General features: G+C 57.8%; 7 protein-coding genes across 10 annotated transcripts; 6 read left to right on the forward strand and 1 right to left on the reverse strand.

Moving 5' to 3' along the window:
* Nucleotides 1-27,227: 27,227 nt before the first annotated feature.
* On the forward strand, nucleotides 27,228-39,677 carry STEAP1 (STEAP family member 1). Of its 4 annotated transcripts, none has more exons than XM_064167134.1 (6): nucleotides 27,228-27,307; nucleotides 30,481-30,891; nucleotides 34,874-34,975; nucleotides 35,869-36,381; nucleotides 37,883-38,047; nucleotides 38,452-39,677. In XM_064167134.1, exons 2-6 carry the CDS (start codon nucleotides 30,523-30,525, stop codon nucleotides 38,707-38,709), a joined length of 1,407 nt encoding a protein of 468 aa, XP_064023204.1. In that variant the 5' UTR covers nucleotides 27,228-27,307; nucleotides 30,481-30,522; the 3' UTR covers nucleotides 38,710-39,677. The 4 variants fall into 4 exon arrangements, with proteins under 4 accessions (XP_064023204.1, XP_064023205.1, XP_064023206.1 ...); XM_064167135.1 differs by having other exon boundaries at nucleotides 37,883-38,151; nucleotides 38,452-38,523; XM_064167136.1 differs by lacking the exon at nucleotides 30,481-30,891.
* Nucleotides 39,678-42,509: 2,832 nt separating this feature from the next.
* On the forward strand, nucleotides 42,510-50,195 carry STEAP2 (STEAP2 metalloreductase). The gene is made up of 5 exons (XM_064166826.1): nucleotides 42,510-42,787; nucleotides 43,899-44,423; nucleotides 45,356-45,883; nucleotides 46,683-46,847; nucleotides 48,160-50,195. The coding sequence occupies exons 2-5, from the start codon at nucleotides 43,932-43,934 to the stop codon at nucleotides 48,442-48,444; spliced, it is 1,470 nt and encodes a 489-aa protein (XP_064022896.1). The 5' UTR covers nucleotides 42,510-42,787; nucleotides 43,899-43,931; the 3' UTR covers nucleotides 48,445-50,195.
* A 1,428-nt stretch (nucleotides 50,196-51,623) lies between these two features.
* CFAP69 (cilia and flagella associated protein 69) lies at nucleotides 51,624-69,321 on the forward strand. The gene is made up of 23 exons (XM_064166828.1): nucleotides 51,624-51,860; nucleotides 52,737-52,799; nucleotides 54,134-54,199; nucleotides 54,608-54,717; nucleotides 56,384-56,460; nucleotides 56,971-57,069; nucleotides 58,139-58,288; nucleotides 58,399-58,576; nucleotides 59,133-59,256; nucleotides 60,068-60,116; nucleotides 60,196-60,317; nucleotides 60,895-61,111; nucleotides 61,239-61,403; nucleotides 62,159-62,277; nucleotides 62,505-62,623; nucleotides 63,715-63,796; nucleotides 64,477-64,669; nucleotides 65,242-65,379; nucleotides 65,693-65,769; nucleotides 66,812-67,006; nucleotides 67,666-67,752; nucleotides 68,584-68,688; nucleotides 69,016-69,321. Exons 1-23 carry the CDS (start codon nucleotides 51,744-51,746, stop codon nucleotides 69,187-69,189), a joined length of 2,826 nt encoding a protein of 941 aa, XP_064022898.1. The 5' UTR covers nucleotides 51,624-51,743; the 3' UTR covers nucleotides 69,190-69,321.
* Nucleotides 69,322-70,846: 1,525 nt separating this feature from the next.
* Nucleotides 70,847-72,410, reverse strand: FAM237B (family with sequence similarity 237 member B). Its single transcript, XM_064166827.1, has 2 exons — nucleotides 71,969-72,410; nucleotides 70,847-71,012 (listed from the first exon to the last, which is right to left on the reverse strand). Exons 1-2 carry the CDS (start codon nucleotides 72,348-72,350, stop codon nucleotides 70,987-70,989), a joined length of 408 nt encoding a protein of 135 aa, XP_064022897.1. The 5' UTR covers nucleotides 72,351-72,410; the 3' UTR covers nucleotides 70,847-70,986.
* A 4,560-nt stretch (nucleotides 72,411-76,970) lies between these two features.
* GTPBP10 (GTP binding protein 10) lies at nucleotides 76,971-86,967 on the forward strand. The gene is made up of 11 exons (XM_064166946.1): nucleotides 76,971-77,203; nucleotides 78,101-78,294; nucleotides 78,374-78,465; nucleotides 79,246-79,390; nucleotides 81,564-81,637; nucleotides 82,577-82,629; nucleotides 83,641-83,748; nucleotides 84,389-84,466; nucleotides 85,271-85,394; nucleotides 86,023-86,230; nucleotides 86,668-86,967. The coding sequence occupies exons 1-11, from the start codon at nucleotides 77,171-77,173 to the stop codon at nucleotides 86,669-86,671; spliced, it is 1,113 nt and encodes a 370-aa protein (XP_064023016.1). The 5' UTR covers nucleotides 76,971-77,170; the 3' UTR covers nucleotides 86,672-86,967.
* Nucleotides 86,968-88,609: 1,642 nt separating this feature from the next.
* CLDN12 (claudin 12) lies at nucleotides 88,610-93,055 on the forward strand. Its single transcript, XM_064167081.1, has 3 exons — nucleotides 88,610-88,671; nucleotides 88,720-88,783; nucleotides 89,457-93,055. The coding sequence occupies exon 3, from the start codon at nucleotides 89,477-89,479 to the stop codon at nucleotides 90,212-90,214; it is 738 nt and encodes a 245-aa protein (XP_064023151.1). The 5' UTR covers nucleotides 88,610-88,671; nucleotides 88,720-88,783; nucleotides 89,457-89,476; the 3' UTR covers nucleotides 90,215-93,055.
* Nucleotides 93,056-95,416: 2,361 nt separating this feature from the next.
* On the forward strand, nucleotides 95,417-105,586 carry LOC135187902 (pituitary tumor-transforming gene 1 protein-interacting protein-like). The gene is made up of 7 exons (XM_064166960.1): nucleotides 95,417-95,583; nucleotides 96,138-96,190; nucleotides 97,311-97,419; nucleotides 98,657-98,765; nucleotides 101,069-101,140; nucleotides 101,314-101,360; nucleotides 103,798-105,586. Exons 1-7 carry the CDS (start codon nucleotides 95,496-95,498, stop codon nucleotides 103,845-103,847), a joined length of 528 nt encoding a protein of 175 aa, XP_064023030.1. The 5' UTR covers nucleotides 95,417-95,495; the 3' UTR covers nucleotides 103,848-105,586.
* The last annotated feature ends 1,536 nt before the right edge of the window (nucleotides 105,587-107,122 follow it).

Raw genomic sequence — 107,122 nt, forward strand, 5'->3', positions numbered from 1 at the left:
AAGGCCACAGTGCCATGGCCACAGCTTTCTGGAACACCCCCGGGCATGAGGACTGCACTACCTCCCCGGGCAGCCTGTGCCAGTTCCTGACCACTGGCAGCAAAGAAATTCTTCCTCATCTCTAACCTGACCCTCCTCTGCTGCAATCTGAGGCCATTTCATCTCCTGTCCCTTGTTCCCAGGGAGCAGAGCCCAGCCCCAGCTGTCTGCAGCCTCCTCTCAGGGAGCTGCAGAGAGCAATGAGCTCTGCCCTCAGCCTCCTCTGCTCCACACCAAACACCCCCAGGGCCCTCAGCTGCTCCTCCCCAGCCCTGCTCTCCAGACCCTTCCCCAGCTTCCTTGCCCCTCTCTGGCCCTGCTCCAGCCCCTCAGTGCTCTTAGGGTGAGGGCCCCAAACTTGGCCCCAGCACTCTCATCGTGGCCATAGCAGTAGTGAGTCCAGGGGAACCTTTCCTGCAGCTCCAGTGCCCAGAGCAAGCCTTGCTGCCCCTCCCAGACCCTGAAGCTTCCAGAAGGCTTTCAGGTGCGGGGCTCAGCTGAGCTGAGCTGAGCTCTCTGCTAACAGCACTCACAGCTTCGCCCCGCCTGCAGCTCAGGTGTTGCCTGTTAGTGTCTGATTGGGAGGGGGGACGCAAAGCAGGTCCGAAGTTTGCTGTCCACATCAGGAGTTCCTGGCAGGAACACCTCTGCGAGGTGGAGCCTCCCCGGTGCCCCTGAGCCTGCTCTGTAGAGGACTGGATGGGCTCCAGAGCTCACCTCCACCCGCGCTGCTCTGTGCCTGTGTGAGGGGCTGGAGCTGCTCAGCCTGGAGGAAAGGGGCTGAGGGGACCCCTTCTGGGTCTGCAACTCCCTGAAAGGAGGCTGGAGCCAGGTGTGCCCTGCCCAGCCGCAGCAGCTCTCTGCCCTGGGGCTGGCTTCAGCACTTGTGCCCAGCCCGGAGCAGGCGGAGCAGCCCCGAAGGCTTCGCGTCCGGTGCGGGGCAGCGGCGGCTGCCGGCGCTGAGCTCCCCGCAGATGTACTGCGCTTGCTCTGCGCTCTGGCACAGCTCCTCGCTGCCTGCTGCCGAAGGGTGATGCCTCGCTCACCACTCCCTGTCAAGCACGGGCAAACGCCGCCTTGTATTCGGGGCAGGGCAGGCTCGGGGCCACCTCCTGAGCCCCCCGAGCGCTGCCTGTGGATGTGCAGCTGCGAGGCTGCCGCAGCCGCCCGGAGAGCAGAGCGCAGCGCAGCCCACGGCGCTCCGCAGCAAACATCGCCCCCGGGCAGGCGTCGAAGGCTGAGATCAGCTGCCGAGGTACAGCTGGCCCAGGGGGACCTCGCAGCAGCCGCCAGGGTTTGAAGAGCACCTCAGAGAGCTAGAAAGGGACTTTCAGCGGCGGCCTGGAGTGACAGGATGAGAGGGGATGGCTTCAGACTGGAAGCAGCTGGATGGAGATGAGACATGAGGGGGAAATTCCTGCCCATGAGAGTGGGCAAATGCAGGCACAGGTCGCCCAGGTAGGCTGTGGCTATCCCCTCCCTGGAGGTGCTCAAGGCCAGGCTGGATGAGGCCCTGAGCAAGCTGTGCTGGTGGGAGGTGTCCCTGCCCATGGCAGGGGGCTGGGTGATGTCTGAGGTCCCTCCCAACCCAGAGCCCCTCATGGGCCTGTGGTGCCTTTCAGGACCTTGCTGTCCTCTCCCAGGGTGAGTGACAAAGACTGGATTCAGCGAGTTGTTGGCTGTATTTAGCTGTTTGCTATTCTGCCTTCTCTATTCTTTGCTATTCAAGCTTGTGCTAAAGGATCCTGCTCCCAGATTCCTGTCTGCCAGGAATATTAACCTGACATTTGTGTTGCATTTCCTAGTTGGAATCCTGAGTCACATAAACCTCCCTCATACAAGAGGTCTGTGTTAAAACACCTGGGATTTGAAGGGAAGGTTTTGTGGCAGGAATGAGCTCCACAGCTGGGAGGGCTGCAGAGCCCTCAGCGTCCTGCTGGTGCAACAAGAGCAAATCCCACAGCTCCACCTCTGCCAGCATTTGGTATCCCCAGTGTGGACACAGATCTTACACAGGCTCAGAGATGGCTCAGCAGAGAGGGATCCCACATTTCTGTGCTTTGCCAGCTCTGTTCCTCTACAGCAACTTACACCCCAAGGATCACTTGGGGCAGTTCTGATTCCAGCTTCCTTACAACGCTTTGGGACAGGTAACCCCCACCTGGCCCTGCAGCTCACCATCCATTTTAGCAGCTGCGCTGAACACTCTGGGACTGAAACCTCAGTCTGAGACAGTTCCTGACGTCAGCCCCTCTGGGGATGCATTTCGATGTGGGCACCTCCCTGCGGCTCCTTGGCAGCAGATGCTGGCACAAGGGATTCACTGGGCTCTGTTCTGCTGTGCCTTCGTTTTTGTGTTTCTTGATACCCCGAAGAGAGAGGAGCTGGAGGTGTTCAGCCTGGAGAAGAGGAGGCTGAGGGAGAGCTCCTTGCTCCCCACAGCACCCTCATGGGAGGCTGGTCCTGGTGCAAACCACAGGGTGCTGAGTGTGAATTGTTTGCTAGCATCTGTAGTGAGGAAATTCTCTCAGCTCCTACCCTTCTGGTTCAGCCTAGGTGGCAAAAGTAAAATGCTGGTTCTTGAGGCCAGGACAAGCACAGGCACCTGCCTGTGCCAAGTCTTGCTGCAGCTACACCTACTTGAGACCCAAGTCAGACCCTGCACTGTCCTGAAGCTCTCCTCTGTGTCTGTTTCATCTCTTGCTGTCTCCATTTCATCCTTTGGCTGTTCACTTGCACTCCTCTCAAACGAGAGGGGAAAATGAAATGTCAGAAGCTGATAGCAGCTGAAAATTGGTTCTTACTTTGGTCTTTGCAGGGTTTGATTCCAGCTATGCTGCTGCCTCCCTGTGTCATCTCCCCTTGGCTTTGGCTCTGAATTCAGCTCCATGAGCTAGAGAGAGCAGAAGCTTGCCTAGAAGCTTGCAGTGAATAGTAAGCAGCAGGAGTCCCTTCAGCTGCCAGCTCCTCACCCTGCAGTACTGCTGGCACCCAGGCACCTTGGCCTCCGGAACATAATGGATGGGCACCATCGGGGACGCTGGGGGCAGTGCCCCTGCTGCTCTCTCCACCTCACCCAGGTGCCAGGATCACTCCTCCCCTCCCTTTGATGGGATCTGTTTTGCAAAGTGCCTCAGCACCTCGATGTATGTGAAGAGAAATGTTTCTGGAAGGGCTTCAGACATGCAGAGGGAGGATGGCTTGGGTTGGAGGGGACTCTCCAGACCATCAAGTTTCACCCCCTGGAGATGAGAAGAAACTTCTTGTCTGAAAAGATTCTCACAGCCTGGCACAGGCTGCCCAGGTGGCTGAATGCCCACCCCTGGAGGTGTTTCCCAGGGGCAGAGCTGTGGTGCTGAGGGCCGTGGCTCAGCCCCAGCCTTGGCAGAGCCAGAGCATGGCTGGGCTGGGTGAGCTCGGAGGGCACTGCCAGCCAGAGTCATCCCACAGAGCTCTAATTCCATTCTGCCAGACACTTCATCCACAGAGGAAGAAAAGGGAGACGAAAGCTGCCCAGTGCCAGGGTGCTCCTCCAGGCAGCACAGCCTCCGGATGCTCCCGGTTTGGGGATCTGTCACTCCAGGAAAATACTCAACATTAGCTCCTGCAGAAGAGTTTCAAACTTGATTAGCTGGGGATTGGGTGGTAATAGCTGGAGAGGAGCCGGGAGCCATTTCTGGCTGTTGCCAGAGATCTGCTGTGAATAACTTTTATTGCCCACAATTGGGTGTTCTTGAGGCCCCTTCAGGCATAATTCTCTCTTGTCCTGCGAAGCCTTTAAAACCAGAGCTGAAATTGAATGAAAAACGGCAAGATAGAGCAATTTCAGCCCTTCTAGAATAACCTCTCCTAAGCCATGTCCTATTTGGAGTGACACTGCCTGCCTGGGAAAAGAATAGGCAGGGGAGGAAGCGGCGAGGAGCGAGGGGGCGAGGGTGGGGGAATCATTTTGTTCAATTTGCAGAACCTGATTCAGTGAAAATAGCCAAATTGGATCATCCCAGCCCGGCCTGCTTGGCTGGGAGGGGGAGCTGCAGTGGCACTGTGAGCTCTGGAAAGGACAGGAAATAAGAAGGGCTCTGCTTAAGGGACAGGACCAGAAGCTTGTGCTGGGCACTGCTGCCTGGCACTGCACAGCATCAGGCAGCTCTGCTGCTCCTGCGCCTTTCCTTACAGGCTCAGGTGATTTTACTCTCTCAAGACCATGTTCTGCTGTGACCTCCAAAAGCAAACTTAGACAAGGAGCAGGCTCCCAAGACTGGTTTGGAAGCTGAGCCCAGATCAAGCAGAACTTTGTTCCAGCTGATTTGTTGCAGTTTCTCTGTGGTGGGATGAAGGTTGGCCCAGAAGAGAGTCAGGGAGTGGAAGTCTTTTTGCTTCCTCCTTATTCGTTCTGTTCCCATGCCAGGCTGGCAGCCCTGGGGCTGTCTGCTGCAGGGCACTGCTGGAGAGGCTCCAGGGCAGGATCTGAGGATGCTGAAGGGCCTGGAACATGTGGGAGGAGCAAAGGCTGAGAGCCCTGGGGCTGAGAGCATGCAGAAAAGCAGCACCAGGGGCAATCTGATCAGTGTCCCTGAATAGCTGAGGGCTGGGGGCAAGCAGCAGGGGCCAGGCTCTACTCAGTGCTGCCCTGTGACAGGACAAGGGGCAGGGGACACAAACTGCAACCCAGGAGGCTGCACCTCAGCATGAGGAGAGAATTCTCTGGCATGAGGGTGTGGAGCCTGGAGCAGGCTGCACAGAGAGGCTGTGGAGTCTCCTGCTCTGGAGGCTTCCAAGTCTCACCTGGATGTGTTCCTGGGTGCCCCTCCTCTGGCAGGGGCTTCGGCTGGATAATCTCTGGAGGTGCCCAACCAACACCACTCTAAGACTGTGCTTCCACGAGCTGGGCTGGTAGGAGGTGTCCTTGTCTGTGGCAGGGGGTTGGAAGCAGCTGATGTGGAACGTCCCTCCCAAGCCAAAGCAGTCTGTGGCTCTGTGAGCGGCAGTGCATGGAGTGACTGGAAAAGAAGGTTTTGTGGGCCACTTCCTGTGTGGCTGTGGAGGCAGCAGCAGACATCCAGCCCTCCAGGGCTATTTCTGGCACTTCTCAGTGCAGCACCCACAGAATGTTCCCTCCTGGAGAAAAATCCCAAGGAAAGAAAATGGATTGAGAGGGAGCAGCGCTGGGGAGGGGCGCAGGAGAAATGGAAAGGCTCCTGTCCAGGTGTGATTGCTTTGAAGAGCCTCCTCCTCACCACCCATCTCCACCAGACCTCACTCCCACCCCTCTGCCTAAGCCCCAGCTGTTCTCTCTCATTCCCATGAGGGCAGAAACACTTCCTGAAGGACATAAGGGTGGGGAATGGAATCATGGATCCTGTCCAGTTCATGCCAGACCTCCCCCAGATGGAACACAGCAGAGTTCCAAGCAGAGGAGATCTCACTGAGGCTGCAGGGATAGCAAAGAATATCATGGGCAGAGCTGGGAGAGCTGTGGCTGTTTCCCCCCAGTCCCCCCAGGCTCCTCTCCTTCCCAAAGAGTGTCTCCACTGCACCACCCTGGAAGCATTGCTGCTCTAGAGCTCAGTTTCAGTTGCTCTTACAGCTTGGGCTGCACAGAAGGTAAAAGCATTCTCACACTGAAGCAGCCCCACAATGCCAGCTGCAGCTGTGAGGTTAAGATAATGCCAGCAAGACCTTTCCACTCTTTCTAGTCCTTTCCATCCCCTTGCCCACTCTATTCCCCTGCAGGTTGTCCATGCCCCTTGCCCAAAGCCATGGGAGGATCTCTCCCTTCCCTAAGATGCATTTTCCCCACTCTGCCTGTCAGTAAAAGCAGCCCAACCACCCCCAGCAGCCTTCTTCTTTTCTCACTCTATCACCTCGAGCCCCAAAGTCTGGTCTGCTGTGTCTGTAGAGTCAGAGAATCACAGAAGGGGTTGGGTTGGAAGGGACCTGAAAGGTCATCTGGTTCCACCCTCCTGCTGTGGCAGGGACACCTGCACCAGCCCAGCTTAGAGCATCACAGAACTGTCTTGGTTGGCAGAGCCCTCTGAGCTCACCCAGCCCAACCACCCTCTGGCTCTGCCAAGGCTGGGGCTAAGCCATGGCCCTCAGCACCTGCCTTTGAACACTGCCAGGCTCTCCTGCAGCGCCTTACAATCCTGGCAGGCTGCTCTGAGCTCTCCCTGCAGCCTTCTCTTCTCCTCCAGGCTGCACAGCCCCAACTCTCCCAGCCTGTGCCCACAACAGAGCTTCTGCAGCCTCTGCTTATGTCAGTGGCCTCCTCTGGCCCCGCTCTGTCAGTTCCAGGTCCTTGAGCTGGGGGCTCCAGAGCTGTCCCCAGCACTGCAGGGAGGGTCTCAGCAGAGCAGAGCAGAGCAGAGCAGAGCAGAGCAGAGGGGCAGAATCCCCTCCCTGCTTTGGGTGCAGCCCAGCACAGGGCTGGTTTCTGGGCTGCCAGCTGACCTTGCTGGCTCGTGGGGAGCTGCTCCTCACCTGGCACCCCCAGGCCCTTCTCCTCAGCTCTGCCCTCAGCCACTCTCCCCCAGGCTGTGTGTGTGTTTCTCCCCTGGGTGTCTGTCCCTGCCACACCTTCCCCTGTGGCTCGTTGGTGATTTCCAGGCAAGCTGTGACTGTGGCACTGGGCCCATGGTTTGGTGGCCGCGGTGGGGCTGGGTTGCTGGGCTGGAAGATCTCAGAGGGCTCTTCCAGCCCCAACAGTTCCCTGGTTCTGTGATTTCTCTTCCCATGACCAAGCTCACAGAAACACAAACTTCCAGGCTCCCTGTGTATGCGCACAGGAGGGACACAGAGCGCAGCCCTGCCGGCGCCCTGGGGCAGAGCTCTCCCCAAAGCGCAGCAGGGCTGAGCAGCTGCTGTGTCCTCAGCTGGGCCATTGCTCACTTAGATGAAATCAGTGATTTGCTACAATGGCTCATGAAGCTTTATGAAAAATTCTACCACATCCAACGTGCCAGGAGAATCCATCAGGAGGGGCTCATTCGGATTGCACCTTTCCTCCCCGGTACCTTGCTGCAGAAAGTGATGCATGTGGCCATTGACAAAACCTAATAGTTATGTAAAGCAGAGCTAATAGCTGCCTGGGAGCATCACTCTCCTGCTCACGCTGATTGCACACAGATATCAACAAGCAAATTTATCTGCATTAAGCATCAAGGATCCCTCAAAGTGGCAAGCTGGAGGTTGTTAAGTCATTAGTGTCCTCCTGTGACTGGATGGCTTTTCAGAGCTGCACAGAGTGTCAGGGGGTAATAAAAGCCACTTAGAAAACAGCTTCTTAATAATCACCTGAGCTGGCAGCCCAGAACCCAGCCCTGGCCTTGGCTGCAGCTGGAGCAGGGAGAGCAGCAGCACAGGGAGGTGATCCTGCCCCTCTGCTCTGCTCTGCTCGGACCTCACCTGCAGCACTGCCTCCAGCTCTGGGGCACCCAGCACAGGGAGGACCTGGAGCTGCTGGAGAGGGTCCAGAGGAGGCCATGAGGATGTTCAGGGGCTGGAGAACCTCCTCTGTGAGCACAGGCTGGGAGAGATGGGGCTGTGCAGCCTCGGGGAGAGAAGGCTGCAGGGAAATCTTACAGCAGCCTGCCAGGACCTGAAGGGGCTGCATGAGAGCTGGGCAGGGACTTCTGACGAGGGCTGGGAGTGACAGGACAAGGGACAATGGCTTTATGCTGGGAGAAGGCAGACTGAGGCTGGAGTCTCAGTGAGGCTGGGCAGACACTGGCACAGGCTGCCCAGGCAGGCTGTGGCTGCCCCCTCCCTGGAGGTGTTCAGGGCCAGGCTGGATGAGGCTCTGAGCAAGCTGTGCTGGTGGGAGGTGTCCCTGCCCATGGCAGGGGGCTGGGGCTGGATGGGCCTGAAGGTCCCTTCCAAGCCAACCCAGTCTGTAAATCTGAGCCTTGACTCTGTGATGTGCCTCCACGAACTCTGAAGCTACCAGGGACTCGTCTCAGCCTTCCCACCCCCAGCACTGCAGCTGCATCCTCTCTCTCAGAAGAAAAAGCACAGCACAGAAGCTGTCAAAGCAGGCAGCTCTCAGACTGGAGATGAAGCTGCAGCTGTCTAAAATCAAGGAAACACAGGGTGATGCCAAGTCTGCGTGAGGAAGGAGGAGTGGGACCTGTTCCTCCTCCCTTTGAGCAAACAACCTCGGGGAGCACTGAGGAGCTGCTGCCTTTGGCATGACCGTGTCTGTGCCGTGGTTTGCACACGAAGCAACAGACCAGGGTTTGCCCACACACTGCTCTCACTGCCGGCTGAAATGCCCGGGACAGCTCCTCGGAGCATCAGGAGGGAAAGGGAGAAGCTCTTCCCAGCCAAAAGGCAGGAACTGTGGACTGCTTTTTCTGTCCAGAAACCCAGGAAGAGCTGAACTTGACTGCTGCTGACCCCCCCCCCCCCAAACACCCATTTACCAGCCACAGCTTGCTCTGAGCCCAACAAATCTTCACCAGGCTGTCAGCCCAGCCCTGAGCTCAGGTCTCAACCTGTAACTCAAGCCCTGAAGGTGCTGGGTGCTGGAACCCCTTCGGGCCGTGGCCATCAGCAGATCCCTGCCCAGGCTGCTCAAACTGATTTTAAGAGAGAAGCAGGGTGGGGGAGGAAGGCACCCAGTGTGCAGGGGCACCTGAGCAGATGTCTTGGGTGGGGGGAGAAACCATTCCTGTTTTGTGGCATTTCAGTCCCAGAAGCACAGAAAGGTTCCGGCTGGAATTGCCTCTGAAACCACCCAGCAGCCCAGCAGCGCCACGGGCACGAACCTGCCCCGTGCCAGGGCCACAGGCTGGCACCCACCCCGGGGTGGGGACTGCACCACCTCCCTGGGCAGCCTCTGCCAAAGCCTCGGGTTCGTTGGTTTGTGTTTTTCCCAACCTGAAGGGAACAGTTTAAACGTAGAGATCGATGGGAGATGCAAATTCCTTCAGCCCTGCCTCCCAGAGCCGCTTCAGAGCAGGATCAGAGCATTTCCCTCCCCAGCTGCCAGAGCGATGTGGGGGGAGAGAGAGAGGCACTGCTCCAGAGAGGGAAACGAAACAGAGACTGAAGCAGCATCAAAACAAAGCACTCGAAGGCTGCTCTCTCCGAGGGCTGTGAGAAGGAAGCAGCTTCTTATGGCAGAGACTGCTCTTGGCAGAAAACTCTTCCCATGGATGAGGATTTGATCCAATCCTACCAACAAGTCCTGCAGTGAACCAAGGCTGCCACTGGGCACAGACCACAGGGTGCCAGGTTGGGAGGGATCTCACAGATCTCCCAGTTCCAATGCCTGCAACAAAGCATCTCCAGCCTAACCCTCCCCTGGAATAGCCTGAGGCTATTTCCTCTCCTCCTGTGCCCAGGCAGCAGAGCCCAGCCCTAGCTGGCTGCAGCCTCCTCTCAGGGAGCTGCAGAGAGCAGTGAGCTCTGCCCTCAGCCTCCTCTTCTCCACACCAAACACCCCCAGGGCCCTCAGCTGCTTCTCCCCAGCCTCTTCTCCAGACCCTTCCCCAGCTTCCTTGTCCTTCTCTGCACCTGCTTCAGATCCTCAATGTCCTCCTCGCAGTGAGGTCCCAAACCTGACCCCAGCACTTCAGCTGTGGCCTCCCCAGTGCTGAGTGCAGGGCACAGTCATGCCCTGCTCCTGCTGCCCACACCACTGCTGATCCAGGCCAGGCTCTGGTGCCCTGCTTGCAGGCGGCTCTGGAGCAGAGCACAGAGCTCCCTGCTTGGCAGTTTCAGTGACTGACCTCCTAATTTATGAGCATCCCCAGCCATAAAGCTCAGCCTGAGCTTCCTAATGGCACATTTTATGTGACAAGGGTGACAATTACAATCTATGGTTATTGCAGACACCCTTAGGTGCAGGGACAGAAGCTGGCATTAATTACACCCCCTGCCATTTGTCAGACTTAACTTGGCAGGCCACTGAGCTCTGAGCCATCTTCAGCTGGACTTCTCCAGTCCCCATTTTCTAACCCCCTGGAACAGAGGTCATTAGAGGAGAGAAAAACGAGAGGCTTGCTTCGTCCTGACCCAGTTAAAGATGTACCAAACCTCTGCCACCTGTCACTGGCCTGGCAGGGGGCTGGGCTGGACGACCTCCAAAGGTCCCTCCCAGCCTCTCCACTCAGTGGTCCCTGCACTGCTCCATGCCAGAGCAATAAACACTCTGAGCTGCCTCTTTGCCCTAAGTCCATGCTGCCAGTGGGTGCCAGACCTCCCCTCCAGGTCCTCACGGGGTACTGCTGGCTCAGGAAGGCTCTGCAGAGCCTGTGAGCAGCTCTGTGTCCCTCTGGAAAATCCCAGTCCCCCACCATTATGTGACTTGGGAATGTTATGGGTTCTCCTTGCCACAGGCCAGAGCTGCTCCGAGGAGCTGTGCCTGTGCCCGGATCACTCTGCAGCCTCCTGCCGGGGAATTGATTCTTCTGGGAAGCAAACCTCCTGTTCCAGAACGCCTCCACGCTGCCCTCCCGGGCTGCCATCAGGCTTATCTCATGCTCCACTCGTCCCCTGCGCACGGTGAGGGATGCTGTCATCACACAGAGAATCAGTGAACCTGGGGGGAGAGCTCCAGAAGGAAGTTCTTAGTCAGAGAGCTGATATGGGTCAGCTTTGCTGCTCCCAGAGCAGAATCCCAGCGTGGTGGGAGTCAGGAGGGGCCTCTGCAGCTCAGACAGTCCAACCTCCTTGCTCCAGCAGGGCACTCACAGCAGGTGGGGAGCACAATGGCCAGGGGGAGATTGGAAGCTCTCCAGAGCAGGAGACTCCACAGCCTCTCTGGGCAGCCTGCTCCAGGCCTCCTGCACCCTCACAGCAAAGAAGTTTCTCCTGAAGCTCAGGTGGCATCTCCCAGGTTCCAGTTTATACCCACAGCTCCTCTTCTTGTGCCACTGAGGAGAGCCCAGCCCCAGCCACACTCCTCAGCTCTTGCAGAACACTGATCAGGTCCCCTCTGGGGCTGCTCTGCTCCAGGCTCAGCAGCTTCAGGGCTCTCAGCCTTTGCTCCTCACACAGCTGCTGCACTGCTCCAAGCTCCCACCCTGGGTGTAAGAGCAAAGCCTTTATCTCTCACCTCCAGAAGCAACCTCATCTGCTCTGTGCCAAGGTGGTCTCTTGCTGGTCTGCACTCAGCCCTGCAGCTGGTTTAGGGGCAGAATCCCCTCCCTGCCCCTGCTGCCCACGCTGCTGGGGCTCAGCCCAGCACAGGGTTGTTTCTGGGCTGCCAGCTCACGTTGCTGGCTCCTGGGGAGCTGCTTCTCTATGCTGAGTTTCTTCTATGGCCAGGGTGGTCTGATGTCCATGGTGGTCTTAGGCTAACGGTTGGACTGCATGGTGCAGGAGGCCTTTTCCAGCCCAAACAACTCTGTGAGTCAGCCACACAGCAGTGCTCTGATGAATGTTAGCTGCCTGATGCTTGCCAGCTACCTTTCAGGCCTCAAGGAACTTGCACTGAAGCCATGCACACAGAAACGAGACGACAACTCTCTGAAGCCCACTGGCTCTACAGCAAAGGGCAATTGTGGTCCTCTGCTCTTCTCTTAGACTGCGGCACTGTGCACATCCCTCCTCCTGCTCCTCCTGCTAGCTCACCACCACCTGCTGCCCTGTTCATCAGGATTAGAACCTGACTTAAAACATCACCCAGGGGCTTCGATTACCCACTATGGATTTGCTGCCACAGGACCTGACCCACTCCCCCGGCAAGAAAATCCTCACAGTGAAAAAAAATGACTACCCCTAATGTGCAGCTGGGCCAGAGCTGCCCTCTGTGGTCCCCCAGCCCATCCAGGAGCATAATGACTCCATTCCTCTTGCCCTCAGATTAATGGGGCAAGCTGGAGCCTGATAAGAAGCACTTTTAATTCCCTCTGAGGCTTCATCCTGCATTCCTTCGTGGCAGAGCTCATTTGCAGCAATGCAGAAGTGATTGTGGGCAGCAGAAAAGGGCTCCTGTAGCCTGCAGGATGTTATTAACCTGCAGAAGTGCTGAGGCACAGGGAAAAATCCAATGTGCGGCTCCCAGCCACCTCTCGAGGTGTCTGCAGAAGAAGAGTGGGGGGCAAAGCTGCATCTCGGTGCTGTGCAAGTGCTGACCGCGCCGGCAGGGTCAGCTCCCACTGCCTGCGGAGCCAGGGCCGGAGCCGGCGCTGCAGGAGTGGCCTGGCCAGGGCAGGCGGAGCGGGAGGAGAACCTCCTCAGCCTGCTGGCCTCACTCTGCACCCCACTGGCATTCCTGGCCACCAGGCTCCGTCTCTAGCTGATGGGGAACTTGTGCCCCAGCACCCCTGCCCGTGTGCCGGGCTCTGCACTGCCCCTGGGTGCCCTTCGGCAGGCTCCCCCTGCCCAGCTCTGCAGCCTGGCCATGCCCCCCGGCCATGCCCCCTGCCCGCAGCACAGCCTGCAGGGCTATTCTCTGTCCTCTGCTGCAGCTCTGCCCTTGCTGCTGCCGCAGGCGTCAGCGCCGGAGCAGACAACCACCACTGAGCAGGTTTGGCCCTGGAATGGTCTCCTCTGTGACGGGAAAGAGGAGTGCAAACAGCTGCATCTGAACGGCAGGTGCCTGCTGGGCTCCACTGCCAGCCAGCATCTCTAGATCCAGGAAGGCTTTGATCTGGGTATCAAAGCTCCGTGGTAATGAGGGCACTCACTGAGCCCTACCTTGCTACTTCAGGTGCATTCCACTCCCCAGAACCTTGCAGCAATTAAACACAAGTTCAGCAGTCCTGCTCATTAGCAAACTGCTGTCTCAGGCTCTCGCAGTTAAGGCTTCATGTTACTGCCAGAGCACCACCAGCTCCGGCCCTGCACACTCCAAGCTCTGCTTATTGTCCATCCTAGCACACCAGTGGTTGGAATTACACACTGGAGCAGCTCTGCCGTGGGCACAGGCTGGGAGAGTTTGGGCTCTGCAGGCTGGAGGAGAGAAGGCTGCAGGGAGACCTCAGAGCAGCCTGACAGGACCTGAAGGGGTTGCAGGAGAGCTGGGCTGGGACTTTGGACATGAGCTGGGAGTGACAAGACAAGGAAAGATGGCTTTGAGCTGGGAGAAGAGAGACTGAGACTGGAGATGAGGAAGAAATTCTTGCCAGTGAGGCTGGGTAGACGCTGGCACAGGTTGCCCAGGGAGGGCACCTGTGGCTCCCTGGGCTCCCTGGAGGTGTCCAAGGCCAGGCTGGATGAGGCCTTGAGCAAGCTGTGCTGTGGGAGGTGTCCCTGCCCAAGGCACAGGGGTTTGGAGCTGGATGATCCCTTCAAGCCAACCCATGCTGTGATGCTAGCACTAAAAGCAGATTTAGGCAGCACTTTAGGCAGAGGATCACCAACCCTGACCGTGCAGAGAGGACATCTCACGGAGCTGCACGCAGCCAGCCTCAGTGGCTTCCCCCTCCAGTCAGCCTTGTGCTAAGGAGGCAGAGCCATAAATTACAGAGAGGATTAAATGTGCTGTATATTATAAAGGAGATGTTTTATTGTTGGAGGTGACTGCTGCAAAACAAATCTCAGCTTCATAAAGCTCACTTGGAAATTGATTTACTGACCTCATTTCCAAAGTTGCATGGAAAAAACCTATCTGCTTAGCATCTGCATGGAGCAGCTCTGAGCACAGCAGCCAGTGTGCAAGCCCAGAAAGAGGAGCACAGCAGCCAGTGTGCAAGCCCAGAAAGAGGAGAGGACTAGAGGAAATCAGGTTCACTCCTCCACCCCCCAGCTCACACTCCAAACCTCGCAGTCAGGCCGTCAGCCTTTCAAATTGTCCCAGATCCATGTCACAGAGGCACAGAAGAGTTTGGGCTGGAGGAGCCCTCCTGGTTCACAGGAGCTATGAAGCTCTTCCTGTTCCCCTGGGCATGGTGCAGACCTGCAGGGGCCAAAGGAACCCAGCTCTCAGGATCACCAGACACTCTGCCAAGGGGCAGAACCTCCTCTGCTGCCCCTACTCAAGCACTGGCAGCAGTAGGATAGCCAGAGGCTGGCAGGACGAGCAGGGGTGCCAGGCTCCCAGCACTGCCAGCGAGGTGGTTGGGCTGCATTTCACGTGACAGTGTGCTGTGATTTATTTCTTCCTGTGCCCACAGGAAATATTGCTCTGCACTCCAGGCACCCTGTCAACACAAACCCCACGCAGCATCCAGCAGCCACTGCAGCAGCTGACAAGCAGAAGACAGATCAGCTTTAGTGGGGGTTTAATTACATATTTCATAGCAAAGCCACCTTCAGCAGCTTCACTTCTCAAGTCCTTCTTATAAATCACCCCCTTGATGGAAGTAACTCAGAAACTGCCTGGCACAGCATGGACTCAAATCCTCTCAGCTGCTGGAAACCAGGGTGGCTCACAGTTGAGCATCACAGAAAGGTCTGGGCTGGCAAAGCCCTCTGAGTTCACCCAGCCCAGCCATGCTCTGGCTCTGCCAAGGCCGGGGCTGAGCCATGGCCCTCAGCACCACAGCTCTGCCTCTGGGAAACACCTCCAGGGGTGGGCATTCAGCCTCCTCCCTGGGCAGCCTGTGCCAGGCTCTGAGAACCCTTTCAGCCAAGAAGTTTCTTCTCATCTCTAACCTAACCCTGCCCTGGCACAATTTCATGCCATTTCCCTCCTCCTGTCCCTTGTTCCCAGGGAGCAGAGCCCAAGCCCAGCTGGCTGCAGCCTCCTCTCGGGGAGCTGCAGAGAGCAATGAGCTCTGCCCTCAGCCTCCTCTGCTCCACACCAAACACCCCCAGGGCCCTCAGCTGCTCCTCCCCAGCCTCTTCTCCAGACCCTTCCCCAGCTTCCTTGCACTTCTAAGAGGATGTCCTGGGGCAGGTTGCTGTCAGTTGAATATGTGAGCAAACCTCCTGAGCAAGGAGACTGCCAGCAGGGAAGGTAAAAGTTGGTCACCTAAATAATACCAAGAGTCCTGCTCCTGCTATCTCCTGGCTATGGTGAGAGCAAAGACACTACCAGCCCTGAGACTCACCTCTGCTGAGCTGCCTTCTGCCCTTCAGTAATGCTGCTTCTGCTGCTGCCTTCGTCCAAGGGATTTGGGTCAGATGGATTTTATCTACAGTTCAATTGATCTTCATAAATTCAAATGATTAAACCTTGTGAATGTAACTCTGTTACTCCTCTGCCTCCCATGCATCATTTAATTGCTTTGTGGGGGAAAATAATCAATGAGAACAACTAATCAGATGTGGTGTCCTAATAAACCTGTAATGCCAGAAAGATTGATGAACCTCTGGGGAGAGATACCAGCCTGGAACAGCAGACCTGGAGAAGGCTTGAGAGTGATGGGAGCTGCCCCTACACTCGGGGTCTGACTTTGTGAGGTCCTGGCTGCCCACAGCTTCAGCTGAAGCCATGAGCCACAGCTGCACAGCCCAAACAGCCATGAGCATGGCTAAAGCCCTCTGAGACCCCCCAGCCCAGCCAGCAGCCCAGCCCCACTGTGGCCACCAAAGTATGGCCCCAGTGCCATGGCCACATCCTTCTGGAGCACCTCCAGGCATGGGGACTGCACCACCTCGCTGGGCAGCCTCTGCCAGTCCCTGACCACTCTGGCAGCAAACAAATTTTTCTTCATCTCCAACCTAACCCTGCCCTGGCACAACCTGAGGCCATTTCCTCTCCTCCTGTCCCTTGTTCCCAGGGAGCAGAGCCCAGCCCCAGCTGGCTGCAGCCTCCTCTCAGGGAGCTGCAGAGAGCAATGAGCTCTGCCCTCAGCCTCCTCTGCTCCACCTGTTCCCAGAGAGAAGAGGCCCTAGGCTAAGGCTGACAATAGTGCTCCTGCAGTGAGGAGAGACAATGCCAGGCTGCCCTCACCAAGGCAAGGGCTGGCATTGAGACTGGTGCAGGAGAAAAGCTCCACAGACAAGATTCAGCAGGAGCACAAGAAAAGGCTCCCTGAGGATGAGACAAAAGCCACCAGAAGCAGGGAGAGAGAGACAAAGTCCTCTTCCTAACAGGTACCAGGACTGGAATGCCTCAGCTGGTGTGGAGAGCACAGAGCAGGAGCAGCTGCTTAAGCTTTAGCTTTGTGCTGCCCAGGGCAAGGTGAATGCCCTCTGCCCTCTCCTTCCCCCCAGAGAGCAAGCAAGGAAAAGCTGCCATGGAAAGGTTACTGAGCCCTGGCGAGGCCTCTCTGCTGTTATATTTAGCTCTCTTGAAGTACCTTCAGATAAACTATTTAGTACAATAGAATGAGTCCTGATGGGCACAATTAAGACACTGAGAGCCCTGCCAAGGGCACAATTAAAGTGAGCTTCCTCTCCTTATGATCTGCTAGCCTGTGGGACAAGTGGGTTCAGCCTGGGGGCTGACTCTGAGAAGGACATTGAGGGGCTGGAGCAGGGCCAGAGAAGGGGAAGGAAGCTGGGGAAGGGTCTGGAGAGCAGAGCTGAGGGAAAGATTCCTTCTCTGCCTCTGCTGGCCACAAAGGAATAAAGGCATTAAACAAAACCCAAGGAGAACCAAACTCCTCATTCCTTCCCTTCCCCAAACCCTGACTAATCTTTGCAACAAATCGCATTTCAGGAGAATGGAACAGCTCCCTGCCATTAACAGGCAGCATTTGTTTGGGCTTTCATGTCCCAGCTGCTTTCAGTTACAGTTTAATTTGTTAGGAGTCCTGACAGAGCTGTAGTGAAGGGAAAACCCACTCCTGGCATCGCTCCTGGCACCGCTGCAGCCCACTGTAAGGACCCAGCACCTCCAGGATGCTTCTGATCTTGGGGTGAGGGCTCCCCACTTCAGCACCACCCCCAGCAGCTGCATTTCCACTTCCTACTCACTGCCAGCCCAGAGCAGCAGCCACCCCTGTGGCTGCAGGTGCAGAAGCTGCACTCAGATCTTCTCTTCCAGAGGTGTCCATTGTGTGCACCTCAGCTGTCTCTAGACAGCAGCAGTCCTGGCACCACCAGGCACTTCCCCAGCTTGTGGCAGGTGATTGCTCTGCAGAGCTTCTCCTCAGACAGACACAGGCTCCTCACCAGGTGTCAGAGGCATGGGGGGCAGAGCAGCTGCTGTAGCCTGGGTGCCTGAGCAGGCCTTCTGTGTGTGTGTGTGGGGAGAACACAAGGAAGGAGAACAGGAAGCACTGGGTCACAGGGTGGCACAAGCTGAGCTGACTCCCTCTTGGCAGAGCAGAATTAAAAGCAGGCAGTGGTGACCCAGCCAGCACGGAGAGAGAGCCCAGGGCAGCAGCAGCCCCATCCCGTCTGCAGGGTGGGCACAGATGCGGGCAGTGGACACAGGAGTCCCTGTGAGCACCATGAGGGACGAGGCAAGAGTGGAGAAGGCAGAATTTTGCATACCTAAATGAATGTACTTCTGTAACTGCTCCTCAGGGACTCCTCCCACAGTGGGGGAAAGACTGCTGGAGGATTTATTGTGGGAAGAATCAAATCAGGGGTTTTGGTATGCAGGAGGAGGAGAGGAAGCAAACAGCCTGCAGAAGCTGCCGGGGTCCTGTTCCCACTAGAAGAGAAGAAATTCAGTCAGCGTCTAGGGGCAGATGCTCAGCAGCTGTAAATCAGCACAGCCTCTGCTGGCAGCGCAGCAGCAGCCTGAGGGACTCTGCCTGAGCACTCGGCCCCAGCTCTCTGCACAGCTCAGAAGTGACCACCTTGGACCACAGCACTCCTCTGTGCTGCAGCAGTGCCAGGCACTGGCAGAGGCTGCCCAGGGAGGTGGTGGAGTCCCCATGCCTGCAGGTGTTGCAGAAAGCTGTGGCCATGGTCTGGTGCCCAGGGCGGGGATGGGCTCAGAGGTTTTCCCAACCCAAACACTGCTGTGATGCACGACTCTGCATCTACTAACTGGATGTGGTGAAGCTGTTGCAGTGAGTCCAGAGGAGGCCACAAAGATGATCAGAGGGCTGGAGCAGCTCTGCTGTGGGCACAGGCTGGGAGAGTTTGGGCTCTGCAGCCCAGAGGAGAGAAGGCTACAGGGAGACCACAGAGCAGCCTGCCAGGACCTGAAGAGGGCTAGAAAAGAGCTGGGGAGGGACTTCTGACAAGGGCTGGGAGTGACAGAAGAAGGGACAGTGGCCGTGAGCTGGGAGAGGGAAGATGGAGAGTGGAGATGAGGAAGAAATTCTTGAGTGGGCAGGCACTGGCTCAGGCTGCCCAGGGAGGCTGTGGCTGCCCCCTCCCTGGAGGTGTCCAAGGCCAGGATGGATGAGGCTTGGAGCAAGCTGTGCTGGTGGGAGCTGTCCCTGCCCCTAGCAGGGGTTGGCATCGGATGATCTTTGAGGTCCTCCCCAACCCAACCCATCCCTTGGCTCTATGATGTCAAGCAGATAGTCAGCAGCTCCCCACTCCTGAGAAGATTGCTCAAGGTGACAGCAACAAAGCGGCTCAGAAACAAAAGGTGAGACTGATCTGAGGGCAGAGCTGAGGGAATCACATAAAAGCCTCTGTCCAAACGGAGACAAAAGGCCTCTAAAGCAGGCAGCACAGAGGTGCGAGCTGAAGCTTCATCGCTGCAGGGTGATTGATGCCCTCCTTAAACAGCAGCTGAGAAAGCTCAGGCTGCAGGGGGAGAGAAGCAGCTCCACTCTGCCTCCCCAGAGAGCCTTCAGCCTGAGCCCCCTGCGCCCCGCATCGCTCCAAGCTTTTGACTTCAGTGTTTCTCTTCCCCAGCTCCCCCAGGCTGTCCACACAGCAGAGCTTCTCCAGCCCTCTGACCATCTTGGTGGCCTCCTCTGGACCCTCTCCAGCAGCTCCAGGTCCTCCCTGTGCTGGGTGCCCCAGAGCTGGAGGCAGTGCTGCAGGTGGGGTCTGAGCAGAGCAGCAGAGGGACCCTCCCTGTGCCGCTGCTCTCCCTGCTGCGGCTGCAGCCCAGGAGCGGGCTCCAGAGGAGGCTGCAGCCCATGGCTCAGCGGGGCGAGAGGACAGCCCCTGCCCGCTGCAGGGGCTTCCCCCCGGGGGAAGGAGGATGCCGCCCCCAGCAGCCCGGCAGGACGTTCTCTGGTTTAGAGACAGCAGTGATCTTCTAAAATGAGGGAAGAATCGATTCTGCCTCTAATAGAAAAGTGTGAGGGAAGGAGAGACTCAATGGAACAATCATTACCACCCTCCCCTCTGCTCCTATCTCACTCTGTGCTGCAGCAGAATTCCTGCCACACCAAGGTCACTCCAACCCCACTGCTCTCCGCAGCTGCCTCCGAGGAGGCTGCAGCTGCATGAGGCTTGGTCCCTTCTCCCTAGGATCAGTGAACCACAGCATGGTTTGGGTTGGCAAAGCCCTTCAAGATCACCCAGCCCAACCACTCTCCAGCTCCACCAAGCCTGGGGCTGAGCCATGGCACTCAGCACCCATCTCTGCCTCCTGCAAACACCTCCAGGGGTGGGCATTCAGCCTCCTCCCTGGGCAGCCTGTGCCAGGCTCTGAGAACCCTTTCAGCCAAGAAGTTTCTTCTCATCTCTAACCTAACCCTGCTCTCAGGCAACCTGAAGCCTTTTCCTCTCCTCCTGTCCCTTGTTCCCAGGGAGCAGAGCCCAAGCCCAGCTGGCTGCAGCCTCCTCTCAGGGAGCTGCAGAGAGCAATGAGGTCTCCCCTCAGCCTCTTCTCCACACTAACCAACCCCAAGTCCCTCAGCTGCTCCCCCCCAGCCATGTTCTCCAGACCCTTGGCAGGCTCAAACACTTTGCAGGGAACTCCTCTGAGCGGTGTGGCAGCAGCCCAGTGCCAGCACAAGCAGCCTGGGCTCTCCTGGTTCTCTGCCACGAACAAGGGCAGGCAAAGGCAGCTCTCAGCTGTGTTTTCTCCTTGCCTGTTGGGTTTTTACCTGCAGGGCGTCTCGCTGCAGGCTTGCTCCTAGCAGCCAGCCCGGAGCTGTCCCCTGCCCCCGAAGTGCCAAGCGCCCAGTTCATCACAGGGCTGCCTGGAGAGCCACAACCAGCAGCAGCTGGAGGGTGGCCAGAATGGCCCTGCTGCTGCTCAGAGACAGCACAGCCTGGGCTGGGCACCTCCCCCGTGCCAGGGACGCTGCCCTGCCCCAGCCTCACCAAGCAGATGAGTTGGTCCCTGAAGGAGCTGCCCGCAGAGCACTCCTGCCCCTTGCTCCAAATGGATTGCAACCACTTTCCTGTTAATTTTCCCCTAAAAAGGATCTGCTGGAGCTGTGCAACAGGGACACAGCCACAGAAGCTATTTACTGCAACAGCCCAGAAATGCTTTCATGTTGCAGAGCTGGCAACAGAACCCAGATTCAAACATTTCCTCCTGACAGCGAAGGAAAACCTCCCCTCCAAAGCCAGTCCAAAAGGGAATATTTTCCTTTCTTAAGCTTTCCCACTTACCTACAGGTAAAAAAACATTCACCTGAGGGGCTGCAGATCTGCAGATGAAGGCAGAACTGTTGAAGCTGTTTTGGAAAGTGAAGTGACAGCAAATGCTTTAAAATAAAACTATCCTCACCTTAGCAAACCTGACACAGGAGAAAGATGAAAATAGGGACAAAGGTGCTGAAGCAATCACAGAACCATGGAGTTGTTGGGACTGGCAAAGCCCTTTGTGATCACCCAGCCCAACCCTCCTCTGCCTCCCCAGTGCTGGGGTTAGGGCACAATCCCTGCCCTGCTGCTGCTGGCCACACCAGTGCTGATCCAGGCCAGGATGCTCCATCAGGAGCAAAAGTCCAGCACCTGAAGGGCCCTACAAGGGAGCTGGGGAGGGACTTCTGACAAGGGCTGGCAGTGCCAGGATGAGGGGCAAGGACTTAGAGCTGGGAGATGAGGAAGGAATTCTTGCCAGTGAGAGTAGGCAGACACTGGCAGGCTGTGGCTGCCCCCTCCCTGGAGATGTCCAAGGCCAGACTGGATGAGGTCCTGAGCAAGCAGTGCTGGTGGGAGCTGTCCCTGCCTCTGGCAGGGGCTGGAGCTGGATGGTCTTGGAAGTCACTTCCAACCCAACCCCTTCCATCAGTCTCTGAATTGTCTCTTCCAAAGCTGCCTTCTCCCTGTAACAGTAAGCCCTGCAGCTCCATTTACTCTTTCTCTCCAGGTCACTGAAGGACAGAACCCCAAAGCCTTTCACCTCCTTCTCCCTGTAGTTTGTAAGACCTGCCCAGGATGGGATGCTGACATCTGAGGCTCTCCAGCATGGGGTCTGCTGGGGTTTGCTCTGTCTGCAGTTCTGGCTGTTTATTCTGGACAGCAGGAAAGCCTTTGCAGCTCAGCCCCAGGGATGCTTTGCTGAATGCATTTGCTCCTTGCCATCCAGTTTAGGAGCTGGACAACAGGGCTGAGGAGGAGCAGCTGAGGGCCCTGGGGGTGTGCAGTGTGGAGGAGGCTGAGGGCAGAGCTCAGTGCTCTCTGCAGCGCCCTGAGAGGAGGCTGCAGCCAGCTGGGGTTGGGCTCTGCTCTGTAGGAACAAGGGACAGGAGGAGAGGAAATGGCCTCAAGCTGCACCAGGGCAGGGCTAGGTTGGAGATGAGGAAAGTTTTCTTTGCTGCAAGAGTGGTCAGGATTGGAACAGGCTGCCCAGGGAGGTGCTCCAGAGACTTGTGGCCATGTTTTTGTGGCCAGGGTGGTGTTGGGCTGAGGGTTCAGCTCGTTCTCAGAGGTCCCTTAACAGTGCACCCATACCTAAATGTTTTTCTTCCCCACAGGTTTATTTCTGCTTATCTGCTAAGAGGATAAGCCCTGCCCTTAATCAGCAGCAACCCAGGTAAGCTGATGCAGTGGAGCAGCTCCTGTCTGCCACTGGCATCAGCCCTAATCCTGCTGCCTTGCAGAAGGGATTCACAGAAAGGGAATTTCCATCCTAAATTAAAGCCATCCTCTGCTGAAGCCCCCCAAGCTGATCCTGCACAGCCAGGGATGTTCTGGAGAGCTGCACAGAGCTCAGATGCACAGGACTGAAATTAAAGACTTCTGCAAATAGAGAAGGAGAAAAATCCTTGGGTTTGAGACATCCCCAAGGCTGTTCTCAGCCCTGGCTCCCTCACGGCATGCAGGGGCAATGCCACTGTCTGGGCAGGGAGCAAGCTCTGGGCTGCCTTTAATCATATCTGAGAGGATTTTGAAAAGGCAGGAGACTTCTGCAGGGGTGACTGATGGAAATGGAATCAGGGAATGGCTTAGCCTGGGAGGCAACTCAGAGCTCCTCTGCTTCAGCCTCCTGCCATGCCCAGGGACACACAAGTCCCTCTGCAGCCTTCCTGCAGGATGCCTTCAGGTGTGCCTCAATTCTTCCATGAACCGACATGAGGATGGAGCTGGATGCTCTGTGAGGTCCCCCCCAGCCCACTCTGTGTCCCTCTCAGTGTCTCCCCACGGCGCTGTGCTCCCCTCCCGCGGGGCCGTCTGGGCGCTGCCAGCCCTGCAGTCCCTCTCTGCCCTCCTGCCGGCAGTCCCAGGTATGATTTATTAAACATTTGCAGCTTCCCCTGCTTTTATCTTTGTTGGGTTTGGGGCTTTCAATCAAAGCAAACAAGTTGTGTCAACAGGAGGGAAAGAGCCAGATGAGAAGAGAGGGAAACATTGCCCCTGCGTGCGGCTGGGCACAGGAGGGGCACGGAACTCTGCACCGCCTGACAGCAGTGGCCGGGGGCGGGGGGGAGGAAGGTGACTCTCATCCACTTTGCTGATGAGACCAAAGCGGGAGCTGAGGCTGAGACACCACCAGGCTGTGCTGCCACACAGCTGCAGGGCACAGGGGAACCTCTCGAGGTGGGGGGGGCAAGGCTGGGGGCAAGCAGCAGGGGCCAGGCTCTGCTCAGTGCTGCCCTGTGACAGGACAAGGGGCAGGGGACACAAACTGCCACCCAGGAGGCTGCACCTCAGCATGAGGAGAGACTTCTCTGGTGTGAGGGTGCTGGAGCCTGGAGCAGGCTGCCCAGAGAGGCTGTGGAGCCTCCTGCTCTGGATGTGTCCCTGGGTGCCCCTGGCCTGGCAGGGGCTTGGGCTCAGTGGGCTCTGAGGGTCCCTTCCAACCTCACCTTTCTGTGACTCTCTGGCAGACACCGACCCTAGCAGCAACACTCAGCAGGGGAAGTCGGAGGGAAAAGTAAGCACGGAAGGGTCCCTAAAGCTCATCCACTTCCCTCAGCTGCTCCTCACCAGACCTCTTCCCCAGCTCCCAGCCCGGGAGGCCAACAGTAAATGCATTTTAAAACCCAGAGCTGGTTTTGGACAGCAAAATGGTTCCTCCTTAGGTGCTCGAGAACCAGCATCAGCCAACCCGCTGGTGACAAAGGTAGGGGGGCAGGACTCACCGATCACCGCATCTGCTGGGTGATTCCCTCCAATCCCGGGTGGCTTCTCTCAGACTCTGCATTCCTGTCCCTTTCTAATGCAAATGAAACATTCAGACCTTGATCAGGTCCTTCAAAGCAAATGAAATATTCAGGCTGCTTTTGATATTCAAAGCACCTCCCGGAATCCTGACTGCCTCTGCTCTCTCCATTTCCAGTTGCAGAAGACCTCTCCGGTGCCATCCCACAAAGTCTGTCTCCCACGGAAGGCACCGGCAAACCTTTTAACGCTTTCTTGGCTTTGCTACGTGCACCTCGGGCCCGGCACAAAGCACACAGCAGCCTGACTCCGGAGGCATCCCTGGGGTGTGCAGTGGTCCTGGCACTTCATAGCACTTAGAGGGCACAGAATCGTTTTGCTGCTCTGGTTGGCAAAGTCCTCTGAGCTCACCCAGCCCAGCCGTGCCCTGGCTCTGCCAAGGCTGGGGCTGAGCCATGGCCCTCAGCACCACAGCTCTGCCTCTGGAAACATCTCCAGGGATGGGCACTCAGACACCTCCCAGGGCAGCCTGTGCCAGGCCCCGAGAGCTCTTTTAACCAAGAAGTTACTTCTCGTGTCCGACCTAAACCAGCCCTTTGGCAACCTGAGGCCATTTCCTCTCCTCTGCCTGCAGCCTTCTCCTCTCCAGGCTGCACAGCCCCAGCTCTCCCAGCCTGTCTCCACAGCAGAGGTGCTGCAGCTTCTGACCACCTTGGTGCCCAGCTTCATTGTCTCTTCCTTTCGGTAAGCTGCCTTTGGTTCTTGCTGCAGCACCATGCCCTGCAGCCCCCCAGGGCACCACCCTGCCGGCCCCCACTGGGCCGTGGCTGCTGAGCTTTCGCACAGGCTAACTGCGGTGCCCCTGCCATGAGCCTGCCTGCAGCAGAAGCAGCAGGGGCAGGAAGGCTGCCTCAGCTCAGCTGGCAGAGCACAGCCTCAGCCGTGCCACGTCCCAGAGCAGACAGCAAACCAATCGCACCCACAGAGTCCTCTCTGAGAACACCTCCTGCCCTGATGGCATCCAGCTACCTGCCAGGCAGGCAGCCTCGGGGGGGGGGGGGGGGGTGTTTCTGCTGCCTTTCCTGGCCTCCGTGCACAACAAACCATGAGGACACTGCTAGCTCCAGGAGTGTTCCAAAGGCAGCCTCAGAACCAGCAGATGTGGCACTCCAGGGCACAGCCATGGAGGGCTTCACCTCCACAAGAAAGGGCTGAGGGCAGAGCTCATTGCTCTCTGCAGCTGCCTGAGAGGAGGCTGCAGCCTGCTGGGCTTGGGCTCTGCTACCTGGGAACAAGTGACAGGAGGGGAGGAAATGGCCTCAGGTTGCAGCAGAGGAGGTTCAGGTTGGAGATGAGGAAAAGTTTTTATGCTGCCAGAATGGTCAAGATTGGCACAGGCTGCCCAGGAAGGTGGCTGAATGCCCATCCCTGGAGGTGTTCCAGAATGGTGTGGCCATGGTACTGGGGCTGTGGTTGGGTGGCCACGATGGTGCTGGGCTGCTGTCTGGGCTGAGTGGTCTCAGAGGGCTCTTCCAGCCTTAACAATGCTGTGCCTGTAAAAACATTGCCCCACCAAGGAGCACATCTTGGGAGATGCACTGAGCCTTGTGAGACAGAAGCTGCCTTCTGCACAGGCTCAGCAAACACCCTGAGAACCTCTTTGGGACCTTTCCGGGGCTTCTAGGACCCTGCAAAAAGCTCTTCAGGTGCCGAAGTTCACTGCAGAAGCCACAGCTCTTCAGAGCTGCTGTGCATAAAGCACCACGGGGCTCAGGGAGCTCTCAATGGCTCTGTAGTCTTGGCTACCCCTCCCTGGTGCAGTCACTCACAATCCTTGCCCGCAAATGTGCTCCAATTGCACAAGGGGCTCCTCGGGGCCGGGAACCATTAGTGGCATTCAGCCTGTCTTAGCCTCAAGCCAGCAGGTCCAACAGGCTTGCAGATTCCAGGCACACAAATAACTACGCCAGCCTCAAAGTGGAAAGAGCTGAGACGTGGAACGGCTTCGGTTGGCAAAGCCCTTTAGGATCACCCAGTCCAACCATCCTCTAAGTCTGCCAAGGCTGTGGCCAGGCCATGCACCCCAGCAGCACACCTTTGCTTCCTTGGGCACCTCCAGCTTGGCTGACATCAGTGTAAGAGCCAGCAAGAGGCTGGGGTTTATTTTGAGCCCTGTGCCTTTGATCAGCACACTTCCCACTTACACCTTGTCTGCTGCTTTCAGTTTGTTCCTTGCCAGCACCTCCTGTGGTGTAAGAAGCAAAAGGTTTTCAATGGGAAGAAAGGTGAAGGCTGCTGGAGGCTCTCCCTACAAAGCCTCATGCCAAGGGTGTGAGAAGGCAGGGAAGAAATTGGACAGAAGTGCTCAGGAAATGCTCACAGCCCCATCAGATGGTAATAAAATTGGGATGTTTGGAAATGAAATAGAGAGGCTGCTGTGGGCAAGGAGGGCTCCAGCTAAGATAAGCTCTGCATAAAAGCAGCTTCTTAGCATTAAATGCTTGCAGTTGGCTGCTCTGAACCATCCTTCCCTCACCCCTCTCCTCGCTGCTTGCTTGGTTACAGCGTTAGTGGCTGCTGCTAATTTTAGCCTTGTCCAGCGCTAATGGACAGAAGCTGCTGGGAAAGCACTGGGACCATGCTGGGAGCTGAAGAGGCATCTCTGGCTGCTCCTAGGGCTGCCCACCCTCGCTGCCTGGGGCTTTCTGCTGCTGTAGCCAGCACAGCTACAGCTGCTGACAGAATGGGAGATCCGTGGAATCACCAAGGTTGGAAGAGCCCTCTGAGACCCTCCAGCCCAACCCCACCACAGCCACCAAACCATGGCCCCAGGTGCCAGGGCCACACCTCCAGCAGCTCCCTGGGCAGCCTGTGCCAGTGTCTCACCACTTTCACTCAAGAAATTCTTCCTAGTGTCTCTTCTAAACCTGCCTGGCACAGCTTGAGGCTATTGAGGCAAAGCTTAGGATTTGTTCCCTCACAGTTCAGAGGAGATTTGGAAGGTGCATGGAGAGCTCCCACGTACCACTAACCTGTGGTTCCTTCAGGCTCCTTTGGGAAGCTGAGGATTGCTGCCAGGGAAGAGGAACGGCCCTGGGAAGAGGGCAGAGCAGTGTCCCTGCAGCCAGGCCACTCCTGCTCGGTCAGCATTCACTGGGTGCCTTGAGAGAGATATAAAGGGTGTGAGGCAAAAAGGAGACCTGAAGAGAGAAGTGCTTTGGACACAGAGGGAGAAGCTAAGTCATCAGTGCTCGGTGTCACCAGAGTCAGAGATGGAGACAAAGTATATCACCCACAGCCCATCCACAGCCATATCCAGTCTGCTGTCCAGGGCAGAGTCATGGAATCATAGGGTTACAGAACCATGGACTCCTAGAACTGCCAGGGCTGGAAAAGACCTCTGAGATCACCAGAGACTTGTGAGAGAGGCTGGAGCGACAGCACAGGACCAGAGAGTATCTGTGGTTGGAAGACACCTTCAGGATCTAGTCCAGCGCCGGACCCAGCACTGCAAGGTCCCCACTAAACGAGGGGTGATGGCTTCAGAGTGGAAGACGTTCAACACGAGCAAGCAACTCCTGCCCCTGAGGGCGGGAGGCACTGGGACGGGTTACGCAGAGCAGCTGTGGAGCCTCTGAGCCTGGCCGTGCTCAAAGGCAGCTCCCTGGGGCTTGCTCTCTTCTCTCAGGTGGCCAGCTCCAGAACGAGAGGACACAGCCTCAGGCTGCACCAGGGGAAATTTCGGCTCGAGGTGAGGAGAAAGTTCTTCACTGAGAGAGTCACTGGACACTGGAATGGGCTGCCCGGGGAGGTGGTGGAGTCGCCGTCCCTGGGGCAGTTCAAGGCAAGGTTGGACGTGGCACTTGGTGCCATGGTCTAGCCTTGGGCACTGTGGTAAAGGGTTGGACTTGATGATCTGTGAGGTCTCTTCCAACCTTGGTGATACTGTGATACTGTGATACTGAGCAAGGCGCTCTGGTGGGAGGGGTCCCTGCCCATGGATGACCTTGAAAGTCCCTTCCAAGTCAGCCCAGCCTGAGGTCTATGAATGAATCAGGAGAAGGTAAGGAGCTGTTTGCAGATGCTCTCAAACTGCCCAGACACTGCAGACGGAGCCGACAGGAGGAAGCCCCAGCTGGAGCCCCTGGGAGGCAGCAGCAGCAGCAACCCAAAGCACGGCAGCCCTGCAGCGCCTTGGGTCGGTAAAACCACAGCTTGGCACCCCCAGAGAGATGTGGCTCCGTGCCTGCAGTGCACCTCCTGCCACTGTCCTCCCTGCCTGGGGTCAGAAAAGCCACAAATTCTTCAATCCATGTGCTGAAAGCTGAGGCAAAGAGGAGCAGCACCTCCAGTGCTCTGCCCGGGACTGAAGGACTGCTCGCAGCAGCGGCAGGATTGATTTTCCCATCCTCAGCGTCAAGCTAATTTGTTTCTACTTTTAATGGGATTGACCTACACCAATTACCACTGGCCAGGAAACCCTGCTGAGAACGCAGCATCTGCCAGCGCTGCTCTGGCAGGCTTTCACTTAGAGTTTTGCCATAAGGCAGGAAATATCTTCTGAGGGGTTCCAGCTCCGGGGTGTGAACTAGGAGCTGAGTAGCAGAATGTGAGCTGGATGAGGGAATTGAGTGCACCCTGAGTAACCCTGCAGGCGGCAGCGAGCTGCAGGCAGGGTTGGTCTGCTGGAGGGCAGGGAGGCTCTGCAGAGGGACCTGGCCAGGCTGCAACCATGGGCTGAGCCCAATGGGAGGAGGTTCAGCAAGGCCAGGGGCTGGGTCCTGCACCTGGGGCACAACCCCATGGAGGCTGCAGGCTGGGGGCAGAATGGCTGGGAAGTGGCCAGCAGAGAAAGCCCTGGGGGTGCTGGGTGACAGCAGCTGGAGATGAGCCAGGGGGTGCCCAGGTGGCCAAGAAGGGCACCAGCAGCCTGGCCTGGATCAGCAGTGGTGTGGGCAGCAGGAGCAGGGCAGGATTGTGCCCTGCACTCAGCACTGGGGAGGCCACAGCTGGAGTCAGGGAGTGCTGGGGGCAGGTTTGGGACCTCACCCCAAGAAGGACATTGAGGGTCTGGAGCAGGTCCAGAGAAGGGCAAGGAAGCTGGGGAAGGGTCTGGAGAAGAGGCTGGGGAGGAGCAGCTGAGGGTCCCGGGGGTGTTTGGTGTGGAGCAGAGGAGGCTGAGGGCAGAGGTCATTGCTCTCTCCTGATAGGAGGCTGCAGCTGCCCCTGGAGGTGTTCCAGACCCTTGTGGCCATGGCACTTGGGGACATGGTTTGGAGGCCATGGTGGTGCTGGGTCGATGGTTGGACTCAGTGACCTTAGAGGGCTTTGCCCACCCGATCAGGTCTCTGGCTGTGCCCCTCAAGCCCCAGGTGCGTACAGCACTCCCTGCAAACCCTCCACGATTCCAGAGCTGCTTTTGCTGTGCCTTCACTGCCACCCTTTGGCCAAACTCTCCTCGATGCTTTTCCCTTTCTCCAATGGATTTTGTTTGTTTCCTTTCAAAGCAAGACCCAAAGAGAAAAACAAACCCCAAGCCCCAGCCTTGGAAGCAGCCCCAGTCTGCCAGAACATGCAAGCAAGCACAAATGCAACTCAAATGCTGGCACAGGCTGCCCAGGGAGGCTGTGGATGCCTCCTCCTTGGAGGTGTTCAAGAACAGGCTGGACGAGGCTTGGGTCAGGCTGAGCTGGTGGGAGGTGTCCCTGCCCATGGCAGGGCTTGGAGCTGGATGGCCTTGAAGGTCCCTTCCAAGCCAGCCCATTCTGTGACTTCCCGGGGGTGACAAGCACTGCAGTGAGCCTGCCTTAGCCTGGCTGTGGTTTAGCCTTTCTCCATCCTGGGCACAGCCTGTGCGTGGTGCCGGCAGAGATGTGTAGGACTGGCAGGAGTCACTCTTGCATCATTGGCAGCCCAGCAGCTTTCAGCTGGAGAACAGTTTCCCTGGGGGGAGTCTGTGGTCAGAGCAATTCTTCTGCCTCTGCAGCTGCTCCAGACAGCTTTGGGAACAGCTTTGCCAAAGGGTTGCCGAAGTGGTGCAGCCTTCCAGTAACTCACTCTTCATAGCAGCTCTGAGCTCCTGGAGCAAGCCAGGGGTGACTGCTGCTGCCCAGGAAGTGACCCCAGCGTGCCCTCGGCTGACTCATAAACGATGCTGCACAGGGGCAAGTGGGGTGGAAGGGTGGGAACCATCCCCTGTAATTTAATGAGGTCAGAAGGGTCTGATTCAGATCTGGGCTGGGTTTCCAGGATGGAGTGGGTCAGCAAGGACTTACCAAGGTCCTGAGGGACTTGAGAGGCTGAGATCCCTGAGGCTTCTGAGCCTGCAGTGGAACAGCCCCAGGGGAGGATCTGAGCAGTGGCTGTAAATAGCTGAGGGCTGGGGGCAAGCAGCAGGGGCCAGGCTCTGCTCAGTGCTGCCCTGTGACAGGACAAGGGGCAGGGGACACAAACTGCAACTCAGAAGGCTGCACCACAGCATGAGGAGAGACTTCTCTGGTGTGAGGGTGCTGGAGCCTGGAGCAGGCTGCTCAGAGAGGCTGTGGAGTCTCCTGCTCTGGAGGCTTCTGAGCCCCACCTGGATGTGCTCCTGTGTGCTCTGGCCTGGGTGCCCCTGCTGTGGCAGGGGATCTGGGATGGACTATCTCCAGAGGTCCCTTCCAACATTCTAGAAGTCTGTGACCTGAAGCAGATGCTCCCTGAGGAGGAGCATGTTGGAACTGTGCTTGTGGGATCTAGTGAGGAGCAGACTAAGGGGGGGGTGGGGGGTGGGGGGGGGTGTGGTAGCGACCCTCTAACACTTGAAGGGAGGGTGTGGAAGGTGAGGAAGCTCAGCTCCTGTTGGCAGTGCTAGGGAGCGCAGGAGGAGTCGAGGACCACAAACTGCAGCCTGTAGGTTCGTGTTGGGTATTAGGAAAACCAATGTTCGCTGTGAGGACAGTGCAAGTCCAGAGGGATTGTGGAATCTGGGAAAAGGCATGGAGTGGCAGGATGAGGGAAGGTGCTGGATGCCCACCCCTGGAGGTGTTTCCCAGAGGCAGAGCTGTGGTGCTGAGGGCCATGGCTCAGCCCCAGCCTTGGCAGAGGCAGAGAACAGCTGGGCTGAGTGATCAGACTGAGCAGCCCCAACTCTCCCAGCCTGTCTCCACAGCAGAGCTGCTCCAGCCCACTGATCATCTTGGTGGCCTCCTCTGGACCCTCTCCATCAGGTCCATGTCCTCCTTGCATCCCTTGCAGGAAAGTAACCCACAGAACACACATGGAGAGGAGCCCTGAAGCATGGCAGAAATGCCCTGGCGAGGGCAGTTCAGAAGGAAACGAGAAGCTGAGGTTCTGCTCCGACAGAGGAGACACAACTCTGCTCTTCTTCCTTCCAAGGCAAGCTCTTCTCTGCCAGTGTCCAGGTCCACTTCACATCTGCTGAGGAGAAACCCCCAACACATTCCCAAGGCAGAAAGAGATGGAATTTGTCATCCTTTCTGGGAAGACATCCCGAGGCAGACAGAACGAGCTCTGCAGGAAGGCAAGCAGCTGTGGGACAGGCTGGCCATGACTGCTGCAACATCAGCGAGCCAGGAGATGTTGAAATACCCACTGGAGAATCAAGGAAAAGTACCCCCTGGAAGGAAGCCCAAATACCCATTGGAGGTCAGAATCCCCAGGGGAATGGGAGCCTCCCAAGGCAGTGGCTGTGAGCCAGGTTTTGGGAGACAGCTGCCTTCTAGAAATGCCACCACAGAAGGATGCTTGATGATGGCACCTGGGGAGAAACAGTGGTTGTAAAGAGAGGGCTGCCTGGGATAGGAGCAGGATTTAATATGACATTGGGCTGTGCTGGGACAAGGACAGGTTTGGAAGAAGCAGGAGGGAAGGGAGGGACAGACTGGAAAGCAAGGAGAAGGTTTTACCTGTATCAGTGATCTGGACAAGGGAATCCACGGCACCCTCAGTGTGCCGGTGGCAGCAAGCTGCAGGCAGGGTTGGTCTGCTGGAGGGCAGGGAGGCTCTGCAGAGGCACCTGGCCAGGCTGCACCCATGGGCAGAGCCCAGTGGGAGGAGGTTCAGCAAGGCCAGGGGCTGGGTCCTGCACCTGGGGCACAACAACCCCATGGAGGCTGCAGGCTGGGGGCAGAGTGGCTGGGAAGTGCCCAGCAGAGAAAGCCCTGGGCGTTCTCAGAGCCTGGAACAAGCTGCCCAGGGAGGTGGCTGAATGCCCATCCTTGAAGGGGTTTCCCAGAGGCAGAGCTGTGCTGCTGAGAGCCATGGCTCAGCCCCAGCCCTGGCAGAGGCAGAGCATGGTTGGGCTGGGTGAGCTGAACGGGCTTTGCTATCCAATGTGATTCTACAGCACCGACATCCCATAGCCCACAGGTGCTATGCAAACACTAAGAGTGGCACCCGAGCTGCATTCGCTGGCAGCTGGTGGGGTCGGGGCAGAGGAGCTGCCGGCAGGCGAGGGGCAGCGGCGGGGGACCGGGCAGCTCGGCTCCGGCTCCCGCTCCTGCTTCTGCCCTTGCCCCTGCCCCTGCCCCCGCTCCTGCTGCCGCTCCCGGGCGGTGCGGGGAGGCCGCAGGTGGCAGCCGCCCTTTGTCCAGCCGAGGCCCCAGCAGCACCGCGGCCGGGAGCTGCTTGGGGCGGCCGGACCGGCCGGTGCTGCACGCAGACCCCGAGGCCACAGCTCGTCGGCTGCCCAGGACGGGCAACGGGACCCGGGGACGGGCAACGGGACCCCTGCTCAGCCGCCGCCGGCGCGGAGGGGCGCGGGACGGGCGCGGAAGGCGGAGCCGGCAGGGGAGGTGGAGGCTGCGGGCAGGAGCCCTGCGCCGCTCCCCTCCTCAGAGCCCGGCGGAGCCCCGCGGCTGAGCGCAGCCTCCTCCGAGCGGGCAGGCAGCGCCGCACCCGTTCGCAGCCGGGCCGGGCCCCCTGCGTCCCGGCCTGCCGCGGGCAGCGCAGGCAGCGCTGCCGGCGGCCCGAGGTAGGTGAAGCCCCGGGCTGGGCCGGCTGTAGGCGCAGGGCTGCGGCCGCCCCGAGCCGCCCCGGCACCACCGAGCCGCTGCCCCAGCGGCCCCAGGCTGAGAGCCGGCAGACTGGCGCCCACCCGGGCCGGCCCCGCTCCGCCCCGGGGGCTGTGGGGCTGCCCCGGGGGGACTTTGGCCGAGCAGAAGAGCCCTGTGCTGCTCCCAGCCCCTGCCTCCCGGCTCTCCGCGGAGCTCAGCAGGCAGAGATCCGCGCTGCTGTGCCCAGAGCTTCCGCGCCCTGCAGCAGGCGCCTGCACTCCCGCGGCTGTGGCGGAGCCTTCAGGCTGGTACTGCCCCATGTGGCGGAGGGACCGGGGGCTGCGCGGTGTGGCGGAGAGAAGGCTGAGGGACACCTCCGTGCTCTCTGCAGCTCCCCGAGAGAAGGCTGCCGCCAGCTGGGGTTCACCTCTTCCAGGAACAAGTGACAGGAGAGAAGATGGCCTCAAGTTGCCCCAGGGGAGAGTTAGGTTGGAGATGAGAAGAAACTTCTTGTCTGAAAGGGTCCTCAGAGCCTGGCACAGGCTGCCCAGGGAGGTGGGGGAGTCCCCATGCCTGGAGGTGTTCCATCAACGTGTGGCCATGGCACCTGGGGACATTGTTTGGTGGCTATGGTGGGGTTGGGTTGCTGGTTGGACTGGGTGGTTTCAGAGGGCCCCTCCAGGCCAAACAGTTCTGTGATTCTCTGAAGAGGGATTCAGTCAGTGTCCCGTGCCTGTCCATCACCTCATCGTTATTATCACAGCCTGTTTGTTTTGTCTACTCTTCCTTTGTGGTGGAGCTGGCCTGGAACCCCTTGCTGCAGAAGAGCTCCGTTTGCCTTTGGGGGCTGTTTCCTGGGTTAGGGTCAGCCTGCACAGGGCAGATCCCTGTGGGTTCAGCGCTGCACTGAGCCTGTTGGCTCCCTGCAGCAGTGTTGGAAACTTGGCTGTCTGCAGCTGGACCTCTTCCATCCTCATCCCCATCTGCCTCCCGGCACAGACAGGGCGTGAACCGAGGGCAAATGCTACTACAACTGTTTTCTTTCATAGCACTCGTGGCTTAGATAGAATTAAAGCCAGGCTGGATGACGCCTCGAGCAGGCTGGGACAGTGGGAGGTGTCCCTGCCCATGGCAAGAGCCTGGAACTGGTTGATCTTGGAGGTGAATAGGAATCATCGACACAAACCTCGAGCTGAGAGCTGTTCTGGGCTCTCCCTTTCTAGGTTTTCTAACTGGAGAGCAATGGCACTGTGAGGATCAGGAGCACCGAGGTCCTCCACCCAGAATGTCCCAGTCTCAAGCCTGCTCCCAGGCGTGCTGCAGACTGGTGACAGCTGAAAGGTCAACAGAGGAAGAGGGTGACAAAGTAGAGCAGAGATCCCAGCCACAGGCTGTCTGAACAATTGTGAGAAGTCACTCTGGAATCCACAGCTCTCTTTTTCCACACCCAGCTGTGAAAACGAGAGGGTGGGCTCCAAGCGCAACAATGTGCCTTCATCAGCCCTCCGCTCTCCTGTGTACAGGACACACAAACCCTCCATCAGCTGGTGGAGGAAAGGGTCACAGCCTGCCCTTCAGACCGAAGCTCCTGGTGACCCTCCTCTGCCGCCCCTGGCTGAAGGGTTGTGCCCAAGAGAGAGCTGGCTAGCAGCAGGGGAGATCCAAAGAGGGAAGGAACACTTCAGCCTGGCAGCACCTGGAGCAGACAGCATGAGACTAGGGTTCATCCATTGGAGGAGCCAGAAGCAGTTCCCAAAGGACAACTCCTCAAGTTGGATTTGTCCATACAGCTTCCCAGGAGGTTTGTGGATGTGAGCAAGGCAGTGGTTGGCTGGGCAGCTTCTGGCTGACAGCTCGTCTCAGGGTACCACAGAAAGTCTGGCTTGTGGTGTGCCAGCCTGAGCTGTGGTGTGCTGCTGCCACCCCTCCTGCAGCATCTGACACTGGTGCACACACAGAGAGTCCTTCCTGCAGGGCCTGACAGTCATGGAATAGTTTTGGTTGGAAGAGACCTTTGAGATAGAGTCCAAGCAGCAACCCAACCCTGCCATGGCCACACCTTCCTGAAACACCTCCAGCCGTGGGGACTCCACCACCTCCCTGGGCAGCCTCTGCCAGGCTCTGAGAACTCCTTCAGTCAAGAAGTTTCTTGTCACCTCCAACCTAACTCTCCCCTGGGGCAACTTGAGGTCATTTCCTCTCCTCTTGTCACTTGTGCCTAGGGAGCAGAGCCCAAGCCCAGCTGACTGCAGCCTCCTCTCAGGGAGCTGCAGAGAGCAATGAGCTCTGTCCTCAGCCTCCTCTTCCCCACACTGCACACCAGGGCCCTGAGCCATAAACTTGATTGGTGCAGTTTAGAAACCGTCACCTGAATGAATTAATTCCTCCTGGAGGTGACATGGGCACTGAGCTTCATTATTTGTCATCAGTGCTGTTGTGATGATTCCTCTCCCATTTTGATCTCAAAACTCCCAGCTGAGCTTTCTGCAAGGACAGACTTCCCTTTCCCTACGTTATCATAACTCCAGCAAATGGGCAGAGGAGAGGGGAGAAAACATTTTGAGGGAGAACAGGCTTCAAACTGCCAGCAGGGCACCTCCAGACTTGTTTTCCCTCCTGTGTTTGTCTTGCAGGCAGCGTGCAGGATGGAGGAGAGGGAAGGCGAGCGCAGTGGCAGTGCTCAGAGCGCAGGCCAGAGCGCGCCGAGGAGGAGCACAGGAGCCCTCAGCAGCTGGGTAATGCCCCTGGGCAGCAGCAGCTCTCCCGGCCTGCCCGCCTGGCTGCTGTCCTCTCACGCTGCTCCGGCACCAGCTCTGCTAAAGGCTGTCACAGCACTGACATGGAGGGATACAAAGATCAAGAGCATCCCACTGAGCTCAGGCACAGCCCATGCTGGAACGCTGGCAGCCAGGGCCAGCTGGCACTGCAGCAGCCGAGGCACTGTGTACACCCACCAGGGGAGCAAAGCTCTGCAGGCATCATTTGGGATTTGTCATGGAAAACTCCTCTTTGGAGGGCTCTTCACATCAAGGGAGGGCATTCTGCCCCTCTGCTCTGCTCCACTGACCCCCACCTGCAGTGCTGGGGCCAGCTCTGGCACCGCAACAGCAGAGGCTGTAAGCAGCTGCACAGAGTTTCACAGCAGGGCATCCACCTGCCCTCATGGGCACACCTCCTAGCACTCAAAGCTGGCTCACCACAGCTGATGAGTGAGGAATCTGCTGGAAGTGCCTGCTCAGCTCCTGTCTGTGCTCTTTGAAACACAGAGACATTAAGGCTGGAAGAGCCCTCTGAGACCATCCAGTCCAACCAGCAGCCCAACCCCACCACGGCCCCTAAACCAATGCCCCAGTGCCATGGCCACTGCTTTGTGAAACACCTGCAGGCATGGGGACTCCACCACCTCCCTGGGCAGCCTGTGCCAGTCCCTGACCACTCTGGCAGCAAAGGAATTGTTCCTGATCTCCAACCTGACCCTCCCCTGGCACGACTGCAGGTCGTTGCCAAGCTGCAGTGTGTCTCTTTGGTGTCTGGTTTGGGTGCAGTCTGGCAAAGAAGCCAGCATGGCAGCCAGACAGTGCCCAGTGCTTGATCCTGACCTGACTCAGTGTTTGCTCTCCCCTCACAGGCTGTGGACATCCAAGCCGTCAGGCCCCCAGAAGCAGCTGGGCTCTTTGACGTCCACCCAGCAGACCCTGCTGGCTGGTGTGAAGTCTCTGCAGAGCAGCAGTGGCAGCAGGCTCTGTTCCCCAGGTGGCACTTGCCTCTGAAGATAGGCGCCGTGCTGGCAGCAGTCACCTTCGTCTACACTGTCCTCAGAGATGTCCTGTATCCCTTTCTGAGCAGGAAGGAAAATGCCTGCTATAAGATTCCAGTCCTTGTGGTGAACAAAGTGCTGCCTGTAGTTTCCATCACCCTCTTGGCACTGGTGTATTTGCCAGGGCTGTTGGCGGCTGCCTTCCAGCTGCGCTTTGGCACCAAGTACAAGAGGTTCCCTCCCTGGCTGGACAGATGGATGTGCTCGAGGAAGCAGTTTGGACTTCTCAGTTTCCTCCTGGCTGCCATGCATGCCTGCTACAGCCTCTGCTACCCCATGAGAAGGTCCTACAGATACAAGCTGCTGAGCTGGGCCTTCCAGCAGGTACGACAGGCACATGGCTGCCAACTCTGCTCTCTTCTTAAAACCCTTGCTTGGGTCATTCACAGATTGCATCAGCCTGGCAGGGGTCCTGGGAGGGCATCTTCTTCAGCCCCCCCTGCAGCCAGCTGGGGAACCTCCAACCAGAGCAGGCTCCTAAAGGCCACAGCAAGTTTGACCCCTCAAGCCTTCAACACAGGAAGGACATGGACCTGGTGGAGTAGGTCCAGAGGAGCCATGGAAATGATCAGAGGGTTGAGCACCTCTGCTCTGAGGGCAGGCTGAGGGAGCTGGGGGTGTGCAGCCTGCAGAGTGCCAAGGTCCAGAGAACAGGAATTAACAATATCACTGTCCTGAGGAGCAAGATCTGTTCTCAGAGATTTCTGTGTTGTGAAATTAAGGTGCAAGCCAGACCAGAGAGCACCACAGAGCTATTTATTAAGGGATAGAGTTGAACAAAACAGAGAGAGAGAAGGGGGGAGAGAGATAAAGAGAAGCAGGGAAGGAAAAGAGCAGGGATTGTATTACCATCAGCCGCAGATGGGGGGAGAGAGAAACAGGTGCCTGTGGAGTTCATCAGGAGTTCTTCTGGTGGGGGTGCAGCTCTGGAGGTCCATACTTTGGCAGGCACTGCCCATGTGTTTTTGTACGGCTGTTTAGATGGGTGTCCAGCTGCAGCTCCCCAAGAAATCTTCCTGTGCATTGGCAGGGGTCTGGTGGCAGCACCGGGGAGGGCTTCCGCCCCCTCCCTGCGCTGCTTACTTGTCCATACCCCGAGGACACAGAAGCCTTTTCTCTGTGGGGTAGCTGACATAAGATGTGCACACCCTGGGCATGCAAGCCAGGCTGAGGGCCAGGAATTTCCACACAGGCACTGTCAGTTGATTTGCATCCCTGAGCTTTCGGCCAAGCACCTGGGCTGAGCCCAGAGGTTAACAAAGGCAACCTGTACCTTTGTTGGTGAACAAGGGAGAGGGGATTTAGAGTCTCGCAGAGAGGAGAAGGCTCCAGGCAGACCTAACAGCAGCCTGGCAGGACCTGCAGGGGCTGCAAGCAGGCTGCAGAGGGACTGTTTGCAAAGGCCTGCAGGGACAGGACCAGGGCAGTGGTTTGGAATGAGAGCAGAGCAGATTGTGAGGAACAAGTTGTGCAGCAGGAGGCTGCTGGAGCACTGCCACAGGCTGCCCAGGGAGGTGGTTGAGGCCCCATGGGTGGAGCTCTTGAAGGTGAGGCTGGAGCAGGCTGTGAGCAAGCTGCTGTAGTGGAGGATGTCCCTGCTGAGTGCAGGGGCTTGGACTGGGTGAGCTCTAGGGGGTCCCTTCCCACCCAAACCATTCTGTGATTCTATGGAGGTGTTTCCTAGAGGCAGAGCATGGTTGGGCTGGATGAGCCCAAAGGGCCTTTCCAAGCCCTTTGAGCTTCCATGACGGAGGAGACCACAGCTGTAGTGCACACAGCAGCTGGGTGTCAGGCCTGCATTCCAAATGCTGTGCTGCTCTGGCAGGTGAAGGAGAAGAAGGAGAGTGCCTGGATCGAGGAGGATGTCTGGAGGATGGAGATCTACGTGTCAGTGGGGATTCTGGGCCTGGCCCTGCTGGCCCTGCTGGCAATCACATCAATCCCTTCTGTCAGCCACTCCCTCACCTGGAGAGAGTTCCACTGCGTCCAGGTAGCTGTCTGTGTCACGGCTGATGTCACGAGGCCTTCCCTGTGGGATTGTGTGTCAGCAGCTAAGGCCAGCAGGGGATGGGAACCTCAGGCATGGAGGAATTAGTGAGTCCAGTCTAGAAGCTTCTTTCTTGCTCTGTTAGTTGCTTCGCAATAAACGTTCAGGCTGCCAGGTTCAGCTGGCATGAGGCCATGGCACTTGGGGATGTGGTGTAGTGGCCATGGTGGGGTTGGGTTGCTGGATGGACTGGATGGTCTCAGAGGGCTTTTCCAACCCAAACAATTCTGTGACTCTGTGACCCCATTAGGTACCTTCCTGATTCCCCACATTTGCTGAAAAGAGTCCCCTTGTGCCAAGCTGGGTGCCAGTACCCAGCTCACTCTGCTTCGTTTCTCTCTTTCCAGAGCAAGATGGGATGTTTGGCTCTGCTACTGTGCACCCTGCATGCCCTGGTGTTTGCTTGGAACAAGTGGGCTGATGCGAACCAGTTCATCTGGTACACACCACCCTCCTTCATGGGGGCAGTGCTGCTTCCTCTGCTGGTGCTGCTGGGCAGATGTGCTCTGCTCCTGCCCTGCTTTAGGAAGAGGATCAGACAGATCAGGTGTGGCTGGGAAGCTGACACACAGCCCCATCAAACCAGCACCACCTCCAGGCTGTAGGCCACACAAAGACACTGTACCTGGACCTCCACCTGCTCAAGGCCATGAGATGTTCACTCACAAGCTCCATTTCCCTGTGCTCTGCAGCTGTTCCCTTCTCCCCTCCTTTCCCCTTCTCCCCTCCTTTCCCCTGCAGGAGGATGGGTTATTGATGCTCTCTGGAAACAAAGAGATGCACACTTCACCCAGTGTGCTGGGTTCTGGTTGCTCCTTCCAGCTGACTCACTGCTTCTCAAACCCAAGGCCTGCATTGTCTCAGTCCTGATCCCTCCCCAGGCACAGGCAGACATAAATCCTTGCCCCAGACAACCACAGAAAGGAAAGAAACAATTCCAGCACAGCCCCCAGGAATGCTGTCTGCTTCCCACAGCCACATCTGTTCCTGCCTGAACTCTCAGTGTTCTGGTGGCACAACCAGAGTGGTTCCCACTCCTACTGCCTGCATCCCATGGCTCGCCCTGATGTTTGTGTCGACACATGAGCCAGACACAAACTCTCTATTCCCATCAGGGCTTGCACTGAGACAAATGGGCAAAGAGAACTGCAAGGAGAACTCCCCCAAAGGTGTTCAAGGCCAGGCTGGATGAGGCCTGGAGCAATCTGGACTGGTGATGTCCCTGCTCATGGCAGGGGGTTGGGGCTGGATGATCCTCAAGGTCCCTTCCAACCCATCCTATGACTGAACTGAGAAGGTGAAGCTCTGCCGAGGCTTGGGCACAGGCTGGCAAAAGAATGGTTAGGCTCAGGCGTCCACCTTGGCAGAGCAAGGTGTGCCTGCTGCTTCAAACAATAAAGCATTTCACATTCCTGATTCCATGAGCTTCTTCTGTTTGCTGCTGGCCAGTGGCCACACTGCTGCCCCAGACCTGCAGAGCCTGCACTGACACAAGCTGTGCCGCTGGGGTAGCTGCTGCCAGCCAAACGGCTCTTACCCTTGGGCCAGCACCATCGTGGGGCTGGAAGAAAAAGCATGAGAAGCTGACATTCAGCTCTTGACATGGATTTGGTAAAATGGCCTCTGACTCCATGTGACTTACCAAAAGGCCAGCCCAAGTACTTGAAGCATTTACTGTCAGCAGTCCCTGCCCTGCTTGCTCCTGACTGCTCTCAGTTCCCCAAGTGTTCACAGCACTGAAGTTAATCCAAGCAGGGATTTGGATCCACTTGAAAAGAAATGCAGGGGAAAGAGTGATTCAGGCAAATCCAGGCACTGCTCAGACTCAGCTGGCAGCCATGCCTGGTGCCAGCAGCAGAAAGAGAAGAGGAATGGCACAAAGGGGCAGCTTCACCTGCTGAAGCTGCATGGTTCCAAGTGCTCCTGGAATTCAAAGCTGAAGGTACTGAAAGACCAAGAACGTTCTGGTGCTTCACTGAAGTGCTGTGTTCTTAGTTTGCCATGGATCAAGAGGCAGCAATAGGCTCTAGGAGCTGTCACTGCAAAATGTGCAAAGCTGAGGGACCTCAACCTCTGGAATCACAGAGTGGGACCCCAAAGCTCATCCAACCTAAACCCCCTGCCAGGGGCAGGGACAGCTCCCACCAGCACAGCTTGCTCAGGGCCTCATCCAGCCTGGCCTTGGACACTTCCAGGGAGGGGGCAGCCACAGCCTCCCTGGGCAGCCTGTGCCGGTGCCTGCCCAGCCTCATTGGCAGGAATTTCTTCCACATCTCCAGTCTCAGTCTGCCCTCTCCCAGCTCAAAGCCATTGTCCCTTGTCCTGGCACTACAGGCCTTCATACCAAGGGCTCACTTCTCCCCTTCCTTTCTGCTGCATCCTGCCAAGGGATGAGGCCATAGTTTCCAGCACTGCCCTTGGGAAGAGAATCCTATTGACTGGCAAAGCCCTTGGAGCTCACCCAGCCCAACCATGCTCTGACTCTGCCAAGGCTGGGGCTAAACCATGGCCCTCAGCACCATGTCTGCCTCTTTAAACACCTCCAGGGATGGAGATTCAGCCACTTCTCTGGGGAAGGTTGGATGTGGATCCATGAAATGTGTTAACCAAGTGAGGACAAAGTTCTGTGTGGCTTTCTTCATGTGGCATGAGTGGAGTCATTAACAAGAACAAAATGAGATGAAAAGGTTTGGAATGAAGCTGGGGAAGGGACTGCAGAACAGGGCTGGTGAGGAGCAGCTGAGGGACCTGGAGGCGAAAGGGAGACCTCACTGCTCCCTACAGCTGCCTGAAAGGAGGTACAAGGAATCTTCTTCCCAAGACAAGCTCCTCCAAACTCCAGCACCTTCACACAAATAGGAAACCCAAGCCAAGCGAAAACCCAAAGCAACCAAAAGTGCAGGAGATTCAGGCTCCCAGGTGTATTGTAAGGCAATCCCAGCAGAGCAGCACTGAGGATTGCTTCAGCTTTTATCATCTGGCAGATTCCTTTTATTCACCAGAAAGATGCTTCAGCTGTCAAGGGACAGGCAAAGGTCTACAGGCAAGAAGCTGGCAGGGTGCAGGTGGAAGGCTCTGCCCTGGTCTAGGACAGGAGCAGATTCCCTTCTCTCAGCAGGTGTTTCTGCTCCAGCCCAGTCCGGGGCAGCAATGTTATTTCTGCCCTGAAGGGATGGAATATAACAAAGGAATTTCCAGTTGGCAAATGCTAACAGATATTCTGCTTCTTCCTCTTGGCAAGGGGAAAGCAAAGCCCTGGGGATTTCCCCATGGAAAAGGAGTGAAAACAAACACATAAAGATTTGCTCCCGATCAGAGCAACAAACCCAAACACAATAGTGTCTGACGTGGCTGATTTCATAACTTAGCAGGAAAACAGAGAATTTCCCAGCTAGGAACATTCAGCACAGATCATTTATTTCCAGTGGCAGCCTTCAGTTACTCTAAAAACACAACTCGGACCTGGTGCCCCTCTTGCCCGTTGTTTACAGGGGTTAAATGGATCTGAGGGATGGCACAAACTGAAACCTGGGATTTGGGGGGTGGGTGGAAACAAACGGTGAGTGTGCTCTTTGCTCCTGCTTTGCACATGAACTTGGCATCAGTCTTTACTGGACGGGCTCTTAATAAAGCTAGAACTCACTGAGCAAAGAATAAAAGCAAATGGGAAACAGCTCCACTGAAATGTGCTCCTGTCCTTCTCTCTGGATTTCATCAATGGGAGATCATAGAAATAAAGAACTGTTTGGGCTGGAAGAGCCCTCTGAGAACACCCAGCCCAACCTTCACCCCAGCACCACCATGGGCACCAAACCATGGCCACACCTTGCTGGAATAGCTCCAGACATGGGGTCTCCACCGCCTCCCTGGGCAGTCTCTGCCAGTCCCTCACCACTCTGGCAGCAAAGAAATTGTTCTTCATCTCCAACCTAACCATCCTCCTTTCCTCCCCTCTTTGGATTTCATCCGTTTGAGGTGCTGCCTGCTCACTGGCTGTGCTCTGTACCTATGGCCTGGACCAGCACAGGTGTGGGCAGCAGGAGCAGGGCAGGATGGTGTCCTCCACTCAGCACTGGGGAGGCCACACCTGAGTGCTGGGGTCAGTTCTGGGGCTTTCACCCCAAGAAAGACATTGAGGGGCCGGAGCAGTTCCAGAGAAGGGCAAGGGTCTGGAGAACAGGGCTGGGGAGGAGCAGTTGAGGGCCCTGGGGGTGTTTGGTGTGGAGAAGAGGAGGCTGAGGGCAGAGCTCATTGCTCTCTGCAGCCAGCTGGGGCTGGTTTATGCCTTACAGCAAGGGACAGGAGAGGAAATGGCCTCAAGTTGCCGCAGGGCAGGTTTAGGTTGGAGATGATAAAAAGCTTCTTGGCTGAAAGGGCTCTCAGAGCCTGGCAGGGGCTGCCCAGGGAGGTGGCTGAATGCCCCTGCCTGGAGGTGTTTCCAGAGGCAGAGCTGAGTGCCGAGGGCCATGGCTCAGCCCCAGCCGTGGCAGAGTCCAGCACGCTCGGGCTGGGTGATGCCGAGGGGCTCCTGCAGCCAGCAGCCCGCGGGGCTCCGCCGCCGGTGCGGAGCCGCTCGCAGGGGCGGGTCGCGGCGCAGTCGCCGCCTTCTCGCCCTCCCTGCCCTCCGTCCCCGCCGCCACTGCGGGCCGGGCTCTGAGGCGGAGCGGCGGCGGCCGGGACGAGGTGAGCGGCTGCAGTGCCGGGCGGTGGGCGAGACCCCATCCCTGCCGGCCGTGCTCGGCCTTCCCCCGGCTCCGGCACCGCTGCCTCTCTCTGGGGCGGGCCTGACGGTGCCGGCAGCGGGGGCTGGGGGCGGCCCGGCCCCGGTTACCTCGGGGGGCATGGCGGTGCCTGAGCCCCGGAGCGGCTGAGCCCTGTCCGCGGTGCGGTCCGCGGCCGTCCCGGGGAGCCGTGGGGGTGCGGCGCCGTCAGGGTCGGTGTCGTTGCAGGCGGAGATGCCGGCAGCGGCTGGGCCCGGCCGAGCTGCGCTGCGCCGCGCCACGGGCCCGCACCGCCCGGCCGGGGGGCTCCGCGCCTCGGCGCCGCTCGGCCCTGCCCGGCTCCCTCCCAGGCCCCCTCTCTGCTAGCAGGTGTTTTGCCAGCAGCCAGCTTCCCTTCCCTGTCGCCTCCGGCTGCAGCTCCGTGGCGTTCCCGCCGCTGGGCCGCGTGTCGCTGGTGTCGCTGCGGCTGGCGTTGCGGCCGCGCAGGGGGCTCCCAGCAGCTGCTGCTTAGGCAGAGTCGCGGTGCGATGGGGGTGCGATGGGCTGGCAAAGCCGTTTAGGCTCACCCAGCCCAGCCCTGCGCTGTCTCTGCCAGGGCTGGGGCTGAGCCATGGCTCTCAGCACCACAGCTCTGCCCTCTGGGAAGCACCTCCAGGGATGGGCATTCAGCCACCTCCTTGGGCAGCCTGTGCCAGGCTCTGAGAACCCTTTCAGTCTGAAAGTTTCTTCTGGTGCCCAACCTAAACTTCCCCTGCAGCATCCTGAGGCCATCTCCTGTTCTCAGCCAGAAGCCAGCCCCCTGGCTGGCTGCAGCCTCCTCTCGGGGAGCTGCAGAGAGCAGCGGGGTCTGCCCTGGGTCCCTTGCCCAGCTGCGGTGGAAGTGCTGGCAGCGCCTGACGTTTCTCCTTGCCGCAGAGCCACGCAAGACTGAGCAGCAGAGCCTTTCTTAAGAGAAAATTACAGCATGAGACTTGGAACCGTAGGTTCCTGTCCCCAGGATGGCGCTGGACTGGTGCCTTGGTCACTTGTATGCTGCTGTATTTTGCCTTCTGTTGCTTTCTGCTTTTCTCTAGGAGAAATCCCTGCAAGGTTGGGCTCCTCTAAGTATGGAATCAGTCTCCATGATGGGAAGCCCCAAGAGCCTCAACGAGACTTTCCTCCCAAACGTTGCCAATGGCATCAAGGACAGCAGTAAGGCCACAATAGGCATCATTGGCAGTGGGGACTTTGCCAAGTCCTTGACCATTAGGCTGATCAGATGTGGCTTCTGCGTGGTGGTGGGGAGCAGGAACCCCAAGCTTGCTGCCGAGTTCTTTCCCCACGTGGTGGATGTGACTCACCATGAAGATGCAGTAGTGAAGGCCAACACCATTTTTATCGCCATTCACAGAGAACATTATGCCTCCCTCTGGGACCTCAAGCATTTGCTTGCTGGCAAAATCCTGATCGATGTCAGCAATAACACCAGGCTTGGCCAATACCCAGACTCCAATGCAGAGTATCTGGCATCACTCTTCCCAGATTCCCAGGTTGTCAAAGGGTTCAACGTGGTTTCAGCCTGGTCCCTGCAGCTGGGACCAAAGGATGCCAGCAGACAGGTAAAGGTTTGGTTCCGTTCGTTTATCTTGTTTAGAGGATGCAAATGACAGGAACTGACTGTGAGCAGCCACAACTCCTGGGATTTGTCCTACCTCCTCCTACTTGAGTGATAAGATTTAGCAGCCAATAGAAGTTTGAGTCCAGTTGATCCCACTGCAAGGCATGCAGAGAAAGTTGTCCACATTATCCCCTGGGATGCCTCTTTGCAGAGTCATAGATTCCAAGAATAGGTTGAGTTGGAAGAGACCTTCAAGATCATCCAGCCCCAAGCCCCTGCCATGAGCAAGGGCAGCTCCCACCAACACAGCTTGCCCACAGTCAAGTCTGAAGGAAGCAGAAAATGCTGTGCAGCAGTGAATCCTTCTGCACAGTTACCTGGCTGTAGAGTCACAGACTGATTTGGGCTGGAAGGGACCATCAGAATCATCCAGTTCCAACCCCCTGCCATGGGCAGGGACACTGTGCACTGGACCAGGCTGATCAAGGCCTCATCCAGTCTGTCCTGGTCACACTGGATGGCAGCACAGCCCGAGGGGTTGTCTGCCACTGCTCCCAGTTTGGCACTGTCCGCAGAGCGGCTGAGGCTCCACTCTGCTTTAGTTTTTCTGCTGCCAGACCACTGTGTGATAGAGGCACACACAACCTGGGTGTGCTGCCAGGCCACTGTGTGAGAGGGTCACACACAAATTGGGGGAAACACCACCTGGGTGAGCTGCCAGACCACTGTGTGATGGGGACACACACCACCTGGGTGTGCTCCCACCCATACCTTGGTGATGCCAGCTGGGCTAAGAGGTTATGCTGCTGGCAGCAGAGCTGTGGGTTTGCCCTGGGCACCGTTAATGTCTCTGGTGGGCTTCGGTGTGTTGGGTCTGTTTGTAGCTGTGGATCTCTTCCTCTGAGCACAGACAGTGCCCTTGGTTCCCCGCAGGTCTATGTCTGCAGTGACCACCTGCAGGCTCGCCAGCAGGTGATGGAGCTCGCCCGGCAGCTCGGCTTCACGCCCGCCGACCTGGGGGCACTGTCGTCCTCCAGGGAGATTGAGAACGTCCCTCTGCGCCTCTTCACGCTGTGGAAGGGGCCTGTGCTGATTGCAATTAGCCTGGCAACCTTCTTCTTCATCTATTCCTTCATCAGAGATGTGATCCACCCCTACGTGAGGAACCAGCAGAGCAACTTCTACAAGCTCCCCATCGAAATGGTCAACAAGACACTGCCCGTCGTCGCCATCACCTTGCTGTCGCTGGTGTACCTGGCAGGGCTCCTGGCAGCTGCTCACCAGCTGCGCGCTGGCACCAAGTACAGGCGGTTCCCGCCGTGGCTGGCCAGCTGGCTGCAGTGCCGCAAGCAGCTGGGCCTGCTCAGCTTCTTCTTTGCAGCCGTGCATGTGGTGTACAGCCTCTGCCTGCCCATGAGGCGCTCCGAGCGCTACCTGCTCCTCAACACGGCCTACCAGCAGGTGAGCTGCAGCTCGGCTGGGGCACAGGGCTGCAGGCTGAGAGCACGCGAGCACCTGCCTGCTGGCTGATGGCAGCTGCAGATGAGCCAGCAGGGCCACCAGCAGCCTGGCCTGGATCAGCACTGGTGTGCACAGCAGGAGCAGGAGCAGGATTGTGCCCAGCACTCAGCTCTGGGGAGGCCACACCTGGAGTGCTGGGGTCAGGTTTGAGGCCCTCACTCCAAGAAGGACATTCAGGGGCTGGAGCAGGTCCAGAGAAGGGCAAGGGTCTAGAGAACAGGGCTGGGGAGCAGCAGCTGAGGGCCCTGGGGATGTTTGGTGTGGAGAAGAGGAGGCTGAGGGCAGAGCTCATTGCTCTCTGCAGCTCTCTGAAGAGGCTGCAACCATCTAGGAATTGGGCTCTGCTCCCTGGGAACAAGTGATGGGAGGAGATGAAATGGCCTCAAGTTGCCCCAGGGCAGGTTTAGGTTGGACATGAGAAGAAACTTCTTGACTGAAAGGGTTCTCAGAGGCTGGCACAGGCTGCCCAGAGAGGTGGCTGAATGCCCATCTCTGGAGGTGGAGCTGTGGTGCTGAGTGCCATGGCTCAGCCCCAGCCCTGGCAGAGGCAGAGCATGGCTGGGCTGGGTGAGCCTAAACGGCTTTGCCAGCCAGAGCCATTCTGTAATTCTGAGGCCTCTGAGGTTCCTGACCCTGTTCTGCAGCTCTCCTGTGGCTGTGCACATTCCCGGCCCAGTGTAACTCCTGTTGGTGTTTTTGGTGCTCTGTAGCCCAAAGGCCTTGCTCCCTCTGCCCCCAGGTTCATGCCAACGTGGAGAACTCCTGGAACGAGGAGGAGGTGTGGCGTGTCGAGATGTACATCTCCTTCGGCATCATGAGCCTGGGGCTGCTCTCCCTGCTGGCAGTCACCTCCATTCCTTCAGTCAGCTCTGCCTTGAACTGGAGGGAGTTCAGCTTCATTCAGGTGTGTGCTGCTTACAGAAGGGGGCTTTGTTCTGGTGCTTGGCCGTGGTGATGAGCAGACGCTGGCTGTGACAGGAGCTTTTCTGCCCCTGCCTCTGATGAGGCAAGAACAAAGTAACCTCACTCAGCAGCTCTACTACCATGTGGACACAGAGTCCTGGAATGGGTTGGGTTGGAAGGGACCCTCAAGACCATCCAGCCCCAACCCCTGCCATGGGCAGGGACACCTCCCACAGCACAGCTTGCTGAGGGCCTCATCCAGCCTGGCCTTGAACACCTCCAGGGAGGGGGCAGCCACAGCCTCCCTGGGCAACCTGTGCCAGTGTCTGCCCACCCTCACTGTCAAGAATTTCTTCCTCATCTCCAGTCTCAATCTAGTGTTAGAAATTTGCATTTTACACTTCTTAGTCTTAAATGAAAATCTGCTGTAGGCACAGGCTGGGACAGCTGGGGTCTGGAGAAGAGAAGGCTGCAGGGAGCAGCAGAGCAGCCTTCCAGGGTTTGAAGGGAGCTGCAGGAGAGCTGGGGAGGGACTTTTGACAAGGGCTGGGAGTGACAGGATGAGAAGAGATGGCCTCAGACTGGCAGCAGCTGGACTGAGATTAGCCATGAGGAAGCAATTCCTGCCCAGGAGGGTGGGGAGGCACTGGGACAGGTTGCCCAGAGCAGCTGTGGAGGCTCCCAGCCTGGCAGTGTACCAAGACAGGCTGGCTGGGGCCTGGGGCAAGCTGGGCTAGCAGAAGGTGTCCCTTGGAAGTGGATGATCTTGGAGGCCCCTTCCAACCCAAACCATTTGGTGAGTCTGATCTGAAGCTGGCAGAAGCAGCCCCTGCTGCCACAAAAGCCTTCCTCATCTCACCTTGACCGTGGTGGCACAAAGCGTGACAGAGGCTGCCACAGGCTGGGTCAGGGATGTGCCTGAGCTGCACTTGAGCCTTTCTCCCTTAGCCTTAGCTCAGCTCCAGATCCTAACCGGGGTCACTGTGAACCTGCCGCGTTCTGTGGGCTGCTGCAAGCAAGGGGTGTGTCCTGCACAGAAGGGAGCAGTAATTAGGGAGCCTTTAGCTGCGGTATGGAAGGAGAGGCAGTGAGCAGGACTCCCCTGTGCCAGGCTGGATGAAGCCCTGAGCAGGGTGGTCTAGGAAGTGGCTGTGGCCATGGCAGGGGTGGATCTGGATGATGTTGAAGGCACTTCCCGGCCCAGTCTGGGATTCTATGTCCAACAGAAGTGTCAGAGTGATGGGTTAGAGGTGCTGGCTGCAGGCCCAAGCCTTACTGTCTCTTGCCTTCTCCCTGCTTTCTCTTTTCCCAAGTCCACCCTGGGATATGTGGCTCTGCTGATCAGTACTTTCCACGTCCTGATTTACGGCTGGAAGAGAGCTTTTGAAGAAGACTATTACAGATTTTACACCCCCCCCAACTTTGTCCTTGCCCTTGTTCTGCCTGCCACGGTGGTGCTAGGCAAGACGGTGCTGCTGCTGCCCTGCGTCAGCAGGAGGCTGAGGAGGATTCGCCGGGGATGGGAGAGGAGCCAGGTCCTGCAAGAAAGGAGTGGGCCTGTGCCACAGCCCTCCCCAGAGAGGGTAACTGTGATGTGACGAGAGACTCGCCTCGCTTGGCAAGCCTTTGTTGCTGGGGGCTGGCCATAAGCTTCTCTTCTGGGGAGTTTAAAGTCAAGTCACTGTGAACCCATACAGCAAAGCTCTTAGCCAAACTAGGAGAAGCTTCACTGCAGAGCTGGGTTTGTTTCGAATCACAGGGGGCAGGTGGTGAGGAAAGCAGAAGTTTTTAATTCTCCTTGGCACAGTTCTGTCTGAAAAGTCTTTGGTCATAACCCTGCTGTCCAGGTGGTTCTTTGTTGTAGCACAAACATGTCCCAGTGCTGTTTCTTAGTCCCCATTCTCTGGGCAGGCTTTCCCTGGGCTTGTTCCAGGCCAGGCTGGATGAGGCCTGGAGCAAGCTGTGCTGGTCGGAGGAGTCCCTGTCCCATGGAAGGCAGTTGGAACTGGATGAGCTTGAAGGTCCTTTCCAAGCCAGCCCATTCCAGGATCTTAAGAGAGCCACCCTTTCCAGGCTGATGAGTTCAGAACCCAGAATAAGAGTTACTAATTAAGGAAATAATCAGAGTGAGGAACAAATTAATGTGTAAAGATGAATTGAATCGTTCCAGGGATGGAGTGCAGTGGGTGTCAGTCACCTGCCAGCCAAGAGGGGAACCAGCAGCCTGGCCTGGATCAGCACTAGTGTGGGCAGCAGGAGCAGGGCAGGACTCTGCCCTGCACTCAGCACTGGGGAGGCCACACCTTGGGCCCAGGGTTGTGTTTTGGGTCCCTCCGTCCATGAAGGACATAGAGGGGCTGGAGCAGGTCCAAAGAAGGGGAGGGAAGCTGCAGAAGACTCTGGAGAACCTCCAGTCTGTTGGGCAGCATCTCAAGACTTATCTGCACATCAGCCCTCTGGAGCTGCAGTCATCAAAGCCTCACTCCCCAGCAGCTCCTCAGCCCTTTGGCTGCTTCTGTGCCAACTTCCTGGGAAAGTTTTACACCAATGGCTGGGAGGTGCCTGAAGCTTTGGAGAAATAAAACTTATTCTTCTACTTCCAAAAGCATTTCTCTCCACAGCCTGGCACCTGCGTTTCCCATGGCACCTCAGAGAAGGTTCACCATGACCTGGCACTGCTCTGGCAGGTCCTGTTCTCCAGCACAGTGAGCCAGACTCAGCCCTTCAGCGTGACTCAGGCTGCACTGAGTCAGGATCAGTTTGCTTGTATGAAGTTCTGTTTTTGTCCTCTCTATTTGCACTGGTTGGATCTCTGAGCTCCTTAGCTGAGCCTTCACCTCTCATCAGCACAGTGTGGCCACTCTTGGCCTCTCCTCCCAAGTAATTAACAACAGGACAAGAGGAAATGGTCTCAGGCATCACCAGGGGAGGTTTAGGCTGGCAATGAGAAAAAACTTCTTGGCTGAAAGGGCTGCCCAGAGAAGTGGCTGCATGCCCACCCCTGGAGGTGTTTCACAGGGGCAGAGCTGTGGTGCCAAGGGCCATGGCTTAGCCCCAGCCCTGGCAGCCAAAGCAGGGTTGGGCTGGGTGAACTTGAAAGGCTCTTCCAAGCCATTCTGTTATTCCATGATCCTGTGCCATGCTTATGTGTAGTCACAGGAGGGATCCTGTTTTGGCTGATCAAACTCTCTGATTTCTGTAGACTTTCCATTAGGATTTGTCCTCAGGAAATGACCTGAAGCTGGAAACTGAGTTTTGGTTGCCTAAATATAGCCAACTCCACCCATTTTGATGTCGTGGTTCCTGTAGGAGAATAAAAACACGTCTGGAGGGATAAGCTGCTCTAAAACTGTCTCTGTGTGGCTGTGTCTGAGTTGCAGACTGCTGGAATAAAGCTCCTTTCTCTCCATGAGTGCTCAGGAAAAAGCCAAACTCTTGACATCCACCCCGGCCCTTGCCCATGCTGGCAGAGTCACAGCCAGAGTGTGGTTGGGCTGGGTGAGCTTGAAGGCTGTTCCAACCCAGACCATTCCTTGGTTCCATGGTCAGGAAGGGGCTCAGGCTGAGTGTCTCGAGTGCTGTTAGCAGGGGAAGGGGCAGATGTGATGAGTCCCCTGTACACCTCCCTGGGGCAGAAAGCTGCTCAGTAAATGTTTCCAGAGCTGGCTGCAGGTCTCTGAGGATGGACCTTTGCCACTCACCCAGAGCAGCAGAATCCCGGCAGTCAGCCCTGCACGGTGCAGCTCTCATCCCAGCTTGTCAGGGCTTGGTGAATGAGGAGGAGCTCTGCAGCCTGGCCTTCGAATGGAGCCGGCACAGTGCCTGTGCCTGCCGCGGTTCATTTACAGGCTGAGTTGGTGTGGTCGCTGTGCCTTTGCCATCCAACAATGACACAGTTGAGCCCCCCTGAAGACACAATAAAGTTAAGTTCTGGCAGCAGGGCACGCTTGGCTCCTTAGTCACCAAGGGCAGCGCTGCAGCTGGGGCAGGCAGTGCCAAGCACAAACTCAGCCTGGTGGAGAGTGGCTGGAGAGCAGAGCTGAGAAGGACTTGGGGGTGCCAGGTGAGCAGCAGCTCCCCATGAGCCTGCAATGTGAGCTGGCAGCCCAGAAACCAGCCCTGTGCTGGGCTGCACCCAAAGCAGGGAGGGGATTCTGCCTCTCTGCTCTGCTGGGACCCTCCCCTGCAGTGCTTGGGGCCAGCTCTGGAGCCCCAGCACAAGAAGGACCTGGAACTGACAGTGGGGCGAGAGGAGGCCATCGAGATGCCCCGCGGGCTGCAGCCAGGACGCTGCTGGCACTTCTCGGGCCTCTGGCTTGCACAGCGCATCCTGCTTCCCGGCCCGGCCGTCGCCACGCTCCTTAGCTTCAGCGCCGTCCGCGCCCGCCCGCAGCGCAGGTGCAGGGCGGGAGCAAGAGCAGAGGCAGCAGAGCAGGGCGGGGACAGGGCAGGAGCCGGAGCAGGAGCAGGAGCAGGGCGCTGCCGGCTGGCGCGGGGCGCTGCGGGCAGGCGGAGCTGGGACGGGAGCAGGGCAGGAGCAGAAGCAGAGCAGGAGCAGAAGCAGAGGCAGGAGCAGGGGCAGAGCGGGGCGCTGCGGGCAGGCGGAGCTGGGGCGGGAGCAGGAGCAGAAGCAGCGCAGGAGCAGGGGCAGAGCGGGGCGCTGCGGGCAGGCGGAGCTGGGGCGGGAGCAGGAGCAGAAGCAGCGCAGGAGCAGGGGCAGAGCGGGGCGCTGCGGGCAGGCGGAGCTGGGGCGGGAGCACAGAGCGGCGCCGGGAGCACAGAGCGGCGCCCGCCCGCCCCCTGCGCCTCGGCGCTCGGAGGCGGCTCCGCCGCGCTCCCGTGGCAACGGAGCCGCCAACGGAGCCGCCGCTGCTGCCCGGTGGCCGTGGGCTGCGCTATGTCCTCCCTCGCCCTGGCCAAGGCCCCTGCCCCACGGGCAGCCTCTCGCTCCCCGGCCGCCGGCCTCTCGCCCAGGAGGGCCGAGCACAGCGGCGCGGAGCTCGGAGCCGCACAGGTGAGATCCCCGCGGCCGGGAGGCACCCACCGGGCCGGGAGGTGTTGCGCCTGCACTGCCCTGGCCCTGGCCTGCTGCCACGCCGGGCTGAGAGCAGCCGCAGAACCCCGGAGCGGTGGGGTTGGAGGGGAGCGCCGGAGAGCATCCAGCCCAAGCCCCGGGCGAGGCAGGGTCACCCAGGGTAAAGCCCACGGGAGTATGTCCGGGGGCTGCAAAGCTACAGGGAAGGAGGCTGCGTGTCCTCTCTGGGCAGCCTGCTCCAGGCTCCAGCACCCTCACACCAAACAAGCTTCTCCTTCAGCTCAAGTGGCACCTCCTGGGTTCCAGTCTGTGCCCATTGCCTCTTGCCCTGTCCCTGGGCACCACCAACAAGAGCCCAGCCCCAGCCGCTTGCCCCCCAGCCTTCAGCCCTTGCTGAGCATTGCTCAGCTCCCCTCTGGGGCTGCTCTGCTCCAGGCCCCTCAGTATCTTTGTGGTCTCCTCTGTACCCTCTCAGGCAGTTCCCTGTCCCTCTTGAACTGGGGAACCCAGAACTGGACCTGGCTCTCACCAGGTAGAGCAGAGAGGGAAAAGAACTTCCTGTGACCTGTTGGCCCAACTCTCCTTAATCCTCACAATCTCTGGGTTGTGCTCCACTCTCAGCCTACCCGTCCCTGGGTAGATTTACAGTTCCAGTGTCACGGAGCTGTTTGGGGTGCAAAAGCCCTCTGAGCTGCACCCACCAGCCCGGCACACCTGGCCACTGAGCCATGCCCCAGGTGCCATGGCCACTCATGGCCTCAGTGCTGGCTGGAAGCAGCACTCTGGGGGTTAAGGTTTAAGCGCTTGTGGAGCACAGTGAAACACCTTCCCCAGTTCCAGGTGTGGCTTTTGCAGGAGACGCAGTCGAGGTCGGTGGATCTGAGTCGTGTCATCAGCCTGCTGCAAGGCTCGGGCTCAGTAAGTAGGGCTGATGCCTCCTTACCTCAGCTGCACCGTGGGGATGTGGCTCAGGTAATGCTCTACACCATCCCTGTAGCACCTGTCCTATGTGAGCCAGGTGGCACTGCTGGCTTGGCCTGCAAACCACAGAGCTGCAGAGTCTGGGGGGTGTTTGAACACTTGCACAGGTGGGCAGGGTAAGAGAAAATGCTACCAGCAATGCTGTATGTGAAATACAGCATAGAACTGCTCAGGCACAGTTTCAGGCCGTTTCCTCTGGTTGCATTACCTCTCGTCCTATCACCTCTGCATGTAAGCCAGGATGGTCTCATGCAGGCAGCTTCCCCCCAGAACAGTCAAAAGAAGAGCAGAGGACAGCCTCTGGAAACCAGCCCTGCAATGGTTCTGGCTTGTCTGGGAGGTTTTAGTGCTGACACCTCCAGAAGCAGAAATGCTGGCAGAGTGACTGGAGGTATGTCAGGAATTTGTGCCCAAGTTAACTGCTTACAGCTCTGCAGGGGGTTGGAGGAAGGAGAAATAGACAAAGGTCAGAGCTGAGCAAATACAACTCCTAGAAACACAGCAGAGCGTGAGCTCAATCATGGAGCAGTAGGGCTTGGAAGGCACTTCTGGAGATCATCCAGTCCAACCCCTCTGCCAGAGCAGGGTCACCTGGGGCAGGTCTCCCAGGCACACATCCAGGTGGATTTGGAAAGGCTCCAGAGATGGAGACTCCGCAGCCTCTCTGGGCAGCCTGGGTGCAAGGTGGAGCAGAGGAGGTTCCATGTGAACCTAAGGAAAAGCTTTTTCCCTGTGAGAGTGCTGGAGGCCTGGCACAGGCTGTCCAGAGAGGCTGTGGAGCCTTTCCAAACCCATCTGAATGTGTTCCTGTGTGAACCTGCTCTGGCAGGGGGGTTGGGCTGGATGGTTTCTGGAGGTCTCTTCCAACCCCTCCAGTGCTTTGTGTGAGCTCTGCAGAGCACTGACACTGCCTTCACTGCAGCCTACTCCCTGCATCTCCCTCTGCACGCATCTGTGCCACGGGTGGGGTGGGGTTGGTTTTCTTAGCTGACTTGCACAGGCTCCCAGAGAACTGCAGAGAAGGAGCCCACACCTTTGGACACCAAGCAAGTGTTTTGAGAGCCTAGACAGTTGCAAGAGCACAGGCTCCATGCTTAGAAATGAGATTTAGTCGAGGAGCTAATCCTGCTGCAGAGCACCTTCAGGATTCTGTTGTGTCTCGTGATTCTTTTTTAATGTGGTTCCCACTTTCAGGGAATCTTTAAAGAGGATTAACAGAATCATTTAATGTTTCTGCAATTAAAACCTACTCTTTTGTTCTTTTGCTGCAGATGAACTTGGAAAAAGAGCAGCTGAAAGCTCTGAAGAAGGTGGTCAAGCGTTTTGAAGCTGGGCTTGTATCCTTTCTGCCACTGCAGAGCTCTCGGGCTGCTGGTGGGTTTTGGCTGCCCGGCAGAGAAGGGTGTGGGGCTGCCACACAGTGTCCTCAGCACTGGTCTCTTGTGCCTGCACAGCCAGGGCTGGGAGCTCAGCAAGAGTCCTGGGTGGTAGCTGCACTTGCCACAAGATCCGGCAGAGGCATCCCTCCTGCCCAGGGGGCTCAGCTCCAGGGAGCCTCTGCCGGATCTGCGAGGTTGACTCCTGGAGCAGTGAGGCTGCTCCACAGCCCCTGAGTTTTGCCTCACATAGCAGGCAGCTGTGAGAGCATTGGTCTGTCTCTGCAGTGTGCTGAGTACAGCTTTCAGCTTTCCCCTCTGATTCAGAGCTGTGCAAACGATCTGATTTCCTTCACTGAAGAGTAAAAGCCCCTCAAGGATCTGGCCCAAGTAATGGACGTTGTGAACCTGTGTGCAGACAAAGTGGATGAGCACGAAGCTTTCACTGAGCCTTTGTGTCAGCTTATCAGATTATGTGGGTAAGTTCTTCAGCCCTTCTGAGGGTTCAGACACTGCTTATCAGCAGGGAACTCTGCAACAGCCCTCAGAGACCACCGAGTCCAGCACCCGTGGGCAGTGTTGGTGTGTTTTGTGAGGCAGCTGCAGAACCATGGGAGCCTCTGCCTGCAGGGCAGCTGTTAAATCACCTTCCCTCTTCCTGAGCTCTTGGTTCCCGAGGCCAGGTCCTGCCGGCAGGGAGGAGGAACCCACTGCAGCAGTGCAGTGCCTGTGGGACTCGCTGTTGCATCAGCCACGGCTGTGTCACTTGTCCTCAGCCTTCCCCACGCTGTCTCCTTGCCTGAGAATGGTCCTGCCTCAGACATTCCCCAGCCAGCTGCTGCTGGAGTTGTGGTTTACTGTTTCAAACAAGCTCTCTGAGTGAGATCAATAACCTGAGGTGACACCAGGGCACTTTAATACTTGAAGGTAAGCTTGAGGATGTGAGAAACCATCTCACAGAAGACAGAGAACCACAACAGCTGGAGGCCTGGGGGGTTATAATTACTTTGAAACACATTGCATTAACTTCTGGGTGTCTTTGTTGTTGTACTGTACTTGAAATTAGTTGGAGACACAATCTGGGTCTTGCCCACAGCCGTGAGCAGCCTTCTCAGACACGAAGTCTCTTGTGGAATGCTTGGAACTGCAGCTACTGCTGCTTGGAACTGCAGCTGGAGAGAAGAAAGGGAGGAGTCGATCACAGCAGGGATTTGGTTAGAAAAGCCCTTTAAGGTCACCCAGTCCAACCATTCTGCAGCTCTACCAAGGATGCCAGGCAGAAAACAAGTGGCAGAGTGGACCAGATAAATCCAGCAGGTTTCTACACAGCTTCCTCTCAGCTGCTGGGTGTGAGAGAGACACAGAACTTCTCATCTCTTGGCTGTAGGAAGCCTCTCCCCTGGCTCTCTTGGCAGCAGCAGCCTCCTGCTCTGGTTTGCTGCCAGGCGGTGGAGCATCGGCCAGTTTGGCTCTGCTGGTGCAAGAACTGGGCACAGCCAAGGGGAAGGTTCAGTGTCCATAAGCTGTGAGGAGGACTTCTCCCTCAGGACAGCTCAGCAGCCGTGGTGGTTTCTGCAGGCAGTGTCTGCTGGCAGAGTGCAGCCCCGGGGCTGGCTTTAGTTGGTTTGCTGTGGAACTCCCCACACCCCGTCTGCTGCTTCCCCCACAAAGAGCAGCCTTGTGTGCAGCAGCAGCCTGGCACAGCTGGGCTCAGCTCCAGCCCCAGCTACTGAAGCAGCAGAGGAGCAGACTCAGGATTGCTTGGACCTCACGGGCTCTAAGCACAAGAAAAGAGATGGGCAGCAGGCATGGAACTTCCCTGGACAGCCTGTCCCAGTGCCTCCCCACCCTGCTGGGCAGGAGTTACTTCCTCATGGCTCATCTCAATCCAGCTGCTGCCAGCTTGAGGCCATCCCTCCTCCTCCTGTCACGGCAAAGGATGTGTTTGTGCTGGGAAAGGTGTCCCGGGGCACCAGAGCAGCAGGGGAAGGCCACTGAGCTTTGCTGGTGAGGTGGCCATGGAAGCAGTCACCGAAGAGTAGAGACTGTCAGGGGCCTCTGGGAGATCCTGCAGTCCAGCCCCCATGCAATGTCCACCTGCAGAGTTTGAAGCACTGCTGTGAAGTTTTCCAACTTCTTTTGCAGGTTGCCCTTCCTGAAGAAGAAATTCTCTGATGAGATGAGCTACTCTGAGACAGCTTCCAAGTGCATTGCCCAGCTGGGTGAGTGCAAGCCCATGTGCCACGAGGAGCTGGTTATTGTGCCATAGTGAAATGAACAGCAGCATCAGCACCATCTCCTGAGCAAATGCCAGCCCTTCCTTCCATTATCCACCCACTCCTCTCTGCTTTGTAGTGCTAGAAACCATTCTTTGCTATGCAGCTGACCTGGCAGCAGCCCTGGGAGATAACTTTGTCCCTACAACTAAGAACTGAGCCTGTCTCGAGCCTGTGTAGTTTCACTCTGCTCTGAGAAGCTGATGTATTGCTCTGAACACTGAGGCCTGGGGTAAGGGCAGCAGGCAGCCTTCCTGCCCTGTCACAGCCAGCTGGGAGAAGCTGGAGGAGGGGAGACTGAAACTGGAGATGAGGAAGAAATTCTTGGCAGTGGGGGTGGGCAGACACTGGCACAGGCTGCCCAGGGAGGCTGTGGCTGCCCCAGGCTGGATGGGGCCTGGAGCAAGCCTGGCTGTGGGAGCTTTGCCAGTGGCTTTTCGGGTCTGTCTCTGGCAGGGTATCTGATGAGGGTGCCCAGCTCTCGCGTGAGGACAGAGATCTGCCAGTGTGTTGTCAGCTTCTATGACACAGAGCCGCCGAGGAGGCTGCAGCCAGGTAAAGCACAGCTCCAGCGGCGCAGGCAAGGCAGCGGTTTGGGATCCCAGCTCCTTTGGAGTGGCTTTTGGTTAGCTGTGGGGCTGAGTGTTCTTTGTAACTGTTCAGAGTCACAGATGGCGCTGGGTTGGAAGGGACCCTCCAGGTCTTCTTGTCCACTCCCCTTGCAGGCAGCAGGGACAGCTCCAATGGGTTAGGTTGCCCAGGGACACATCAAGTCTGACCCTGGGTGTCTCTAGGGATGGGACCTCTGCCACATCCCTGGGCAGCCTGTGCCAGTATGTCACAGCCTCACTGTGCAGAGCCCCCTCCTGCATGTGACCTTCTCCCTGTGTTTCCTGCATTAGCTGTGGAGCAGGAGTGTGAGCAGGAATGTGCCTGTAGCAGTGTGTCCTCAGAGCCTGCAGTGAGCTCAGCAGTGGGCAGGGGGTTAATTGTTGCACCTATGGCATCAAGGTGGAAGACCATCCACAGAACGGAAGTTGGCACAAGTGCCCTGAAACGTGGGCAGTGGAGGAAAACCCAGCAGCTGGCACCACAACTCTGGGAGGGGAAATGTGATTTCCACTTTTGTACAGGCAGCCTGGAGGGCAGCAGCTCTGCTGCCACTGCTGGTGCTGGTGAGGGGCAGAGCTGAGTGTGACTGAGTTCACACTGTGGCCTAAATGGGGCCAGGGGAGGCTCAGGCTGGAGGTCAGGGATTGGAACAGGAGTCCCCATCCCTGGAGGTGTTCAGAAACGTGGCCATGGCACCTGGGGCTGTGTTTCGGTGGCCGTGGTGGTGCTGGGTTGGTGGTTCTTGTTCTGTCAGCTGGTACTAGGGAGCAGAGCCCAGCCCCCACTTGGCTCCAGCCTTCTTTCAAGGGAGTTGTAGAGAGCAAGGAGGTCTCAGCCTCCTCATCCCCTGGGGTCTGCTGGCTGTGCTGAGCTCTGACAGTTTTGTGGATCTCTTTCTGTTGCTTTGGGTTGAAGTTTGGTTTCAGTTGGATTTAGGCCTGGGTCAGCCCTGCAGGATGGGTCTCGGAGCCGTGACTGCTGCCGGTGTCCTCACTGGGCTCTTCCTGTGCAGGTTACCAGCCAACAAGTGCCAGCTACAAAGTCCAGATGGCTGAGCTGGGAGGCTTAGCAGAAACCCTGGTTTTGTCCCTGGCCTTGGTAGAGAAGCAGCTCCTGGAGAAGCTGTGGGTGCTGAGGGCTCTGCAGCTCCTCTCCAGCTCTGGTCAGTACAGACTCTTCTGCCAGCAGCTCGCTGTCCTGCAGTTTGCTCTCTGGGGAGCCTACAACAGTGAGTGCCCTGCAGGGCCTCGGTGACTCAGGATCCTGTTTCAGGAGCAAACTGCAGGCTGATGCTGAAGGCCCAAGCCGCCAGCAGGCTGTGCCTGCACCTCGGGGATGCTGACCCCTCAGGGCTGCTGCTCCTCCGCTCCTCAGACATCCTCTGCAGCCTCTTAGAGAACACCTCCGGAGAGGAGGTTGTTCAGCAGCTCAGCAGCTTGGAATGTGTCTAGTAAGTGCCGAGAAGCCTTTTCTGCGTGGATGTTGTCCTCTGCAGGCAGCTCCTGCAGTGGTGTGCTGCAGCATTGTGTCTGAAATGCATCGAGGGAAGGCAGAGCCAGAGGAGGAGACCTCTCATGAAGGCCTCGTTCAGCTCCCAGCACGAACAGCTCTGATAGTGCAGAGCAGAAACACTGCTGGGCCAGGGCAGAGCCAAGCATCAGTCAGGCCCTCGGGCATCTGTTTCTGTTTCAGTGACTTAGGTACTGCTGTGACTGGGAAGTGCCCAGCAGAGAAAGCCCTGGGGGTGCTGGGTGACAGCAGCTGGAGGTGAGCCAGGGGGTGCCCAGGTGGCCAAGAAGGGCACCAGGAGCCTGGCCTGGATCAGCAGGAGCAGGGCAGGATTGTGCCCTGCACCGGATTTGTGGTTCTCTGTTTCACCATGAAGTGTTTCTGCCCCAGTTAAACCCTCGGGCGCTGAGCAGCATGGAGCTGAGTGAGGAGCTGCAGGCTGCAGGTGGCTGTAAGTGGAAAGGGGAGAGGTGAGACACATCCCACTCTCTCCTCAGTGCCCTGAAGGAAGTGTTCGTGGAGCTGCTGCTGCGGGGGTCCGGTCGGGCTGAGCGCCAGCTGCGGAACGACCTCTTGGTGCTGGCCTCCCTGCTGGCTGCAGGCGCTGCAGCACCCATGCTGGTGAGAGCCTGTGCCGGCACCGCACCAGCTCCGCGGCTGCTGCTTGCTCTGCTCTGGGCTGCTCTCTCGGGCAGGGATGGTCCCCTGCGACTCACCGCTGGGGGACACACACCTTGAGTGCTGCCTTCAGTTTTGGGCCAGGAAAGACATTGAAGGGCTGGAGCAGGGCCAGAGAGGGGCAAGGAAACTGGGGAAGGGTCTGGAGAACAGGGCTGGGGAGGAGCAGCTGAGGGAGCTGTGAGGGTTTAGTGTGGAGGAGGCTGAGGGCAGAGCTCATTGCTCTCTGCATCTCCCTGAGAGGAGGCTGCAGCCAGCTGGGGTTGGTGTAGCTTTCCAAAAGCCTGCAGGGATAGGATGAGGACAATGGTTTGGAATGAGAGCAGAGCAGACTGAGGTTGGATGTGAGGAACAAGTTGTGCAGCAGGAGGCTGCTGGAGCACTGCCACAGGCCGCCCAGGGAGGTGGTTGAGGCCCCATGGCTGGAGCTATTGAAGGTGAGACTGGAGAATGTCCCTACCAAGCACAGGGGTTGGACTGGATGAACTTTGGAGCTCCGTTCCAGGGTACTATGATTCTAGTAGTGAATTCCTGTGCTTGGGGCTTCCCCATCAGGTTCAGATGTGCACTGCGTAAGGCACAGGTTTCAGTACCCAAAAGCTTGGTCTCTTCTTTGATACAGTTCTCTTTGTTGTGCCATGAGTACATCAAACTGTGTGCTGGAGGGGAGAGAAAGCAAACCCACAGTGCAGCCCTGTGCCTTGCCCTCCCTGGACTCAGCTGCATTAATGTCTGGTTTTTCTATGCCTGCTAGGAGAGTGGATTTGCAAAGCTGTTAGTAGTGCTTGCAACCTTTACTGAAGGTAAGAGAGTTCCTACCCCATAGTGACACCTGGCTTCAGTTGAGTGTTCTTGGTGACTTGGCTGTCATTTCCTTCCTAGCTAAAATTCCCAGTCCCTTGCTGAAAGGTCTTGGAGTGACCAACTCTCCTGAGGACTTTGAGATGAAGAAGTTACTGTTCAACGTCATAGGAGTCTTATCTGCAGCCCCCTGTGCTGTGCAGGTGAGTTGGAACAGAACAGGAGGCAGTAAGCAAGGTCCAGAGGGTCACAGGAGCCTTGTGGCACCCTGCTGGAGGGGACTGAAATCACAAATTCCTAGAACCATAGATTGAGTTGGGTTAGAAGTGACCTCAAAGGTCCAAGCCCCTGCCAGGGGCAGGGACACCTCCCACCAGCACAGCTTGCTCCAGGCCTCATCAAGCCTGGCCTTGAGCACCTCTGGGGGGGGCAGCCACAACCCCCCTGGGCAACCTGTCCCAAATCAGCTGTTCCCTGAATCTAGGGTTCCTGCAGAGCTTGAGATCAAGTCCTGCTGCTTGGAAGCAGATACAGGTTGTGCTTTGCAAGTTAGAAGCCAGGAGCATGGTAGAATGAGCAAAGCAGTGCTGACATACAGCTGGAGGGCGTCAGAGCTCCACACACCACACTCTGTGTGCACGCTACAGAGTGCAGCCAGGGTTTGTCTGCACTTGCAGAGCTCACAATGTCCTTCCTCATGGTGCAGGACACTGCAGGTGAGTCTCTGCTTTAGCTGTGCTGCTGAATGCTGCAGCTGCCTCTCATGCTCTTTCCCTGCAGCTCCTCCACGACAGCGATGTGATGCCAGCCTTGCTGTCTTACGTCAGACCACACCACAAGCCTGGGGCTCCTGACTGGTCTGCTGCCCAGTATGAAGACCTCCAGCTTCATGCAATGGCTGTTTTAGCTTCTGTGGCTCCCGTGTTGGTAGAGAAATTCCTGTCCTGCCAGGCAAACACTCTGCTCCTGCTCTTTCTGGAGTGGTGCCTGGGCCAAGGTCAGGAGCTGCTCGTGGCTTCACAGATCCAGAGCACCCAGCTTTGGGTCAGAAAGGACCTCACAGGTCATCTGCTTCCAACCCTGCTGTCAAGACATCAAAAGTCCTCTTTGTGATTGCTCCACAGATACTTTCTGTGGCCAAGGGAACAGTTTCCATGCAAGAGGAGGCCGTGGCAGCAAGCTGGCCCAGATGCGCTATGGCCTGCGGGTGCTGCGCTCCGTCGTTGCCCTCTGCCATGGGGGAGTCAGCCTCAGCCTGTGTGCCCAGGGGGCAGTCAGCCAGCTGCTGGGTAAGGCACAGCTTGCATTGGTACCCCTCTGCCATGGGGGAGTCAGCCTCAGCCTGTGTGCCCAGGGGGCAGTCAGCCAGCTGCTGGGTAAGGCACAGCTTGCATTGGTACCCCTCTGCCATGGGGGAGTCAGCCTCAGCCTGTGTGCCCAGGGGGTAGTCAGCCAGCTGCTGGGTAAGGCACAGCTTGCATTGGTGCCCTTCTGCCATGGGGTAGTCAGCCTCAGCCTGTGTGCCATGGGGGTAGTCAGCCAGCTAGGGCACAGCTTGCACTGCTCTGCTTCAGCGAGGGCAGTTCTGGCTGCTGTGCTGCTTTTGCTGCTGAGGCACTGAGAGCCCTCAGTGGCTGCAAGATGCCTTTGCTTTGGGGCTGGATTGTGTTCAGCACAGGGACCTGAGTGAAGGAGGCAAAGCAGGCAGCTGTGCCAGCCTTGGTGTTGGACCTCAGAGGGAAGGCTGCCCCTGCTCCCTTCATCATACTGCATGGCATAGAATCAGGGAGCCTTTCTAGTTGCAGAGGCCTCTGAGCTCATCCAGCCCAGCCCTGCTCTGACTCTGCCAAGGCTGGGGCTGAGCCATGGCCCTCAGCACCACAGCTCTGCCTCTGGAAACACCGTCAGGGATTGGCATTCAGCCACCTCCCTGGGCAGCCTGTGCCAGGCTGTGAGAGCCCTTTCAGTCTAGAAGTTTCTTCTCCTGTCCAGCGCCCCTGAGGCCTTTTGGACATTGACATCTATACAATCTCTTCGTTTCCAGACCTGCTGAAGTATGCTGCAGACAAATCTAAAGAGCAGGAGGATGCCATCCTGCTGGAAATCCAGGCTGATCTCTTGTTTCTTCTGTCTGCTCTCTGTGACAGTGATCTCCACAGAAAGGTATTTGTCTTATGAGCCCCCACTGTGCCCAGAGCCTGCAGCCAGGCTGTGTTTTCACTGGGTGGATGCTCTTCATCACCCCAGACACTGATCACAGAGAGTGTCTCCTGCTGTCACAAGTGGGCCATGGTCACTGCCATGCACAGGGTTGAGGCTTTGCTTTGCACTCCCAGCTGTAGCTCTCAGCAAGCAGAAGAGCTGTGCTGCTTTCATGAACTTTTCCACAGGAGCTCTTCAGCCCTGAAGGAGTGGATCTCCTCATCCCATTCCTTCAGATGGATCCAAGGAAGATACAGAATGGAGTGGGCCACAGCCACCTCCTCTTCACTGCCCTCGACTGCCTGTGGTCAGTGAAGTGTTTCAGAGTGTTCAGAAGTGTTTGTGAGCTGCTTGTGCTGGGCTAGAAATGTTTTAGAGAGAGCTGCCACCAAATAGCCCCAGAGAGGGCAGCAGCAGCTGACCCGTTTGAAAGCAGAGGCTGATAAATGCATTGAAAGGCAGATTTTGGCTGTCTGGAGGAAAGGAGCCCTCCAGCTCCTCTGGCAGTGACCACGAGGGAGGAAACGAGGGCAGGAAGCAATAGCACCATGGCTGTTGGGCTTGAGAGCACCTGGAGGGCATGGGAAGATCCTGCACCGTTCTATGATCATGTGGGCACAGCCTGGGGGAGCTGGGGCTGTGCAGCCTGGAGAAGAGAAGGCTGCAGGGAGCAGCAGAGCAGCCTGCCAGGGTTTGAAGAGAGCTGCAGGAGAGCTGGGGAGGGACTTTTGACAAGGGCTGGGAGTGACAGGATAAGAAGAGATGGCCTCAGACTGGCAGCAGCTGGACTGAGATGAGCCATGAGGAAGCAATTCCTGCCCAGGAGGGTGGGGAGGCACTGGGACAGGTTGCCCAGAGCAGCTGTGGAGGCTCCCAGCCTGGCAGTGTACCAAGACAGGCTGGCTGGGGCCTGGGGCAAGCTGGGCTAGCAGAAGGTGTCCCTTGGAAGTGGATGATCTTGGAGGCCCCTTCCAACCCAAACCATTTGGTGAGTCTGATCTGAAGCTGGCAGAAGCAGCCCCTGCTGCCACAAAAGCCTTCCTCATCTCACCTTGACCGCGGTGGCACAAAGCGTGACAGAGGCTGCCACAGGCTGGGTCAGGGATGTGCCTGAGCTGCACTTGAGCCTTTCTCCCTTAGCCTTAGCTCAGCTCCAGATCCTAACCGGGGTCACTGTGAACCTGCCGCGTTCTGTGGGCTGCTGCAAGCAAGGGGTGTGTCCTGCACAGAAGGGAGCAGTAATTAGGGAGCCTTTAGCTGCGGTGTGGAAGGAGAGGCAGTGAGCAGGACTCCCCTGTGCCAGAGGTGTGTGGCACAGCAAACACATCTCTGCATGGATGGGATGCAGGAGGTGAGGCTTCCGACTGCTCCCACACAGTGCAGTGGTCTCTTTTGAAGGTCTTGTGTGCTTGGCTGCCCCGCTGCAGAGGATTCTTTTCTGCAGAGACAAGGCATTGGCCTGCTCCTGGACCTGCTGGCAGTGAGTACTGAGACTGCTCCTGTTGAGAGGTGAAAGAGGGATGAAAACCAGAGGGAATGGCAGCATTCCCGGGCCGGCAGCTCCTCACTCTGCTCCAGTACCAGCACCAAGAGCTGTGTGTGTCATGCACCAGGGTACCTGCTCAGAGCAGAGCAGCTTCTCCATGGGGCTCTGGTTTAAAGGCAGTGTTTGACAGGGGGAGCTGGAACTCCCTCTAAACCACCTTGTGAAAAGCAGCACTCGGTGTGCTCTTGTTCTGGGGGACATTGTGGCTGATGAGCCTGGCGAAGAGCAGCCTGAGGGGAATCTGATCAGTACTGCAAGGGTGGGGGGCAGCAGGATGGGGCCAGGCTTTGCTCAGTGGTGCCAGTGCCACAACAAGGGACAAGGGGCACAAAGTGGCACATCAAAAGTTCATCTGAACATGGGGAGGAACTTCTGTAATATAAGGCTGCTGGAGCTCTGGAGGGGTGGTGCAGTCTGCATCTCTGGTGGCATTCAAGCCCACCTGGATGTGTTCCTGTGTGACCTTCTCTGAGTGACCCTGCCCTGGCAGGGGTTGGACTGGCTGATCTCCAGAGGTCCCTTCCAGCCTCTTCTGTGACACTGAGAGCCTGTAGTAGTTGATTGCACAGTGCCCACTTGCTCTGGTTCATTGGTTTTCCTTCCCCCTCGCCCAGTTAAAGCAGAAGGACCTCTGCAATACCATCCTGAGCATCTTGGTTGAGTTTTGTGACAACCCCAAAACCACTTCACACATCAGCAGCTGGCGAGGGGAGAAAGAGCAAACAGCAGGCAGCCTTCTGCTGGAGCTCTGGAGGCAGGAGGAGCTGGAGCTGGGTGTCAGGAGGGACCCGTGGGGCAGGATTGTTGGTAAGTTTCCTGGTGCCTGTGAGCAGCTGCTGGATGAAGGACAGCAAAGGCAGGGTCTGCTTCTTCCCTCTGAGCCCTGCTGACAGTGGCAGTGTTCAGAGGCTGAGGATGAGGTCAAGCCCCAAAGCCCTTCAGCCGTTGTGTTTAGAGTCTGACCCCTCCGTGGCGTTTCCTGCACCAGCTGGGAGTGCCCCAGGTGGTGCCCAGCAGCATGACTGCATCTGGAGATGCTCCTCCCACTCTGGCCAGCTCAGCTACCCCAGCTCTGGCACAGAGGGCACCCTGTTCTGTGCTGGTGGGAGATGTGAGGAGGGAGCTCTCTGATCAGACCCTGGGTCCTGCTAATTAGTGTCTCCTGCTTCTAGCTTCCTGGCCAAGCTATCACCATTATGTGTGTGGTGGCCACAAATGAAGGCAGAGCTGGAGCAGGCATCCCAGAGCAGGAGTCCATAGCAGCCTGCTGGAGACCCTCACTGCACGGCCCAGGCAGCATTTCCTCTGGGTCAGCAGCTCTGGGGGCACACAAACCTCTTAACTCTTCTACTCTGCCTTTTGTCTTTTAAAATGATTAGACATGAAGCAACCCATGGCTGGCAGCCTCCAGAGGCAGCAGGAGGTCCTGCCCCTGCCTGCCAACTGTCCCAGCTTCGCCATCGTGGAGGTGTCAGAGAACACTCGGGCCAAGCTCTACTGCTTGTTCTGCAAGCTAGGTGAGACAAGGCAGTGGCTTCAGTGCCACCTCTGCTGTGAAGCTTGCCCTGGTGGCTGGCACTCAGCACAGACACTGGGGAAGGCCAAAGAGACCCTGCAGATGCATCACAGACTCCTGCCATGGGTTGGGTTGGGAGGGACCCTCAGGACCATCCAATTCCAGCCCACCCAGTGCTGTGGCTGCATGAGAGACTCGAGTGTCTGCCTGGGCTGCCTGCACCTGGCTGTGTGACAGACAGTCTGTCTGTCAGGATGCTGTGCTGGGATCACTTCCTGCTGCTGGCAGTGCTGCCCTGCTCCATGTTCTTTCAGGTTTTGGAGCCTTGCCTGGCTTATCTGCTCAGGATTTTGTCACCCTTGCCATCGTACAGCGCTACCTGGACTTCAAAGTGAGTACTGGGCAAGGTCTGCTGCAGCTGCACTGCAGAGCCAGGGGCCTGGGGCTCAGGGGGCAGCCACCAACAGCCCCTCAAGAGCTGCCACCTCTGGTGGCACAGAGAGAATGAACCAGTTATTAAAATCCTACAATGGGCTGGGTCAGAAGAGACTTTCAAGATCATTTGGTTCCAACCCCCTGCCGTGGTGGGAGCAGCTGAGGGCCCTGGGGGTGTTTAGTGTAGAGCAGAGGAGGCTGAGGGCAGAGCTCATTGCTCTCTGCAGCTCCCTGAGAGGAGGCTGCAGACAGCTGGGGCTGGGCTCTGCTCCCTGGGAACAAGGGACAGGAGAGGAAATGGCCTCAGGTTGCCCCGCGGGAGTTAGGTTAAGTTGGACAAGAGAAGAAACTTCTTGTCTGAAAGGGCTCTCAGAGCATGGCAGAGGCTGCCCAGGGAGGTGGCTGAATGCCCACCCCTGTAGGTGTCTCCCGGGGGCAGATCTGTGATGCTGAGGGCCATGGCTCAGCCCCAGCCCTGGCAGAGTCAGAGCACAGCTGGGCTGGCAGAGCTGAAGGGGTTCCCTGTGCCTGCAGAAAGCAAGAGCAGGGTAAGCCTTGCAGGGTCTTTACCTTATGCCAGTTTTCTGCTTAGAGCCCAAGCCTGGGAGAGCCTGAAGTGTTCAGGAACCACCCAGGCTCAGCCCTCAGCTGGCCTCTGTGGTGTCTGTGTGCCGTGGTGCACTCTGCTCTGCTGAAGGGCACAGTTTGGCAGTCTAAGCAGCAGCCAGCAGGACACACGCTGCCCTCTTCTCTGCTGTCCTGAGCTATCTGCTGCTCTGGAGTCATCTGAGTTCTGCATTTGCCAGCACCCTGTTGCTCATCTGTGGAGCCCAGCTTGGCCCTGGGCCAATTGAAAGAATTTGGCATGAAGACTAAAGTCTTCCCTGAAAACCCAAAGTACAGTGAGGAGCAAGGTGTCTGCTCCATCAAGGTTGCAATGTTTGGAGCTGAAAATTTGAGACAAATGCCAACAGCTGTGCTTTGTGTTTCACACACAGGTTGCAGAAGTTTGGAGTGAGCTGTGTGAAGAACTGAAGGAAGAATTCAAACTTGTCAGGCCAGATGAGGAAGCCTTGAGAGTGATCTCAGAGGGGTCAGAAGGCATTGGGAGAATGGTTGCTGCTGTGCAGGCTGAAGTGCTTGAGAACCAACAGCAGGAAGAGATCCAAGAGGAGGAGAGGACATATGCAAGAGTAAGGCACAGGCAGGGCAGAGCTCGTGGAGGCTTGCTAGGTTTTGGCTCATTTCTCACAGAACCAGAGCTGTTGGGCTGGAGAAGCCCCCTGAGATCATCCAGTGCAGCCAGCAGTCACTAAACCTTGGCCCAGGTGCCATGGCCACAGGGCTGCCGTGCTGAGAGTGCCCTGGCTGGGCACTGCCTGAGGCCACTTTGTTATCCCAGCAGTGAAGCACTTCAGTTGAACAAGTTTCTCCTCAGCTGCCCCAGCTGGTGTCCCTTTGCCAGTTCCCAGAGAGCAGCATGGAGCAGTGCAGCAGCCTGCAGCAGGGATGCAGCAGCAGTGCTGTGAGGGTCTCTCAGCAGCATGGAGCAGTGCAGCAGCCTGCAGCAGGGATGCAGCAGCAGTGCTGTGAGGGTCTCTCAGAGAGCAGCATGGAGCAGTGCAGCAGCCTGCAGCAGGGATGCAGCAGCAGTGCTGTGAGGGCTTATGGAGGCCCAACTTAATGTCATGGAACTGGAGAAGCATTTTGGATGGAGCAGACCTCCAGCACCATGAGTCCAACCACTCTCTACGTCTGCTCTGCCCAAAGCATTCCAGCAGAGAGGCGCAGAGCTGAGGGGAGCTCTCAGGAGAGGGCAGCAGCACAGCCTGTGACCCTCCCTCTCTTGCAGATCAAAGCCACACAGAAGCAGAGAGAAATGGTGACCAGGTCCTGGGAGAGCTTCGTGGCTCGGACATCCAACTACAAGGCACTGAAGGTAAGAGCTGGCAGCAGAAGGACTTCCCCACTGCAGAGCTCCAGACACAGCTCTGAGCGAACCAGGGGATAGTCAGTGGCAGGTAGAGTGAACTCCATGTTCACACTGACACTGAAGAGGGATGTGGCCATCCAGAGGAGGCACCAAGGTGACCCAAGGGCTGGGGTGCCAGTGCTGTGGGGACAGGCTGGGAGAGTTGGGGCTGTTGAGCCTGGAGAAGGCTCCAGGGAGACCTTAGAGCAGCCTGCCAGCATTTGAAGAGGGGCTCTGGAGAGCTGGGGAGGGACTTTTGACAAAGGCCTGGAGTGATAAGAGGAGGGGGCATGGCTTCAGACTGGCAGCAACTGAAGTGAGATGAGCCATGAGGAAGCAATGTCTGCCCAGGAGGGCGCTGAGGCACTGGGACAGGTTGCCCAAGGAAGCTGTGGAGGCTCCAAGGCTGAAGTGTTTAAGGCCAGGTTGGTTGGGGCCTGGAGCAAGGTGGGCAAGCCATTAAGCCCTGTCCCCAGCTGCCATGGCACCTCCAGGCACGAGGTCTCCACTACCTCCCTGGGCAGCCTGTGCCAGTCCCCGACCACTCCTGCAGCAAGAAATTGTTCCTCATCTCCAACCTAACCCTCCCCTGGCACGGTTTTGGGCCCTTTCCTCTCATTCTGTCACCTGATCATGGGGAGAAGAGCCCAAGCCCACCTGGCTGCAGCCTCCTGTCAGGGGCAGAGCCCAGTGAGAGCCCAACAGAGCATCAGCTCCTCACAGGTCCTCTCTGGCAGGGTATATGACACAACCGAGGTGGACTGAAACAGCTTTGCCTTTTCTTCTGACTCTCTTCAGAAGGTAAGAAGGCTCCAGGAGAAGTCAGTTGAGGCCCCCAGGCTGAAACCCAAGCCTCAGACAGAAGCAGCCCATTCTGCTGTCAGGAAGGGCCTGGGGGGCACAGTAAGTACCCCCCAGTGGTGGTTTGGTTTCACCATCTGTCGGTGGGTCTGGGGTTCCTCTGGCTGGCTCTGTGCTGCTGCCCTCTGCCTTTAGCAGTGTTCTGCTGACAAGCTCCAAGCAGGTAAGAACCAACTTGTGTGCCCTGCTGGGCATCACTTCCCCTGCTGACAGAGGATCACAGGACCAGCCCCTTCAGCTCACCAGCCCAGCCATGCTCTGACTCTGCCAGGGCTGGGGCTCAGCACCACAGCTCAGCCTCTGGGAGCACCTCCAGGGGTGGGCATTGAGCACACAAACCCAGAGCAGCACATCTGCTGTGTTTTTCAGCCTGGAGCTGCTCGCTTGGCAGCTGTGGGAAGCACACCAGGGTTGACTGGAAGGACACTGCCCGCTGCAGACCTTGCTCTCGGTGAGCCCTCTGCTGCCAAAGGAGCCCTGAACAAGACCAGCAGAACGAAGCGGTTGGGCGGTGGCAACAGAGGGGCAGCAGCTGCGCAGTAGTGCCCAGAGAGCTGCCAGCTGTGCACGGGGGCACAGGGCGAGGGCTGGCTGCTCTGCCCTGGGCAGGCTCCAGCCTGGCCTGTCTGGGAGGACAGAGCTGCCTGGTCAGTAAAGTGCCCATGGCACCAGGTACCCTGAGCCTGATCGTCGTGTCTGGTAGTGCCCCCTTACCCTGACCCACCCTCAGCAGGCCCGGGTGAGGTCCTCCCTCTCTGGCTGGCAGCTCCCGCACCTGGCAGTGCCAGCAGCTTCTTGGCTCAGGCCTGAGGATGCTTCAGGGGGTGACCAACTGGCTGGTGCTTGAGCCCAAGGAGTGCAGGGCAGTGGCAGAGCCCCAGCTGGTGGCTGCCAGCAGAGGTGTCCGCAGAGCTCAGTGCTGAGCCAGGTCTCCTTAACATCTCACCGGAGGTGTGGGTGAGGGCACCGACGTTCCCTCAGGCAGCCTGCAGCTGACACCGGGCTGGGAAGCAGCCAGCCTGGCCTGTGCCCTGCTGAGATGTGAGGGTTTATGCCCTGGTGTCTCAGGGCTGCTTCCTACAGTGACTAACCCCGGGGCGATGCCTGCAAAAGCCTGGTGCAGAGCAGGGACAGCTCCGGCTGAGAGCGCTCAGCAGCCCTCAGTGTCCCCAGCAACTCCGGGCTCTGTGCTCACAGGTGCATTAGGTGGGTGCTGAATCCCCCTCAGCTTTCCCTGCTGGCAGCAGTCACCAAGCCACTCCCTGCTCTTTCAACCCCCTTGACTCATGGATTCGTAGAATGGGCTGGCTTGGAAGGGACCTTCAAGCCCATCCATCCCCAAGCCCCTGCCACAGGCAGGGACACCTCCCACCAGTACAGCTTGCTCAGAGCCTCATCCAGCCTGGCCTTGGACACCTCCAGGGGAGTGGGGCGGGGGGAGCAGTCACAACAACCCTGGGCAACCTGTGCCAGTGTCTGCCCACCCTCACTGCCAAGAATCACAGAATCATAGAACCAAGCAGGTTGGAAGAGAGCTCCAGGCTCAGCCAGCCCAACCTAGCACCCAGACCATGGCACTAAGTGCCCCAGCCAGGCTTGGCTTCAACACCTCCAGCCACGGCCACTCCACCACCTCCCTGGGCAGCCCATTCCAATGCCAATCACTCTCTCTGCCAACAACTTCCTCCTCACATCCAGCCTAGACCTGCCCTGGCACAGCTTGAGGCTGTGTCCCCTTCTTCTGCTGCTGGCTGCCTGGCAGCAGAGCCCAACCCCACCTGGCTACAGCCTCCCTGCAGGGAGCTGCAGACAGCCGTGAGAGGACACTTCCTCATCCCTGGTCTTAATGCCCCCTCCAGCTCAAAGCCATTGCCCTCATCCTGGCACTGCAGGCCTTTGCTTCCAGCTCTCTCGCAGCCCCATGCTGGGTGGTTTCCCACAGTGGGAGCTGTCACCAGCCAGTCTCTTGCTCTCTCAACCCCTTTGATCCATGGGGATCTTCTCTGCCTGCAGCCTGTGTCCCTGCAGGCATGTGGAAGGAAGTGGCTTCTGGTGCACAGCCCTGCCCCCAGTGCAGGCAGCTGTGGGTTTGCAGATGGCACTGCTGGATAAGAACACAACTGCCCAGACCTTGCTGGTAGAAAAATACTTTAATGAATCCATGCCTCCCCCAAGCAGTGCTGGAACACCAAGGGAGGAGGTGGTCAAGGCCTCGTCTGCAGGGAAGAAAGGCTGGAGCACAGCACTGGCTTTGCCTGAGCCTCTGCAGTGTCTGCTGTGTTTTGCTGCTGATGCATCCAGAGCTGCCTTGCTGAGCTTCCTCCCTTCTCCCCTTCTGGCCTAAAATGGGTTGGCAAAAGCAGAGCCTGCAAGAGGAGGAGACAGAGATGGTTACTGCCCAAGCAGGATGGTCAGGGGTGAATGGCAGTCGTGAAACAGTTTGGGTGGCAAAGCCCTCTGACCTCACCCAGCCATGCTCTGGCTCTGCCAGGGCTGGGGCTGAGCAGTGGCCCTCAGCACCATAGCTCTGCCTCTGGAAACACCTCCAGGGGTGGGCATTCAGCCACCTCTCTGGGCAACCTGTGGCAGGCTCTGAGAACCCTTTCAGTCAAGAAGTTTTTTCTCTTGTCCAACCTAACCCTCCCCTGGCACAGTCTGAGGCCATTTCCTCTCATCCTTTCTCTTGCTCCTAGGGAGCAGAGCCCAACCCCAGCTGGCTGCAGCCTCCTCTCAGGGAGCTGTGGATCCAGAAGGTCTCACTGTGTTTATTCTGGAAACCTGAACCATGCAGCTGAGGGTCAGAAAGGGTCAGTTCCTGAGGAGGAGGTCCCGGAGAGGTAAAGCCCAAAGCTCATCTGCTCCAGCAGCCCAGTCTGGACTCATCCCAGAGCACCCTGAGCAGTTTGTCACTGTTGGCCACCAGACCACTTTGATGTGTCGGGAGTTGGAATGGGAAGAGCAGAGGAGAAGCAGGCAGGGATTTGAGCTTCCCCTGTCCAGAGAGATGGAGTTGAGGCTGAAGCCCAACTCCATGTGCCTCAGATGCACACAGTGCTGGGCAGAGGGAGCAGCACCCCTGCCACACCCCCTGGGCACCCCTGGCAGCTTCTACCGTCAACAAGGCTGCAGTACCCCAACTACTTTTTGATTCCTGCACTATGACAGCAGCTCCCACTGCGAGAGGCAGACCCTTCTGAGCTCAGGCAGAGACAGGAACCTGGCAGTTCCTGGGCTGAGCTGCCTAAAGAAGCACAGAGGAGGATGGAGCAGAGGCTCAGGGCAGCCTGAGGCCCTAAGGGACTGCAGCAGCTGCCGTGGTTACCTGCCAGAGTCCTGTGGGAGTATGTGGAAGAGTATCTGGGAGCCAGGAGTTGCCTTCTGCCCATTCCATGGGACCTGGAGAGCACACAGTCCACGTACATGTCCCAAAAGTTCTGGGCTAAGTCATCGAAGAGTTTGTTATGCTTGGGCCTGGGAGACTCCTTCAGGAACATCATGAAGTCCCAGAGATCCACCACTGTGTCTGCTACCTTCAGCTTCTTCATTTCCACCAGCCCCTGCGATGAGACCTCCCAGCATTGGTGGTCGATCTGCCCCAGGCTGGCTGGGATCTCCTTTGGGTGGTCTAGGCTGGCACAGACCCCTGCCAGCAGAAGCACGCAGCCCAGCTGCAGACACCGCCTTTGCTTCCGTAGGAACTCCATGCCCCAGGAGGATACCTGCAGGGAGGCATCCGGTGAGAGAGGCTCTGCTAGCAGGGAGCCCGTTCCCACACCGCTCCCGGGACAGCCCAAGGCAGCCTGAGCACCCTGCCCGGAGGCGGAGCGCAGGCGGCAGCGGTGGCAAGAGCAGAAGGAATCTTCCTTCCTCTCTCCACCTTGGAGTAGATGATCTCTACGCTGCCTTCCAACCCCAGCCGTTGGTGGCTCTGGCTTACAAGAGGCAGGCTTTGACCACAGCTACAGCTGGCACACAGGCAGAGCACAGAAACTGTCAGGGGAACTGCAGATGGGAAGAGCAGAGCTAGAGGCTGCCTGGACTCGATGACCTGAGAGCTCTTTCCCAGCCGAGACGATTTCTGTGGAACGGCAGCACAGGAGGGCCTCAAGGGCCATGGAAAATGAAGCATGGCATGGAGAACCAGCAAAAAAAAAGGACAAGAGGGCACAGGAAGCAGCCTGAAGAAAAAGATGGCAGTCAGGCCCCCCAGGCAGTGCCCCTCACTTTAGTGTCCTGTGCCAAGCACTGCCACGCTCACCTCCAGGTTCCAACCCCTGTGCCAAGTGGGCATGTGGAATACAGCTGCAATACACCCTCTGGGTTTGTGATGCAGGGCAGTGCTTTGGGCAGCTCTGCAAAGGTCACCAGGGACCTGCTCCCCCACCCAGAGGATCTTCAGAATCCCAGAATGGGAGGATTGGAAGTGACCTCCAAGATCATCCCGTTGCAGCCCCCCGCCCGCTAGAGACACCTTCCACTTTAGACACTGGCAGTAGGAAAGGTCAGCCCAGGATGTGTCCAGGGCGTTAGCACACTGGTGCCCTCTGCAGCTCCGAGAGGACAGCCTGCAGCTAGCAACGCATCTGTGACCTGTGCCGGAGAAGAGAGGGGAGGCGACATCGTGGAGCCGACAGCTGTCCTGAGCTGGGCAAGGAAACAAGCCCTGAGAGCTCGGGGGTCATCTGGGCTTCCTCAGCGCCAGCTGGGGCCCTGAACTGCATTCCTTTAGTTCATCCTCAGGACTGCAGAGCACAGCACAGACGGTCCCCAGGCTAAGCCCCGGCCAGGCAGCAGCAGCAGCCTGCCCGCAGTGAATTCCTGCCCCTGTGCTGCCAGCGAAGTGGCTCCAGCAAGCAAGAGGCAGGGAAGTGCTGCTCTTCGCTGCCGCTTCACCGGGCAGCAGCGTTCAGAGCAGTCCAGCTACGAAGGAGAGCAGCAAGCAGGAAGCCACCGGCAGTTGGAGCTGTTCGGATTTCACAGAGCCACAGCAGCGTTTCATTTGAAAAGACTTTCAAGATCAGGAGTCCAACCACTCTCAGCTGGCGCTTTGTGCTCCAGCTGAAAGCTAAAATGCTGAAGGTCCGTTGGAAGACCCTTTCAGTATGAGACAGATGAGTTTCACCAAGGAATAACTGAAGAGCCACCCAAGTTCTACTTACAGTGTTTCTGTGAGGAGGTGGAACGCAGGAGCCTTGCAACCACAGTGGAGAAAGCAATCCCTGAGGGGACCACAAGCTCCTGGCAGCTGCTGGACGCACAGGGAGGACTCTGCCACTGGCACAGCAGCAGCAGCAAGGAGTCAGGTCAGTGGGAAAGGCAGGAGGGAGCTGTGGCAGCCCCACCTCTTTCTGCAGCATCAGCTGAGCCTGGGCTGGGGTCTCACCTGGAGACTGAGCCTGGGGGGTGTTCGGAGAGGGGAGGGGAGAGGCAGTGATGGGAGAGGAAAACACAGCAGGGAGAAAATCCTTTGCTGATTGCTAACAGGAAGGCTCTAAGTCCTAAACCTGGGGTCCACCGGCACGCCAGAGCACTCACAGTCCCACACCATCCAGAGAACCATAGAATCCATGGAATCACACAACAGCAGAACCGTTCCAGCTGGACAAGCCCTCTAAGACCGCCGAGTGCAGGCACCAGTGGAGCCAGCCCAGAGGGCACTTCAGAGCAGCGGGACCCGGGGGCAGCGCAGCAGCAGCAGGCACAGCAGGCAGCCCTGCCCCACCTGCAGGGAAGCTCTCATCAGTTTCTCACTGTTTTAAACCTCCACAAGGTGCCAGAGCAGATTTCAGTGCTGTTTTATTGGTCATGGAATCACAGAATGGTTTGGGTTGCTTTCAGCTCTGCCAGCCCAGCCATTCTCTGACCCTGCCAGGGCTGGGGCTAAGCCATAGCCCTCAGCACCACAGCTCTGCTTCTTAAAACACCCGTAGGGATGGGCATTCAGCCACCTCCTTGGGCAGCCTGTGCCAAGCTCTGAGAGCCCTTTCCAGCCCTGTTCCCTTTGTGCTGAACAGTTTGAATTCAGTGCTGCTGACTCCTCACATCTTATCTCATCATTTCTGTTTTCTGTACAATGAGATGTCAGAGCCAGGGCTGGGCTGGCCACTAGATGAGTGCCAGAGGAACCCTTCTGTTTCCCAAAGGGAAGAAGAGATGAATGGGATGGGAAAGAAACTAAGCCTGCTGGGGTGGACATGAGAACAGTCCCATGGAATGGAGACACAAACCAACAGGGAACCCAACCCCCAATGGCAGTTGGTCACCACCACCACTGGTGCTGTGGCAGGAGTCCCAGACTGGGCTCAGCAGCAGCTGGGAGCTGGATTCAGGAACTGGTGGGCTGGAATGAGAGGCAGAAGGGATGGAGTCTTCCTTGCACTCTGGCCACTGAAGAGGAGGCTTGACCCTGGTGGTCCCTCAGCGTGATCCTGAGGATGCTCTCCATGGGATGCAATCCCTTGTTGGGCAGCTGAGGGTCACCCAAGCTGGCTGCTTCTCCCTGCAGGTGCCACCTCTGACCTCCTGCCCCTCAAGGTGCAGCAGTGCCCATGGTGGTCTGCAACCCAGCCCTTGGCAGTGACTCTGTGTCAGTGTTCTCCCTTCCAGCAGCAGCCGCTGGCTGTGCCAACCTGCCCCGAGCTCAGGAGGTGCCTCGCTGAGCAGAGCCTGAGCTGGGCAGTGACAGCAGTGAGCAGAGCCAGCTCCACTCCGGCTCAGAGCAGGACAAATGCCCACGCCTTGGGCTGCCCTGAAGTGGCAGAAGCACAACCTGCCCTGGGCATAGGTGAGGAAGTCTCAGCTGATCATACTCACAACCCCTCCTGGAGTATGAACCATCGGTCTGGACAAAATGTTCTGCCACCTGTCCTCTGAATCAGCAGGGAAGCACAGGACAGCAAGGCCCTCCCGAGGGCCAGGGCAGAGCTCCCTGCCCCTGCAGAAGGCTCTGCTCTGCCAGCCGCTTGTGCATTGCTCAAGCCCCACGTTCCAGGCAGGGATGTTCTGTGCTCTCACCACTTCCAGGGAAGAGCTGTTTGGGAGCTGGGTTCTGCCATGCCCAGAGGCATTGTCACTAATGAGCAGTGCAGCTCTGCCGTTCAGTGGCAAATGAAAAGGGCTCCCTGGCTGCTGTTTACTCCGCGGTGTATTTATAGCCAGCAGCGCTGCCTGCCCGCGGCTCTGCTCCCGAGGAAAACAACCTTGGCTGCCCCAAAAGCTCTTCGTGCCAAGGCTCTCCAGCTGCCCCCTCAGCCCTTCTGTGCTCAGGCCTCAGCTCAGCTTCAGAGTAATTAATTAGTCACTGATCGATCACAGAATCCCAGCTTTGGGTTGGACCTCAGAGACCATCCAGCTCCAGCCCCTGCCATGGGCAGGGACACCTCCCACCAGCACAGCTTGCTCAGGGCCTCATCCAGCCTGGCCTTGAGCACCTCCAGGCTTGGAGCCTCTACAGCTGCTCTGGGCAACCTGTCCCAGTGCCTCCTCACCCCCACGGGCAGGAATTGCTCTCCCAGCCTGTGCCCACAGCAGAGGCTCTCCAGCCTCTGCTCACCTTGGTGGCCTCCTCTGGCCCTGCTCCTACAGTTCCATGTCCTGCTTGTGTTGGGGGCTCCAAAGCTGGCCCCAGCACTGCAAGGGGGTCTCAGCAGGGGGAGAGGACCCAAACGAGATGTCACCAGTGCCTTAACCAGTGACACGAATACCTCCTGACTTTAAATAGCATCTCCTGAGGGAAAACTTCTCTGCTGCCAGAGTGGCCAGGAACTAGCACAGGCTGCCCCGGGGGGTGGTGTAGTCCCTGTACCTGGAGGAGTTCCAGAAACGTGTACCTATGGCACTGGGGCCGTGGTTTGGTGGCCATGGTGGGGTGAGGTTGGGTTGCTGGATGGACTGGATGGTCGTGGGAGCCTTTTCCACCCAAAACAATTCCATGTTCTATGACCCCCCCTCAGAACAACTTCCTCAGGCACCGACAGGCCACAGCGGGACGAGGCCGAGAAACGTTCCCGGCCCGCTGCGGGCACACAGTGGCGCTGCGGGCACACAGTGGCGCTGCGGGCACCCACGCGGTGGCGCTGCGGGCGCCCACACGGTGGCGCTGCGGACGCCCACGCGGTGGCGCTGCGGACGCCCACACGGTGGCGCTGCGGACGCCCACGCGGTGGCGCTGCGGACGCCCACGCGGTGGCGCTGCGGACGCCCACACGGTGGCGCTGCGGACGCCCACGCGGTGGCGCTGCGGACGCCCACGCGGTGGCGCTGCGGACGCCCACGCGGTGGCGCTGCGGACGCCCACACGGTGGCGCTGCGGGTGGTGTTCTACCTCGCCGCTCTCCGCCCCGCCCCGCCTGGCATGGCGGCCGCCGGCAGTGTCGTGTCCCGGCAGCCGCCTCCCTGCCCTGCGCCTCCGCTCGACCAGTAGCGAGATCTGGGGTCTGAGCCAGCTCTGCCCCTTGCTTTGTCCTGTCCAAGCATCGCCTGGGGCCCGGGCACTGCGCCTCGGCCGCAGGGCGGGGCGGGCAGCATGGTGCGGTGCGGCGCGGCCGCGCTGCGGAAGGTCAGTACCCGGCGCCGGCGGCCCTGGGCCCCGGGTCCCCGCAGCCGCACACGGGCAGGGCTGCCGAGGGGCCGGCGGCCCGCGCCCGGCGGGTGGGAAGGGCTGGCGCGGGGCTGCCTTCCCCGGGTCTCCTGCGCGGCCCGGGCGTTGTCGCTGGCAAGCGGCCGCGCAGCAGCGCAGTGCGAGCAGGGCAGGAGCCTCGGGGCCGGGCAGGAGCCTCGGGGCCGGGCAGGAGCCTCGGGGCCGGGCAGCGTGCGGTGAGGCTCCGCGGTGAGGGTGCCCTGGGTGCTGGAGCCTGGAGTGCAGGCAGGGCCTTGCCCGCACCTCTGCCTGGCTTGGGCTCTGAGATGGAAGCACGGAGTGGGCTGGGCTGGCAGAGCCCTTCAAGCTCACCCAGCCCAACCGCTCTGCCGCTACCAGGGCTGGGGCCAAGCCTTGGCCCTCAGCACCACAGCTCTGCCTCCAGGGGTGGGCATTCAGCCGCCTCCCTGGGCAGCCTGTGCCAGGCTGCGAGAGCCCTTTCAGTCAAGAAGTTTCTTCTCCTGCCCAATCTGACCCTCCACTGGGGCAACCTGAGGCCATTTCCTCTCTCCAGCTGCTGTCAGCCAGCACTCACAGGTCTCTCTCTGCTGGGCAGCTGCAGCCCCACTGACCCAAGCCTGGGGCGCTGGGGGGGGTCCCTGCTGGGGCAGACACAAATATTTGTCCCGTTCAGTGTCTCAGGACCTTCAGGTGTCGGTGGCCTGAGGGTTCATTACTGCCCTCACAGAAAAGTTCTGCCCAAGCCAGCCTGTGTCTAAGGCTCCAGAGGGCAGTTGTGACAGACTTGTGCCAGCCTGGCAGTGGCGGGAGGGTTGCCGTGGCAGCGTGGCAGTGACAGGAGGGTTGTCGTGCCAGTATGGCAGCTTCATCGACGGGCTGCGTCTGTACGTCCGAGGAGGAACCGGGGGCATGGGCTACCCTCGCCTGGGGGGAGAAGGAGGCAGAGGCGGTGACGTCTGGTTCGTTGCTCGGGAGAGAACTACTCTGAAGAGCATCAGGGACAGGTACCCTCACAAGAGGTTCGTGGCCGGGACAGGAGCCAACAGCAGGTAAGGGCCTCACCGAAGCTGTTCTCTGCCTGCCGCCCGGTGCCGCGCTGGTTCCTAAGCCCCGGGTGCCTTTCCACAGCGTCCGGGCACTGAAAGGTGACAAGGGACAGGACTGTGAAGTGGCCGTGCCCCTGGGAGTGTCGGTGCTCTGCGACGGCGGCAGGCAGATCGGTAAGAACCTCTGGGCTGTCGGTGCTGTTGGGCTTCTGGTGGCATCGGGCAGGCTTCTCGCACCATCGGAGCCTTTTAACGGTGGATGTCTCCTGAGGTGTGGCTTGACTTCCTTCGGACAAGGAGCTGACAGGAAGGTACAGCATCAGCTGGAAGTGAGCCGTGGTCAGCTGGTGTCAGGTTGCGGCAGGGACAAAAGCCCTTGCAGAGCAGTGGTCAGGGCTGGCAGGCAGCTGCTCCTCCCTGGAATGGCCTCGCATACACGAGGTGTCCATATGCCCAGGGAGGTGTCCCTGGGACACTGCTGGGTCGTGACAGCTCAGCAGGTAGAAGATCCCTTCTGAGCAGCAGCATTTCAGCTCATCTCAAATCTTGCTGCTCTTTGCTGGTGCTCATTGTGTCTAAAGGTGTCCTTGGACTGTAACCCCAAGCGATGTGCTGCAGCCTGCACCTTGGACAAAGTCATCTGGCCCACCTGAGGAGCTCGCTGTAGCCACATCTCCATCAGAGATGTTTCCTCAGGAACTGCAGTGTGAGAGGGTTCAGAACAACCACCCTGGCCGTATTCTGGCTGCCTGTATGGCACTTCTCTTGCAGTGACTGACTGGGTGGCAGAGGGCTGTGCCTGCTCTCGTTTGTCTCCAGATGAGAAGTGCCGTGACCTGAGGACACTGCGAGAGAGCCTGCAGCAGATTCTCTCCACCAGAGACAGGTCTCAGCAGGAAACCGCAGCTGAGCTCTGCAGGGGACCCCCTCTTAGCACTGCTTGTTTATTTTCAGGAGAGCTTAATGCAGCAGGGGAGAGATTCTTGGCAGCTCGTGGAGGTCTTGGAGGCTCTTTGGCCACAAACTTTGTGCCCTGCAAAGGGCAGAAGAGAATTCTTTGCCTGGATTTGAAGCTCATAGCAGATGTTGGCCTGGTTGGGTGAGTACTGCAGCTGGAAAGCTGACACTGGAAAGCAAAGCAGCAAGCTTCAGATGGGGTTTCAAAGCAGTGCGGGTTTGGAGGGTGAACCTTGCACTGCCACCAAACTCCTGGTTTGCAGATCAGCTGGAGTGTAACCCTGGGAAAGCTGGGAAGAACTGGGGGGAGCTGTTGTGGGGAAGCTTGTGATGGTTCAGCAGAATGTCCCTGCAAAGGGACATGGATCTGTAAGAGCAGGGGCAGAGGAGGCCACTGAGATGATCAAAGGGCAGCACCACCTCTGCTATGGAGACAAACTGAGGGAGTTGGGGCCGTTCAGCCTGGAGAAGAGAAGGCTGCAGGGAGACCTCAGAGCTGCCTTCCAGCGTCTGAAGGGGGCTACAGGAGAGCTGTCAACATTGATCAGATCCCCTCTGGGGCTGCTCTGCTCCAGGCTCAACAGCCCTAGGGCTCTCAGCCTTTGCCCCTCACACAGGTGTTCCACTCCCTTCAGCACCCTGAAGGGATCCATCCTCCGCTGGACTCTCTCCAGCCAGTCCCTGTCCCTCTTGAAGTGGGGAGGCCAGAACTGGGCACAGTGCTCCAGACGTGGCCTCAGCAGGGCGGAGCAGAGTGGGAGGAAAACCTCCCTTGGCCTTCTCAGTGCATTCCAGGAGAGCATTGGCCTTCTTGGCTATGGGGGCAGGTTGCTGCCCATGGGTGACTAACTGCTCCCCAGAACTCCAGGGCTCTTCTCCTCGACAGTGCTTCTCTTCATACCAGATTCATCTCAAGGTGCGTAGTGGCAGGGGGTTGGAACCAGACGATCCTCAATGTTTCTTCCAACCTAAACCATAGTCTGGATCCATGAGTGTCCAGGTGACATGGCAGAGAGTTTTGGTCTAGTTGTGGGATGTGTGGAAGCACAGGAGTTGTGTGATGCTGCTGCTGCTGCTTTCATCTCCAGCCTGGCTGCTACTTCAGCGGCTGGGCTGCCTTTGGAGTGGACGCACAGCCTCATTAGCAGTGAGGATCAATCATTCAGTAAGGAGCTGCCGCTCGCTTGCGGAGAGCAGGAAGCAGCCTCTGATGGCTTGTGCTGGACTTTGATCTCTTTGTGTCCTTAGAGGATCTGCAGGTGGTTTGCTGTCAGAGCAGGTGAAAAAAACCCAGAGCTGAGAGAGGCCCATCAGAGCTGGGGACAGGTTGTGATGTGCAGATTGAATTCAGACTTCAAAGCCCATATTGTGCCTCAGCAGAAGCAAAGCACCCACTTGAGGACATGACCAGAGCAACCTTCCAGGATGTCTTCAGAGCCAGAATGCATTAAAGCTGCCCTGAAGAGCTCTGTTGTTGTCACAGGAGTCACTGTGGCTCATCCTTGTCTAAGACACCCCCTTTGTCCGCCCTTAATGTGCCGCGGGGCTTGTTTGTCATGAGCTGTTACAGGCTGTCCCCATTAATAGGTCATGATTCACTGGGAGTGGGCAGCCTGTGGCTCTCTGGGGGACATGTCCCTTTGTGTCTGTCACCAGTAGGCGGCTGCACAGCTTGCTTTGATCCCTGCTGCACTGCAGTGGTCTGCTGGTGTCACAAGAAGTGCTTGAATTGGGCTGGGACATAAGGCAGGGTGAGTGAGGGCTGGAATTGTGGAGCCATAGGGTGGGTTAGGTTGGAAGGGACCTCAAAGCTCATCCAGTTCCAACTCCCTGCCATGGGCAAGGACACCTCCCAGTAGACCAGGCTGCTCAGGGCCCCAACCAGCCTGGCCTTGAACACCTCTCTGCTCTGCTGAGACCTCTTCAAGAGTCCTGTGTCCAGCTCTGGAGTCCAGCACAGAAAGGACACAGAACTGTTGGAGCAGAGCCAGCAGCCACCAAGATGATCAGGGCTGGAGCAGCTCTGCTGTGGGAACAGGCTGGGAGAGTTGGGGCTGTTCAGTCTGAGGAAGAGAAGGCTGCAGGGAGACCTTAGAGCAGCCTTCCAGTACCTGAAGAGGCTCCAGGAGAGCTGGGGAGGGACTTTTGACAAGGCCTTGCCAGTGACAGGACAAGGGGGGATGGCTCCAAACTGGCAGAAGCTGGCATGAGATGAGCCATGAGGAAGCAAAAGCAAAGCCAAATCACTGAACAGAATCCATTCCAGTGGCAGCAGAGCAGTCACCTCTGTCTTTGTTCCCTGCCTTTCCTCCTAGGTTTCCCAATGCAGGAAAGTCATCCCTGCTGAGCAAGATGTCTCATGCCAAGCCCCAGGTCGCCAGCTACCCGTGTAAGTCCAGCCTGGCTCTGGTAGCAGATCCCTTCCCAGGAGCAGGGAGGCTTATCTGGGCTGCTGCATGCTAAGCAGGGATCACACGGGCTGCTGAGCACAAGAAGTGTTTCAGTGTCTCCTTCCTCCATCCGCTCAGCTGCCAGGTGCAGGCCCACAGAGTACTTCAGGCTCTGCTTCACCCTTCTCTTGGCCTCAGCCCCTTGTATTTCAGCTCAGCGCTCTGCTGTCCTCAGTCTGCTGCCTACACCCCAGCCAGAGCCGTTGCAGAGTGCTTCTGTGCTTTGGAAACAGCTCCCAGCCTGCAGCAGAGAGACTGGGGGGAAACTGTGCTGAAAGGAGCCAGTTTGGGCTGTTTTTTGTCAGGACATGGGGATCAGCTCCCTGCTTCTGCTTTGGGTGCAGAGCAAGAGCACAGGGGCTAGGAGCCGCTGGCCTTCTTGCACCTCCCCTGGTCCTCTATGGTGTTCTTCCATGCTCTGGATAAGCCTTTGAGGGCCTGAAGCTTCTCCAGCAACTCTCTTCACCCAGCTGGCTGAGAAGGGCATCAGCAGCCTGGCCTGGATCAGCACTGGTGTGGGCAGCAGGAGCAGGGAGGCCACACCTTGAGAGCTGGGGTCAAGTTTGGGGTCTCACTCCAAGAAAGGCCTTGAAGTCTTTTCCAACTAAAACTGTTTCCTGATTCTGTGTTTTTCTTGGGCTGATGGGAATAGAAGTGCACAGAGTGCCATGATTTGGCTCTTTGAGAAGCCTCATTTTCTTCTGTCCTTTTCCTCTTTATTCCTGTTGCACTCACCCTTAGCCTCGCCTTGCCCTGGTTTTGCCCTGCAGATTGGTTTGATCTGCAGCTGAAGTAAGAAAGCCCTGCAGGGTTTGCTGCCCTGTGGCAGGGGCGCGGAGTGCAGCGTTGCTTACTGTGGTTTTCTCTCCCTGGCACAGTTACCACAGTGCAGCCTGAGCTGGGCAAGCTGATGTACAAGGACTACAAGCAGGTGGGTGTGCAGCTCCTCCTGTTCCAGCTCTGGAACAATGGTTCTGGTGGTGCTTGGCAGCTCCAGAAAGGCAGAGGGAGCTTGGAGGTGTTTTCACAGCGTACCTGCTGTAGGCATAGCAAAGGAGACTGCATGGACCCAAGGGGAGCTGTGGAGGAAGAGCTGTGTTAAGTAGCAGAGAACTTCCTAGCCAAAGGCAGCAGCTGGCCGAGCTGGCTTCCAGGCACCTCATCTGTCCTTGTCTCCTCCCTCTGCTTCTAGTCAGAGAATCACAGAATCATTTGGGTTGGAAAGACCTCTGAGGGCAAGTCCAGCCACCAACCCAGCACTGCCAGCTCACCACTAAGCCTGTATCCCTCAGCACCACGGCTCTGAAACCCTTCCAGGGATGGGGATTTCACCAGTGGCCTGGGAGGCCTCAGACAGGCCTGGATACCCCTTTTGGGAAAAAAAAAAGTTCCTCAGGTCCCCCTTGAACCTCCCCTGGTGCACCTTGAGGACTCTTGTCCTGTCAGTTGTTCAGGAGGGACAGGAAACTACTGGAGAGAGTGCGGGCAGGCTGCTGAGGGCCTGGGAGTGTCTGTGCCAGAAGCAAGGGCTGAGACCTTTGGGGCTGTGGAGCCAGGAGCAGAGCAGCCCCAGAGGGCATCCGATCAATGTTCAGCAAGACCTAAAGGGTGGGGGGCAAGAGGCTGGGGCTGGGCTCTTGTCAGTGGTGCCCAGGGACAGGACAAGGGGCAGTGGGCACAGACTGGAACCCAGGAGGTTCCATCTGAACATGAGGGGGATGATACTCACCTCGAGGGTGCTAGAGCCCTGGAGCAGCCTGCCCAGAGAGGCTGTGGAGTCTCCTTCTGTGCAGAGCTTCCAAACCTCCCTGGCCATTGTGCTGCTGGGCAAGCTGGTATGGGTGCCCTGCTGGAGCAGGGGGCTGGGCTGGCTGGTGTGCAGAGGCCCCTGGCAAGCCCGTGCTGGGGTTGTGTAGGTGGTTTCTCATCGCTGCTCTTGCAGGTGTTGGTGGCTGACCTGCCAGGCCTGATCGAAGGTGCACATGCCAACAGGGGCATGGGCCACAAGTTCCTGAAGCACGTGGAGAGGACCAAGCAGCTGCTCCTGGTGGTAAGAGCAGCAGAGATGTGGGGCTTGCTGGAACCAGAGGCAGAGCAGGACATGTGCCAAGGAAGGGGTTTGTAAGTTGGGTGCCCATAGCAGCTGGAGCTGTCATCCTCTGACCAGCATGGAATGCTCCAGCAGCTGGTGGCAAATTCAACCCTGGAACAGTTTTCCATCAGCCTCTCCTGAATGTAAGGCAGTGAAGCAGCTAAGGCAGGAGCTGATGGTGTTGCTTTTTTTGCTCTGTGAGAACCCCTTAAGAAGGAGGTTTAAATAGCAGAGCTTTGAGAACCAGCCAGTGTTTGTGGGGTTCCTCTGGTGTGCAGCTGTCTCCTCCCCATGAGTGAGGGACATGTGTTGGGGTTCCATTGCAAAGCAGCTGCTGGACAAGACCTGCACAGGTTGGCTTGGGTTGGGAGGGACCCTCAAGGTATCCAGCCCCAACCCCTGCCATGGGCAGGGACACCTCCCACCAGCACAGCTTGCTCCAGGCCTCATCCAACCTGCCTCGAACACCTCTGAGGAGGAGGCAGCCACAGCCTCCCTTGGCAACCTGTGCCAGTGTGTGCCCACCCTCGCTGTCAAGAATGTCTTCCCCCGATGCTGTGCCAAGGCCACAAAGCTGCTGTTTGTGTCACCTTTTCAGGTTGATATCTCTGGATTTCAGCTGTCCATCAAGGCTCCCTTCAGGACAGCCTTTGAAACTGTTGTGCTGCTAACAAAGGTAACTTCCATCCTCACAGCCAGCAGCTGGGGTCGTGCTGAGCCGGGGGAGGTGCAGTTTGATCGAGAACGCTCACATGTTGGTGTGCCTCCTGCACCTACGATCTTCAGGTGCTTGACAAGCCTAGGGTTCATAGATTCATGGAGCGGTTTGGGTTGGGAGGGACCTTGAAGATCAGCCAGTTCCAACCCCCTGCCATGTGCAGATTGTGTGGGTCAGAATTGATCAGCATTTCTAACCTTAAATACCTGTGTTTGAGGCAAAAAAAAAGCAGTGGGTCTGTGGTTTTCATCTGTCACACTTGTTTAGTACATCAGCCTGGAGCACCTAAGTGACTCTCGGGCATGAAGACTCTTCAAGCAGTCAGAGAACTGAGGAGATGGAAAATTGAAATAACACTGATCATGATGTCATAGAACCAGAGAACTGTTTGGGTTGGAAAAGCCTTCCCAGGTCATCCAGGCCAACCATCAACCCAGCACCCCCAGGGCTTTCTCTGCTGGGCACTTCCCAGCCACTCTGCCCCCAGCCTGCAGCCTTCATGGGGTTGTTGTGCCCCAAGAGCAGGACCCAGCCCTCAGCTTTGTTGAATGTCCTCCCGCTGCCCTCAGCCCATGGGTGCAGCCTGGCCAGGTCCCTCTGCAGAGCCTCCCTGCCCTCCAGCAGACCAACCCTGCCTGCAGCTCGCTGCCATCTGCACCCTGGCTGAGGGAGCCTTGATGCACTCACCCAGGTGGCTAATAAAGACACTAAAGAGAAGTTGTTAACCCTTAAGTCCTTACTGCACTTTTCCTTCTCTTTCAGGAGCTGGAGCTGTACAAGGAGGAGCTTCTAAGCAAGCCTGCACTTCTTGCCGTTAACAAAATGGATTTGCCTGGCGCCAGGGAAAGTCTGCGTGAGCTTGTGCAGCAGCTGCAGCAGCCTCACGGTGAGTCAGCGTCCCACAGCCACCGCTGGCAGCAGGGGAGCTCTGGAGGTGGTTGAAACTGGAGCTGGGTGTTAGTGTTGTACCTGAAGATGCACTTGCTGCAGTTAGAGCTCCGTGGGGCTGCGCTTGGTGCTGCTTCACTGCAGGGATAGTGTAGAAGCTGCTGCTCAGCTATGCTCTGGCCCAGCCAGCTGCCAGGCAGCCAGCAGGAGGTCCTTGAAGGTCTCCTGGACACAGGTGTGCAGTTTGTCACAGCACTTGGGCCAGCACACAGCCCTAGGCAGGGAGTTGGGAATTTCTTCTTTCCTGCAGAGTGAGGAGCCAGGAAGGCTTAAATCCATCCCCCACCTTCTACAGCTTGGTATTTTATTGTACTCATCTCTGGAGGGGCACAGAATCTGCCCTGAGAGCCAGATCCTGGTGCCAGTGCTGTGTTAGTGCTTCTCTTCTGAGACTGTAGCTGTTTTTGAGATGAATTATGAATGAGGTCTCCTCTGCCAGCTGCAGTTACAGTCACTGCTGTCACCCCTGGAGCTTCCTTTCCTGGGCTGTCTGGGTTTGCTGGGCTCTGCAGTGCCCCAGCACTAACTGCTTGTGCTGACTCTTCAGTGTGACTGTTTTTTCTCAGACTTCTTGCACCTACTGGAGGAAGAAATGATTCCTGCAAGGACTCTGGAATTCAAGGATGTCATTCCTATATCCACATACACTGGGGAAGGCATTGAGGAGCTGAAGGCCTGTATCAGGAGATCCATAGACGAGGAGGCAGAGCGGGAGAATGAGGAGTATCGGAAGAAGCAGCTGCGGCTCCTGCAGCCCTCAGCAGGGGACAGGAGGTAGCAGCACTGCTGGCTGGACCCATTACAGCTTTCTGCCTTCCGTGTGCACAGACAGCCTTGGGCTGGGGCAGCCTGCAGGGCCAGTCCAGCCTGCCCACAGGGCCTGCAGGATAGCCACGGGCAGAGACACCTCCCACCAGTCCAGCTTGCCCAAGGCCCTGTTCGGCCCAGCCCTGAACCCCTCCAGGGATGGGCATCCATGACCTGCCTGGACAGGAGGCCCCTGCCGTGCAGCCCTGCCATTTAGCTTTTGCTCTATCTGCCACACTGCCTGCGTTCTGCTCAGCCCTTTGGCTGCGCTCTCAGCAGCAAAAGAACAGATGTTTCTGTTTGGTGTTGGCAACCAGCTCATCAGGGGAAGGACCAGAACATGCCCAGCACAGGCACTGCTCACAGCTGATGCTTCCTGGGCTGTGCTTTTGGTTTTTTTCCAGGTGAGATGGATGGAAGGAAAATGTCCCTCACAAGTAGGGAAGGAGCAAATTCAACCGCTCTGCATCTTCTGCCGTGGGCCTCAGAAGCATAGCAGTGACAGCAGCTCCCTTGTGGAGAAGAGCTGCTGGCTGCTTTCCATAGAGCTGGACATCTCTGGGAACAGCTCTTGTATTTTAGGGAAGCAGATTGACACTTTCTCTGCTAAATTAGGAGTCTTTCTTGTACAGGATGCTTTGGTTCCAAAGCTGTTAAACTGATTTCAAAGCAAAAGGAGACTAAATACATCAAAGGTTTCTCTGCTTGGGCTCCTTTCCTGTTCTAAGTGTCCTCAAACCCTGCCTCTCCAGGTGCTTTTAAAGCAGCCACTGGAAACAAAGGTCTGAAAGGGCCTCATTACCCAATTCTTCTGTCATTAGTGTTGGGTCTCATTTTAAATTTCCTCATTTCTCCTTTTCTTCTCATTCTGATTGTCATAAAATCACAGAATCAGCCAGGTTGGAAGAGAGCTCCAAGCTCGTCCAGCCCAACCTAGCACCCAGCCCTGCCCAACCAACCAGACCATGGCACTAAGTGCCCCAGCCAGGCTTGGCTGCAACACCTCCAGGCACAGCCACTCCACCACCTCCCTGGGCAGCCCATTCCAATGCCAATCACTCTCTCTGACAACAACTTCCTCCTCACATCCAGCCTAGACCTGCTCTGGCACAGCTTGTTCTGTTGCTGGTTGCGTGGCAGAAGAGACCAACCCCACCTGGGTACAGCCTTCCTTCAGGTAGCTGCAGACAGCAGTGAGGTCTGCCCTGAGCCTCCTCTTGTCCATGGTGCGCACCCCCAGCTCCCTCAGCCTGTCCTCACAGGGCTGTGCTCCAGGGCTTCCTCCAATTTTCCCGTCTTTGGGGCTGTTTTCACCGAAGCTAAGTATGGGCCATCAGCACCTTTTCGTGGCTCCACTTCGCAGTCGAAAGTAGTTGTTGGGTTTTTTTTGGTCAGACGAATCTGAATCTGCTGTGGGCTGGGGGGAAGTCTGAAACGAGCCAGGTAGCTTCCTTTTAGCTGTGTGAAGTTATCTGAGTTTTGGTGATGAATGGAAAATCACAGAATCGGGGAGTGGTTGGGGGGGAAAGGAAGGCTGGAGATCATCCAGTCCAACCGCCCTGCCAGAGCAGGGGCACACAGGAACGCATCCAGGTGCGTTTTGAAAGTCTCGAGGAGACTCCACAACCTCTCTTGGCAGTCTACTCCAGGGCTCTGCCACCCTTAAATTCAGGAAGCTCCTCCTCGTGTTCAGATGGAACTGATGCTCCAGTTTGTGCCCGAGGTAACGCTGAACGGGCTTCAGAGCTGCAGCTTGCAGGAGTAGAGCTGGCCTCTGCACTTGAGAACTGGACGGCTGGCTAAGGGCTCGGGTGGGGCAGGGATGGCCTGTGGGCTGCTGGAGTCGCTGCGGATGCTCTTGCTAATGCCACTGTGGGCATCCTGCCGCTGGAGCAGTCCCGATGCGTTGGGCAGAGGGAAGGAGTTAACTGCAAGGGTGGGGAGTGGGAGCGGTGTCACACGTGGGGGAGCGCAGAGGGCTCCCAGAGGTACAAGGGACAGGGCAGTGGTGGATTTCTGTCTGCCCGTGGGAGGTGGGGAGCGGCGAGATCACTTGTGTCCGACACTACTGCTGGCTATACAAGACGCATCTCGAGTCCCAGAAGGTGCATCAGGTGCCGGACATCGCCCTGCCGGCACCCAGACGGCTCAGGGTCCTCATCGGCTCCGTGTCTCGGCTCTGTGCGTACGCTGCACTCCGCACACGGTTCCAGGAGCCCATTTCTGGGGCAGCAGCTGACCCGCGCCGAGCCGCTCCTCCGGGCGCCGCCATCGGGCCCCGCCCCGCCGGGGCTGCTGGGAGCTGTGCTGCGGGCCGAGGGCCGCACTGCGGCGGCGCGGAACGGCGGCCCCAGAACCCTCCGGGGCTGCGGCGGCCTCCCGAGAGAGCAGCCTGCGGAGAGAGCAGCCTGCGCAGAGAGCAGCCTCCCGAGAGAGCAGCCTGCGCAGAGAGCAGCCTGCGGAGAGAGCGGGCGGCGCGGCGCGGCGAGTGCTTCCCGAGCCCCCGCGCCCTGACGGAAGGTGAGCGGCGGCAGCGGGCGGGAGTGGGCCGCGGCTGCGGTCCTGCCCCAGAGGCGCCCGGCGGGAGCTGGCCCTGAGGCCTCCGGCAGTAGCCGCGGTAGGCGCTTGGTGGGTAGGTGGTTTCTGCCGCCCTGCCCGGTATGCTGCTGGCCCTGCGAGGGCCTTGTGCGCTTTAGAACGATCCCGGCCAGCGGGAGCGGTGGGCACGGCCGGCAGCTTCCCAGCGCCCTGGGAGAGGCGGGACACGGTGAGCCGTGCTGCTGGGCTCCCCTGAGCCTCCGGAGGTAGCGGACGGGGCTGCTGCTGCTGGCCGCTCTCTGCGGCTCCCTGGAAGGAGGTAAAGGTGGGCGTTGGGCTCTTCTCCCCAGAAACAAGTAGCAGAGAGGCAGTGGCCTCAAGTTGCCCATGGGGAGGTTTGCATTGGACACGAGAAGAAACTGGCAGAGCTTGGCGCAGGCTGCTCAGGGCTGAGTGCCCATCTCTGGAGGTGTCTCCCAGAGGCAGAGCTGTGGTGCTGAGGGCCGTGGCTCAGCCCCAGCCTCGGCAGAGTCAGAATGGTTGGGCTGGGTGTGCATAAATGGTTTTTGGAGCCTAGCCTGTCCCGCACTCGCGGTCTGTGCTCTGTCCCTGAGCCTTCACCTGCTGACTTGCACCTTCGCTGCTCTGCTCGCAGGAAGCGTCGCAGCGGCCAGGATGGGCTGCCGGGAGGTTCATGCGGCCACGGTGCTGGCCTTCCTGAGCGGGACGGCGTCGGTGGCCGGGCTGCTGGCGGCGGTGCTGCTGCCCAACTGGCGGCAGATGCGGCTCTGCACCTTCAACCGGAACGAGCGGAACCTGACGGTGTTCACGGGGCTGTGGATCAAGTGTGCGCGCTTCGACGGCAGCCGCGACTGCGTCAGCTACGACCCGCAGTGGTACCGCGCCGTGGACCAGCTGGACCTGCGCGTCCTGCAATTCGCGCTGCCCCTCAGCATGGCCACGGCGGCCGCGGCGCTGCTGCTCTGCCTGGTCGGCATGTGCCACACGGCCTTCGTGTCCAGCGCGCCCAACGTCAAGCTGGCCAGGTGCCTGGTCAACAGCGCGGGCTGTCACCTGGTGGCAGGGCTGCTGTTCCTGCTGGCCTGTACCATCTGCCTCACTCCCTCCATCTGGGTCATCTTCTACAACAGCTACCTGAACAGGAAGTATGAGCCCATCTTCAGCTTCGACATCTCCGTCTTCATCGCCATCGCCAGCGCCGGCGGGCTCTTCTTCACCTCCGTGCTGCTCTTCCTCTGGTACTGTGCCTGCAAGAGCCTCCCCTCTCCCTTCTGGCATCCCCTCTACTCGCACCCCCCCAGCATGCACAGCTACGCCCCGCAGCCCTACTCTGCCCGCTCGCGCCTGTCTGCCATGGAGATGGACATGCCCGTGGTCACGCACACCTCCTAAGGGACGGCAGCCGAGCTGTGCGCCTGCCGGGCACGGCTGCAGCCTGCACTCTGCTGCCTTGCACTCAGCCTGACCACTCGGAAGGCTCAAGTTCCCCATAGTGCACAGCAGTGGAGATCAGAGTTTAATGGCAGGATCATGGCACGGTGGGGTTGGAAGGGACCTCTGGAGATCAGTGAGTCAAAGCCCCTTGCTAGAGCTGGGTCACCCAGAGAAGGTCACACAGGAACAAATTCAGGTGGGTTTGGGATGTCTCCAGCAGTGGAGACTCCACCACCTCTCTGGGCAGCCTGCCTCAGGGCTCCAGCATCTTTAAAGAAGCTCCTCCTTGTGTTTAGATGGAGCTTCTCCCATTCCAGTTGGTGCCTGTTACCCACTGTCTTGTCACTGGGTGCTGCTGAACCAAGCCTGGTCCCAGGTCAGAAAGTCCATTGCTGTTCTGTTACTTCCTGACCCACCTTTGCTGTGTTTAAGCTCTGAGCTCAGCCTAGAGGCTGCTGCTGTAGATGCTGGGGCAGCACATTGAGAACAACAGCTGCTCATTCTGCTCTCTGGATCCCAGCAGCTTTGGAGCTCTGTTGTTTGATATGCTGTCAGGCACTGATCCACAGGCAGTAGCTGCATGAGAGGACCTCTGCACCCAGATGCAGACTGTGGTGTCTGAGAAGGACATTTGGCAGAGCAGCTCTGTAGCGCTCTTCTCCACACAAAGCCACCTGCTGAGCCACTTCTGCAGCAGCTGGTGTCAAATCACCCTGGGACTTGCCAGCAGAAGGAGGAAAAGGGATGTAAGGTTTGATGTCCTCCTGGAGCAGCACCTGGTGAGTGCCTGAAGCTGGACACTTCTGTGAGGTTTGTTTCTAGTCTGGGTTTTAATAAGTTGGCAAATTCATCACACCTATTCTGTGACTGAGAATCCACTCCTGCTTCAAAAGCCTCCTTAGAAACTGGACTGGTGTGTCTGGAGGCCATCTAAAGGTGGATTCTCAAGCAGGCTTTAGAGTGCTCAGCAGTGCCAGCTGGATTAGTAAACCATGCAGAGCGGTGAAGACTGACAGATTCTTCTGGAACACTACACAGGCTCCACAGCATCTCTCCAGGGGCTGCAGCCCTTCAGGAGAGTCTTTTAATTCCAGAGTTAGTTTATTTTTCATGTGTACATAGGAGCAGTACTGGACTTGTGGATTCTTCAGAGATGATCTTCATGGCTGTTGGACTTCTTAGGCTCATTGAGTTGCTGATTAAGGCTTAATCTGGTCAGCCAACTTTTGCAGCACCTTTCAGGTTGAGTTGTTTCACAGTCTGGTTGCTTCCACTTCACAACTGGAGAATGTTTCCCACCCTTATGTTCTCTGAGATGAGGCTTTGAATAACTTCTGAGCTTCACCTTATCACAGAGCCTAGGATGCGTTGGGTTGGAAGGGATCTCAAAGACCATCCAGTTCCAACCCCCAGCCATGGGCAGGAATACTTCCTCCTGGCCCAGCTTGCCAAAGGCCCCATCAGTCTGGCCTGGTGATGGTAGATGAGGTTTCACTTCTCTTCGCTCAGGTCATGGCTTGTACAGGATCAGGACACCACCATGACCGCAGCCTGTTTCGTCCTTCAGAATTCAGCTTTGCCCTGCAGTCACTCTGCTTTCCCCTAGCCTCAGATGCTTGTTTGAGCAGCCAAGGGCTGCTGCCTCATGATGTCATAGTCACAGAACTGTTGGGGTTGGAAAGCCCTCCAAGATCATCCAGTCAACCAATTGTCCAAGATCATCATCAACTCAGCCCCATCGTGGCCACTAAAGCAAGGCCCCAAGTGCCATGGCCAGATCTTTCTGGAGCACCTCCAGGGACAGGGACTCTGCCATCTCCTTGGGTAGCCTGTGCCAATTCCTGACCACTCTATCAGGAGAGGAATTGTTCCTGATCACCAATCCAAACCTCCCAGCTTGCTTTCCCACCACCCCATGTCTGGTCCTCTCTGTGCCTTGCTGAAGCTCAGAATTGGCCAGCACGCGTTAGTTGGCAGTGCCCAGTGTGCCTTTTGAGCCTGAACCTGCAGAGCATTTTGGACTTGCTGGAGTGGTGCTGGATACATCTTTCAGTGACTGCAGGAAGAGCCAAACCATCAGCATCTCCAGATCACGAGAGGCAGCCTGGCAAGCTGATGTTCCCTACCAGAGTGGTTTGTTCTGGCCATTGAAAGCAGGAATGCTGCCAGCAGCTCCTGGAGGTTTATGCATTCCACTCTCAGTGAAATTTGCTGCTGCCTAAGCTGGTGACCTGTTGATTTGAGAATTGTCTTTCCAAATGTCTGGCATGGATCTGAACCAGGAAAAGTGGAGGTCCTGAAGTTAGTGGATACTGACAGAGAGTTAAAGCCATCTGTGTCCGAAGGGCTGCTGAATCACGCAGCCTCCACAGCTGAGAGCCACCCAGCAGTGCTGGGTCTGAAGCAAGGAGGGCTGGAAGTGCTGCTCTCTGCATCTCCTCCACAGAAAGAAGCAGCCAACCTGTGACACTTGAGCCGAGATTCCTATCCTGCTGAGGTTCCTCCTGCTGAGGTCCTTGCCCTGCTCAGCAGCAGGGCTGGGGAGGGGCAGGACTCCCTGGGCCTGAGCAGAAGCAGCTGTGTCTGCTGGGAAGAACTAGCGGGCAGCAGTTAGCAGCCCTGCCTCTGCCATGCCCAGCCACTCCTTTCTGGGCACTGTGGCTGCAGCAGTGGAGGGTGGGTGCTGTGAGGTCGCAGGGATCTGGTTTGTTTGCAGACTATTCCTGTGCAGCTTCTGCAGTGGTGCTGGTTCTTTGTGCAGCAGAGGGGGAAGCATTTCTAATAAAACCTCCTCCTGCAGACAGTTGTGTGGCTGAGTGCTGAGGGCAGCTGCTAGAACCTGAGCAACTTTGCATGCTCTGAGGGGACCTCCAGAGGGTTTCAGCTGCCTTAAAGCACCTTGCAGGCTCTGTTCTAACTCCCTGGGCTTGTAAGATTCCTGCTTAAGACAAAATCCTGAGCTGGACAGCTGTCCAGGGCAACTTTTCTTCTCAGGAAGATTCTTCTGAGGCTGCCTTGTGAGCCAAACCCAAAGGCTGCAGGGCTGGTTTGTATCACAGTATCACAGTATCACAGTATCACCAAGGTTGGAAGAGACCTCACAGATCATCAAGTCCAACCCTTTACCACAGTGCCCAAGGCTAGACCATGGCACCAAGTGCCACATCCAACCTTGCCTTGAACTGCCCCAGGGACGACGACTCCACCACCTCCCCAGGCAGCCCATTCCAGTGCCTAATGACTCTCTCAGTGAAGAACTTTCTCCTCACCTCGAGCCGAAATTTCCCCTGGCGCAGCCTGAGGCTGTGTCCTCTTGTTCTGGAGCTGGCCACCTGAGAGAAGAGAGCAACCTCCTCCTGGCCACAACCACCCCTCAGGTAGTTGTAGACAGCAATAAGGTCACCCCTGAGCCTCCTCTTCTCCAGGCTAAACAACCCCAGCTCCCTAAGCCTCTCCTCGTAGGGCTTGTGCTCAAGGCCTCTCACCAGCCTCGTCGCCCTTCTCTGGACACGCTCAAGCATCTCAATGTCCTTCCTAAACTGGGGGGCCCAGAACTGAACGCAGTACTCGAGGTGTGGTCTGACCAGTGCAGAGTACAGGGGCAGAATGACCTCCCTGCTCCTGCTGACCACACCACTCCTGATACAAGCCAGGATGCCACTGGCTCTCTTGGCCACCTGGGCACACTGCTGGCTCATGTTCAGGCGGGTATCAATCAGTACCCCCAGATCCCTCTCTGTCTGGCTGCTCTCCAGCCACTCCGACCCCAGCCTGTATCTCTGCATGGGGTTGTTGTGGCCAAAGTGCAGCACCCTGCACTTTGAGCTATTGAACCCCATCCCATTGGCCTCTGCCCATCTGTGCAGGCGGTCAAGGTCCCGCTGCAGAGCCCTTCTGCCCTCCAGCTCAGTCACATCTGCCCCCAGCTTAGTGTCATCTGCAAACTTGCTGATGACTGACTCGATGCCCTCATCCAGATCATCTATGAAGATGTTAAAGAGGATGGGGCCCAGCACTGATCCCTGAGGGACACCACTAGTGACTGGCCGCCAGCTGGATGTGGCACCATTCACCACCACTCTCTGGGTCCGGCCCTCCAGCCAGTTCCTAACCCAGCACAGAGTGTTGCCATCCAAGCCATGGGCTGACAGCTTAGCCAGCAGTCTGCTGTGGGGGACAGTGTCAAAGGCCTTGCTGAAGTCCAGATAGACCACATCCACAGGCCTCCCCACATCCACCAAGCGTGTCACCTGATCATAGAAGGAGATCAGGTTAGAAAGGCAGGATCTGCCCTTCCTAAACCCATGCTGGCTGGACCTGAGATCTTTGCCATCCCTCAGGTGCGCAGTTATTGGCCCCAAGAGAACCTGCTCCATCAGTTTCCCTGGCACTGAGGTCAGGCTGACGGGTCTGTAGTTCCCAGGTTCCTCCATCCGACCCTTTTTGTGGATGGGGACCACGTTGGCCATTTTCCAGTCTCCTGGAACCTCTCCGGTGAGCCAGGACTGCTGGAAAATGATGGAGAGTGGCTTGGCCAGCTCAGCTGCCAGCTCTCTCAGCACCCTGGGATGGATCCCATCTGGTCCCATGGACTTGTGGGTGTCCAGATGGCTCAGCAGGTCCTGAACTAATTCCTCATGAATTTGTGCCGCAGCATTCGCACCCAAGCAGCTCCGAGGCAGCCTTTGCCTCATGAGGCTGGTTTCATCTGGTGAGCCTGACAAGGCCTGGCTGAGTTCTCCTTCTTTCAAGTCATGAAGTCTTTGAGTCTCACTGCAAGCAGTGAATTGAGTCCAAGCAGCTTCTGTTCTGCCTTACAGGAGCTCTAAGCAGATCAGTGCTGAGGGCCTGGCAGCTCTCGGATGACTTCTCAGCTGCTACCATCAGTGGTTCTCAAGGCTTCCCCAACTTCTCGGCTGAATGCCCATCCCTGGAGGTGTTTCCCAGAGACAGAGCTGTGGTGTTGAGGGCTTAGCCCCAGCCTTGGCAGAGGCACAGCGAGGTTTGGCTAGGTGAGCTCAGAAGGACGTCATGATTCCCTGGTGCCTGGTGAAGGGACCCACTGTGGACCCTCGTAGGGCCTCGCCCCGCCCTCCGGGAGTAGCTCCGCCCTGCCTCGGCCACACCCTCCGGGAGTAGCTCCGCCCCGCCCTCCGGAAGTAGCTCCGCCCCGCCTCGCCCGCGCCTTCCGGGAGCCGCCGGCGCTTGCGCGGGGTGCGGTGTGGGTGCGAGCGCGGCGATGGCTGTCCGCTGGCTGCTGTGGCTGCAGGGCTTGGCGCTGGTGTGGGGTCAGTTCATCGCCACGACCCCGCCAGCACCGGCGCGGGGTAAGCAAGGGCGGGGGGCCGCGGGGCGTCGCCGTTCGCTTCCCGCGGAGGGGCTCGTCCGTGGCTGCGGGCAGTGGGGGCGCTGCCCGGACTGCTTCCCGTGGAGGGGCCGCGCTGCGGGGCGCAGTCGGGGGACGGGTAGGGGTCCCCGCTGGCCCCGGGCCCCGGAGAGTTGCCGGAGCTCGGTGGGTTGCCTCGGTGCTCGTCCCCGCCTCGGGGCGAGCCGGTTCCGTGTGACGGGAGGGCAGCGGCCCGAGCGGCTTCCGGGTCGGCCGCTCCGGGCACCGTGTGACGGGACGGGCAGGCTGCGCCCGAGGGGCTGGCTCCGGGCTGCCCGCTCCAGGAGGGGTGATGGCAGCTGGGCTGGTGTCTAGCCCAGAGCTGTCCCTGCCCGTGGCGGGGTTGGCGCAGGTGGTCTCTGAGACTCCTTCCACCCGGAACCATGCTGCGGGCTGCTGAAGCTTTCCTGGCGCCCAGCAGAATGGTTGTGTGGAAGCAGAAGGAGAAGCGCTTGGTGTGAGCATCACCTCTGTGTCTCGTGTGTTTTTCCCCAGCCTGCTCGGAGCTCTCTCGGAGTTCCTGTGAGGAATGCCTGCAGAACGTTTCGGTAAGGCCCTCAACAGCCTCTTTGTCTGGCAGCTGATGCTGGTGGTTTGGCTTCCATCTCAGGTGAAGGCAGCTCCCTGGGGCGGGCTTGGTTTTGTTCCTGGTGGTGAGTCCAGCTGTACCTCCGAGGAGGCTGTGTTCTTACTGAGGTGGAGGCCGTGTTGTTTGCCCTCTGCCAGGCTGAGTGCCAGCGTGCTTCCACTTGCTCAGGGTTGCTCCGTGCTGTTTCTCCGCTGTGTCCCTGCGGTGGGCAGCGCAGGATCCAAGGCTCAGGTGTCAGCCCCACCGCACAGCACAGCTCTCGCAGCTCGGAGGGTTGGTGCTCTGCTGCTCTGGACGCTTCCTCGCTGTGCAACAGCACTTAGCTCCTGTACCAGAGCTGGGTAGATGGAGTTTCTGTGGCTGCCATGCCTGCTGCCATGCCTGCTGCCTGCCTGCGGAGAGCCGTGGGAAGGGAAGGCAGATGAACTCGGGAGATGCCCCGAGGCAGGCTGGCGCAGGCCTCTGCTTGGACCACAAGTTTGTGGCTGGACAAGACGCAGCTCAGGCAGCCCAGTTTAGTGACTTCTCAAAGACCCCTGCTGGAGAATTCCTGTGGTGACCTCTCTGAGTCGAAGGCTCCTGGAACACTGCTTTTCAGTGAAGGCAGAGCTTCAGTCTCACTTTTAGCCTGCAGAGGAGAAGGCTGCAGGGAGACCTTAGAGCATCTTTGCAGGATTGGAAGGGGGCCTCCAGAAGAGAGGGAGAGGGACTTTTGATAAAGGCATGGAAAGGGGAGGGCTTCTAACTGGAAGAGGCTGGATTGAGCTGGGACATGAGGAAGCAATTCTTGCCCAGGTGGGGAGGGTTAGGGAAGCCTGGCAGTGTTCAGGGTCACATTCAAAGGAGCCTTGGGCAACCTGCTCTAGTTGGAGGTGTCCCTGCCTGCAGCAGGGGGTTTGAATCAGATGATCTTCAAGGTCCTTTCCACCCACCCTATGCTGTGATTCTGTGGTTTTGGGGCTGACCTTTGTAGGTTTTACCCCACAGAGCAGTTCCAGGGCACCTGCACTTGAGCAGTCTGTGGAGGGGAGCCCTGAGCTGCAGATGAATAACTTGGGGTTTCTCATTTCTTTTCGCAGTGCCTGTGGTGTTACACCAACAAGACCTGTGTGGATTATCCTGTGAGGAGTGTCCTGCCGCCAGCTTCCCTCTGCTCCCTCTCCAGGGCTCGCTGGGGGTCCTGCTGGAGTAGGTAGTCCTTTGGCTCTGGCTCTGGAGAGCTGTTCATGAGTGTGACTGACGTGAGGCTGCTCCTCTCTGGATCTGTTCCCTGATCACTGATGTGGAGGGGTGGGTGGAGAACTTGGTGGTTATGACTTGGAATGAAGATCTTTAGCTTCTGGACTCAGCAGCAGCCCTTAGGGGTTCTTTGTGAGCAGGCATAGTAGTTCTGCTGATCTCTACAGCGTTTGCTGTGCAGCAGAGTTCTGTTGCTGCTGAGGTCTAAGCTGGGAGCCAGTGGTGTTGGAATGTTCCCAGTGCTGTCTCTACCCAGTCAGGGTTTACCTGCTGTGTGACCATGCTTCTGAGTGCAGAGGAGCAAGCTCACTGCCTGCTACCAAAGGGGATGTGCTTACCTTTGGAAGAGGTTCTTCAACTGTGATATGACACCTGGGTTCAGTTCTTCCAGAACATTCCAGGGGCAGCAGTCAGCCAGCACCACAGAGCTGTCATAGCAGGTCCAGAGGAGGCCACCAAGGTGATCCAGGGGCTGGAGCAGCTCTGCTGTGGGGACAGGCTGAGAGAGCTGGGGCTGTGCAGCCTGGAGAAGAGAAGGCTCTGGAGGGAACTTAGAGCAGCCTGACAGAATTGGAAGGGGGCCTTCAGGACAGCCAGAGAGGGGCTTTTGACAAAGGCGAAAGAACAGTTTGGGTTGGAAGGGACCATTGGGACCATCCAGTTCCAGCCCCCTGCCATGGGCAGAAACATCTCCCATTAGAGCAGGTTGCTGAAGGCCCCTGCTAACCAGGCCTCTGAACAACGATGCCAGGCCTGGAGCCCTAACAGCTTCTCTGGGCAACCTGTTCAGTGCCTCGACACCCTGCTGGGCAAGAATTGCTTCCTAGGATCAGCTGTAAATCTCCCCTCTTCCAGTTTAAAACCATTGCCCCATATGATACTCCCTGATCAGAGTCCCTCCTCTTTGCTGTAGACCCCCTTTAAGCACTGGGAGGGCAGTGGAAGGTCTCCCAGCACCTGTGTGCCCTAAGAAGCATTCCAGGCCTTGCAGGTTCCCTCCATGTCTGTTGGGAGCAGCTTCCGCACAGCAGCCAAGTGTTGGTGGGGTTTGCTGGGTTCTGACTGGGGTGGCTGCACAGGATATGCATAGAAGGTTAAAAATCTTGGATTTATTTGAGGAAGGAGGAGAAGAATTGTCAGGCAGATGAGTGCTGGAGTCTGAGCTGTTGATGTTCCTGTTTTGCAGTGAACTTCGAGGCTTTGATCATTGCAGTAGCTGTAGTCGCTGGGCTGCTTCTGGTGTCTGCAGCAGCCTGCTGCTCCTACTGCTGCTACTGCAGGAGATGTGCCAAGAGGTAAACCACAACTTCTAGTTCCTGTGCTAGCCATGGCTGCTGCTCTTCCTGCTACTGACAGCTTTGACTCTTCAGTGCACCTAAGAATCTTCTAATTTAGAGGCAGTTTTGGTCACTTGGCTTTGAGAAAGAACCACACAAAAAGAGTAGCTTGGTGAGAGGCAGTGAGACGATGCAGGAGGGACAGTGATATTCTGAGGGGTGGCATCACAGATGCAGGAGTACAAGAGCTTCAGGCACACATTTTACACCTTCCTGTGAAGACTGGGCATGAAATGGGCAGGTTCTTGCTTCTGGTGACAGCAGAAAAAAGCATTTCTTTGAGGGCAAGCTCGTGGTGCAGCAGAAAGGGCACAGGTGGGTGACAAGTAGCTGAGCAGCAGTGAACTGCAGCAGACCACAGGCTCACAGGATGCCAGGGATTGGGAGGGACCCAAAGAGCTCATCGAGTCCAACCCCCTGTCAGAGCAGGACCATCCAATCTAGCTCAGGGCACACAGGAACACATCCAGACAGGCCTGGAAAGGCTCCAGAGAAGGAGACTCCACAGCCTCTCTGGGCAGCCTGTGCCAGGCTCTGGGACCCTTCCAGGCAAGAAGTTCCCCCTTGTGCTGAGCTGGAGCCTCCTGTGCTGCAGCTTCCATCCACTGCTCCTTGTGCTATCCCAGGGAGCAGTGAGCAGAGCCTGTCCCCCCCTCCTGACCCCCAGCCCTCAGATAGTTACAGACATTGATTAAATCCCCACTCAGTCCTCTCCTCTCCAGACTAAGCAGCCCCAGGGCCCTCAGCCTCTCCTCACCAGGCAGTGCTCCAGTCCCCTCATCATCCTCACAGCCCATTGCTGGGCCCTCTCCAGCAGATCTCTGTCCCTCTTAAGCTCAACACCCCCTTGGTGTCCAGGCCCTGCCAGCAGCCAGCCAGTGTCTCACTGGTTGTCTTTGCCAGTGCCACAAAGTAACCTCATTGCAAGATGAAGTTTTTTGCTCCAAGATACTTAGAGTGACTTAGTTTCAAGTGCAGTGACACTGCAGACCCGGAATGTTCTTTAGGTCTTGCAGGACTTGTAACCTTTCTCCACTGTCCTACTTGTCTAACTGACTGATACCCTTCGAAGGGGTGGAAATGACTGAGCAGGTAAACCAGGTGAGTGGGTGCCACAGTGGGCAGCAATCACTGCTCAGTCCCCTCTGGAACACCCAGGAGGCCTTGTGGCTGAGGCAGCGCAGCCCAACCTGCTTCCCTCTGTCTGCAGCTCTGGAGCTCAGCCAGGCTGCTTCCAGCTCCAGCACTGTTCCCTTTCTCCACACTAAACACCACCAGGTCCTGCCCTGTTCTCCAGACCCTTCCCCAGCTTCCTTCCCTTCTCTGGGTTGGGCTCTGCTCCCCAGGAACAAGTGACAGGAGGAGAGGAAAAGGCCTCAGGTTGCGCCAGGGCAGGTTTAGGTTGGATGTGAGAAGAAACTTCTTGGCTGAAAGGGTTCTCAGAGCCTAGCACAGGCTGCCCAGCGAGGTGGCTGAGTGCCCAACCCTGCAGGTGTTTCCCAGAGGCAGAGCTGTGGTGCTGATGGCCATGGCTCAGCCCCGCCTTGGCAGAGTCAGAGCATGGTTGGGCTGGGAGGGCTGAAAGGGCTTTTCCAGCCAGAGCACTGTGAGCAGGAGGAAATGCAGTTCAGGTGTGCAGCTGTGGGCTGTGCCAGGCCATCCCCCAGCCTCTTGCAGCCACTGAATGTCAGCCTTGCTCAGCTCCTCTGCTGCCAGCAGCTGTCCTGGTGTTGGCAGTACTCACATCAGACATCTTCCACAGCTTCCCTGAACACCTGTCCCAGAGCCTCACCTCCCTCATGGGCAGGAATTGCTTCCTTATGGCTCATCTCAGTCCAGCTCCTTGCAGTTAGAAGCCATTGTCCTTGTCCTGCCCCTCATACCCAGGCACCACTGCCCCTTCTGTGGGCAGGGCACTGAGCTCAGGTGCCTGCATTCAGCAGAGCTGCTCTGAGGGGCACAGCTCAGATGTGCTGTCAGGGCTCAGTCACACGGCTGCTGCTCACGGGTGGATCCTTGTCATTGCAGGACAGGGAAGGAGAGCAGCTGCCAGGGCATTTCTGCTGGTTGCTGTCATGGGGGCAGCCCGAGGTTGGACGGTGCTGGTTGGTGGAAAGATAAATTGTTCTGCCCCCAGGGGCTTGTGAAGCTTCAGCATGCATCCAAGGGACCACAGCCCCTCCTTCCTGAAGCTCGGTGAAATACCTGGCAGTGGAGCTGCTTTCTCCTCTCTCATGCCTCGCTTCTCCCTTGCTCTGCAGCAGCAGCCCAGACGAGGATGAGGAACGACTGGCTCGGAAGAGAGAGGAGCGCAGGCTGCAGGCTCTTCAGAGGTGGGTCCCGGCAGCTGGAGGTGGAACTTCCGGACCTCTTAGGGAGTCCTGCCCTCCTAAGAGCTCACAGAAAGACTTTATCCAGCTGAGGCTGGCTGAAGTGCTGCTGTCAGCCTGCAGCCCGGGGCCAGCCGCCTGCTGCTCTGACCCCTGCCTTCCCTTGTGCCTTGCAGGAAGCGCGAGAGGAGGGTGAAGCACGATGAGATACGCAAGAAGTACGGTAGGTGCACACCTGGGTGGTGCTCGGGGACCAAGCCCAGCCCTGCTTCCTTTTGTTAGTGAAACTCCCGGCAGGAGCAGGCAGCCGTGCGACAGGCAGAAGCCACAGAGCGCCCCTGGCTCCGGTGCAGACACCTGAGCTTGTGGGGCTGCTGAAGCGTTTGGGCTGGACAGGACACCAGCCCAACTGCTCCAAAAGCCTGCCAAGGCCGGGGCTGAGCCAGGGCCCTCAGCACCACAGCTCTGCCTCTTGCAAACAACTCCAGGGATGGGATTCAGCCACCTCCTTGGGCAGCCTCTGCCAGGCTGAGAACCTGCATGGTTAGACTGATCTTAAAGGTCTTCTCTAAGCAAAGCTCCTCAGTGATTCAGAGTAAGCCTTGCTGTAGTCTTAGACCTCCTCTCCTCTTCAGTCCCTGCCCGGCCTATACAGCTGCACACTGACCAATGCCATCCCAGCTGCTGCCAAGAGCTGCAGAGCCAGGGGCTGGGGTTTTAGCTCATCAGAGTGCCCTCCCAGTTGTGAGGGCAGGACTGAGTGCCAGGGCGGCAGTGGCTCTGTTAACCTGATCCTGGAGATGAAGATGAGCAGCCTGAATTTTCCATACTGAGTTGGCTGTCCGGGAATGGCTTCTCCCATCTGGCCCGGAGCCTTGCTCACCGCACCGACAAGGTAATGCTACGTTTGTCGTGCCGGGCAGGCGTCACTCTAGCCACAGCCCCTGGGCAGCTTTAGCAGGCAGGGGCACTCGCTGGAAGGGCTCCCTGGCGGCCCCGTGCGGCAGCGCTGTGCCCTGCTCTGGCACAGAATGCCACCCGATTGCCCAGATGGCAGGGCGGCGGCGGGGCCGCTGCAGAGCAGAGCTCAGGAGGCCGAGTCGCGGCCGCGTTGGCTGCCGGTGCGGTCGGGAGCCGCTCTTGCAGCGGGGGACTCCTGCTCCTTCCTGACAGCGCTGCCTGGCGCGGTGCGGGGCTGCCGCGCCGCTGCAGCTCTGCAGAGCTCCGAGCAGCTTATCGGCGCCCTGTAACCCTGCCCCCTGGCTTCAGGGGGACACTGCTATTGCATTCAGGCCTCTGCCACAGCACAAGCTCCTGGGCAGAACAGAGGCCTCGGCTCGACCTCCTTACATGTGCTGCATGCAAAGCAGGGAAACCTTTTGCTGCTACACACTCAAACCTGTTCACTTCTCTGCTAGCAGTTGTTATCTAGGGGCTAAAAACACAGAGAGGAGGAATAAAGAGTTAAAAGTACAGAGGAGAGGAGTCATAAAGGTTGCTTTGCCTTTTTTGTTTGCACCATGTCTCTTGCAAGTATCCCACTTGTTAATTCTATTTTGGGGCTGGGGTGTGATGAGAGGCAGACCTCCAGGAGAAGCTGCACAGTTAGCAGAGGGTAGAAAAAAGTAGCAGATTCCTGGGCTACATCTAAAGCAGTGTGGGCAGCAGGAGGAGGGAGAGGGAATTCTGCTCCTCTGCTCCGCTGAGACCTCCCCTGCAGTGCTGGGGCCAGGTCTGGAGACCCTAACACAAGCAGGACTTGGAACTGTAGGAGCAGGGCCAGAAGAGGCCACCAAGGTGAGCAGAGGCTGGAGAGCCTCTGCTGTGGGCACAGGCTGGGAGAGTTGGGGCTGTGCAGCCTGGAGGAGAGAAAGCTGCAGGGAGACTTCAGAGCAGCCTGCCAGGACCTGAAGGGGCTGCAGGAGAGCTGGGCAGGGACTTCTGACAAACCAGTGACAGGACACAGGGGGTGGCTTCACACTGGCAGCAGCTGGACTGAGATGAGCCACAAGGAAGAAGGAAGCCATTCCTGCCCATGGCGGGGGTGGAGGTACTGGGACAGGTTACCCAGAGCAGCTGTGGAGGCTCCAAGCCTAGAGGTGTTCAAGGCCAGGTTGGATGAGGCCCTGAGCAAGCTGTGCTGGTGGGAGGTGTCTCTCCCATGGCAGGGGGCTGGAAGTGGATGGTCTTTAAAGTCCCTTTGAAAGCAGTCTGGGATTCTCTGGTGGCAGGCGTTGCATGATGTAGCAACTCCAGCTGGGGTCTCAGAAGAGCAGAGGGGCAGAATCCCCTCCCTGCTTTGGGTGCAGCCCAGCACAGGGCTGGTTTCTGGGCTGCCAGCTCACATTGCTGGATTATGGGGAGCTGCTGCTTACCTGGCACCCCCAGCTCCTTCTCCTCAGCTCTGCTCTCCAGCCAGTCTCCACCAGGCTGGGTTTATGCTTGGCACTGCCCTGCCCCAGGTGCAGCACCTTGCAGGAGTGCTCAGGAATGCTCCCAGTTTACCTTTTCAGCTCCACTGGAGGGTTGAGGCTAGAGAGCCTTTGGAGAATAGAGCAGCTGCTGCTGCACAGGAGCTGCCTGTTGGTGTGGGGAGTCCTCACTGCAGTGAGCAGAGCAGCAGCTGCAGGCTGCACTCTAACAGTGGTTTTGTCTTGCAGGCCTGCTGCAGGACTCCGACAACCCCTACAGCAGATTTGAGAACGAGTAGAGCTGAGCACCTTCTGCTGGACTGTCCCTCCAGAATGCAGCAGGATGGTTTGTGTCCACTTGCCCCTTGGGCTGTTCTCTCCACACAGCCGTGGGGCTTCCCTGAGTTGTGAGAGCAGGAGTGCAGAAAGCCTCTATGCAGTCCATACTTCTGTCCTGTTCTACCTACCTATGGCTAATTTTTGTGTCAGTGCTTTGCTGGTTGGCACCTTTGATCCTCGTGGTCACACTGAAGTGTGGGATACCCTTTTCTCCTCTAGAAACTGATTTGTTACCTAATGTAGAGGTTGAGGCTCAGAAACACTTGAACTCAGTCTGAACTGCTGCTGAAGTTGTTCCACCTTCACAACCAGGGAGTCAGTGTTTGTTCCTACTGCATTTGTGTGTGTAACAACTGGAGCATCAGCAAGAGGCTGACGTTGGCATTGATGAGAACATTCAACAGCCACCTCCTCAGCTGACAGCAGGGTGGAGATTTATCCCTCTCGGAGAGCAGATCAGGCAGTGTCCTGCCTGAGGACCGACGGATGTCAGTAACGCGGCCCAGCCCCTGCAGCTGCATCATCACTGATGTCACAAGTGACTCATTCAGCCAACACTGGCAGAAGGTTGTTCCTGAGCTGGGCAGAGTTGTGTGTGCCTCACCTTCAGAAGAAGCAGCAGGTCCTGGCAGCTCTTCCTGCTCCAACCTTTGTCTAGAATGAGCCAAAAAAGGCTGCTGGGGTTCTGCATTTTGCCAGGGCTGACCATGGCCAGCAGCTCAGCACTACCCAGAGCTGGTCCCTCACCTCCAGTGGGATGAGGGAGTGAAGGGGAAGAGCAGAAGTGAGAAGATTCTTGGGCTGAGCTCAGGCAGGAGCAGGGGGCAATCCCCAGCTCACAGCAGCAGCCCTCTGCCTACCCTGCATGCTGCATGGCCTGGAAGCTCAGGTCACTTTGATCACTTCCAGCTGTCCCAGCTCTGTCACCTCCCAGCTTCTTCATGAGTCTATGATTCTTGCCCCCCTCCCCAGCCTAGGGAAGAGCTTGGTGCTGTGTGAGCATTGCTCAGCACAAGCCAAAAGCACTGTGAGTGCTGCTCCAGCCCCAAACCTGAAGCAGAGCAGCCTACAGGCAGTTCTGAAGAGAGGAGCCTGCACCCCAGCCCCTCCCAGTGTTTGTGAAAAAGGAGACACCACAGCCTCTCTGGGCAGCCTGCTCCAGGCTCTAGCCCCCTCACACCAAAAACGTTTCTCCTTAAGCTCAAGTGACACCTCCTGGGTTCCAGTCTGTGCCCATTGCCCCTTGTCCTGCCCTTGGGCACCACTGACAAGAGCCCAGTCCCAGCCTCTTGGCCCCCAGCCTTCAGCTCTTGCTGAGCATTGCTCAGCTCCCCTCTAGGGCTGCTCTGCTCTAGGCTCATCCTTTGCTCCTCACAGAGCTGCTCCAGGCCCCTCAGCACCATCACAGCCCTCCAGCAGTTCCCAGTCGCTCTTGAGCTGGGGAGCTGAGAACTGGACTCAGTACTCTAGGTGTGGCCTCAGCAGGTCGGAATAGAGCCAGAGGAGATCCTCCCTCAGCTTGCTGGCCACACTTGCTGGTGCAGCCTGGGAGGACGCTGGCTTGGCAGTGCAGGCTGCTGCTGGCCTTGTGTTCCTGTGCCTCTGCAGAGCTGCAGCAGGCTCCTGTGCTGTGGCCTGTGCTGGGCAGTGCTGCAGGTGCCCTTCTGACCAGCACTGCCCAATAAACTCTGCAGCCGTGGCCTTTGCTCCTGCTTTCTGCTGTGGCTCCCCACGCCTGGGTGGTGGCAGGGGCAGGCAGGCTGCAGCTGCGGGGTACAGGCAGGCTGCCCTCTAACTGCTGCTGCTCCTCTGGCTAGAGAAAACATCTTTGCAGCCTGTAACAGTGGGGGCTGAGCTGAGTTCTGACGCCCAGCAGCGCCTGGGAGGATGTTCCCTAGGATCTGTCTCTGTTCCAAGCAGGGAGTGTTCTGTTAAGGAGGGAGCTGTAACTGAGCAGGAGCAAGATGGTTCTCCTGTCCCCAGGGTTAGCATTTTCTGAGTAGGCTCTGCACTGAATCTCCTCTTCCTTCATCAGGGCCACAGAAGGGCAAGGAAGATGGGGAAGGGTCTGGACAACAGGGCCCTGGGGGTGTTTGGTGTGGAGCAGAGGAGGCTGAGGTCAGAGCTCATTGCTCTCTGCAGCTCCCTGAGAGGAGGCTGCAGACAGCTGGGGCTGGGCTCTGCTGCCTGGGAACAAGGGACAAGGAAGGAAATGGCCTCAGGCTGCACCAGAGCAGGTTTAGGTTGGAGATGAAAAAAAACTTGACTGAAAGAGTTCTTGGCCTGGCAGGGGCTGCCCAGGGAGGTGGCTGAATGCCCATCCCTAGAGGTGTTTCCAGGAGGCAGAGCTGTGGTGCTGAGGGCCATGGCCTAGCCCCTGCCCTGGCAAGGTCAGAGCATGGTTGGGTTGAGTGAGCTGAAAGGGCTTTGCCAGCTGAAATGGTTCTTTTACTGATTTCCCTATCAATTGGGTGGAAAATGTCCCCATTCCTGTATTTTAGTGGCTTCTCCTCTTCCCTGCCTGCCTTCTGCAGAGGTGCTGGGGTGGGGTTGCCCATAGCAAGGCTGCTGCTTGTATTTCAGTGTATGTCAGCGTGGGCCTGGGGACATGGTTTAGTGGTGACCTTGCTGTGCAGAGTTGTAGCTTGGGCTGGATGATCCTGAAGGTCTCTTCCAGAGACTGTGGTAGTGCATCCACAAGGAGTTGCAGGGAGCTGTGGGGAGTGAGCAGCAGCAGTGCAGGGGTCAGCAAAGGTGCTTTAGTTTGCACACCTTCGAGATTTGCTTTTTGTCATCCTAGACAGAAGAACGCAGGAGATGCAGCTGCCTTGCATGGCCATATCCAGCATTCCCAGGTGAATCTCATGCTGTGGCACTAACCAGGCTCAGTGTTTGCAGGAAGAGTGCCTGAAAATCCTCATCTCTCCTGACCTATCCCACACAGCTTCCACAGGAACTGTTGGGTGGTGTCTTGGGGGAGCTTCCCCAGGGCAGAAGGGAAGCCTAGACCCAGAGAAAGCTGCTGGTGGGTGAGAGCAGCCTAAGAGTGCCTGAGCCCTCAGCCTGCAGCATTGGAGTGCACTGGAGGGACTCAGCAGCTACTTCCAGAGGAGAACAAGGAGCAGAGGGCAGAGCTCCTGAGCTGTCACTACCAGTCCGGTGCTGGTGTGGCAGACGAGTGCCTGCTGGTGGGAGCAAAGTCACTTTGAGCCTGTGGAGGCTGTTTGTGTATGAA

Source organism: Pogoniulus pusillus, chromosome 28 (assembly GCF_015220805.1).
Source record: "Pogoniulus pusillus isolate bPogPus1 chromosome 28, bPogPus1.pri, whole genome shotgun sequence".
Lineage (NCBI taxonomy): Eukaryota > Metazoa > Chordata > Aves > Piciformes > Lybiidae > Pogoniulus > Pogoniulus pusillus.

Coding starts and splice junctions, on each gene's coding strand:
- STEAP1 (XM_064167134.1), top strand. CDS start 30,523: ATGGCAGAAATGCCCTGGCGAGGGCAGTTCAGAAGGAAACGAGAAGCT. Junction 30,892..34,873: donor AGCCCAAATACCCATTGGAG/GTCAGAATCCCC, acceptor TTTGTCTTGCAG/GCAGCGTGCAGGATGGAGGA. Junction 36,382..37,882: donor TGAGCTGGGCCTTCCAGCAG/GTACGACAGGCA, acceptor CTGCTCTGGCAG/GTGAAGGAGAAGAAGGAGAG.
- STEAP2 (XM_064166826.1), top strand. CDS start 43,932: ATGGAATCAGTCTCCATGATGGGAAGCCCCAAGAGCCTCAACGAGACT. Junction 44,424..45,355: donor CAAAGGATGCCAGCAGACAG/GTAAAGGTTTGG, acceptor GGTTCCCCGCAG/GTCTATGTCTGCAGTGACCA. Junction 46,848..48,159: donor GGGAGTTCAGCTTCATTCAG/GTGTGTGCTGCT, acceptor TCTTTTCCCAAG/TCCACCCTGGGATATGTGGC.
- CFAP69 (XM_064166828.1), top strand. CDS start 51,744: ATGTCCTCCCTCGCCCTGGCCAAGGCCCCTGCCCCACGGGCAGCCTCT. Junction 56,461..56,970: donor CAAGTGCATTGCCCAGCTGG/GTGAGTGCAAGC, acceptor TGTCTCTGGCAG/GGTATCTGATGAGGGTGCCC. Junction 57,070..58,138: donor GCCGAGGAGGCTGCAGCCAG/GTAAAGCACAGC, acceptor CTTCCTGTGCAG/GTTACCAGCCAACAAGTGCC.
- FAM237B (XM_064166827.1), bottom strand. CDS start 72,350: ATGGAGTTCCTACGGAAGCAAAGGCGGTGTCTGCAGCTGGGCTGCGTG. Junction 71,013..71,968: donor CTCCCACAGGACTCTGGCAG/GTAACCACGGCA, acceptor CTCCTCTTGCAG/GCTCTGCTTTTGCCAACCCA.
- GTPBP10 (XM_064166946.1), top strand. CDS start 77,171: ATGGTGCGGTGCGGCGCGGCCGCGCTGCGGAAG. Junction 78,295..78,373: donor GGGACAGGAGCCAACAGCAG/GTAAGGGCCTCA, acceptor GCCTTTCCACAG/CGTCCGGGCACTGAAAGGTG. Junction 82,630..83,640: donor TGTACAAGGACTACAAGCAG/GTGGGTGTGCAG, acceptor CTGCTCTTGCAG/GTGTTGGTGGCTGACCTGCC.
- CLDN12 (XM_064167081.1), top strand. CDS start 89,477: ATGGGCTGCCGGGAGGTTCATGCGGCCACGGTGCTGGCCTTCCTGAGC.
- LOC135187902 (XM_064166960.1), top strand. CDS start 95,496: ATGGCTGTCCGCTGGCTGCTGTGGCTGCAGGGCTTGGCGCTGGTGTGG. Junction 95,584..96,137: donor CCCGCCAGCACCGGCGCGGG/GTAAGCAAGGGC, acceptor GTTTTTCCCCAG/CCTGCTCGGAGCTCTCTCGG. Junction 101,361..103,797: donor TGAGATACGCAAGAAGTACG/GTAGGTGCACAC, acceptor TTTGTCTTGCAG/GCCTGCTGCAGGACTCCGAC.